General features: G+C 39.8%; 1 protein-coding gene across 1 annotated transcript; it reads left to right on the top strand.

Annotated features, from left to right (window-relative positions):
• Positions 1–27286: 27286 nt before the first annotated feature.
• Positions 27287–121707, top strand: LOC120239371 (mitogen-activated protein kinase kinase kinase 5-like; the record flags this gene model as incomplete). Its single annotated transcript, XM_039243579.1, has 9 exons — positions 27287–27615; positions 27722–27951; positions 27993–28919; positions 96344–96483; positions 110467–110490; positions 116451–116644; positions 117372–117540; positions 118710–118816; positions 121537–121707. Coding segments are annotated over exons 1-9 (2291 nt in total), but the record flags the coding sequence as incomplete, so codon positions are not given.
• Positions 121708–124090: the final 2383 nt, after the last annotated feature.

Genomic DNA, 124090 nt, shown 5'->3' with positions numbered 1-124090 from the left:
CAGAAAGCAAGCAGGGGAGGGGCAGAGAGCGAAGGAGACACAGAATCTGAAGCAGGCTCCAGGCTCTGAGCTAGCTGTCAGCACAGAGCCCGCTGCGGGCTCGAACCCACGGACTGTGAGATCATGACCTGAGCCGAAGTCGGACGCTTAACCGACTGAGCCACCCAGGCGCCCCAAGTGTCTCAGATTTGATGACTATGTTGTGGTTATTTAAGACAATGCCCTTGGGGCATCTGGGTGGCTCAGTCAGTTAAGCCTCTGACTTTGGCTCAGGTCGTGATCTCGAGGTTTGTTGAGTTATATATAGCCCTGCATCGGGCTCTGCACTATGAGTGATGGAGCCTGTTTCCGATTCTGTGTCTCCCTCTCTCTCTCTGCCCTCCCTCCCTTGCTCATGCTCTGTCTCTCTCTCTCTCACTCCCTCAAAAATAAAGAAACATTAACATTTTTTTAAAAAAATAGAAAATGCCCTTATTCTTAATACATAGGAAGTAATATAAGGTAAAGGGAATTATAAGAGGATGGCCCTTCAAATGGTTCAGAAAAAAAGTAAGGAATATGGACAAATAAATTGATAAAACAAATATGATAAAATGTAAAGGATTTGGGAATCTGGGTTAAAGATATATGTGAATTTTGTGTATTATTCTTGTAATATCTGTATAAGTTTAAAATTATTATAATGAAAGGTTTTCTTAAGTATATGATTAAAGATTTTACTAATTCAGATTGTTCTTGTCCAATTAGTTTGAATTAGCAGGAAATGGCTCTAATTTGTTAAGTGGTACCTGGGGGCCTGTGAAAAATTCCTATCCTGGTGCCCACAGAGTCCTTATCAGTGAATCATATTCCAGAAACCTCTGTTGTGTGATTCTACTGGGACTTCTGACTTGTATATGTTTGAGGGAGTATGTTTGGGAAGAAAAGCAGAAGTTTCCTACTACTTAAGTCTAGAATGAAACAGAACTCACACTTTATATTTCAGAGGTCATCAAGCAGAAAAGTCAACGGGGAAATCCAGGCCAGCTATAATTCCCATCATGACTAAGCAGCGTAAAGACTCTGATTACAATGACCTAGAAATGACCCGAGAGAGAAATCAGTCAAAGCAGGATCACTCATTTCTAGGATTCTTCGTAAGGTTTACACAGCGATTCATAAACCTTACCATTTACAATAAGCACAAACCTCTCGTCACTACATATATTTCACTTTTGAATAAATACACAATAGAGCACCAAGCTATGTCTGTGAACTATATTTGTTGTTTATATATTCATTTTTTAATGTTTATTTATTTTAAGAGAGAGAGCCAGTATGCACAAGCCGGGGGTGGGGGGCAGAGAGACAGGGAGAGAGAGAATCCCCAGTAGGCTCCGTATTGGTAGCACAGATCCCTATGCAGGGCTCAAACTCTCAACTGTGAGATCATGACCTGAGCCGAAATCAAGAATCCAATGCTTAACCGACTGAATCACCCAAGCACCCCATGTTGTTTATATATTCTTAAGAAAGAAAAGTTTAGCTAGAGAAACAAGTTGCCAAGTATATAGGGAATGTGTATGTTCATCTTAAATCTGAGCTTCAGACATTAAAAATCTAGTATGCTAATTGTATGCCTTGGATTTCTTAGCTCTGAAAGACAGCATATTCTTCAAAAGCTATCATTTCATTTTCATTGACTACAAAATAAAAACAATACTGGTTTCCTTCAAACCTGTTCAATCCTCTTAGAAAGGCAAGAACGCCTTCATCTGAAAAATGAAATCTTAGAAGTTGTCTGGCTTTTTTCTCAGAGTCCCTGAGATCCTTGATGTTGTCTAGTCCAGTATTTTTTAATTTTCTTTTGTTTGTTTCTTTGCTCTGTTATTCCTCAAACACCAGTCTCCAGCGTCAGGGACTTTGCACTTACTATTGTGTTGTTTGAATTTTCTTTTCTTTTCTTTTCTTTTCTTTTCTTTTCTTTTCTTTTCTTTTCTTTTCTTTTCTTTTCTTTCCTTTCCTTTCCTTTCCTTTCCTTTCCTTTCCTTTCCTTTCCTTTCCTTTCCTTTATTATAGTTTGTAATACAGTATTATTCACAGTAAAAAAAAGAAGTCACTATGAGTCAATTAATTGTAAATAATGATGAATAGAAATTTCAGCTCTAATGTTGTTGACTATATGACTTTCAGCAAATAATTTATCTCTTTGAGCCTCAGTTTCCTCACAAATAGAGGTTTCTACGAAGGACAAGCAGAACAGTTGAGGGATCTAGAAACCACAGGACCGAGAAAATTGTTCAGGAGAATTGCTGTATCATCACACACCTATTAAAATGGCCAAAATCTGGAACACCTACCCCACCAAATGCTGGTGAGAATATGGAACAACAGGAAATCTTACTTTATCACGGATGGGATAGCAACTGGTGGAGACACTTTGGAAGACAGTTGGTGATTCCTTATAAAACCAAACATACACTCACCATATGATCCAACCATCTTGCTTCCTGGTATTTACCCATGGAGTTGAAAACTTATGTCCACACAAAAACCTGCATATGGATGTTTATAGCAGCTTTATTCATAACTGCCGGAACTTGGAAGCAAGTTGTCTTTCAGAAGGTGAATGGATAAACTGTGGTATATCCACACAATGGAATATAATTCAGCACTAAAAAGAAATGAGCTATCAAGCCACGAAAACACAAGGAAGAAACCTAAATGTGTATTACCAAGTGACAGAAGCAATCTGAAAAGGCTACATACCGTATGATTTCAACTATATGACATTCTGGAAAAGGCAAAATTATGGAGACTGTAAAAAGACTGGTGGTTGCCTGGTGATTGGTGGTGGGGATGGTGGGGGTTGGGAGAGATGAATACATAGAGCACAAAGGATTTTTAGGGCAGTGAAAATATTCTGTATGATACCATAAAAATGGTTACATGTCATTTAAAAAAATTTTTTTTAATGTTTTATTTATTTCTGAGAGAGAGACAGCATGAGCAGGGGAGGGTCAGAGAGAGAGGGAGACACAGACTCTGAAACAGGCTCCAGGCTCTGAGCTGTCAGCAAAGAGCCTGACGCGGGGCTGGAACCCACGAAACGTGAGATCATGACCTGAGCCGAAGTCGGACGCTTAACCTACTGAGCCACCCAGGCGCCCTTGTTACATGTCATTTATACGTTTGTCTAAACCCGTAGAAGGTACAACACCAAGAATGAATCCTAATGTAAGCTATGAACTTTGGATGATTATGATGTGCCAATGTGGGTCTATCAGTTGTAACAAATGTACCGCTCTTGTGGGGGCAGATGATAATGGGGGGGGTCTGTGCATGTGTGGGGACAGGGTAGGTGTGGGATCTCTTTATACCTTCCTCTCAATTTTTCTGCAAACCTAAAACTACTCTTAAAAAATGGTCTTAATTTTTAAAAAGTCTGCTGCATTAAAAACAAACCTTAAGAGCAATTAATGTTCTTAAGTAAATTGAAAAGTTTTAGAATTTAGTTTTATTCTCTACTATCCTTCAGAGAGAAAACTTTCAAGAAGATAAAAAAAAATGAAATCTCCCCTTTCCCAACTCACTAACATGCATTGCCTACAGATTTCTTCTGAAAGATTCTTTTGTTCCCTACACCCACTGACATTTCTGGGTGTTCTTTAATGCTGCCCCCTACGCAGGAAAAATCTTTACCTTCTTATCCCACAAGCCAACTCTGTGTCCTCTCTCAAATTCTCCATTAAGTTTGATTTCTTCCAGAAATCCTTACTCAACTCTAAAGCTTGACTTCTTCCAGAAATTCTAACTCATCTCTAAAATTTAACTTCTGGGGTGCCTGGGTGGCTCAGTTGGTTAATCGTCCAGCTTTGGCTCAGGTCATGATCTCACGATTTGTGGGCTCGAGTCCCACATCAGGCTCTGTGCTGACAGCCAGCTTAGAGCCTGGAGCCTATCTTCAGATTCTGTGTTTCCCTTTCTCTCCGACCCTCCCCTGCTCAAGCTGTGTCTCTCTCTCTCTTTCTCTCTCTCAGAAATAAATAAAAACAGTTAAAAAATTAAAAAAAAAAATTTAATTCCAAATTTGAAAGGAGTTTGCATTTAATATAGTTTGCAAGAATTATAATTGATTTTCTTATTCCCCCCTTTTTTGGGGGGTTATATAAGTCTTATCCTTTTTGGGACAAATTTAGTGAATAAAATATTTATAAGGAAATTAAGATGCTTGTAAAAATCTTTTTAATGTTTTTTTATTTATTTTTGAAGGAGAGAGAGAGAGAAAGAGAGAGAGAGAGAGAGAATCAGTGGTGGAGGGGTAGAGACAGAGGGAGACACAGAATCCAAAGCAGGCTCCAGGCTCTGAGCTGTCAGCACAGAGCCCAACACAGAGTTTGAACTCACAGACTGCAAGATTGTGAACTGAGCCCAAGTTGGACTCTTAACTGACTGAGCCACCCAGGTGCCCCAGTTTTAAGGTATTTTTTTAATGGAGAGAGCAGTGGACTGGATGTCAGGACTCTCTGCTTTATGTCTTGAGGCATATTGCTTTACCATTTTGGTAGTCTATTTTCTCATCTGTAAAGTAAGTATGACACATTCGGATCCTTTTTAATCTCTTAATATTATGACTTCAAGACTTGCTATTAAAGACAAGTTATTTTGGTTGAAAGCTATTTTTATTCAAACTAAGACCACCAGAGGGTGGCCAGGCTTTATCCCAAAACTTGGACTCTGTATTTCACACATAACAATAACATTTCCTTTTAGTAGTGAGTTTCAGTAGCATCACAGACCAAAGCTTAATTCAGAAAGTAAATGTTGCTGAAAATCACGCTCCTCAAGAAGAAAGTTAACAGTACCACAAAATTAAAATGAATAAAAGGACAACAACTTGGTGTTTTTCAAATTTCACCACGTGTTTTAAAGATCTTCTTCCAAAGATTAAGAATATGCAGAAGTTTTCTTACTGTGTACTTTATAATTGAAAAAAATTAACACATGCACATGGTTAAAAAAATAATTCAGAGAGTGTATAGCGAGAAGTGAGTATCCTTCTCACTCTAGACCCTTTAATTTCTCAGTTTCCTTCCTCAGAGAGACTATATTGTTTACTGGGGAAAAAAGTACAGAACGCTGCTTATAAAATGCCACCAGTTGTGTTTTCAAAATATGTGTATGTGTGTCTGTCTCCTGCTTGTAAATTCATTGAATGTTTCTAGAAGGAAATACAAGGAGATGGGTAACAGCAGTTGCCACTGGGAAGGAAAATGGAGACCTAAAGCGACAAGATGGAATCAAGACTTACTAGTCAGTATTATACTTCTATTACCTTTTAATTTTATACCATATGCAACTATCAATTCAAAATCCCCACAATATATCCTGAAGATCATTCCATATCCGTGCATAGTTCTGTCTCATGCTTTTTAACAATAGAGAGGATTCTTAATCTACTTGAGATCATATATATTCAGCCTTACCCAAGATAATATTGTTGAGAATGGGCTTTGGAACTAAGCAGATCAGGATTGAAGTTCAGGCTTCATTACTAACTATGAATATAACAGCGGGCAGGTTACTTTTCATTTCCTTCTCTGTAAGTGGATATAATAATAGTCCTTAGGGCTGTTGTAAGGATTTAACGAGCAAATTATGCAACGAGCAGTATTATACCGAACACAGAGTAAGCAACTCAGTGAAGTTTAGATTTCTTTCTCTCTGGGCTCGTTGAAAAAAAAAATTGATTAAATGCCTGTAGTAGAAAGACAAAGGTATGTTTTTATTGTTGTTACAAACTACAATGGTGTTTGTAGTAGACTTCTACTCGGAAGAAATAGATACTGAATAGTTAAGTGTGAAACTAAATGTGTACCCTTTGAAAGGCAGCTGGTCTTCTTTCTCAGGCAGTTCAATGAGGAAAATGAAAGAGTATGGAGCAATTATCCAGTCTTATTGTCAGCTAAGCTATACAATTTGAATAACTTAGGTCAAAAATGAGGAAGTTGTTTGAGTCTTTAACATACGGCATATGGAGCTTATGGATTATGTCACCACAATTACACAGAAATGATAGTAGAACATTGCTCTTCGTGTTATTACTTGTGAAAGATTGTCTGGATTGTATTCTTCCCTCCCTGAACTTATACGTTGAAGCCTCAACCCCCAATGTGACTATATTTGGAAATAGAGCCTCAATTACCTAGGGAGGTAGTTGAGGTTAAATGAATTCATGAAGGTGGGGCCTTAAGCCAGTGAGATTGGAGTCCTTATAAGAAGAGGAAGAGACATTGGATCTCTCTCTCTTTCCTGTGCATATACGGAGCAAAGGCCATGTGAAGGTGACTGTCTACAAGCCTAAAAGAGACCTCTCCTAGAAACTGAAGTTGCTGGCAACTTCATCTTGGACATCCAGCCTCCAGAACTGTGGGAAAACCAGTCTGTTGTTTAAGCCACCTACCTGTAGGTACTTTGTTATGGCCGCCTGAGTAGACTCATTCACTACTGAAGGAATTTCCTTCTTGTCAGGACAACTGGACAATGTGCTCCCGCTTCTATTGATATATCTTCAGTCAAAATTATTTCTATCTTCAGTCAAAATTATTTCTAAGACAAAAAAAAAAAAGACATGGACAGTACAAATTCAGAAACTTTTCAAGAATTTCATGATTACTCTAGCAGTGAAATAAACTGCTCTGACAGTAACTGAATTTAATCACCTTCATTTTACAAATTAGGAAACTGAGGCCAAAAGAAAGGAAGTCAGCTCCTTCACAACTCGGCCAGAACTGAGTGTAATCAGGTGCCCAGAGCTCTTCCCATTACACCTGCTGCTTTAGAGCCGCAAGTCTTGTTCATTCCGGGGATTCAGGGCGCGGTAAAGAGGTGGGGAGGGAACAACTAGCTGCAGTTTCGGGCCCGGCCATCCCACTTAAAAGGCCAAGGATTTGGGGATACATATTATCTTCCCTGAAACCAAAATAGGACTCCTCAGAGAAGGTTTTTGTTTTTTGTTTTTCCTTATTTAGGAGATCAGTGGAGATCTTTTTTATTCTAATTACAAATACATTAAGGAATTGCAGATTATTCTGAGAACCAAGAATGGTGCATTATCCTTAATGAGATGGGTGACAGCCCATACACCATACTCCTCTAACAACCAATAACTGTCTAGGTGGGACAATCAGCACTCTAAAAATTTATAGATGGGTAAATATAATATATGATTTTTTCAAAAGCACAATAACCCCAAAAGTACTACATATACATATATATGATAATTGTCCCATGTGATAATCTAAAATTTCTCCTTATAAATCTATCTATCTATCTATCTATCTATCTATCTATCTATCTATCTACCTATCTACCTATCTATCTGTTTATAGATAGATACATGCATACATAATTCATATTGAATATTAAGATATCTGTAACAAAGACTGTCACCTATCCAGTATCCATTTTCTCCCTCTTCTCTGGTAATAAAACTACTAAAATGATGGTTGCATGTATGTGCCCAGGTTAAAAGTTACAGTTTCCATCCTCCCTGATAGATGTTCTTTCTCTAAGTGGACATAAGCAGGTAAGGATTCGAGGAAAACTATTTTAAAAACAGTTGATTAGTAATCAGGCATTCCCCTCCTTCCTGCTGCCTGGAATATGGATGTGATGGCTGGATTACAACAGCCATTTTCTAATCATGAGGAGAGCACGAGGATGGAAGCTATGAGATGGGGATGAAAAAGGGGAAACAGTGAAGGAGTTTAGATCCTTGGTGACAATGGAGCCACCAATGAAGTCCTGGACGAACTAAATCTGGACTTATTTTACAGGAGAGAAAAATGTATTATCTTTTTTGAACCTCAATAATTTTAGATTTTTATTATATGTACTAACTGGAGTATATGTTCCTTAAGGGCAGGAATCGTTTCCTGCTATGTTCACTGGTATATTCCAGGGGCCTGAAATAGGCATTCAGAAAAATATTACTGTTGAGTGAATGCAATGTAATACAAACCTAAACTCTCACTGTATTTTTTTGTAATACTGTAAAGGGTAAACTGAGAAAATTCTGGAATTTGTGCAATGCTAAATGGAGATTAGCAAACACAAAGCAGCTGGAACCTTGGCAAAGAATGGCGCAAGGAGATTTTTCCAATCTAAGCTAAAAATAGTGTGGGCTCTCTGGGAAGGACAGAGGCTGGTTCCAGCTGAGGTAATCTGTTTACAGTGATCTTGACCATGGAAAAAAATCTGAGGGGCTCTGAGGTATTAGCCTCTCCTTACCATGCATTAGAAGACTATAACATTGTAAAATATTTCATCCCACCAGCAAGGTTTTCAAGAATGATGCAGGGGCACATGGGTGGCTCAGTCCGTTAAGCATCTGGCTTGGGCTCGGGTCATGATCTCATGCTTCATGAGTTTGATCCCCGCGTCAGGCTCCATGCTGACAGCTCAGCCTGGAGCCTGCTTTGGATTCTGTGTCTCCCTCTCTCTCTGTCCCTGCCTCTCTCTCTCTCTAAAATAAAATAAAACATTTAAAAAAATTTTTAATAAATGATGAAATATATAAATAAATAATACTACACTCCAATACTGGATTTTGGGCATTTTGAAATAATATCCAGGTCTAATTTGCTTGGTCTCCAGTGTCTTAAAGAATGCCTGATACATAATAAACCTTCTGTAAATGTTGACAACTCAAGTTGAATTGGAGAAGTGAAATAGGAAACGTAAAATATTTCTTATATTCTCCTACCCCTCGCCTTCTCTTCCTCCATACCACTCCCCAGACTTTCACTTCTCAAGTGGAATCCAGGTTTGCTAGAAGTATCGATGGAAGTTAAGGACTGACTGAAATTCCAGTACTAGAAATGTATTCCCTGTGAATTTTTTACATGATTTGTTGGAAATTCTTCTCTCAAACACAAATAGGCTATATGACAAAGAATATTGAATTTTAATCTCAGTTTGCCTTTTACTTCTGAGTTCTGTACTTTCCCTAGAATTTTGTTTCTTTCTATGTAAACTAGAAGTTTCCACTGCATCAATCATTTCTAGCTAGGGGGTGGGGACTTGAAGACTATAACAAGATTAGATAAACTATTCTAAATATTTCAAAAGCCAAACAGGAACTGCACATTTATAATTCCGCAGCAGAGGCCAGTGTAAAATTCTAATTCTCTTTGTTTTTAGGCTAACATCATAGGGATGCAAGGTTATCACAAATTATATGATTATGAACAAGTTCTCTGCTGTTGATATTAATTTCAGACTGATCACTTAGGAAATCATGACATTTCTGAGTTTATGAGAGAAAAATCTTTGAAAAAGTTTATAGGTTTTAAACAGGTTCATCTTTAAGGTTCTGGACAGTCAAGAGGACTAAGGCACAGAGTTGCTGTCTGTTATTCATACCTTATCATGCATGAGTCTTCAGCTTCAATGGGCCATAATTGATAAAAAGATGTATCCATTTATACATGTTTTAATATATGTATCATATTGTGAAATGATAAATACAATCAAACTTAACACACCCATCACCTTATATAGTCACCTTGTGTGTGCAGGGAGAGTGGCTGGGTGGGTGAGAACACTTAACATCTACCTTCTTTTTTTTTTTTTTTTAACATTTTGTTTTTTATTTTTTTACAAATAGTTTATTGTCAAGTTGGTTTCCATTAACATCTACCTTCTTAGCCAATTTCAAGTATACAACACAATAGTGTTAACTACCAGTCATCATGCTGTACATTAGATTTCCAGAACTTATTTGCCTTGCATAATTGAAACTTTGTATCCTTTGACCAACATTTCTTCATTTTACCAACCTCAACCTCCTGGAAATCACCATTCTATTCTGCTTCTATGAGTTCAACTATTTTAGATTCTACATATAAGCAAGATCATATGTGTTTATCTTTCTGTGTCTAGTTTATTTCAGTGAGTATAGTGTAACAAATCACAAGATTTGCTTTGTTCTTAAGGCTGAATAATATTCCCTTATTGTGACTTTTAGTATTAGTCTGGAAGAAGAGGGAGGACACTAGGTCATTCAAAGCCTGTAGAGAGACTGTTTAGAGTGCAGCACATACAGCAGCAGCAGCTCTTAGAAAGGGGGTCCTTAGAAAAGACCCCCTTTCTTGTTATAGTATGCTTGTCCTGTCCTCATCATCATGTGGGGATACTTGTTTTTTTCTCAACTGAGAAACTATTTTCATCTAAGCATTGATTAAATCGCAGAGCTGTACAGAGGCACCTGGGTGGCTTAGTCGGTTAAGCGTCCGACTTTCGCTTAGGTCATGATCTCGCGGGTCGTGGGTTCGAGCCCCGCGTCGGGCTCTGTGCTGACTGCCAGCTCAGAGCCTGGAGCCTGTTTCAGTCTCTGACTCCCTCTCTCTCTGACCCTCCCCTGCTCACACTGTCTCTCTCTCTCTCTCTCTCCTAGAAATAAATAAAAACATTAAAAAATTTAAAAAAAAATCGCAGAGCTGTACATATCCAAACTTGGCCAACGCTGTAGAAGACCATTTAACTAAAATAATGTAGGCGTGCATGGCTAAGGATCCATAATTATATATTTAAAATTTAAAAATATAATTTTTGGGGCACCTGGGTGGCTCAGTCAGTTAAGGTTAAGTGTCCAACTTTGGCTAAGGTCATGATCTCATGGTTCCTGTGTTCGAGCCCTGCATCAGACAGCTCAGAGCCTGGAACCTACTTCGGATTCTGTGTCTCCCTCTCTTTCTGCCCCTCTGTTGCCCATGCTCTGTCTCGGTCTCTGTCTCTGTCTCTGTCTCTCTGTCTCAAAAATAAATAAATATTTAAAAAATTAAAAAAATAAAAATATAATTTTTGTTTTTATAACTGCCATGGTGACCTCATAAAGACTCAAATTACAAATTCTTACCAACTCACATAATTTTGAAACTAGTTTATTTTTCCCATGGAAATAGATAAGATGTAAAATACTTGAAATACATGGCCTTTCTACCCAGGTGAATCATTATCCTAGGTAAATGGATAAGTTACTATATTTAAGACTGTGTACAGGAAAGAATTCCAGAAAAGGATGAGTGATTTCTTTTTTCTTTTTTTCTTAGTTTTGTACAGCATTATGCTGGGCACATGGTAAAGCTTTAATCAATATTTGCTAGAGGGCAATATAATCATCATTCAAGTACTTCAAGCATTATCTTCAAATGTATGATGGATATCTAGAATGATGTACTTTAAGAGTACTTCCAGCTCTAAGAGTCAATAATTGTGGGCTAATTGTTTACGTCGCTCATTTTATATCATTCATCACCTATTATTTTAGTTATACTTTCCTGTTAGAAGTTTTAGAATCTTGTGGGAATATAAAATGGTGCAGTCAATGTGGAAACAGTATGACACTTCCTCAAAAAATCAAACACAGAATTAGATATGATCCAGCAATTCCAATTCTGGATGTGTACCCAAAAGAATTTAAAGCAGGGACTCAAACATGTATTTGTACACCCATGTACATACCAGCAATGTTCACAATAGCCAAAAGGTGGGGGAAACCCTGTGTTTATCCACAGATAATGGATCAGCAAAATGTGGTATATACATATAATGGAATACTGTTCAGTCTTAAATAGGAAGGAAATTCTGATACATGCTACAACATGAAGGATAAACTTTTGAAGACATTATGCTAAGTGAAAGAAGCCAGCCAAAATGGGACAAATAATATATTATTCCACTCATATGAGGTACCTAGAGTAGTCAAATCCATAGAGACAGAAAGTAGAAATGGTAGTTGCCAGGGGGAAAAGGCGTGGAGACAATGGAGAGTTAGCATGTTAATGACTATAAAGTTTCAATTCGGGAAGATAAAAAGCTCTGGAGCAGATGGATGGTGGTGATGTTTGCCAAACAGTGTGGATATACTTAATGCCCCTGAACTTTACATTTAAAAATGGTTAAAATGAGGGGTGCATGGGTGGCTCAGTTGGTTAAGAGTCCAACTTTGGCTCAGGTCATGATTTCACGGTTTGTGAGCTGTCAGCTCAGAGCCTGGAGCCTGCTTTAAATTCTGTGTCTCCCTCTCTTTCTGCCCCTCCCCTACTCATGCTCTGTCTCTCTCTCTCAAAAATAAACATTAAAAATTTTAATTAAAAAATGGTTAAAATGATAAGTTTTACGATATGTAGATTTTGGCACAACAAAAATGTTTTTGAAGCCTAACTAGAGTGTTTGGTCTGGGATACATATTTACTATGCTTCTATGTAAAAAGAAAAACAAAAATCTGTGAGTGAATGATTTAATCTGACGCTGTAAAATGCATTTAATCATTTTCCTTGTGTTCTGAAAAGACAGAGTTGTTAACAGCACAGGTTTTGGGAATCAGAGTCTTAGGGGTAGACCTAGGCCTCGTGGGTTTTACTTTTGTGATGAGAAGAATCTGACATCTATGTGTCCTTTTAGCTCTTGGGTAGGATTAATATTTATGTGATGGTGTAAAGGTACTCACAGCTCCTCGATTGTGTATTGGATAAATTGGACAAATGGGTGGATGTATTCATTAAATGGATATTGGCTACAATGGATAAATGTCTAGATAAATAAATGGGTGCCTTGTCTGTAAGCTCAACTCAACAAAATAAGATAGGGTATGATAATAACATGGTGTATGGCCCCCTCAAGCCTCCATAATGATAAAATCTCCCTCAAAATTTTGAAGTGAGGATTAAATGAGATAGCATGGGTAACTATAAGCTCTCCATTGCTGGAGGCTCTTATTTTTGTTGTACTTTCTTACTCTGTTCAAATACTAAACTTACTTCTTCAAAGCATAAAATTTAATCCTCTCGTTCCTATTTCACTCTTAATTCTCTGCTTTAATCTCTTCCACTATCACTAAGAAATGAAAGTTTCCCAGTGTTAGGACTTTGCTCATGCTTTTCTCATGTACTCTCCAAAATGATTTAGAAAAAATTATGAACCCCCCATAGCTGTAAGCTCTCTAAAATGTTTTCTCATTAATTTTAAATAGCTGCAAATGATGTAATGTCATGATTATTGAAAAATAGTGTCATTTTTAAATTCAAAATATTTTGTCACTCTTAAATGTCTCCAATTGATTCTAGAAACAATAGCCATTTGACACAACTATTGTATTAGTTATCTAGTGCCCTGTATCAAATTGTCCCTGTACTTAGCCGTTGAGAACAACCATTAATTTCCTCACAGTTTCTCCAGGTCAGGTCACTCTAAATCTCTTACAAGTCTGCCATCAAGGGCCAGGGCTTCATTCTCATCTGAAGCCTTGACTAAATAGAGTTTGCTTCCAAGTTCACTCACATAATTGTTGGCAAGATTCAGTGCTGTGTGGACTGTTGGACTGAGGGTCTGGTTCTTTGCTGGCCAATGGCAAATCCTCCCTCAGTTCCTTGTCACATGAGGATCTCCATATGGCAGTTCATTATCTGACGTGTGCATGCATGCGTGTGTGTGCGTGTGCGCGTGCGTGCGTGTGAAAGACAGAGAAAGAGAACAAAAAAGGATGAGCAAGATGGAAATCACACTTTCTGTAATGTAATCTTAGAAGCTGCATTCTGTCACTTCTGCTGTATTCTCTGTTAAAAGCAAGTCAGTCGGTCAAAACTCTCCTCAAGGGGACGGGATTACACAGGCTATGAATGGCAGAGGAAGGAAGCACTATAGGCCATCTCATAGAGGCTGCCTACCTTTTCACTACCTTTATCGCTTTTTAAAAAATGTTTGAACAAGGTCATCTTTAACTGTTAGAGAATTTATCAATTTTTTGTCCTTGAACTCATAATTCTATTATTTTCCCCTGAATTTTGTTTTAATGTAATATACATTTATGCTTGGATTATTTTATTGGTTTCCTTATCACTATATACATCACTATGAGAAAATTATGTATATAAATTGAAATTTTAAAAAGTTTCCTATCATCATATGACTTTAGGGATTATTTTTTCCCTAGGATGTATTATCATTTATTTATTAGTAGTTCTCGTAGCACTAGTATTATGATTAATATTATCAAATTGACCAAAATTATTAAACATCTGATAAAATTTGATAATTATTAAATACAAGTAAAATGTCATTGGAAATACATTACTTAATTCAATAAGGTTGTTAATTTTTTTCAGTTAGTTCACTTATCCTTTCTTGAGTGAGTATGAGTTACTGTTAGAATGAGTCAAGGTCACTAGGAAATGAGGAGCTAATAATGTTCATTAATGATAGTTGTTAAATGCCTTATTTTTAGAGAAACGAATTCCCATTAAGCCACTCTAAACCTAATAGGTGCAAGGGAGAAATAATAAATGAGCAGAGACATGCTTGATCAATGATAGTCAACTGAAGTAAAAGCTAATATGAATTTAAAGTATGTAACAAGCTTTTGAGAAAAGTTAACAAAAATGTTTCCTCAGCAAGTATGACTATATATTCATGTAAATGGAAAACATCCACTTACTTCCTAAAATGATAAACAAGTCTGAAAACGTTCCCTCCATCCTGGCAGCACAACAAAGATGCATTTGTGAAGGACACAGAAAAGAAAATGTGTGATAGAAGAAACCTGCATTTCAGAGCCAATCTCTTTTCCCTGAGAAATCTGTAATAGCCAGGAGGAATAGCAGGTACATTATTTTCAGGGCTCTTCTCTTCTGCATGCTTTGCCTCAGTGTAAAAGGTAAGACGGACTTATCTGGCAGAACCACACAGACACTCAGAAATTGCAATCAGCATCGTGTTCACACAAGTGTGACAGAACTATAATTTCTGCCTTTGGTTACAACGGCCACGATTGGTATGATAAAGACATCTCGTTTGAGAATAAACATGGAATGTTTTTTATTTTCCAATTATTGCCAACAACTATTTCTTATCTAACCCCCTTCATGCTGGGTAGCAGGACTCTTGGTGAAGACACAGGCTTTTTTTGTGACTACGATGCTTAAATACTTACGAAGTATTATTTGTGTCACAAAGCTAAGAACGCAGTAAGAGCTGATGGGAACAATGCTATGGGATTCATGCAAAAGCAGGTTAGATTAGGTAATTCCTTTCAGTATACGAATGATAATTTTAAAGCTCTGCAGTTATTGATTCCGTCTATCCAGCACTCCTTAACCCCTTCTTGTCTCTCTGCCTCTCACTTGACAGGTGTGGCTTTAAGAGCAAGACTGAGCCTCTCATAGTACCCCAATCTAGATGCAGTGTGGTTCCGGAAATACACATATGGAGGCTAAACCAACAACCTCCCCCCTTTTGGAAGCAGAAGAATGATTTGTAAATTTCAGGACTCTTAAAAACATTCCAAATTTGGGCATTTTATATTAAATATATTTTAAATATCTAAAAGGATAAGATATTCTACAATGAATCTGGGAGATTTAAGTTTTTACCTTAAGTTTTAAAGAATATAGTTTTACTAGTTTTCTTAGCAGTGATAAGTACAGTTGCTAAAGAATACCAAATTGGGAATTGGGATATGACGTTTGATTGCATACACAAATTTAGAATTGTGTTCTAAAATTAGTTATATTTATGTAAATGTAATAAAAGTATGGGGTTTCAGATGAAATATATTGTGCTTGAAGTGTGTAGTGACTGGTTCTACCATGAGTTAGGAAAATGAAAAATTTCAGAACCTATAAAGAAGTTTCTGTTTTAAAAGGCTGGGTAAAGTTTTTAGTCAGGTTGTGTCAGGTTGTGTGTGTGATGTGTGTGTATGTGTGAGAGAGAGAGAGAGACAGAGACAGAGAACAAGAGACAGGGAGAGATTTTAAGAACCGGCTCATGGGATTGTAGGGGTTGGCAAACCCAAAATACATATAGCAGGCTAGAAACTCAAGGAAGATTTCTTTGTTACAATCTTGAGGCAGAATTCCTTTTCCAGGAAACCTCAATCTTTCTTCTTAAAGCTGATTGGAACTGATTGGATGAGACTCACATACACTATAAAGGGTAATCCACTTTATTTAAAGTTAAGTGTTGTAAATTTTAATCATTCTGCGAAATACCTTCATAGCAATATCTAGACTAGGGTTTGCACAAACTTGGCAATATAGTCTAGCCTAGCTGACAGATAAAATTAACCACATGGGCAACAGTCACATGAAAAGGTGCTCAACATCACTAATCATCAGGGAAATGCAAATTAGAACCACAATGAGATATCACCTCACACCTGTCAGAATGGCTAAACTCCAAAACATAAGAAACAACAAGTGTTGGCAAGGATATGGAGAAAAAAGAACCCTCATGCATTATTGGTCAGAATGCAAACTGGTGCGGCCACTGTGGAAAACAGTATGGAGGTCCCTCAAAAAATTAAAAATAGAATCACCATATGGTCCAGTAATTCCACTACTGGGTATTCACCCAAAGAAAATGAAAACACTAATTTGAAAGGATATATGCATCCCTATGTTTACCTCAGCATTACTTACAATAATAAAATTATGGGAACAGCCTAAGTGTCCATCAATAGATGAATGGATAAAGAAGTGGTATACAGACAGAATTGAATATTACTCAGCCACAAAAAGAATAAAATCTAGCCATTTGCAACAACATGGATGGATCTAGAGAGTACAACACTAAGGGAAATAAGTCAGTTGGAGAAAGACAAATATCATATGATTTCATTCCTATGTGGAATTTAAGAAATAAAACAAATGAATAAAGAAAAAAGAGACAACCCAAAAAACAGACTCTTAACTATAGAGAACAAACTGATGGTTACCAGAGGGGTGGTGGGTGGGAGAATGGGTGAAATAGGTGAAGATTAAGGGTACACTTATCATCATGAGCCCTGAGTAATGTATAGAATTGTTGAATCACTATATTGTATACTGAAACTAATATAACACAGTATGTTGACTATACTGGAATTAAAATTTTAAAAAGTAACCAGTGATTCAAATTAATTAATTGATACTGTCCAAAGAAATTGTGATTTAAAAAATTTTTCTTCGTTGGCTTTTGGAGATTTTAGTTCACAAACTATTAAGACAATACATACTTATATTTATTCAAAGGTCTCTTATTCATTGGAATCCTGTAGTAGAGATTAGAGATAACTGCGATTAAAATAAAGGAGAAATACATATGACACTTTGACCAACACATCAAAAGAGAGTTTCAGACAATCTCAAAGGCAGCCTATATTTACATGTATAAATCTTTGCTATTCATATGGAATTCCAAAATATCAAGATAATCTTTGATCATCTCGTTGGAAAATGAAAGACTATCACTGATATTGGGTCAAGATATTTACAAACTGGGAGAATCATTTGGATTTATACAAGCATTCCCTTTTCATATAATAATGTTACATAACATGATATAAAGCTGATAGGGAAATGTTTGTCTTTTTAAAGAAGAAAAATGTGAAGCTCAGGAAAGGGAGCAAAGTAAATTTAAAAGCTGAAGAATCTCCTTTAACATTCATGAAACTCAAATTACATGTATTTTTGATCATTTGATATTATCCCACAGATCATTAGGCTCTCATTTTTTTTCTGTGTTTTTTTTTTTCCTGTGTGTTTCTATTCAGTTTCAATGATCATTCCTTCTGTAGTGTCTAATTTGCTATTAATCCCATCCAAGTAAACTTTATAATTTAAACCAGCATAGTTTTCATATCTAGAAATGCCATTTCATTTTTTGTTACATCTTCCATTTCTTTTCTCATTTTGTTCATGTGTCCTTTTGCATCCTTGAGCATTTATGCATATTTATCATAGCTGTTATAATGTTTTTGTCTACTGATTGCATCATCTCTGTCATTTCTGGGCCTATTTCTACAACTGATCTTTGTTCCATTTTTTTCCCCTCCTTTGTCTACTAAGTGTTGACAGGATGGTAGGTGTTTTGTGTTTTACTTTACTGGATGCTATATTTTTGTTATATTCCTTTAAAGGGTATCTGATTTTTTTCTGGCAAGCAGTTATTTATTTATATGTGAACTTTCTTATTTCTAAGCGCATTCGAGGCAGGCCTAAATGGCCTTTACTGTAGAGACAATCTAGCTCACTTCTCAGTTGTGGATCTTCTGGAATCACTTATATACTCCATTACTCAATGAATTCTCTCTGCTCTGGCTGGAGAACACCCGAATTCTCCTCAGCTCTGTGTGAGCTCAAAAAATTGTTTATGCTAGAGATCTCTGATACGTTTTCCTCAGAGGGTGCTCTTGCCTGGCCTTATGAGGTTTCATTCTATGCACATGCAGTGTGGTATCAAAGGTCTTATGTGCAAATTTCTGGAATTCTTTCTCTGCAAAGATTCCTTCTCTTGTATACTGTGTCCTTCACGTTTTAATGGCCTTAGTCTCCCCAAATTTCAACCTTTTATCAACCAATGATATCTGCCTTCTGTTGGAATTTTCCTTCCCTGCATCACTATCCAGAAATTGCCTTGTGACAGAAGAATCACCCTGTTCCTTTATGTACTTTCGAAGTTCCCAGTCATGCACTGCCTGTTGTCCAGGATCCAAAAATACAAGGAGTAGAAAGCTGTACGTAGTGTGTTACCATTTTATTAAGAAAGTGAGCATACACTTATGTGTGTGTGTGAATTTATATTACAAAATTCAGTGAAAATATATTACTTTAAAAAAAGTTACCTGGACTTTGATTCTGGCCATAAAAGAGAAATAGGAACTAGAATTATCTTCTTAGTACAAATCACTAGAAAACTGGAAAAACTAGTTTTTCACTATTATGTGTAGAATAGTCAACATTCCTTTTTATGGCTGCATAGTAAGTACTCCATTTAGTGTATGTATCAGAGTTTATTAAACCAATTCCTGATGGACGAACACCAGGGTGATTTTCAATTTTTTGCTATTGTAAATAGAACTGAAATGAACAGCTTTTTAAAAATGTCTTTCACTATTTTACCAATTATCTTTGAAATATATTTTTATTATTTTTTTCAAGTTTATTTATTTTGAGAGAGAGAGAAAGACAGCATGTAAGCAAGGGAGAGGCAGAGAGAGAGAGAGAGAAAGAGAGAGAGGGAGAGGGAGAGAGAGAATCCCAAGCAGGCTCCATGCTGTCAGCACAGAGCCTAACAGGGGGTCCTGATCTCATGAACCATGAGGTCATGACCCGAGCAGAAATCAACAGTTGGATGCTTAAGGAGTCACCCAGACGCCCCTGAAATATTTTTAGAAATGGAATTGCTGGATCAAAGGGTAAGTGTATATATAATTTTGCTAGATATTGACAAATTTCTCTTTGCAGGTATTTTATAATTGTTTTTAATCCACCTGAAATGAATGAATGCCCATTTTCTTATAGAGTGTGTTATCAACCTTGTGGATTTTTGCCAACATATTAGGTGAAAGGTGATATGCTAGTGTAATTTTAATTTGCATTTCTCATTATAAATTATTTCTCACTGCACATCTTTTTACATGGGTAAAAGACATCTGTGCTTTCATCTTTATGAATTGCCTATGGCCTCCTTTAGCTTATTTTTCTCTTCTTTGGTTTTGGTCTCTTACTTCTCTATTTTTAGAAACTCATTTTATGAGCTGTGAATCAGTTGTAGATATTTTTCCCAGTTCACTATTTGTCTGTCCAGTTCGCTTATATCTTTTGCCATGTAAAGATTTTTATTTCTATATTATCAAGTTTATCTATTTTTTCCTTTCCTGCTTTTGGATTTTGAGTCACGGTCCTGAAAGTGTTCCTTGCTCCTAGGTTGAAAAGAATGTACCCATATATTTGCTGAGTACTCATATAGTCTCTTTTTTGTTTTTTAATTTAATTTTAGACAGAGAGAGCTCTCGATGGGGGGAGAGGATCAGAGCGAGAGAGAGAGGTAATCTTAAGCAGGCTCCCGATGCAGGGCTCAATCCCGCAGCCCTGGGATCATGACCTGAGCAGAAATCAAGAGTCAGATGCTCACCAGGCTCTGTCACCCAGGAGCCTCAATATAGTTTCACTTTTTATAATTAAATCTCATGTAATTAAATCTTTGGAATTTTTCTTGGTGTGTGGTGTGGGGAATGAATCCAATTTTATCTTTTCCATATGGCTTTGCAGTTATTCCAACATGAGTCTTTAAAGTCCTTCTTTTGCAATCATCTAAAAGGCTGTTTTTATCTTATACTAAATTTTCACATGTAATTGGATCCATTTCAGATTTTCTATTCTGTCTCATTGATATTTATCCATGAACCAGCACTGTTAATTTCAGAGGACCTACATCTTTAACAATTGTAGTGTCATTAAAAAAAAAAAATAGCTGTGACAAAGTCACAGATACTGGTTCTGTGGAGTGACCTCAGCTATAGCTTCTGGCCTTTGAAGGTTTTTGGTTTCCGTGTTTTCAAAACTGGGCCCCAGGCTTCCTTTGATGCCTTGAGCCCTAACATGTTTGCAAAAAAAAAAAAAAAAAACCCTTAGTTTTGGTGGTCAGAGTTGGTTTCTGTTGCTTGCTCTTACTGTGGCTGTGGCCTTCTGTATATATATTTCATGACATGTTTATCTAAGTTAAAGGGATGCCTTTAATAGTAAGAATTTTAGTCAAAGTGGACAGGGGAAGAAGAAGGCAAGACTTTGACAATCTGGAGAGAAGTATGTGGATGGAATAGAGGCAGCATGGGACAATTTTTAAATAGAGGAAGCTTTGGTTTTCCTTTAACAAAACATGAGGAGAACAATTTCTCTGGATTAAAATTGCTTTAGCTTACTAGGACATAAAGAGAAATTAAAATGTTAGCAAGTATACTTTTACAAAAAACATATAAAAGATTCCACCAAATATCATTCCCACTTAAGGAGACTTGAGATGCAACAAGATCACTGCTCCTTCCCTAGTCCAGGCTTGGAATATTATTGAAGCGTTTTGCATTTAGCTGTAGGCCCAGACTTCTACATCGGCAAGAGTTTTCTTTCTGAAATATAGATTGGACCATATTACTCCTCTGCTCAAAATCCTTGAATGTCTCTTTTTCCTGGAGGATGAAGCTAAATTTATCCTTCATCAAGATGCTTCAAAGTCTGGCCTCAGCCTTAGTTTCCAAACTTGTTTTTTAGCAATTACCACACCAAACATGGAGTATCGTAGTAGTAATAAGAGTAGCTTTAAGGTAATAATAAGGGTAGCAGTGAAGAGGTGGTAGTGGTGGTGATAGTATAACTGTAAACACAAACAGGACCCACCCCCTGTTAACTCCAGTCTCAGATTATTCCCTAGGACTTCACTTTCCTTGGCTTCTGATCAAAGAGCTTGAAACACAACTACTATACACAACTTCCAGAATAATAAGAATGCACTTTTGACATGATATCTTTTTTAAAAATAGTTTATTGTCAAGTTGGTTTCCATATAACACCAAGTGCTCATCCCCACAAGTGCCCTCCCCCATGCCCATCACCCCCTTCCCCTCTCCCCCAACCCTATCCGCCCTCACTTTGTTCTCGGCATTCAAGAGTCTCTCATGATTTGCCTCCCTCACTCTCCCCAACTATTTTTCCCCTTCTTCTCCCCCACGGTCCTCCGTTAAGTTCCTCCTAATCCACCTATATGTGCAAACATATGATATCTGTCCTTCTTTGCCTGACTTATTTCACTAAGCATGACACCCTCAAGTTCCATCCACGTTGCTACAAGTAGCCAGATTTCATTCTTTCTCATTGCCATGTAGTATTCCATAGTATAAATATACCACATCTTCTTGATTCATTCATCAGTTGATGGTCACTTAGGCTCTTTCCATATTTTGGCTATTGTTGAGAGTGCTGCTGTGAACACTGGGGTACATGTGCTCCTATGCCTCAGCACTCCTGTGTCCCTTGGGTAAATTCCTAGCAGTGCTATTGCTGGGTCATAGGGAGGGGAGTTCTATTGTTAATTTTTTGAGGAACCTCCACACTGTTTTCCAGAGGGGCTGCACCAGTTTACATTCCCACCAACAGTGTCGGAGGGTGCTGGTTTCTCCACATCCTCGCCAGCATCTAGAGTCTCCTGATTTGTTCATTTTAGCCACTCTGACTGGCGTGAGGTGGTATCTCAGTATGGTTTTGATTTGTGTTTCCCTGATGATGAGGGATGCTAGGCATCGTTTCATGTGTCTGTTGGCCATCTGGATGTCCTCTTGGGGGAAGTGTCTGTTCATGACATGATATCTTAATTCCAAATTTGGTAAATAGACGTTTTCAACTTTTCATCGCCCTTCTTTGAAACTTTATCATGCTGTGAAATGAAATGGTTGCATGTCTTCACACCAGAACAAAAAAAGCAGGCTGTTTGATATTTTCTGAAGCAATGATCTTATCCTTTCATTATGATAAGGAGCAGTAGATAATAGCATAAGTTCTGGAATGAAACCCTGGTTTTGCTACTAACTCCTTGTCTGATATTAGGTAACCTTTTACTTCTGGACTCATCTAATGGGAGACTTGAGATATGCATATAAAGCTACTAGTGTGGTGATGGAAACTTAATTTTTCAACTGGAAATGGCCCTAATGTACATTTGACCATGTTATTATGAGTAAAGGAACTTAAGCATCGGTTACAGTGGTGGTAAATTATTAGTGTAAGAATATGAACCATTTGTCTTACAGAGTTTCCTACAGTTTAGATTCTACAAGTTGTGTCTCCAGAATATTTTGTCCCCTTTTGGTCCTCTATATTTCTGGGAATTAGTTGTGGAATCTCAGCCTCGGATGTTAGAGCTTTGATGAGATGAGATTCATGCCACTATTTTTGGTCTGACTACCTCATAATTGGTGGTGTGTTTTCCCATCAGGAAGCACATATCTGGTTCTCTCTCTCTCTTTTAGTGATGTTAGTGACTATTGATGATCCATACTGGATCCAAATTCATCATAAGTTTCAAACTGGTGATGTTCTAACATACGTCAGACTTGTTATGTGTATTAGCTAAAGTATTTCTATAAAGAGAAAGTTCCCCATCTACTGTTTTCTTACTCAGTGGTATTTTCATTCTTTATACATTTCAGTTCAGTGTAAGAACTGGTATTTCAATGAAGACACAGTACATTAGAGCTTCAAAATATTTTTTCTTTTTTTAAACAATTTTTTTAATGTTTATTTTTGAGACAGAGAGACAAAGCGCGAGCAGGGAAGGGTTGGAGAGAGAGGGAGATACAGAATCTGAAACAGGCTCCAGGCTCTGAGCTAGCTGTCAGCACAGAGCCTGACGCGGGGCTTGAACCCACAAACCGCGAGATCATGACCTGAGCTGAAGTCGGACGCTTAACTGACTGAGCCACACAGGTGCCCCCAAAAGATTTTCAATTTGATCTAATTCGACACTTTATTTTATGGGTGAGAAAAGAGTCCTAAAGAGGTTAAATTAGCCTTTTAATTTCTAAAAGTTCCTTAGTAGTTATCAGAGTCAACAGGAAAGAAGATAATTTGATGTGGGTTTATTTGCAGAGAGACGAATTACAAAGGTATGGAAGAGAAGGGAAACTTTGAATGACTGTGCAGGAAAGTGGGGCTAGTGGTTTCACCATTTCTAGGTACCAGAGAACAAGGTGAGGGACAGTTAAGAGACCCTGTAGGTAAGTGGATCCTATAGTATCCACCCCAGGAATAATGACTTCCTGTCGAGGAACATAGCCAGCCTGAGATGACTCATAAAATCCCAATCCCCTTCTTCCCTCAGATCTCCTGCTTGGACTCACCATTGACCAGTCCAATTGGTAAAAACAAAGCAAGGAAGCCCATTGATTTAATTCATACAAATTAGCCTCCTGAAGCAGAGCCTATGGGGATATGAACGCAGAGTAGATCTCGGGGGGGGGGGGGAGAACTCAGGAACAGCAAAGTCAGGATTTGGTTCATAATCTTCCTTACCATTTTACCATGCATTCAAATCTTTGCTTACATATACAGATCTTCTACCTGTAGAAATAATTCATGGTCCAGGATGACGTTACTTCCTCTGGAATGAATTTTGTTTGCCGAATGCCTAGAACTACCTTAATCCAATTTTAGGGTTTGAGACTTTTCTGTGGGTTTCTCTAGTATCTGGAGACAGGGTGTTGTCCATGTAAAGGTCACTTTACTTTTAACTCATCCCTACTTCTTGACTATATCGTCCTTGCTTTTGTCCTTTGAGGTGTGGCCATAACTGTAGCTCAGCCTTTCAGCTGCCTAATTCACACTCACAAACATGGCCAGGCCAAAAGCAGCCCTAACTGTGAAGACACCATCCGGATCTCTGGCCTCTCTTCCAAAATCTGGTCAGAGAGTTCCTCATTACCTCATTAGAGCTTTAATGGCTTTATTTTAAATTTCAAGTTTTGTTCAGTATTCTAAGACTTATTCAGTGAGAAGGAACTGTCTAATCTGTCATCATCAGAAGCAGAAATCTCTCTCTTGTATTTCTCTAGCTCTTTATTTAGAAAATTCTTTGCTCTACCTGTTGTGTTCTCAAATATATCCTAAGACCCATTTTTAAGTAGAAGTAGAATAGACTCTGAGAACATGATTCTCAGTTTTGATGCCATGCCTTTCAAAGGTATAAACATGTTAATGAATCTTTTTAAAAAATATTTATTGATCTTTGGGAGACCGCAAGTGGGGAAGGGACAGAGAGATGGGGACAGGGGATCCAAAGCAGAGTCTGCTAACAGGCTGACAGCAGCTAGCCTGATGTGGGGCTTGAACTCACAAACTATGAGATCATGACCTGAGCCAAAGTCAGACGCTCAATCGACTGAGCCACTCAGTGCCCCTGTCATAGAATCTTTATGATACTATAATTCTAGTATTCACTAACCGTGAGTCAATCCCTGTCAAAAGCCTGTTATTTGTGGTAGGACCTAAGTAATGTTACCTTTCTTTTTTGTTGGGTTCCTTTTTCTTCTTCTTCTTTTTAAAATGTTTATTTATTTATTTTGAGAGAGGGAGGGGAAAAAATGCACGTGCTTGATCCAGCATGAGTGGGAGAGGGGCAGAGAGAGAGAATCTCAAGCAGAATCTACCCTCAGTGCAGAGCTCAACGGGGCTTGATCTCAGGACAGTGACATCATGACCTGAGCTGAAATAGAGTTGAGTGCTTAAATGAGTCACAGAGTCGCCTCACCTTGGGTTTCTTCTTTCATTGATTTAGAATGCTAAGAGCTATGAGCTTTAGTGAGTTAGTTAATATCCTCAATTCTTCAAATTTATTAAGGTAATATAACCAGAAAGTATTGCATCTGATTTATATTATTTTAGAGTCCTCTGAAATACTTTCATCGCACTAATATTTAATATTATGTTCGTGGCTTCTAACAATATTAAATATAGATTTGAAGAACGCATATAATTTTTTACAAATCCATATTCAATTGTATATGCTCTATATCAGTTCTATGTAATAAAGTCTATAGAGTTCAATAGCAGCACAAGACTTGTCTTTTCATATGAATATATGTACTCTTTATGTGTTTCCTTTTTATTTTGGCATCCAAATACACAGGGTTAAATTTAGCAATCAATTAAATTATTTATTCATCCCAGGTGCTTGATACTTCTCATTGGCTTCCTTACTGATTTCTGATACTTTTCTGATTTTTGATTTTCTGATACTTAAATTACTGATTCTCTGATATTTAAATACTTTTTAGAATTAAGAGTATATTGTATTCGCATTTATCTTACCTGAGGATATAGAGAAAGGTAAACTTGTCATCTAAAACAAAAGCTATCTAGCTAGGAGACCCTTGTCCATTTTAGGCTTAAATTCACTATTTTGCCTCTTCAGGAGCAAACCTGAAAACACAAGACAGACAGTTTTTTCCCCTGTTCACCATCACCATATTAGTTGTCCTTAAAAGTGCTCCTTCTTTAGAGACCAATTGCAAAAGCGCAAATTGCAACTCCTCGGTAATCCAATTAGAAAAAGGCTTTCATTCTTCCAGGACACTCTGAGCCAGGCTTGGCAAGCTGGAATAGACTGAGACTCAGTGCTTCACCTCTCTTCTCTGCCTCCACACAGGCCCCAGATCTCAGGTGTAAGTTGAACCATCTGAATTTAGGCATATTTGATTGTTTATCAGCTATAAAAATGTAAATTCGTATGGTTCAGTCTAATACACGGTATGTAAGTTAAATTAGTTAAATTATGTCATTTAGGGGGTGAGACAGCCTCAGTACAAACTAGAAGCAGTCTTTTATCATTGCACTGAGGTTTGGGTGCCAGTAATCCCTAACATCTTTAAAGTTATTAAATTAATTCAAAGCAAAACAAAACAAAGCAAAACAAAAATAAAAATTGTGTGTATGAAAAATGGCTCTGAAAAGATCTCGAAGGGAGGCAAAGACTAAGCGATCTTAAAAGGTATGGGCTTTAGAAAATAGTTTTATATATAATCTTAGACCTTGTTTGTGTAACAGAATGCAATTTGAAAATCTAGGTATTTTAGTTTTCCAGACATGCTCCTAATGAATTTGTAGTATGTATTGTTTCAGGCTAGGATGGGGTGGAGGATTATCTACTCCTACAGAAGTTTGTTGGCTTGACAAGTTTTTGGAAATAAAGAAGGTATGTGCCTTTTAGTAGCCTGCCAATATTTCGCTTCGATAAATCCATACTTTTCTAATGAGATCAAGTCCTAAGGCAGACGTGGATCATATAGATCCCAGCTGACATAATTTCCTTACTACACATTTACTTCTATCATTTCACAAACCTTTAGAAAAAGCTAACGTCATTTGCTTGGTTAAGAATACATTTGTGTAGCTGCGAGGTGTTTTTCCTCATTACTATTTCCTTCCCTCTTTGAACTCTACTACTCAACTGTTTCATCCTTCCTTTTCTTCTACGCGTGAATTTGCAGTAATAATTTGCATTATTCTACCTTATTCAGAAAACCCACTAATCTCGGTTCCCATCTCCGACATGGGAAGTCCAAAGTTGTTACTTGACTGCAACTTCACCAGTTTTCCAAACAAATAGAGCATTTTGGAGAAGTTCTCTGAAAACTTATTTGCTCTCCAAATAAGTAGATCTCTTCCTTTTCATCGCTCTTAAGCAATCCAGGTATCCTTCCCCCTCCCCTGCCGTGGTGCAATTAAAAAAAAAAAAAGAATGTCACTTAATTTCCTCCTTTCATTGGATGGCGCTCCGCGGAGTGGGGTACAAACCCCTTATTCCATCTCCGGAAAGTCTATGGCGCGAGCGGGTGAGGGGGGGGCGGAACTTTAAAACCCTAAATGAGAATGAGAAGTCGTTCAGCAGTTGGAACTAATCAATTTCTCCTTACTGCTAACGTAGCTACTGGGATTTTTTTAAATGAAAAGTAGAGGGAGATCTGATAAACTACGCCGGCCACTTCCGGAGCGCCACAGGCAGGAATCCTCGCCCACTTTAGGCCCCGGCTGCGGGGCGCTAGTCGAAATCCTCCGGCCTTGCGCAACCCTGCAGCCCCAGCGCTGCGGCGCCGCCCGCGGTACCAGACCGCGCGCAGAGCGAGCCCGGCAGGCGCCGGAGGGGGGCGCCGTGGCCGCGGGGACCGCCGCAAGTGCGTCGCCGACTAGCTCCGGGGCCCCGAGTGTTCGCAGGACAGGCTTTCTTTGCGCCACGCTGCCGTCGCGCGCGCTCCGGGCTTGGGCTCACTCCGGGTCTCCTTAGGCGGGAGTCCGGTGGGTAACGGCGGAGAAGCCCGGCCCGGCGCAGCGCCCCGGGGCCCAGCCGAAGTCCGCGAGCGGTCGGTTTCGTCCCGGCTAGAGCTTCCCAGCAGCGCCCTCCCCCGGGGCGGGCCCTGATCTCCGGTGCCGCGACGAGTGGGCGGCAGAAGCCGGTGGCCCACACGGCGAGCGGCTGCGAGGAGCGGCGAGACTCCCGCGGGGAGGCTGGCGCTCGGACGCAGCGGCCCCGGCGCGCTCGGACGAGAAACGAGGCCAAGGGAGGAGGAGGAAATAGAGCAGATGAAGGAGAGCTGCCGCCGAGGGAGGCGGGTCCTTTCGGCTGCGGCTGCTGCTGCTGTTCCGGGACGCAGCCCGGGGAGCCCGCCCGCCCGTGAGGTGCTGGCCAGGTAGCTCCCCACCCAGCGGGCACCCTCCTCGTTCCCTCCCAGCGCCCGGCACGGAAGAGGCCGGGGCCGCGCGCCCGGTGGCCAGGGCGCACCGCACCCCGAGCGCGGCGCCCTTGAGCTGCACCGCGGCGCAGGTTTGCGAGCCGACTTGTCTGCCCGCCAAGAGAAGGAAGCGCTGTCCCTTCCCGCTCAACCTGGCGTCCCCACCCCTTGTACTCTACACCCTGCCTCGGACGAGCGGCGCGGCCACGGAGGCGCCGAGGAGGGGCGAGCCGCCGCCGGGCAGCGGCGTCCCTTCGGGGGAAAGGGCGCCGGAGAGGAGGCGGCGGCGCGGCGCGGAGGGCGCGACTCGCGATGGCAGCTGCTTAGCCCGGCGCGCACGGAGCAGCCCCGAGCTGTGGCTGGCCAGACGGGGCGGCTGGGCTGGGGACGCGGCCGCCGCCGCAGCCCGGCCGGGAGAGATGAGCGCGGAGGCGGGCGAGGGCATCACTTTCTCCGTGCCACCCTTCGCGGAGGGCGGCAGCTGCCGGAGGGGAGCAGCGGCGGCGGCGGCGGCGGCGGAGGGGGAGGAGAGCCAGCTACCACCGCCGCCGCCGGGCAGCTTCTGGAACGTGGAGAGTGCTGCCGCCCAGGGCACCGGCTGTACCGCTGTCACCTCCGGGAGCAGCGCCACCCGGTGCCGGGGCAACTCTGGTGGCGGAGGCGGCCGACGGACCACGGTGGCATATGTGATCAACGAAGCTAGCCAGGGGCAGCTGGTGATGGCCGAGAGCGAAGCCCTGCAGAGCCTGCGGGAGGCGTGCGAGACGGTGGGCGCCACGCTGGAGACCGTGCAATTTGGTAAACTGGATTTTGGGGAAACCGCGGTGCTGGACCGTTTCTACAATGCAGGTGCGTGTGCAACTCCTTCCTCATTCTCCACGGTCAGGGGCCACGTTTTCCCTGGCCTCAGCAGGGGTTGGTCGGGGGTGGGGGTGGGGGGGGGGCGGCGGGAATGTTTTACTAGGTTCCAAGGGTGCTTCCTACTTACTTCTTGCCCCACCTTAAGAGCAGCGAGCGGCGCTGCATGACTGCTCCTGGCGCTCGCCGCTCCTGGGAGAGAGCGGGTGTTGGTGCAAGATCCTGTGTGTATTTGTGCCAGGCTCACCCACTGGCCCGCGCTGGAGCTCTGGGTCCGTGCGGTCCTAATAAAGAACTTTTCAGTTCTTCAACAGGCCGAGATATTGCCCCAATCAGGCCTTCTGCATTTGGTGTTCTGGGTTCTCTTCTGTTAAGTTTTGGCCCATATTTTACTTCTATATATACCTGTGACTGTTTTCGATGACGCTTTCATTTTTTCTATGTAGTTTGGGAAGTACAGAAACCACGCAGCCCGCTGCTCAGAGTAGATCCATACGAATTTGCATGTCGCGATCTTCCCGAGTGATTTTACTTTAACAAGCTTGAGTGTCCCAGTCTTATATCAATTTGAACTTCCAAGTCATTACTTCCAAAAGCCGTAACCTTGCAGCTTGCATTTAAACTTATGTGGTATCTTTGTTAGGATTTGGGGTCTGTTTTTTTGTTTTTGTTTTTGTTTTTTTTTTTTTTTACTACCCCATATATACCATGATGGTCTGGAAAGTATAATTTAACATTGTTTAAAATGCTATATGCTATTTTCACAACTAAGATTAGCTTGGCTGTTAAAGTGATTGCTAGCATAAGCTATAAAAAAAATCCATAAAAATCTCTTCAACCTAACACAGATTTCAGAAAGTGTCATTGCACTTCTAGTGACTGATGCAATTAGCTATCTGTTGGCTAATGTTAGGAATAATAACATGCTATTGAAATTAACCTTCAGTACCCTGTACAGCCAAATATGAGAATATATACATATTTATTTTTGTAAGTGTGGGCGGAAAATTTGATTTAATGGTGGTTTCAAACAATAAAGTTCGTGCATTTGTGATCACATAAAAGGTTTTATATTCCAATTTTGCTTTCAATTCTGATTCTCTTTAGTCTCTTCAAAACACCTGAAGTAGGCTTATGTCAGCTTTGGAATTCAGCCAAAGCTGAATATTTTAAGAACAAGAAGAACTTCATGTTAAGGAAGCCAGACTAAATAAACTAGGGCTTTCTGGTGGTGGTATTTTTTTTTACAGTCTTGGTCTTCATAACTGAACATAGTATAATATATTATAGCCTAGTTCTTCGTGTGACTTGCTATAAAAATTGCATAGACGTAACTTTTTCTAAAAATTACAGCACTCTTATTTTTGGCTTAAAATTTGGAAGAAGCTTCAAAGAACTGAAAGATACATGAGGAAAACACCCGAGCAAAAACTGAGCCTATTTTTATTGCACTGATAGATTCAGTATTTTTTTATAGGATTCTGTAAAAAAAAAAATCCTAAACTCCAAGCTAATTTGAAAGAAAGTTTCCTAACAAGGCTCAGTTACTGTTTATTCTCCAAATACTGTCTGCCTGTGGGAAAAGGAGAGGAAGATTACAAGGGAACAGACATTTGAACTGTATCTTGTTGAATTCTCCAAATAAGCCTAAGAAGGAAGTACTTATTTTTCTTCTTAGAGGAGAAAACCGAGGGCTCCATAACTGGCCGGGACTCATAGATGGTAACTGGTCAATGCAGGATTCCACTTCATGTGGCTGACCCTAAAAAAGGTCATCTTTGCCTTTGACTGCCTCTATTTAGCTGGGCTGATTTATTCCCAGAGTCAAAGGCAGCCCCGTATCTTGGAATCATGTTAAGGGTGAGCTGACAGGGACCTCACAAGCCGTACAGGGGCAGTGTGGAATAGTGAGGAGGGCACCCTGCGGGAAGACTTGTGTTTCCAAGCCAGCTCTATCCCATCTACTGCTTCACTGGGACCTGGGCAGGCCCCAATTTCACCCCTTCCTGTGTGCGTGACACCAACTCTGAGCCCTCTCATTTAGCACTGAAGATGTGACAGAATGATGATGCTATCAATTTCGTCCAAACTCTGTTTTTCTCAGCTGAGGGCTGCCGAGAGTTTGATGGTGGTCGAACCTGTCTTCCGACTTCTGAGAGAGCACTCACTCCTCCTCCACCAGGGACTCGTTTTTCTGTAAAGGGCCAGATGGCAAATATTTTAGACTTTGCAGGAGGTCTTCTCTCATAGCTACTCAACTCTGCGGTTGTTACGACAGCAGCTAGCTTAGTACCTAAACAAGTGATTGTGGCTGTGTTCCAGTAAAACTTTATTAGTGGGCCTTGAGATTTCAATTGCATATACTTCATAAAATAGTATTCTTTCAATTATTTTGTAAAAAAAAAAAAAAAAAGCCATTCTCAGATTGCAAGCTGTATCTAAACAGGCCTGGCAAGATTTTTGGCCCCGTGCCATGCTGTCTTTTGTTCTACCTACATTTACTACCTTCACTTAGAAGCTGAATCACCAAGATTTACTCAGCAGAACAGTGTCCCTCAAGTTTGATCTGAGTTTTCATCCTGGCTCGGCTCTGAAGTGTGTAATTCTGAACAGAACGCTTAGTCTCCTCCAAAAAGATCTGATGAGGGGGGGAATCGAACTAAATTTCTTTTTTTTTTCTTACTTATTTTTAAAAATGTTTACTTATTTTTGAGGAAGACAGCAGGGGGAGGAGAGGGCTGGAGAGAGAGGGTCAGAGGATCCTAAGCAGGCTCTGTGCAAACAGCAGAGAGCCCAGTGCTGGGCTCAAGTTCATGAACAATTAAATCATGACCTGAGTCGCAGTTGGTCACTGACTGAGCTACCCAGGAGCCCTGAACTACATTTCTAAGATTCCCTCATTTAATCCTGTGAGTTTGCAAAGGTAAGATAGCATGGAAGGCTGGGATAGAGCATCAGAACAAGACTGACCAGATCTGGATTCTGGCCTTTGGTTCTTCTCTGATTTGGAGTAAGTCATGTAAAATCTCAGAAAAGTGGGGCACCTGGGTGGCTCAGTTGGTTAAGCATCCAACTTTGGCTCAAGTCATGATCTCGTGGTTCACGGCTTTAGCCTCTGCATTTAGCCCTTTGCTGACAGCTCAGAGCCCAGAGCCCGCTTTAGTTTCCCTCTCTCTCTCTCTATCTCCCTCCCCTGCTCACACATTCTCTCTCTCTCAAAATTAAATGAATAGGGGCACCTGGGTGGCTCAGTCTGTTAAACATCTGACTTTGGCTCAGGTCATGATCTTATGATCTGTGTTGGACTCTGTGCTGACAGCTCAGAGCTTGGGACCTACTTCAGGATCTGGGTCTCCGTCTCTCTCTGCCCCTTCCCCGCTAGCGCTTGCTCTCTCTTGGTCAGTCTCTCTCTCTCAAGAAGTAAATAAACATGAACAATAAATAAATGTTACAAATGTTTTTTTTAATTTCAGAAAAGAATGGAAGCTTAGAATAATTGGTCTGTCAAATTCTGTACTTTAAAATTACATTAATATAAAATGAATTACATTATAAGTTATACACAAATACATAAATTTATATACATAAATTACATTAATACAAAATGAATTATTTCATTTCAGTCTCTAGAGGTGACAGCTGAACTTGTATATATCATGTTCTCAGCCCCTCAGGGAATTCAGGGTGAGTGGAAAGGACACATATCAAGTCTAGCTGTGGCAGGGCCTCTGTCAAGATCCTTACAGAATGCCTTGGGTCGGGGCGCCTGGGTGGCTTAGTCGGTTGGGCGTCCGACTTTCCCTTAGGTCATGATCTCGCGGTTCGTGGGTTCGAGCCCCGCGTCGGGCTCTGTGCTGACTGCCAGCTCGGAGCCTGGAGCCTCTTTCGGTCTGTGACTCCCTCTCTCTCTGACCCTCCCCTGCTCACGCTGTCTCTCTCTCCTAGAAATAAATAAAACATAAAAAAAATTTAAAAAAAAAAAAAAGCCTAGGAAGAATAACAGAACAATTTAAAAAAAAAAAAAAAAAAAAAAAAGAATGCCTTGGGTCCCAGGAAACATTCTAGAATCAGACTGGGGGTAGGGCAGGTTCAGAGGTGACAGCTGAACTGAGATGGAAGGGTGAGCAAGAACTACTCGGAATAGCTCAGTTTACTGGAATGGACAAGAACTTAAAGCTGGGTTACGTTTTTACCAGCTTCTCCCTATCTATGTGTCCTGGGGTCTTTTGAAAGAATAGACAGCTGTTGAAGCTTTTCTCTATTTGATTATTGTTTAACCGTAATCTAGTTTGTTCTTTGACTACACTTGTCATTTTCTCTTTCATTCTCGTTCTGAGAGGAAACTAATGTTCTATCGAAGCTTTTGTGAAAATTCATCATGTTTACGTGTATGAGACTGTCCCTTGGAGATGGCAACTGGCAAGCTAAGAACACCCCTTCCCAGCCCCCTGCATTGTAGTCAATTTCTATACAATTTCTATACAAATGAAGACGTGTCAGTGATACATTAGTGATACAGAGCTACTCCATTCAGGTAGATGGGTCCAACTGGCAGCATCTCAAAAAAAATTATTTTTAATGAACATCAGTTCTGTGAAGTATAGCTAGAATAGGCTTCATTCACCCCCCTCCCCCCGCCTTTTTGCTTAGAAGGAAACTGAACCATAAAGAGATCATATTCATTTATTCAGGTGAAATGGCATAAAGTTGCTGCTTGGAACCAGGAGCATACTTTTGTTTAGAAATAGTCTTATAGGTGTTGGTTAGGTTTTGGGACTAGCCTGTGAGAAGCCTTGTGAACTCAGTGCACTTGAAATATGAAACCCACTCATTATTTATTTATTTTTTATTAAAAAGTTTTTAAAATATTTATTTTTGAGACACAGAGAGACAGAGCTTGAGCAGGGGAGGGGCAGAGAGAGAGAGGGAGACACAGAATCCAAAGCAGTCTCCAGGCTCTGAGCTGTCAAGCCTGACATGGGGCTCGAACCCATGAACTGTGAGATCATGACCTGAGCTGAAGTTGGATGCTTAACTAACTGAGCCACTCAGGAGTCCCAAAACCCACTCACCACTTTAAACATTCTGGAAAATTATGTTCCTAAGGTTGAAAATTGGGACTTTGAACACATCTTTGCTTATGTTAGACTAAGTCACTTCTTAAACATTTTTAATGTTTGTTTTTGAGGGAAAGAGACAGAGAGAGTACTAGCTGTGGGGGAGCTGCAGAGGCAGGAGCGGGGCGGGGGGGAGAGGAAAGGGGAGAGAGGGTAAGGAGGGAGACACAGAACCTGAAGCAGGCTCCGGGCTCTGAGCTGTCAGCACAGAGACGGACATGGGGCTTGAACCCACGAACCATGAGATCATGACCTGAGGGAAAGTCTGATGCTTAACCTACTGAGCCACCCAGGCACCCCAAGACACAGTCACTTCTGCTTTCATCTAGTCTCTGGTAGCATCTGGCCAGATGTAGGAACATTTCTTTGGATTGGTGAGGATGAGAGGAGGCAATATGGTGATGTAGAAGACAAAGGAATGCTTAGAAGACTGCACGGAGAGGAGGGAGGCTGGGCAGGGGACTTGACCCTTGATGACTTGACCAGGAAGAAGTGATGCCAGCAGGGATCCATCAACACTTTCACCTCTTTCAACCTTCTCGCCTCATGACCTTGTAATTATGACCCTCGACTTCCTGTTGATGTAAGATCCAGGGGCATTACTCTACTCAAGGCCACTTCACTCCCTCTCAGTGGGCTTGGGAGGAGATGGGGTGCTGGCTTCCCTTTTCGCGTCAGCCATTCCATCCCCTGGGGTCCTCTCCAGGCTTACTGCAGATGGCAGTCTCTTCCTCAGCCCTTCACCCTGTAGTAACCATGGGTAACAGGAAGGAAACACATGCTGGTTGAAATGCTAAGATTTAGTTTTTATATTTTCATCTGTATTATGTTCCTGATTTGCTCAAGTCAGGATGAAAGTCACCCTTTTAGGTTATGTCATTGGAGAGGCATCTGAACTTTCTGGGCTTTGGTTCCACTTGGTCCCAGCAAGACGTCCAGTCTTATTTGATAAAAAGCAAAACAAACACAACCTTTGTCTCCTTTCTATCCCAGACTGAGAAGTTCTTGAAAGTTGTCCAGCCCACTTGTGCGTTTTCTACTTTTAAATCCAGTGAGGCTTTAGTATATGTAGTCTCATATACTTTGAGAGAGAGGGTGAAATCTGTATTTCCTTCTTACATATAATTCTTATGTTTTATTATTTATTTTTGAGAGACACATGGGGGGGCAGAGACAGGGAGACAGAGGATCTGAAGCTAGCTCTGTGGTCTCCATGCATTTCTTAAATAGTGGTTCCCATGAACCAGTTAAAAAAAATTGAAAAACTGACATGTCTGTCAACCTTCAATTTATCCAAGTAAGGATACTCAACAGTAAAAGAGAGAACTCAGCAGCCAGTCACCTACTGCCATGGTTTTTTAAAAAGAAAAGACATTTTTATATTCAATTAGGGAAGGCATAACCTTAGAATGAAGAATAGTTCTTTGAAGATGATAAATGTATGAGAAAACTCAATAGTATTCCCCCCCACCATTTGTCCAAGGATGAGTATAAACTTTATCTTACCAATCAACAGAGCAATGTTTTGGGAACCTCTGATCTAAGCCACCTTTCAGTCCCTTTAGTCACTGCTTCTTTGTGCCAGAAACAAGCCTTAGTGAAATTATCAGTAGAGCAAACAGAGACGAGCTCACAAGGAAAAACTCCGATTAGGGAGGTGTTTTTAAAAAATCCCTTTGGTGTTCCATACATGGTTCTCTGGGCTTTTACCTTTTTTTTTTTTTTTAATGTTTTATTTATTTATAGTAGAGAGAGAGAGACAGCGTGAGCAGGGGAGGGTCAGAAAGAGAGGGAGTCACAGACTGAAACAGGCTCCAGGCTCTGAGCTGGCAGTCAGCACAGAGCCCGACGCGGGGCCTGAACCCACGAACCGTGAGATCATGACCTAAGTGAAAGTCGGACGCTTAACCGGCTAAGCCACCCAGGCGCCCCTCTGGGCTTTTACCTTTTTGCTGGCATATTACTGGGACAGTCACTGCCTTCCCACTGCGAACGCAGAGCCCTGGGCTTCCTCTTGTTTTGTTTGGCTTTGTTTTATTTTGGGATGACTGGTCTGTCGAAGCAAAATTATAATTTTCCAAAAAGAGCTTTACTAGAAAACTGGAAAAAAATAAAACTAAAAAGAAAATTCCGAAGCACAAAATTAATGTTTTCAGAGCACCCACTTCTTACCCCAAGGTGTCAACTGTGGATTGTCACGATTGCCCCCACTTTTCAGGTTCTTGGGATCCTGATTTCTTTCCTCAACATGGTCACCTGTCTGCTTGAGGCATTCATCAGTTGGTAGTTTGAGTGCGTTCTCTAGGTGAAGCCTGATTGTAAGTGTACAGCGTAGCCTTGTCTCACCAGTGGCGCCCACTCCCGCCAGCCTTCTGGGAGTTTTCTGCTGCAGGTCAGTTCCCCTCTGGCGGCTACAGGGACCGTCCCCTACTTCCTGTTTCAGAGGCCTGGTTAGAGGCCCATTCAGTTCCCATTTCTGGCTTGCAGGATAAAATTGGTGTGCGGCTTCTTTGTGGAACAACGGGGGATTGACAAGCACAAAGCCCAATGAGTGTGCAAATCTCCACCAACAGGTACCACCTGTTTCTGCTTTCCAACTTGTTGCCCGGAGTGGTCTCTTCAGACACCTCTCCACCCTGCGTGGGGCGAGATGAAAGTTGAGAGTGTGGTGTATGCAGGGGCGGAGGAGTGATGTTGCAGGAACCCAGAGCTCTGTGGATGGCAGGGGGAAACCCGGAACCCACAGCCTTGGGAAGGGTGCGTCTGGAAAACAGCCTTGTCGTCCCATAATTTAGATATAGGTAAGTGGGGAGACGGGCTACATTTAAGAAAGATACCATTATTATCAGGGAGCAAAATTAGCACATTTTATTAGTGGTATATAAGAGCAAAAAAGGAAAGCAAAGCAAAATTATAAAACTTTAAAAAAAATCCACTGGCAATGCTAATACATTGGTCTCCCAGTTGTTTTCTCTCTGGCTGGCGATATTGGTTAAAGAAACTGATCAAAATATGTGCCAGATTATTGGAGGAGGAGAAAGGGTATGAGATGAGGCTGATTCTTAAGGCCTTAGCGAATGAGTCCAAAAAATTTTTAAAGCAAGTATCTGCATCTTATGTAAGTTTTATTTTATAGTGCTTTTTTTTCCTTAAAAGAAAATATAAAAATGAAGAGATACATAATGCAGGCTACATCATGGCAATTTTCTCAGGGGAGACAGAAGGGAGGAGAGAAAATTTAAATGTTAACAGCGTCTCCTACTAAAAATCATAGAAGAGCCGATCTGTGTCACTTAAATGCCACAGGTTGTACGAGGTGACAGAAAACATTCCATTACAAGCAAACATTTTCTGTTATAGTAGGTCATTAGCAATGAGGAAAGCAGTTGCCTTTAGTACATGATTCATACAGGAAGGAAGTTATATTCCTTTGTACAGCAAGTCTCTTAAAATGGTTGTGGCCAATTATATCAGTATTCTCCAACACTTTTAGTGGCTTCTAAGAACTCCTAGGAGAGCTACTTGAGTGAACATCCATGAACTGCAGGCCAGGTGTTCATTGACTCCAGACCATGTCAAGCCAAGTCTTTGCCTAAGCCAAAGAATTCTTTCTCCTTTAAAAATCTTGGTTAACCCTATTTCTGCATTTGTTTTTTAACATTTATTCATCTTTGAGAGAGAAAGAAACAGAGCATGAGCAGGGTAGGTGCAGAGAAAGAGAGAGAGTGGGAGACACAGACTCTGAAATAGGCTCCAGGCTCCGAGCTGTCAGCACAGAGCCCGATGCAGGGCTCGAACTCACAAACCATGAGATCATGACCTGAGCCAAAGTCAGATGCTTAACCGACTGAGCCACCCAGGCACCCCTGTTTCTTATTAAAAAAGTCATCCAAAGAGAGTCACTAAACCTAGACTATTACATGTCAAACACATCTTCGTGTAACAATTTTTCTAATACAGCAAGGCTTTGGTTTGAGAGCATAATTCATCCCGGAAGCATGCTTGTAATCCAGAGCACTTGTATAACAAAGTGAATTTCAAGAACCGTGGGCTCAGTTGTGATCATGTGACATTTAGCATCATGTACTACTTGTATTGTGAGACATCCCTTGTTTATCAAGTTAAAATTTATTAGAAAGGTCTGCTCGTCTTGTGAAACACTCACAGAACAAATTACTCAGAATCCAAGGTTTTATGTATGTCTGTTGTGATAAATATCAGCTCACAGCCAAGGCAGCCAGGATGAGGAGTGTGGTTCCTGCTGCATAGGGGGCCATGCTTTCACCTTCAGCTAGGTATTTTTCAATCTATAGTTGGGTTATGTTGGGTGCAGGTGATTTTATTTAGCTAGATCAGAATGATAATATAAATATATGTTGTCCTGTGCAATGTCATCCTCTTTTATCTTATTAGCTCTATAAAATAAATAGATGTGGCCAAGTAATTATATTTTATAGTTGAGGAAGCGCTTCCTTGGAGGGGGTATGTGATTTGGATATAGCTGAGTAGGAGTTGAAGTCAGGTCTTTCGACTTCCAGATTGAGGTGGGTTTCCCACTATGTCACGCTTTCCCCTGCAGTGATAAGCATTTCCAAACACATTTGCTATTTAAGAGGATCAGTGCTAACCTCTTGGTCCATGGTGGTAGGATTATTATGAGGAAGAGTGATGGTCATGAGACTTGACTCCTGGTCTCCTCTTGCTAACAAATTTCAGTGACTTCTAGTTAATTATCTTATAAAATACGCCATCAGAAATCTGCCTTTGACATTTCTCTCTGAGTATCAAAGAGGGAGATTATAGCCTGGGCTGAGTCCTGGTTGCCAGTTGATTGGACTGGGGTATAAATTGGGCTGTCTCCAGGCAAATTGTAGGCTATTTTGTGGACATGGTTCATCAGAAGGACTGCCAAGGGGTAGACCAAAATAGGCCTTTCTCTCGAGGGCACTGGAAAGCTGCATTCACAACATAGCCTGGGGGTAGTTTCTTTCCTTGGTTCCGTAAGAAATTCTGCCTTCTGAGTTTGAGTCACTTTTCTCTAATGTTAGAGCATGTATTCTCAGTAATTCAATTCCATAAACATTCACCAGTTGCCTTTGATATCCCTCTTACTGTGATGCACTGAAGGAGGGTCGCGAAAGAGAAGCAGGCGTAACTATGCAGAAAAATGGAAGCTTATCACCTGTATCTGTTTCTGTGGGAAAAACTGATGCTAAAGAAGTCAGGAGGAGTTATGTGTACTCCCATTCTTTCCACCAAACTAGTTCTTTTTTTTCCTTTTAATGCTTATTTGTTGAGAGAGGGGAGGGGGGAGAGAGAGAGAGAGAGAGAGAATGAGTGGGGTGGGGCAAAGAGAGAGAGAGAATCCCAAGCAGGCTCCTCCCTCTCAGTGAGGGGCCTGACATGGGGCTGGATCCCTTCAACCATGAGATCATGACCTGAGAAAAAAATCACGAGTTGGATATTTAAGAGACTGAGCCACCCACGCACCTTCAACTAATTAAAAAAATATATTTTTAAAAATTAAGTTACAAAACTTTTCAGTCATAGAGAAAGTACATAAAACAGTTTACACTCATTCATTCACTACCTAAATACAATAGCTGTTAAACATTTTGACATTTGTTTCACTTCTCTTTCACTCCTTTTTAAAGAAACATGTCATTTTGGACAAAACTAAAAGCCTTTTTCTGCCACATAGATTTCCCTTCCTGGGAAAAATGCTTCCTTCATCAGAAGTATTAAATTACGATTTTCAAAAATCTGAAATCATGGCTTTCTGCAAACATAAATCTGTGTTAAATATTTGATTAACTTAGTATTTAATGAGAAAACCAGTAAGATATTAAAGCCAGTTAAAGGAGACTTTGAAGAATGGATATTATATGCACGCGCATGCCGAGTCAGGAATGCTGAAATAATTTGCTCATAGATGCAAAATTGACTAATGCCCTGTAAGGCAAATCTGTAAGTATAAATGTTGGGAGTTATTTTTCTACAGAATGGAAATCAATTGTATCTCTACCAAACAGTAATCACTTACATTGCTGTTGGACAAGAATTATTTGCATTGCTATCAGTTTTGCACAATTGAATGTTTATCCCCAAAGCATTATAAAATGGACTCATGCCTAGCAGGACAATCAAAGGTGCACATCTTTTAAAAATCAAATAGTTCCGGGGCACCTGGGTGGCTTAGTCAGTTAAGTGTCCGACTTCGACTCAGGTCATGATCTCACGTCTAGTGAGTTCGAGCCCCCACGTTGGGCTTAGTGCTCGACAGCTCAGAGCCTGGAGCCTGCTTCTGCTTCGGATTATGTGTCCACGCCCGCACCTCACCACCCCCGCCCCCCGTTCATGCTCTCTCTGTCTCTCAAAAATAAATAAACATTAAAAACTAGAATAAAGTTAGATAGTTCCCAGAGGGTGTGCTGTACAAAGTCAGCCCTCCACTGACAGCATACCCAGTATTCTCTTTTACCCATTTCCAAGTTGTTGACAACTTTTTTCACAGAAGGTTGGTCATTCTCAGCAGGCTTAATGCTTGTGGTTTTCTCAAGGGCCTGTTCTTTTCTTTGCTCAGCTGCTCTGCTATCTGATGCTCTGATTGCCTGGAGAAGGTTCCAGCACCCCCTTTTCAGCTAGGGCTCCTAATCATAGTTGTTTCAGGTCTGGAAACATATAAAAATTGGATATTAGGGTGTCAGTCACCTAGATTTTGGATATAATAAGAGGTACATACCATGTGGTCAGAACCAATTCAGAAATACACTGGTGTGATGCCTGCAGTGACTGCAAACCCAGCTTCCTGCTTCTTTTAGGAAATCATCATCCTTCCTAATGGGGACTTCAGTAATGTAGACTGCTCCAAATAGGTTTAGTTTTTGGAGGAAAAAAAAAAATCCTTGTAATAGTTTAGAGGGCTGGAAAATTGCTATAAAATTCCACAGGCCAAATAGTTTACTTTGGTCTTGTAATTTAAGGCAAGTCATACCCAAATGAACATCATCCATTATCATGTATTGGGTGCTGTCAATCACTACATGCTTAATCATTTTCATTCTTTATAAAGTTATATGAGGCAAAAAGTATCAGGGGATCAATTTTATATATGGGAAAACTGAGACCCAGTGAGGATTATCACCTTGCCCAGTGTCACATGACTACTCAGGGGCAGAACCCAGTTTTGAACCTAAGACTGATTCTGGAGTCTATTCATTTATAATTCTGCTCTATGCTCTCTCAGAAATGAACTATTTGAAAACATTTAAATTACTGTTAATCCCATGATTCTAGTCTCATCAGCAGTCATTTGTTGACTACATAAAATCTGCAAGATTTCATTCTAAGTCTATACAAAATTAGGCTAATAGTGCAAATTCTGCCTTTTAAGATCTTACACTAAATTCAACAATTTAATAAGTAATATTTGGGAACCTATCAGATGCAGTGGTGCTCTACCTAGTAAGTAAGTAAAAACCCAAGGGACTGTTTTTGAGGACTTCATAATGTGGGTGACATCATTGAAGAGTGAACATGAGAATGATGTTTATTACTGCTATGACAGGTGTGAGAATGCATTGGAAATGAAAATCTTACACACCTGTTAACTGTGAATTAGTCTCCCTACTTTATTTTTATATGAAATCGGCATCATACTGAAAGTTACTTAGGTTAATTCCCAGATTTTATTAAACACCTTTAAGATCTTTTGCAAATATCAATAAAATCTCATTAAATTGAATTCCAAGGGAGTACTTAGAATTCTTTAGTGAAGAAAAAAATGTTTTATACTGACTTTTATGGAAGTAGACTTTTGCCTGAGACTTGGAGCCTTTTTTCTTATATGTTGTTTTTCTAGTAGTGGAATTTGATCTATATGTAAATTCTCTTATATTAGCTTTTTCATTTTGTGAAAAAGATATAGGCTATTTTAGATCATTGAAATATACCAAAACCATAATTTCAACTTAATATTCTTTAGCCCTATAGTTTATAATAAAATTGTGTTACTTATTGTTGATGCCTAGAGTATATGGTCCTTGGTTGACAGAAAATAGTCAACCTTAATGCCACCTTACTGAATGGATGGGCCAGAATGAGAATAATAAACAAAATTTCATTTAGGTAATAAAGGTAGACATGTAATGGGTACACTGTTGGTGAAGAACTGTATCTATATTGTATACATAAAAAATGGCTAAAGTTGAAATCTAGGCTACCTTTGAAGGTTCTAAACAATATTTGTGAATTATACTTTACATAATGCTTGTAATTATTTTTGAGTTGCATTTATGCAGTTGATATATGTTAGTCCCACAAAGACAACAGTCCCTAGATTTTTAGGGATTGGTTTTGGGAACCTAGCTTTGATTGACTGAATGAAAATTCAGATACTTGTAGGTCTGGGCAGTAGGATTTTAGTTTTCAAAACTAAGCCCTGGATGGTTTCCCAGTTATACTGGCCCAGTGTTTACTGTTTATATGCCATCAGAGGAAGAAGTAGTTTGCAGACAATCTAAAGGGGTAGGGAGTCTAGCTTTAAAACTTAATGTATGTATGTGTATGTGTGTATTATTAGTTGCAAAGCATGGTTGGGATACAAGTTGCTTGGCTTGATCTAGTGAAATTAGAGAACAATGTTGTAGCTTGCACGTGAGTTATGACAAGAATAGTTGGCTTGACGTTTCTTGCCAAGCAACTTAGTGCTGCCAATATTTTATGTGCTTGAAGTACACTTGGCAGTTGGTAAATCTGAAGTAAAATTGGAAAGGAAATGCTAGTTTAGACTTTTAATAAAAACTTAGACTCTTCCTTTATGAAATCAGTAGTATAGAAAATTCATTTAATCACTAACTATGACACAAGAGTGGGTTACCCGAGCACTGATACTGCTGAGGTTGTTGGAATGTCGATGAGCAAATCTGCATTGTTCCCAAAGTCTGAAATTAAGGGTTGTCAGCATTGTGAAATCTTTGCAATTGTTTATGCCTTTGACTTAATATTTAACTTCCGGGAATATTTTGTTAGTGTTTACTAGTCCGTGCAACATCTATTCAAATGAGTGGCAGAGTTGTAAGTATTACTTTTGATTCATTTGTGTCCCACTAAGGTATAAGTGACAAAAACTCATACTATCATAAATAGAGTATGTTTACAAAGTTCGCTTTTTAAGATTCTTTTGAAGAAATGAGTTGTATGCAAAGATACCATAATTAAGGAGATAAATTGCAGGAGGATTTAGAAGCTGCTATCATTCGGGGTGCCTGAGTGGCTCCGTTGGGTAAGCGTCTGACTTCAGCTCAGGTCATGATCTCACAGTTTGTGGGTTTGAGCCGCATATCGGGATCTGTGCTGACAGCTCAGAGCCTGGAGCCTGCCTCAGATTCTGTATCTCCCTCTTTCTCTGCCTCTCCCCCACTTGCACTCTGTCTGTCTCCCTCAAAAATAAACAAACATTAAAAAAAAAAAAAGCTGCTGACATTTCATTGGGGTTCATTAATGACAGTGTTAGGGAATGTCTTGCCTAGATTTATGGGAAGTTTAAAAATTCAGGGGCGCCTGAGTGGCTCAGTCGGTTAAGCATCCGACTTCGGCTCAGGTCATGATCTCAGGTTGTGGGTTCGAGCCCTACGTCAGGCTCTGCTGACAGCTAGCTCAGAGCATGCAGCCTGCTTCGGATTCTGTGTCTGCCTCTCTCTCTGCCCCTCCTCTGCTCACGCTGTCTCTCTCTCTCTCAGAAATAAATAAAAACATTAAAAAAATTTTTTTTAAAGTTCAGACAGGATCCTTCTGTTCTTGATTCCTTGTTGAAGACAGCATTAAGGGAGGGAAAAGGCAGACAACTCCCAAAAAGAATTTGTAGGTGACTGAGCTTAAGTAACCTTTGTGGAGTTTTATGGCTATGTTTATAACTGTCATTACCTGTGGCTCATTTGTGCCCATTTATGAAATCGTTGAGAAGGTAAAACCTTGATATCATAAGGGTGACACTTCAGCTTCCCGCAAATCTCTTATGCACTTAGAACTAAAATTAGGATACTGCTCTATCTTCCTGGTTTACCTTCAACATTGACACATACTTTCACTGTTTGCTGAAATGTAGGTAAATGAACAGGTAAGCATTGCTTCACACTTTCCAAGCTGCACGGAGCTCGGGACTCTGCGTTTAGTCAGGTTTTAGTAAAGAAGCAGGTTTCATCTTGTTAAGTATATAGTGAACATTCTTCTTGATGGATAATCTTTTGATTATCCAGCCTAGTAGCTCATTCTTATTATGTATTTCCATTCATTTTTAATCTGGAGTAGGCCAAGAAGGACCAGATGCCATTCTCAGGTGGTCCCAGAGCAAGAGAGCTATTCACACAAAAGCCTGTTAGCTCTGTGTTGTGAAGCTGTTTGGAAGTCTTGGAAGTTTTGAAGCAAAATTGTACTGTGGTATTTATTTTTTAAAATATATTTTTTAATGTTTGTTTGTTGAAAGAGAGAAAGAGGCAGAGCGTGAGCAGGGGAGGGGCAGAGAGAGAGGGAGATGCAGAATCCAAAGCAGGCTCCAGACTCTGAGCTGTCAGCACAGAGCCCAACGTGGGGCTCGAACTCACAAACCATGAGATCATGACCTGAGCCGAAGTCAGACGCTTAACCAACTGAGCCACCCAGGCACCCCTGTACTGTGGTATTTATATGTTGTCATGCCTTGATTTTCCCAGACCACTGCCATGTCATAGATTTGGGCTTTCCTCTGAAAATATCATAAGATACATTGGAATAAATTTGGAGAAGCAGATATATGAAGCAACCATGATTTTTCTGTTTTCAAATTCCAGTTTTTTGGGTTTGTTCTCTTGGTTTGTTTGTTAAGAGAGTAAAAGTATGTTACCTAAACAGACTGCTGTGTCAGAGGATGAACCACATTTAATTTGAGAAGATTTTCTGAGAGCTTTAAGGAGAAAGAGGCTATGATTGGAGAGTCCAAGGCCTTAATCTGCTTTCAGTTTTCAATTAACCTGATCTAAATGCTAGAAGCTCAATTTAAGATCTGGACTGGCTTATAAGCTTCTGATGACCTTCTGGTTAGTCTATGAGAATTACCTTTTCAAGACTTGTAATTGTCCCCTTTAGCCATAGAAGGAAGTGTCCCTCAACTTTTGAGCCAAAATATATACTTAATATGTGCTCACCAGAGAAACTCCTTCCTGAATCCAGAATATTGCTTGGTTGTTTATGACTTTAAGCTTCACATTCTTATTCATTTAGGCTAAGAATAGTCATGGAACTATAATCTTTTTTTTTTTATTCTTTCTTGAAGATCTATGTAATATTACGGGGCTCCTGGGTGGCTCAGTCAGTTAAGTGTCTGACTTCAGCTCAGGTCATGATCTCACAGCTCTTGAGTTTAAGCCCTGCTTCGGGCTCTGTGCTGACAGCTCAGAGTCTGCAGCCTGCTTCAGATTCCAAGTCTTCCTCTTTCTCTGACCCACATCCACTTACACTCTGTCACTCAAAAATGAATATGTGTTAAAAAAATTTTTCAAATCTGTGTAATAATTTTTATTGCATGTTTATGTCAGTAGCCCGTATCTTTTATCTCTTAAAATAATCTCTCAAAAGCTACTAAATGAACTTTTATTTGCCTTGAGATTCAGTATTCAATGCATGCTTGATTCTTTGAGGGATAAAAATAAAAGGCTATTGCTCCATAAATTTTGCATCATATGTGACATGGCTAAGAAGGAACAACTGAAAAAGTCAAATTCAATGTTGTAGGATAATGAGAAATCCTTTGTTAGGAAGGTCTGACATAGAAAGAACAGTTTTAGGGTATTTAAGGGATCATTAAAATATAATTCCACATCCCTTTTCCTTGTCTGTCTTGTTTATCCTGTATTTGGAGTACCTAATATAGTACTTGGTACATCATAGGCATTGATACACTTGATACATATTGATGGGTTGGATGAATGAATATTACACTTTTCCCTCCTGGTGTTTACATATTGGTTTTGATGTCTACCTTTCCTTGTTAAGTGTGAGTTAAGCTCCTAAATGGTAAAGATCACCTTTTATGGATCCTGACATCCCCCAGGTTTTCTGTGTCTGTGCTTGACCTGTAGATATGTGCTTGATCACACTTAATGCCTCCATAGAATAGAATTCAATGAAATCACCCCTTCCCTGGGGAACTCACAGTCTAGTGCAGGAGACCAGCCTATAAACAGGTAGTAGGTTGTGCGAATCGCTATACTGGAGGTTTATATATAAGAGTGCTTTGAGAGCACAAATAACAGGATTCTTCTGGGGAAGAAAAGAGAATGGAGGAGGTCGGCTTGGCTTTGGACAGGAGATGATATTTGAATTGAGTTTGAAGGGTAACACTGAAACCACTGTATCAGGCATGTTAAATTACAGGAACACGGGAGTCTTCCCATATAAAAGAGGTAGAATAAAAAAGAGGGGCTATTATGGAACCAAAAAACCCACCAGCATTAAAAATGGACAGAAGAAGGCATCAGCTAGTGAGAAAGAGTAGTCAGGAGGTAGGACAATGGATTGGGGAGAGTTCAGAGAGAGGGGGAGAGAGAGAGAAAAGGCGAGTGAGCTACCTGAAAGTGCCCTAAAGACGGCCTTCAGAAGGTCAGTAAAGTGGACTGTTTCAGAGACATAACTGGACACGTCTAGAAAACCCCTGATAACTTTTGTGAGAGCAGTTTCAGGAAATGGGTGCTGGTAGCTATCAGGATAGTATCCGGAGTGGACGACCGGAGCCATACAACGGAGGCACATATTTAAAGAAATGTGTCGGTAAGAGAAGCAGAAAGAGAAGGCGGTAGCTCGAAGACGTGTAACTCTGCTCCCGAGGAGGGAGGGGGCGCCTGGCCTGGTGCTGCTGTAGGGGTTTGTGCCTCAGGGACAGGACATGCTCAGTAGCCTCTGTGTGCTCAGGCATCATTTACCATCGTCTCTGTGGAATGTGGAATAAAATCCCCAGCCCTTTTCTTTGAGAAAGAACTTTCAGAGCATGGCCTTTTGTAAATGTGGTGCTTTCTTGCAAACTGGAATTAGCTGAAAATAGAATTGCCTTTCCTTATTCTGTAACTTAGATAAATTTGAATTCACAGTGATAGAGGTTTTATTAGAGGCTCTTCACCGGTTGAACTCAGTTTACAGAAGTGGAGGATTGGTCGGGGAAGTGAAGGTGCTCATGAAGAAAATGGATGTGCTCCGGCCAGGGAAGTGTTTCATTCATCTGTTTCCAGTGGCCAGATTTCATGGGCTTTTTTTTTTTTTTTTTTTTTTAAATCTTTAGAGAGAGAGAGTACAAGCAGGGGAGAGGGGCAGAGAGAGAGAGAGAAAGGAAGGAAGGAAGGGAGAGAGGGAGGGAAGGAGGGAGGGAGGGAATCTCAAGCAGGCTCACACGCCCAGTGCCAGTGCGGAGCCTGACATGAGTGAGTCTCGATCATGTGATCCTGGGATTACGACCTGAGCCGAAATCAAGAGCAACTGAGCCACCCAGGTGCCCCTTCATAGGCTTTTGAAACTAAAGAATAAGAATTGGGACCAACTGTTCTTTCAGCCACTTGAAACACTTCATTGCTTATAACTGGCTGCTTACAAGAAAAATGATTCCTTTTTAAAAGGAGATCTTTTTGCTGAGTGCCATCTCACTTTGTAAACTTCCAGTAGAAACACTTTTTTTTTTTTTAAAAAAAACTCTGATTACTTGAAGAAGTTTTTTTTAATGTTCATTTTATTTTTGAGAGAGCAAAAAAACAGGTAGGGAGACAGAATCTGAAGCAGGCTCCAGGCTGTCAGCACAGAGCCTGATGTGGGGCTCGAACCCATGAACCATGAGATCATGGCCTGAGCTGAAGTTGGATGGTTAATCAACTGAACCACCCAGGCGCCCCACAGAACTCTGATTACTTTTTAGGCTTTCTTGCTGTTAGATTCCAAACCACTCCTGGGAGGAGGGTGCTCTTACTAGACCACTACAGCAAACCCTGGGTTAGCCTGAATTACTCTCACTGCTATACGTGTGGATTCATTTGTACTCATCGCCCAAAGAAGCTCCCTCCTCCTCAACAAAAATGTTATCTGAATAGTTACTGCTGTTTTTTTAGTGGCTTAACTTAACTTGGAATCACCTCCCTTGAGCCTTATCTTTTTTTATTTTTTTATTTATTTATTTATTTTTTTAATGTTTTTATTTATTTCTAGGAGAGAGAGAGAGAGACAGCGTGAGCAAGGGAGGGTCAGAGAGAGAGGGAGTTACAGACTGAAACAGGCTCCAGGCTCTGAGCTGGCAGTCAGCACAGAGCCTGACGCGGGGCTCGAACCCACGAACCGTGAGATCATGACCTAAGCGAAAGTCGGACGCTCAACCGACTAAGCCACCCAGGCGCCCCAAGCCTTATCTTTTTTTAAAAAAAATTATTTGTGGGGCACCTGGGTGGCTCAGTCAGTTCAGCGTCCGACTTTGGCTCAGGTCATGATCTCATGGTTTATGGGTTCAAGCCACGCATCGGGCTCTGTGCTGGCAGCCAGCTCAGAGCCTGGAGCTTGCGTCTGATTCTGTGTCTCCCTCTCTCTCTGACCCTTCCCTGTTCACGCTGTCTCTTTCTCTCAGAAATAAATAAAAACCATTAAACATTTTAAAAAATCATGTATTTGTTTTGAGAGCGAGCGAGAGAGAGAATGTATGCTTACAAGCAGGGGAGGGGCAGAAAGAGAGGGAGAAAGAGAGAATCTCAAGTAGGTTCTGTGCTGTCAACATGGAGCCTGACATGGGGTCCAGTCCCACAAACTGTGAGATCATGACCTGAGCTGAAATCAAGAGTAGATGCTCAACTGACTGAGCCATGCAGGTGCCCAAGCCTTAACTTTTATACTTCCTGCATACAGAGAAGAACACAGTATTGGCTGATGTTTCTGATGAAACCCCCTTTCGGAGGGAGTCTTATGTGCCGCACTTACCAAAATGGGAGGGGGAAGTGACACATTTGCTTAGAAAACGTTTGTATATTTAAGAATAACTCTAAGAAGTGGCACCTGGGTGGCTCAGTCAGTTAAGCATCTGACTTTGGCTTAGGTCACAATCTCATGGTTTGTGGGTTCAAGCCCCGCATTGGGCTCTGTGCTGATAGCTCAGAACCTGGAGTTTGCTTTGGATTCTGTGTCTCCCTCTCTCTCTGCCCCTCCCCTGCTCGTGCTCTGTCTCTGTCTCTTCTCAGTCTCTCTCTCTCTAAAACAATGATAAACATTGAGTGTCTGTTGATGGTGTTAATTCCCTGGGTACAATGTAAGTTTACCAAGGTGATTTCAAGATATCACCAAGATTTGGCAGTTCAGGGTGTTCTACTCGCATTCAGTGCTCATGTGATTATATTTTTAAAGTCTTATGCACGGGAGCCTGAGTCGCTCAGTTGGTTGAGCATCCGACTTTGGCTCAGGTCATGATCTTAAGCCTGCATGGGGCTCTGTGCTGACAACTTAGAGACTGGAGCCTGCTTTGGATTCTGTGCCTCCCTCTCTCTCTGCCCATCCCTTGCTTGCACTCTCTCTCTCTCTTTCTCAAAATAAATAAACATTAAAAAAAAGAAGAAGAACTTTAAGGACTGAGGTTTTCCCCCTATTTTTATAATAGGAGACTGTTACAGAGGCAAACCTTGGATAACCTATCTTGAAAATTAGTTTTCAGGGGCGCCTGGGTGGCTTAGTCGGTTAAGCGTCCGACTTTCGCTTAGGTCATGATCTCGCGGTTCGTGGGTTCGAGCCCCGCGTCAGGCTCTGTGCTGACTGCCAGCTCGGAGCCTGGAGCCTGTTTCAGTCTGTGACTCCCTCTTTCTCTGACCCTCCCCTGCTCATGCTGTCTCTCTCTCTCTCCTAGAAATAAATAAAACATTAAAAAAAAATTAAAAAAAAAAAAAAAGAAAAAAAAGAAAATTAGTTTTCAGGGTGAAACTTGAATTTTCTAAAAGAGCATTTCCAGAGAGAACATGTTTTTAAATATTGAATTGTTGAGATAGTACAGAATCTTCTTTGATAATAGTAGTAATAATGGTAATTATAACAATAAAAAGATTAGGGTAGAAAGATTAATTATATAGTTTTCTAGCAACAAACCAGCTAGGTTTCGTTCCTTTGTTCATGTGGAATGAACAAAAATGCCATTTTTTGGTGTCAGATGTCTCCTGAGTATATCTTTTTTAGTCCACGTCCTACCCCTTGACCTGCAAAGCTGTAGGTTTAACCATCTGCTGTATGTGCCACACCTATTGTTACGCAGGTACCTCTAACTTGTTTCCCTAAAAAACTGGTCTCCTCTTCTCCTTCCTAACATTTTACTGCATTGCACTCAGTTTTCAAAACTAGAATCTGGCTCTAGTATTTACGTTTATTTGTTTATTTTGAGACCGAGGTAGGGGGAAAGAGCAGAGAGGGGGAGAGAGAGAGTTGCAAGTAGGCTCCGCTCCATTAGCACAGAGCCCGATATGGGGCTCGAACCCATGAACCATGAGATCATGACCTGAACCGAAGCTGGATGCTTAGCCAACTGAGCCACCCAGGTGCCCCTAGATTTCTTTAAAATAATCATGGGGACACTTCTGTGGCTCAGGTGGTTGAGCATCTGACACTTGATTTTGGTTCAGGTCATGATCTCATGATTTGTGAGATCGAGCCCTGCATTAAGCTCTGCACTGACAGTGCAGAACCTGTTTGGGATTCTCTCTCCCCTTCTCTCTGTGTCTCTTCCAACCCCAAATAAAATAAATAACCTTAAAAAATAATTTAAAATAATCATGAATTGTATACATATTAGGAATATCAATCTCTGTTGTATGGTGACAGATGGTGGCAACATTTGTGGTGAGCAAAGCATAATATATAGAGAAGTTGAATCACCATGTGGTACACCTGAAACTAATATAACATTGTATGTCAACTATACTCAAATAAAACAAATTAAAGAATATTCTTGGGGTGCCTGGGTGGCTCAGCTCATTAAGTATTGACTCTTGATTTCAGGTTAGGTCATAATTTCACGGTTCATGAGTTCAAGCCTTGCAACGGGCTCAGTGCTCTCACTCTTTGGGATTCTCTCTCCCTCTCTGTGCCCCTCCCCTGCTAATGCTCTCTCTCTCTTTCTCTCAAAAATAATAAGTAAACTTTAAAAAATTAAGAAAAGAATATAAATTCTTTATTTTTCAAATTTATTACATTGTTTCTTTAGTTTGAGTTTTATTATAACATTATAATTCTTTACACATATCTTTTTATTAGTTAAAACTTATAATTTGTGAACTCTGCTATTTTCAAAAAAAATTTTCTTAATGTTTATTTTTGAGAGAGAGAGAGCGAGAGAGAGAGAGAGAGCATGAGCATGGGAAGGGCACAGACAGAGGGAGACACAGAATCTGAAAGAGGCTTCAGGCTCTGAGCTGTCAGCACAGAGCCTGATAGGGCTCAAACTCAGGAATAGTGAGATCATGACCTGAGCTGAAGTTGGATGCTTAGCTGACTGAGCCACCCAGGAGCACCTTCTATTGCTTTTAAGTGCAAATTCTTGCTTCATACTTAGATCTGAGGATTATTCATTTGTATGTTCTTTTACAAAGTTTAACAGATTTTCTTTTTACTCTTGACTCCTTCCTCCATCTTAAATTTATTTTGTTGTATGAAGTAGGAAAAGCAATGTATCTGAATTCCAATATACTATGATTGAGAGAAGGAAACATGTGAGCTAAGTGAAATTTACAACCATAATATTTCTTTAAATATCACTTAATATTTGTTCATGGCGTAGTCAGAACTGCATCAGTTATTTCTTTTCTTTATGTTTTTTATTTATTTTTGACATAGAGACAGAGCATGAGTGGGGGAGGGGCAGAGAGAGAGGGAGAGAGAGAACCCCGTGTAGGTTCTGCACTGACAGTGCAGATGCCGAGCTTGAACTCACCAGCCACAAGATCATGACCTGAGCCAAAATCAAGAGTTGGACACTTAAATGACTGATACACCCAGGTACCCCTAATTCAGTGCTTTTAGTAGATTTATGAAGTGTTCGACTATCACCAGTACTTAATTCCAGAACATTTTCATTGCCTTAAATATAAACTCTGTGCCCATTAGCAGTCACTCCCACATTCCCCACCCAGCCCCTAGCAACTGTTATTCTCCTTTCTCTCTTTATGAATCTTCCTATTCTAGATATTTCATAGAAGAAGAATCATACAATATGTGGCATTTTGTAACTGGCTTCTTTTACTTAGCATAATGTTTTCAAGGGTCATTCATGTCATATCAAGTGTCAGTCCTTCACGCTTTTCTCTGGCTAAATTCTATTTTCATTACATGGGTATGTAACACATTTAGTTTATCCATTGATCAGGTGATGGACATTTAGCTTGTTTCTACTTTTGAGCTATAATGAATAAAACTACAATATACATGTTTTGGGGTAAACACCTGTTTTTTTGTTCCTTTAATTATATATGTAGGAGTGGAATTGCTGATTCACTTGATGACTCTATGCTTACATTTTGAGGAATCACTAAGCCATTTTCTAAAGTGTCTACCATTTTATGATACCACCAATAATGGATTAGGGCTCCATTTATCCATATCCTTACTAATGTTTGTTCTTGTCTTTAGTTTTGATTCTAGATATCCAAGGGGGTGTGAAGTGGTACCTCATTGTGGTTTTCATTTATATTCCCCCAATGACTAATGATGTTGAGGATCTTTTCATGGGCTTATTGGCCATTTGTACATCTTTGGAGAACTGTATATTGAGATCTTTTGACCATTTTAAAATTTGTCTTTTTTTTTAGGTTTATTTATTTATTTTGAGAGAGAGAGTGAGCAGGGGAGGAGCAGAGAGAGAGGGAGAGAAAGAGAATCCCAGGCAGGCTCTGTGCTGTCAGTGCAGAGGCTAATGTGGGGCTCGAACTCATGAACCCATGAGATCATGACCCGAGCCTAAGTCAGAAACTTAACCAACTGAGCCACCCAGGTGCCCCTAAAATTTGTCTTTTTATTGTTGAGTTGTAATAGTTCTGTACATATTCTCCATATAAGTCCCTTATCAGGTACTTGATTTGTAAAATAGTTCCTTCTATTTTTAGTTTAGGTTTTTTTTTTTTTAAATTTTCTGTGCTAGTATCCTTTGAAGCATGAACAGTTTTCATTCTGATGAAATCTACCTTATCTATATTTTCTTTGGTTGCTTATACTTTTAATGCCTTATATAAGAAACTACTGCCCAGTCTGAAGTCATGAAGATTTCCACCTCTGCTTTCTTCTAAGAGTTTTATAGATTTCACTCTTGAATATAGGGCATTTATCCATTTTGAGTTGATTTTTATATATCCTGTGTGGTAGGGGTCCAACTGCAATTCTTTTGCATGTGAATGTCCAGTTGCATCTGCACCACTTGTGGGAAAGACCATTCCTTTTTTCATTACTGAATTTCTTTGGCACCCTTGCCAAAAATCAGTTGACTATAACTGTATGAGTTTATTTCATTAAAACATTTTTTTAAATTGTTTTATTTATTTCTGAGAGAGAGAGAGACAGCGTGAGCAGGGGAGGGTCAGAGAGAGAGGGAGACACAGAATCTGAAACAGGCTCCAGGCTCTGAGCTGGCTGTCAGCACAGAGCCCGATGCGGGGCTCGACCCCATGAACCATGAGATTATGACCTGAGCCAAAGTCGGATGCTTAACTGAATGAGCCACACAGGCGCCCCTCTATGAGTTTATTTCTCAGTTCTGATCCATTTTGCTGTATGTTTATCCTTATGCCAGTACCACATAGTTTTGATTACATCAGCTCTGTATTAAGTTTTGAAAAGGAAGTAACTATTTGAAAAGGAAATATGAGATCTCCAGCTTTGTTCATTTTAAAGATTGTCTTGGTTATTTTGCTTCCCTTGTATTTTCATATGATTTTGGGCTTGTAATTTCTGCAAAAAAGACAGTTGGGTCTTCTTCCTATTTTTAACTGTCCCCAGTATTCTTTTCTTTCTATTTCTTCTGCATTTCTTGGCGTTCCTAACAACTGGCCTTGACTTCTGATTTTTATTTATTTATTTATTTTTGGCTATTGAACAGTGAACCATGACTGCAGGGTTTTCAGGTTTTGGGCATTTATTGTCATTTATCACACTTGGAAGCAGATGGATATTCTTCCTCTATCTCACCTACCCTACTTCTTTCCTCCCTCCCTCCCTTCCTTCCTTTCTCTCCTTTTCTTTTCCTTGCTCCCTTCCTTCCTTTCTTCTTTCTTCTAGTGGGTTTGATCCTTATCAGAATTATCAATGTTCAGAGAATCTGACCAGAACAAACAAGAACCCCTACTTAATCTTTGACTGCTTATTATCTGATACTTAAATATTTAAATATGAAAAGTCAGAATATTTCTTAGAAGGGTTATTATGGTGATAAACTTGACCCTTGTGATTTGGTGTCTTTTTAAAAAATTTTTTTTTAATGTTTTTTTTTTTTTTAATTTATTTCTGACACAGAGAGAGATAGCATGAACAGGGGAGGGTCAGAGAGAGAGGGAGATACAGAATCTGAAACAGGCTCCAGGCTCTGAGCTACCTGTCAGCACAGAGCTCGACGTGGGGCTCGAACCCACGAACCGTGAGATCATGACCTGAGCTGAAGTCGGACGCTTAACTGACTGAGCCACCCAGGCGCCCTGTGATTTGGTTTCTTATACAAAATATGAAAACCAGATTTTTACAAGAGGGAAAAACTTACCAGAAAGTTAATTTGTCTCTAATCTACTTAACAGTTCATGTTCTTTCTGATAGTAGTCTCGTGTGTGTAAATATTTCCCCCCAGGGCAAGAGTGGCTCAGCGCTCTGATTTGCAGGTTCAGCACCTCAGTATTAAGGTATTAAATGAAGAAATGGAGTTTATCACAGATTTAAATTTTCTGATATGGTCATGTTTTGATTTGAAGCCTCAGAAATGTTACTTTTACTTGAGTCATCACATTGACATCCGCTTTCCTCTACAGAAATTTTAATGACCTCTGTTCCCAACAGCAAATTCTGACCTGTTCAGTTTTATTGAGTCAGATAGCCTACAACCCAGTACCCTAAAACCTAGTTGTTGGCTGTCATGTCTGGTAATGAAGCAAATGAATCAGAACCTCAGAAAATCTACCAGTCTGTCCATTACCACAGGTGAATTGAAGGAAAGCAAGTGTGGAGGTTTGGAACAGCAGGAGCACAGCACTGACCCACTCGGCTATGAGATCGGTGGTGCCCGGTTATTTTTGTCTTTAAATTATGAAGTGATCCCCGAGGTCATCCAGTGGGCAGTTCTTTGCCGAGTTATTGCTTGGTGTTGTTTTGAAAGAGAAGCTAGAGCTTCAACTCAGAAACATACCTGCAGAACGGTCCGATTTGCACTTGAGGTGTTCATGGGGCCAGTCTCTGACTGCTCCCACTCTCCAGTGTGGGGAGCTGGGGTTGAGGGTGGGGCTGGCTTGGGTCCTGGCTTCACCTGCAGCTTGCATTGGTTTTATGCTGGACCAGAGAGATTCTTGCCCCGTCTCATGACTGGTTGACTGGTGGTGCAGCTGGGATGGCTCTCTGGGAGAGGGACCGTTTTTTGAAATGTGGATAATCTGAGCATGTTCACACTGGGGATTTCTGTCTCCACTGCTCAGAGAACCAAAACCAACCAACCAACCAACCAACCAACCAACCAACCACAGTCATGTCTTCCTAGGGAAGGAGGGGAAGCCATATGTTGGGATGATCAAAATATGGACTGTGGATCCGACAGACCTCTCTGTATTTGATTCTTGGCCCTGCCACTTAACTGAATCTGTGTTCTTCTCTCAATCTTCGTTTTCTCATGAATAAGGTAGAGAGCAAAGTAGTCATTGCCTTATGGGCCTGTTGAGAGGGTTAAATGGGGTCGTGCGTGTAAGGAGCTTTGCACGGTGCCTGGCAGGTCATCAACTGTTGGAATAAAAAGGACTTCAGAGGCTGTTTGATCCAGCACTTTATCTGATGCAGGAATCTACCAAGAGGCTTTTAGATGTGCTTTTATTATGTTGCCAAACTGCCTCATAAATTTGATTTTTAAAGGGAGGAATCAAATGATGAATTCTGAAAAAAAAAAAGACAAATTCTGACTTTTGGTTAAGATACTATTTAAAAAGCTCTCCACTGCCTGGGTAATTAGTGGCAGGAAAGATAGAAGCACATGATCCTGGAAGCAGAGATGTGGCAATAGTGGTGCCCAGAGAGACAGATTTGCAGAGAGCTGTGGGGTGACCCCACAGAGCTCACGTGTTTCAGCTTCTGGGGTGCAGAGGGAAGGACACATGCTTTCGAGTCAGGAGGCTTACTTTGTGTTTCATTTCTGCCTCATGTGTCCTCCCTGGATTGGGAAAGCCTATATTTTACCACTCTTTTGAGGATTAACTGAGAAAATACATATGAAAGGAGCAGGCACATAATAGGTGCTTAGGCAACATTTATATATTCACAGCGTTGCCTGCCTTTTTTAAGAGGTCTGCATGTCATTTCTGCATTGCTGCTAACTAACTGTGCAAAACCCAGGGGCTTGAAACAGCCTCGTACAATCTTTCACAGTTCAGTGAGTCAACTATATTCAGCTGGGTGGTTCTTCCATTTCATGTGAAATTGGTTGGGTCTGTAGTCATCTAGGCTCTGGACTGGGTTGGAGTATCCAGGAAGGCTCATTCCCGTCACTGGAGGTTGATGTAGGCTCTCTGTGGGAGCCTCATTTCTTCTCCTGTGGCCTCTCCACATGGCCAGGTTGGACTTCTCACATGGAGTTTACATTCTGAGAGAGAAGGTCTATGGGTAAGACCAGCAGCTTTCAGTTCTCATGTGTTTTGCTTTCAAAGTTCTGAGAACATTACTTTTGCAGTACTTTATTGGTCAGAGCCAACCTATACTCAAGTGGAGGTAGATAACTCAATGGGGGAAGCAGGCAGGTGCATACAGAAGAGTAAGGAATGGATGAAGGACGTCTCTGGAAACATCTGCCACAGTCTGGATGTTCTAGCCTGCTTCTTGACATCATATAAGTGTGCACATGTTCTGGGGAGCTGCCAGCCAGTCAGTAGCTCTCTGCCTCCTTCGCTCCCATCTGGTAGCTAAGTTATGGAGAGAAACTGAGGCCTGGGCCCTGAGGAGTCATTAGATTTTGAGAAAGATGCAATTAAAACTCAAAATGGAAAGTACCGGAGTAGGGTCGGCAAGGGTACCCTTTACATGGAAGAAGGTCTTTCTCTATACATTTTGAGTTTCCACAAATAGGACTGGCAGAAATCTACTCTCTAAATACTGCCCTGAGATTTTTTGCTCTCTACCAGAACATCTGCCTGAGAGCTGACCTGTTTTCCCACACATTTAGTCCTATTGGGATTAGATGGTTAAAAAGAGTCAGGATAGCTAAAGATTTGTCCTGGCTGGTACTTGAAGTGAAGAAAGCAATGAACACTTTTGTGGAAATCCTGTTTATGGACCAAAGACTTCATCTTAACTGACTGGATATGCAAAGAAGTGGAGATTGTTGCTTTTTTTTTTTTTTTTTAAAGATACACAAATTAACAGGCATCCAAGACTCACTACCCCATCTCAGCCTTGGGAATGGACAGACTTGTGACAGTTTTTTCCCCTCTAGCTGTGTAGAGGGCAAGGCAGCAAAGGAGTAGGTCTACAGAAAGGACCATGTGGTGGCAATGGCAGTTAACCAAAAGACCGCAGCAGGCTGGGAGGGGGAGGGGGCAGTAGCCTCCCCCAGGGCCAAGTAAAAATAGGAACATGTGGCTTATGGACTGGTTTAATCTGTAGGCAACCTGCCTATCCCTAGAGGGGTTTGCAGCCAGCATTCAAGTTTCCAGAGAGATAAAGACAGAGTACAGGAGGTACTTTCTCTCATAATTCCCCTTAGTGCCTCCCCACTGTTTAATTCTACTTGGCTTTAGAAACTTGACTAGAAGTTTACTTTTCTTTTTGTACTTTTCCTAATCGAAGCCTTGCTGCCACCTTACCTGCACACTCTCTCGGTCTTATTTCTGGTGCTGTTCGTGGATGGCTGAATCCATGAGGAACCTGAACCAACCTCTCCCCCTAAACTTTACCCAGAGAGCACTGGAGAGTCATGTGCAAACATCAGCAGACAGTTCTTGGCCTGGTGTCCCATCAAATGTTTATATTTGGAAAAAGCATTAGTTCTTCTACTTGGCAAACCAAAAGTTTCCAGCTTTAAATGCACGGAATCAGGAGCTCTGTTGTTCTGTTTGCCCACTCCTTTCCTCACTCATGGCTCTGTTTCTTCTAACTTCTCTCCAGCTGGGCCATCAGTATAGATTTTTCTTTCTTATTTTTGTTTCTTGCTGCAGACGAACAGTGTTGTCTGCTAAAACTGGAAGCAAAAAGTATTTGTGTGTCTATTTTTAAGGTCATGTATTTTAAATTTAAAGAGGTGAAGGAGTTGTTAAATTCTTTTGTTTCCTTTTCTAAGGTTGTGTTGGGGAATGAAGACACTCTGTTTATCTTTAAGTTTTAGTTGAATTGCTGCTGACTGAGCCAATCTTTCCCCCAAAGCATTCATTATATCTGCCTTTACTTCTGAAGAGAGCCGTTTGGTGGCTCACCTTTCTTACCTCCTTTTCCATCACTTCTCTTTTGTGCTGAGTAGTTGCTGTAGTTGCTTAGAAATGGCTTTCTAGTGAGCACAGTTTTGGGGAGGGACTCTGACCAGACTGTAAGAGGAAACTCATTAGCACAGGACCAGAGTCAGCCTCCTGGCACCTCTCTCTTGCTCACAGACCCTGTGATTAGACCCATACTCAGGGTTGTTTCCCTAATAAGTCAAACTCAGGGGTCTTTCTGTCCTTGGGTGTAAATACCATCCTGGGTTTTCACATTTTCACATATAGAACCCTTTTAGATTCTGTAGTTTTACTGTTATGATAGTTGCAGGAGGCAGTGATTTGGGAAAATGGACTGATTCTTCTAAGCTCCTTCCCCTTCCTGCCTGGAATTCCTCTCACGCTTCCTGGGGAATTCCCTTGAATCTTTGAGGTCAACTCTGTGAACCTTGTCTCCTCAGAGTATCCCTCCGCCCCAGGCATTTACTAATTTCCTCTTCTGTGTCCCCAATAGTGCCAGCCACTTGCTTCTGCATTTCAACGATTGGTTTCTCTGTTGGAGTGTTAGTTTTCTTAGTTAGGTTAAGACCTATTGTTTTCGTTTTTAAGTCCCTAGTGCTCACATGTAATACATCCTCAATAAGTGTTTCTTGAGTAAGTAAATTAGTAAATAATGCCATTACATAAATTCATTGAACATACATGTGTTAATGATTTGATCGTTTTCATAAGTAAAACCTCATGTAAGAGTGTCATTCAGAAAATTTTTTGCCTTTTATTCTGGTTGTTTCTTGTGGCTAAAATGAAAGCTAATCTATATAAAATGATACGTGCCTTGGCATTTAGTATAGGATTTACCAGCCTTAACTGACTTTGTCTCATTGTTTTGGGGGGAAAATTAGTCTGATGACAGCCATATATATATATATATATATATATATAAATGTTTATTTTTGAGAGAGAGAGAATGAGTGAGCACAAGCGGGGAGGGGCAGAGAGTGAGAGGGAGACAGAGAATCACAAGTAGGCTCCATGCTGTCAGCACAGAGCCTGATGTGGGGATCAAACTTAAGGACTATGAACTCATGACCTGAGCTGAAGTCAAGAGTCAGACGCTTAACCAACTGATTCCACCCAGGTACCCCAAATCACATATATTATTGACTGCTGACTGTGTTTTGCTATTTAGGCATGTTCATGCTATCATATGGCAATTGAAAATCCCAACTGGCTCTAGGTTTTTTAAAGTACTGTCTTGCTTTTCTACAGGATGACAGATGATCAGTGGAATAGTCCCAGGTGCATTCTATCCTACTGGCCTTGGTGTCTGTCAGAACAGGTTCAACAGTTAGGCAATGACTGTAGTCCCCTCTCCTTGCTTATTGCATCTGTTTAGCACTTTCATGTATATAAAACATTAGCTGAAGACTTAAAAAACCCAGCCTCTGTCTGTAACTTAAACCATGGTGTAAAAATGTTATTTTAGGTTATTTTTACTTTTCCTCCCAAGTTCTGTGGCCTTTTCCCATGATAATAGTGGGTAGAATCTGTTCTTTGAAAATGGGGGATAGTTATGGGGCACCTGGGTGGCTCAGTTGGTTAAGCTTCCGACTTCGGCTCAGGTCATGATCTCGTGGTTTGTGGGTTCAAGCCCTGCATCAGGCTCTGTGCTGACAGCTCAGAGCCTGGAGCCTGCTTCAGATTCTGTGTCTCCCTCTCTCTCTGCCCCTCCCCAACACATGCTCTGTCTCTGTCTCAAAAATAAATAAACATTAAAAATTTTTATTAAAAAAAAGAAAATGGGGGATAGTTTGTGTATGGATAGTTTTTTACATTTCAAACTTTTAAGTATAGTTTTAGTATAAAGGCTACTTTACGAAACTCTTCTTTTTTTTTGTGGGGTTTTATTTATTTGTTTATTATTTTATTAATATAATTAAGAAACTTTTCCTTAAAGATCTATTCAGGGCTGTGTTTTTCTTAGGTTACAATATGGATTTTTGTTACTGATTCCTGCCTACCATCAGCAGTGGGAGATATAGCACATTTAGCAACCAACTTCTTACTCATCTTTGACCCTATTGTTCAGCCTACTATAACCTATACTATACAACCTGCTGTATAATACTCAATTCAATAACTGTTTATTGAATGAACAAGTAAATAAGGCTGTAGAGAACAATTTACTTTCAAAAGGCTGTACTTAATCAAGATTTGGCTCATAGAAACACTGACAAAAACAGGATTCCTACTGTGAATGTAAGATGTGCAAACACTCAAAACACACTTTTTTCTCAGAAGGATGAACAATGTTGATAAAGGCAGAATACACTTAAACCTAACAATTGATCATTTACACATTATTAAAGTATTCACAGATTCTTATCTTACGAATTTGTCGATTGCTTCCGGCTTGTCTATCTTTATTTTATTGACTTTTATAAAGTTCAGATAAAGGAGGGGTACAGATGTGTTGCTTCTAAAATCTAAGGATGTGGACTGGCTGCCCAAACTACAAAAATTATTTGCTATGTTAATTGAAAATGATTAGGAGGATGGACAGAGCCTGTTTTTTTGAGAATCAGAAAGCTATCATTGTTATTAGGAGCTTAGATTCCTGGGAGAATGTCTCAGAGGGCTATAAATACAGAATAAATTCAGAGAATTTTCATTTTAGTTCAGTTTTCATCAAATGTAAAGTTATTAATCTCTTAGAAAACATAATGGGAACATCGTTAATGATAAAAATTAAAATAATAAAAATGACAAATTGCAAGGCCTCATTATGTAATGATTTCTTTTTTTAGGTCTTCCAAATGTTACACAAGAGTAAACTTTTCAAGGGCAAAGAAACTTTTAAAATGCAGGAAGATTATTTAATTTTAAATTTTAGTATGATATAATGACGCTAATTTACGGTATAAATAAGTGAAAGTAAAATCAAAATAATACTTGCCCTTAAGTTACTAAAGAACCTAATGTACTAAAATAGAATACTTAAATAAAAGTCTTACATTGAAACCTGCATTAAAATAGGCTTCAGTTATTGATATAAAGACTGTTACTTTAGTTGTAATTCTTTTCTTTAGTGTTCATTATTACTACTTTACCACCTCATATAGTTGCATTTTTATCTTCTCCATTTCATATCTCAAATGCATTCAGATATTTCAAGGTTTGCAAAGATGATCTATAAAATAAGTTCTCTGGTCAATATGTCTTAGGAAGTTTTAATTTTTCTGATAGTAAAGATAGTAGCAAAAGTGAATCTTGTTGTTAACTAATATATGAGCACTGAACAAATCTGGCATGCTGACTAGATAGAAAACTCTTGTATAAATTCTTGCTTTTCAGTATTGAAACAGCTCCCTTGAATTCCCTTCTCCACACACCCAGCCCTGACTCTCTTTCTTCCTGTCAGTTGTGCTGAGACTGAAATTCTGTGTGATAGTTGTACTCGACTGTGTTTTTAAGGAGTACCACAGTCCTGCCCTGGAACTTACTCTCTTGAGAGGTCCCAGAGGTAGGTATGTAGTCAGAAAAGGAAACAAGACAAGGCATCTCTTGATTATTAGATGGGACTCTGATCCAGGGCCCCAATAGTAAACTCTGGTGCGCTGGAGCCCTAGAAGATCTCCTTCTGTGGGTCAGGTACCTTGAATGGTCTAGAACCAGAGCGGGTCACAGAGCCTTACTTCCAATTTCTACTGAGACCCGAGTTTCCTCCAGTCCTAACACTGACTCAGTGGAAGACCATGAAGGTGCTAGAGAATCTGAAAGGAGCTTTGCTTCAAGGCCTAGAGTAGATCCAAAGAGAAAGCCTATGTATACACGGGAGAAAAAGTCTTTTGAAGGAGTCTTGGGGTAACTCTTCCTGACTTGATAGAAGAGGAAAGGGAAATCTTATTCATGTACTGGACCATCAGCTCCCTTGAGTTGACATGTCTCTGATAAAATTCTTGAAAAAGTAGTTTTTGTTCTCTGACTCATGTTCTTTAGCTCTCTTACAGTTGTCTTTTCCCCTGTCACTTGACAGAAACTGTCTTCTCATGAATCAGCAGGAACTTCAGGCAGCATCAAATAATATGGCTTTCAGTTGTCATTCTCTCTCTCTTTTTTAAATTTATTCATTTGAATTCAAGCTAGTTAACATATAGTGTAGTATTGGTTTCAGGAGAAGGACCCAGTGATTCATCACTTACATATAATATCCAGTGCTCATCCCAACAAGTGCCCTTCTTAATGCCCATCACCTATTTAGCCCATCTCCTCACTCATCTCCCCTATAGCAACCTTACTTTCTTCTCTGTATTTGAGAGTCTCTTATGATTTGCCTCTCTGTTTTTAATCTTACCTTTCCTTCCCTTCTGCTATGTTCATCTGTTTTGTTTCTTAAAAAAAATTTTTTTTAATGTTTTTTATTTTTGAGAGAGAGATAGAGACAGCATGAGCAGAGGAGGATCAGAGAGAGAGGGAGACACAAAATCTGAAGCAGGCTCCAGACTCTGAGCTAGCTGTCAGCACAGAGCCCAATGCAGGGTTCAAACCCACGAGCTGTGAGATCATGACATGAGCCGAAGTTGGACGCCTAACTGACTGAGCCACTCAGGTGCCCCTGTTTTGTTTCTTAAATTCCACATATGACTGAAATCATATATTTGTCATTGACTGACTTATTTCACTTATCATAATACACTCTGGTTCCATCTATGTTGTTGCAAATGGCAATATTTCATTCTTTTTGGGTGATATTCCATTGTATGTGTGTGTATACACACATATGCACATACATATATATATACACACACACATATAGAGAAAGTGTGGTATATATACCATTCATCAGTCAATGGATATTTGGGCTCTTTCTATACTTTGGCTATTATTGATAGCACTGCTAAAAACATTGCGGTGCATGTACCCCTTAAAATCAGCATTTTTGTATCCTTTGGATAAATGCCTAGTAGTGCAATTGCTGGTTTGTAGGGTAGTCCTTATTTTAATTTTTTGAGGAACCTCCATACTGTTTTCCAGAGTGGCTGCACCAGTTTGCATTCCCACCAACAGTGCAAAAGGGTTCCCCTTTCTCTGCATCCTTGCCAACAACTGTTGTTTCCTGAGCTGTTAATTTTAGCCATTCTGACAGGTGTGAGGTGGTATCTCATTGCGGTTTTGATTTGTATTTCCCTGATGATGAGTGATATTGAGCATCTTTTCATGTGTCTGTTAGCCATCTGGATGTCTTTGGAAAAGTGTCTGCCCATATCTTATGCCCATTTCTTTCCACTGGATTATTTGTTTTTTGGGTGCTGAGTTTGGTAAGTTCTTTATAGATTTTGGATACTAACCCTTTATCTGATAATGTCATGTGCAAATATATTCTCCCATTCTGTCAGTTGCTTTTAAGTTTTGTTGATTGTTTCCTTTGCTGTGTAGAAGCTTTTTTATCTTGGTGAGGTCCCAGTAGTTCATTTTTTCTTTCATTTCCCTTGCCTCTGGAGATATGTCTAGTAAGAAGTTGCTGTGGCCCAGGTCATAGAGGTTGCTGCATGTTTTCTCCTGTAGGATTTTGATGGTTTCCTAAATGTGAGCATTTAGGTCTTTCATTCATTTTGAATTAATTTTTGTGTATGTTGTAAGAAAGTGATCCAGTTTCATTCTTGTTGCTGTCCAGTTTTCCCCGCATCATTTACTAAAGAGACTGTCTCTTTTCCATTGAATCGTCTTTCCTGCCTTGTCGAAGATTCTTAGTAAGCCATACATTTGTGGGTCCTTTTCTGGGTTCTCTATTCCATTCCGTTGATCTATGTGTTTTCATTCTCCTTAACAGAAAAGTGGATAGGGCTGATAACTCCCTTTTCCTTGAAGTTCTATATTCTCTTATTGTGTAGGTTACTTGGGATAAAAAGTTGGTGCCTTGGTCAGCTCTGCCTGCCATAACAGAATACCAGAGATTGAGTAGCTTAAGCACACACAAACATTTGTTACAGTTCTGGCGGCTGGATAGTCTGAGATCAAGGTGTTGGAAGATTTGGAGTGTGGTAAGAGCCTGCTTCCTGGTTCATAGATGGCTGCTTTCTTGCCATGCCTTCACAGTGGTGGAAGGGGTGAGGGAGCTTTTTTGAGATATCTTTTGTAAAATTCTAATTCCATTCATCTGGGCTCCATCCTTAATCACCTCCCAAGGTCCCATCTCCAAATATTATCTCATTGGGGATTGGGTTTCAGCATATGAATTTATGGGGGACACAACCATTCAGACTATAGCAGATGGCTACTTAAGGAGTTTATGGCCTAAGTCCTATTTATTTCCAGCCATTCTTCCTTCCTTAGCTTCATTTCTATGCGTCCAACAATTAACTGAATGAATATCTCTTTCAGTCCCAAATTTAGTGTCATCATCTTCCCTCTGAAACCTGTGTTCCTTTGCTTATCAGTGGTAGTATTTTCTCTCCAGTCACCAGATGGGAAACCTCAGTGTCATCTTTGATTCCTTGCTCCTTATCCATCTGTTCATCTAATGAGCACTTAATTGTAGCCTCTGTGGATACAGAAAGCCATGCAGTCCCAGCTTTAGGGTAGGAGTGGGAGATAGGAGGGTTTATCCAAGAAGGCAGTCATTAAGAAATATCTTTTTCAATTATTACAAGTTAAGTGCCCCAAAGAAAGTATACAGGGCTATGAGAGGGGGCTGCCCGAGTATGAAATCCAGCATTTCTCACATGGAGGCTTAGAGACCGGAAAGAGCAGAGCTGTACATGGGGACCTAGGAAGTCCTTTGCTGGGGCAGAGAGGAGCTGGATGAGGCTGGTGAAGGAGGCAGGAGCAAAGTTAAGCAGGGCATGAGAGACTAAAGTGAGGGGTTTCAAGCTTTTCCTAAGCCGTGAAAGTTTTTTCCATGCCAGAGAATGCATCATCAGCATTTTTAAAAAAAAGATCAACATGAATATTGTGTGGCAAATGGAGTGGATAAGAATGCATTAGGAAGCCAGATGGGCAATATACATGGAAAGAAGTAAGTGCACTCAAAACAGGAAGTAGAATAGGCAGGACCTCATGATTGAATCGACTGAGGAGGAAAGGGAGATTCTAAGGATAAACCTCAGATTTCTTTCATGAGGAACTGAATGCATGGAATAATGTTCTCCCAACAGCCTCAGAATTCCAGATCCTATAAATGGACCTCAGGAATATGTCTCAACCCCGTTCCCTCCTTCACATTTGTACTGCATTATCAACCTTCCTTACCTATGTTGTTGAAGACCCTCCTGGAGGTCTCTCCACTTGTCAGCTTGCTCCCTCTGGGCTGATGCCTGGATGGTGTCCCTGAAACGCTCTCCTGAACATAGTCCTCTGCTGATGGAGCAACTCTAGTGGCTCCCTATTTCCTGCAGATTAAGCATGGGGTGGTGGGTGCTAAGATCACACCCAATCTTCTAGTACCTTTTCTCATCCACCAAGTTAGTCTCCTTGCTGCTTCTGATAAGCACCATCCCCTTCCCTGTATCTCTGTCTCTGTGCCCTTGTTTTCACCTGCCCAAAACTCCTCTGCTACTTCTGCTGGGCCATGTTCTCCCTTTCCATCAGAGCCCACTCCGACATCCCTGCTCTACAAGGAAGGGCCATCTACCTGCAAACACCTTTTCTTTGCCTCTTCTGTGGCATTTCAGACATTCAGACAGGCCTCAGCATTATTTATGATTATAAGCTACCTTTATATTCTACTCAGACCTAGCACAGATGCCTGAACAAAACCTAATAGAATATTCGTAGAAGACGGAAGAAGCATTCTGTAGGTACTTTTGCACTTGACCCAAGAATAATTCATATTCAGGTAGTTGACTGTATGTCATCATTTAACACAGTGCCTTGCTGGAGCGCCTGGGTGGCTCAGTCGGTTAAGTGTCCTACTCTTGATTTCAGCTCAGGTCATGATCTCATGGTTCGTGAGTTCAAGCCCTGCATCGGGCTCCATGCTGACAATCTGTTTGGGATCCTCTCTCTCCCTTTCTCTCTGCCCCTCCCTCTGTCTTTCTCTCTCTCTCAAATAATAATAATAATAATAATAAATAATAAGATAATAAGTTTTTAAAAATCTGCTTTACAAAATACAGTGCCTTGCTTTTTATAGCATTTTACCAAGATTATCAAAATGATTTATACTTTTTTTCAAAGTGATTTTAAATACTTCTAGATTCAGTGGGAAAATATATCTGCAGAGATGTTCCTTCTTGCCACAGAATTTCCCTTTCTATAATGTATAACCTCTTAAAGCCAAGAAAGATTCTGCTCTGCCCTTACCATCCTGCATGCTGTACCTAAGATGTTGTCATGGACCGGATGGTGACCCACCTGGGGAGAGTAAACTCTGTTGATGCTTAACACGGGGGTTCATATAGGTTCGTGGGAAGAAAAGATGGGGAATTCAGTGTTTGCAGGGAAAAAAGCAACAAAGACCTCTATTATTGTTTTAATGGGTGATGACTTAGATTTATTTAAATACAGTCCTCCCACCGTCAGAAGAAATACTTAAAATGTAGACATTCTTTTGTATAGCATCTGTCAGGCTTGTAGGCTGTCTTAGAAGAACATCACTCAATAAACAGGCAGACAAAAAAACAAATCTTGACTCTCTGTTAGGACAAGTACTGTGAGGAAAAAATAAGATGTCACAGAGCAGAGTTCAGCTGGAGCCAGGAACCGTACGTGGAGTGGCAAGAATTATGAGGAGGTGGCGTCGCAGAGCCTGAGTGATACGAAGGAAGCACTCAAGTGCTGGGAGGGGCATGTGCCAGGCAGAGGAAGCAGGGCCAACCTTTTCAAACCCTGTACTGGGACTTGACCCCAGCTCCTTGAACCCTTGAACCCAGCTTGACCTCTGTCCCCCTTGCCTCCAGCCACTGCTACCCTGACCTTCCCTCTCACAGCTCTATGCCTGCGCCTTCCCTTCTCTGTCTAGAATGCCCTTCCTCTTCTTCTTTGGGTGACATCACACTTCCGAGCACAGCTGAAATGTCCTTTGCCACCCACATACTCACGAGGCTCCCAGCCTCACACCCCTCTCTCCTTCCTCCTCCTCTGGAAGAGCTGGTCTCTCTTACCTTATTGCTTCCTTTGCTCTTCCTCCCTGTCTAGACTGTAAGCCTTTGAAAACACAGACCATGGCTGAATCACCACTGCCTAGAACCATGCCTGGAACATGGCAGGTGCTAAATAATTGCAGAGTACTTGAGTGAACGAGGAAGAGAGGGAAGGGGAGAAGAAGGGATGGAAGGAGGGAGGGAGAAGGAAGGAAAAAGGAATGCAGGAAATGAGTATAAAAATCTTTGAAAGTATAAGGCGCACTGAAACTGACTAATATTAAATGAACGTGGCTTTAAAATAACACAAGAGATGTTTTCATAATTTTAGCTAGAGTCCAAGTGTTTGCTGTGGTCTTTGGGATTACAGCCGAGGCATAATCAAACTAGAGGTTCACCAATATTTCTAGGGTGGTAACCTTTTGAAAGTAGGAGTAGGTTAGTTTTCTTCCTTTTAAGTTGGCGTGTTTTTGATATCTTACATGTTTGGTGGGTGGGATTACAAGAATGCAAGCCAAAATCTACTTTCTGTATAACCACATCCCTTCTTCAGCAGCCTGGCCTGGGAAATAATACTCCATGCCAGAAAACAAGAAATAGCAACCCGCTGTCTTCTTCCCGAGCAGTGCTCACGACTTTTCTAGGCTGAGGTCACGTTTTTAAACTTCATAAAACATAGCTGACTGTTGAGTAGGGTGGAGAAGGTGGGTTTAATTCAGCACCTGTGGTCTATAATTGCCAGCAAGTTTCTACATTAGAGGCATTTTGGTATTTTTATGTTCATTGGCTAGAAGGATGAAATAAGCAAATCTTTATCTACCAGTATATTCCTTTATGAAAATCATTACTATATTTGGCCAAAGTCCTCATAACTATATTTAACATTCTATTAATGTTTGCTTTCGTGTTTCTTTAATTCTGGTAAACTCCACCTCTCACAAATTCCCATGGGCTATAGTAATGCAGTCTGGGATTTAGTTCCTCTTACTAATCTGTGATTTAAATTTTGGAAAGATATTGCTGTAATCCCCAAATAAACACTTAACATGTGGGAAGATTCAGGATGATGGGCATTTTGGTGACCTAATCCAAGATGAAGGTGGTAGAAGCCAAAAGAGCAGACAGGGCCCAAGGGAAAGCAAAGATGATGGGCAGAGTTTTGCACAGCTCTTGACTTAGAGCAAAGTGATGCTACTCTGGAAGGACTAAGCAGTGAAAAAGGTGGGGGGGAGGTGGGGGGGGGAAGAAAATGAAATGCACTCATTGGGGCAAGAAGTCATGACAAGATTTAACCTAACAAGTGTCCCCAGAGAGAAGAGCAAATTCTCTGTTTAGTTATTCTGAGAAGCAAAGTTGAAAAGTGACATCAGAAAATCCTAATCTTTTAACATCCCTGAAATACTAAGTAAGAGAATTAGTGGAAAGTTTTGCATTTGGTGATTGCTTCTCAGAAGCAGGAGACAATTGTGTAAACACATTACAGCAGTGGGACTTTGAACTGCTTCTTTAGAAAGGGGAAGAAAATGAAATGTGTGAGAATGACAGATTTTGACAAGTTCAAGACTTTCTTTTTTAACCCATCAATTGAAACTAAAGATAAATTGGGGAAGCCTTTTTTTAAAAAATCTAAATTCTTAAATACCTTTAAGAGCAATCTATTCTAAATCTATCTAAAGATGACACATGATCTTGTTGAAGAAGTAATTTGATAATTGTATTTAACAACAAAAATACTCAAACGTATCATGAACTCTTAACAATTCAGCCCCTTCTTACTGAGTACTATTTTCTTCTGAAGTTCTTTGCAACACCTAATGGGCACATATTTGCTGTATTTCAGAGGTCCCTAGGAAACGTTTTGGAACCATTCTGTATTGGCTAATGAAAAACTGGAAAGGCAGCAGGCTGCAACTTTCCTGAGTCAATGGGGTATGGAGAGAAGGGAACCATACTGTGTCTCTACTTTCTGCTTTGATGAGTATATTGGGGCAGGGATGTTGGAATAATGACTGGTTGTTGGCGTGTTTATAAGTTGGAAGAGGATGAATTTGAAAAGAGCACCGGTAGGTGGTTTACCAACATAGTTGCTCATCAAGAGCAGTGTTGGGTAGGTCCATAAACACCAGATGGAGGAATGCTACAGAGGGTGGCCTGTCCCGGGGCCTCCATGAGCCTCCTTCTTCCCTGGGTCTCTGAATTTCAGTATTCTTTATCCCATTACTTGGATAAGACTGATAAATAAGTGACTGATTCTAAATTCATGGTATTTGTAAACTACACTTCGTGCGGTGGGCAGGTTTTATAGGAGGTCATGTTTGAGCTCAGCCTGTTGGAAGATGAGGGAGTGTTCTGTAGGTGCTAAAAAGGGTCGCCTAGCTGCATGACAGTCAGTGATCCTGAAACATCAAGATTGAGATTCACCTGAGAGAGGAGCACCTGCCAACCAGCTATCATGGCGTGATATTTTCACTGGTGACCTTAACATGGACCTAATGAGGCCCCCATAATTAAGTCAACATTAATATTTTAAAACTTTTCAACCATATCATATAATCTTCTTTACTGTTCTACTTTTATTTCCTAAGATCAATGATTTGCCTCTAACCGTATATGAAAGTTAAACCTCTTCCCCTGGCTGAATCTTTCCTCCTTAATGGTAAATATGTATATATACACGTGTCCAAGAGCCTTAATTGGTGTTGATTTATTTAAAGCTGTTAAAGTATTCTACACCCTTTCCTTGGAAGTAGTTCTCTCATTTTTGACCACAGTTTCTACAGATATCTACTTCAACTTTTAACTTCCTTAAATTTGCCTTCAACTTGTGATTCTTAATCTCAAAGGTATTTTTTTATTGTCGTATGCCAAGTGTTAAATTCTGTAACCTAATTTCACCTTCATTCTTAAAAAAAAAACCCCAAAAACCTCGTTGATATCCTGTAGTATTCTATATTTCATCAGATTTTGTCTACCCTATGCCTTTTCTTTGCATATGTTTTATAAAGAATCCCACCCTATTTTTTTCAAAGCAAATTTTCAGCTTCAACTTTCCAAATAAATATTTATATAAATGTACATAAATTAACATACTTGGGATTCATAATTCACAGGGTCCAGATGTGGATATTTAGCGGTAAATATGGACATTTTTTCCAAGTGCCTCCTTTGTCTGAATACACTTCAGGAAGCTTATCAGCTACTATATTCATGCAGAAAGATGGGCAAAAGGCAGCTGGGTAAGGGTGTGAAATGGATAGTGTTGCATACACTGCACCTATGTTTACACATTCACTTCAAGAAATACGGCTTTATTTGGGATTTCTCACTTTGAGACAGAGAATGGAAATGGGCTTCTTTCAGAAACTTGGCATTTTGAAATCTCTATAATAGCTGTTTTTCCCTGAAAAGAGCCACTGCATATTTGATAGATCTGGAGTTTTTTTATGTAGCAATATTTGCCATGCTGGTGAAAGTTTATTTCATTGTATGCTTAATACATTCCTTTCATCTTGCTTATGGATTTACAGTATGACTGTTCCTTCCGAGTGTGGTCCCTGTACCAGCAGCATGGGCACCACCTGGGTGCTTGTGAGAGAGCCTCATCACTTCCTTCTTCCACAAAAACAACAAAATCTGTTGTTTTACAAGATCTCCTGTGATTCATGTACACATGAAATTGGAGAACACTAGTCTGCCCTCACTGTTTTTACTTTATAACCTCCCACTTGCGCCCTAATTCATTGCTTTTACCCTGCTAGTCTTAACAAAAGACACTAATGACCGTTTAATAGCTGAACACATTCACCACTTCTCAGCATTTGTCATGCATTTTTCACACATACTATCCTGATGGTCAACCAGTTTTGTGAGTCCATTGAGAGTTACACTTTTAAGAAGTAGTTCTTCTTAAATAAATAAAACCCATTTATTGGACATTCACTCCCTATACATTCCTTGACCAGCCTATATCCAGAGAGCAAGTCTGCTTCTAGAACTGGAACTCCTGTTGCCATATGAGGAGACTAGGGATGTGTCACCTGGAGAGGAAATGTCAGGGATTTCAAGAGTGTTGTTCTTAAATATCTGAAGTCTTTTGGAGGAAAAGTAGGTGTTTTTTTTTTTTTTCAGTGTAGCTTTAAGAAAGCAGAAGTAGAAACAATGAATGAGTCGAAGTGGAGGAGAGACGTAGTTTGCACTCAAGTACAGAAGGATTTTACAAACTAATTTGAATATTCCAGCTGCACAGGGCAGGCTGACCATCCTCGGAGCCTGGGAGGTACTCAACCAAGGCTGCCAGTGAGACAGACAGCGGATGGGTTTCTGCTAGTTCTTTTCATCTTCATTTTTTGTTGCTGCAGAAGAGAAAGAATATTATTTATTCTCCAAATATTTCTTCTTTTTTTTCCCCTCTTAGTGATTATACATAGATTTTTGTCTCCCTTTCTTGAGTAGTAGAACCCGATAGGGTTTTCTTTGTATGAATGGGCCGTGCCTTTCTACTGGGATAGTTAATAGGATATATACCTCTTTCAATTTTATATCTAGGATTCTCTCTGTGATGTTTAGTGCTTCGTTGGTCATTTTATTCTGAGGAGACCATTGGGCCAGTATCTTCAGGGAATAATATTTGGAAACTCCTAGAGTTCTTAATTAAGTTGCAATTCATGTTGTAATGAGTCGCTCACAGTTAGATACCTTATTTACAGTTTAGATTATCTTCTCCTATGTGTATCATTTTTCACAGACCTATAAATGAACATATTTGTATTTTTCTGCCCACCCCAAATTTTTTACTTTCACATTTGATTCCTCTATCTCTAGGTGCTTATAATATAGACATTGGTCATAAACGTGCTGTATATGCTGTGGAAGATATTTGTTCTATTGTGGAAGTCACAAATTTAGATACTAAAGCTAAATTTTGAGATATTATTGGGATGCCAGTTGAGATTTGATAGAGGTATAGAAAATGCAAACAGATGAGGCTTTTTGAAACTGATGACATTTCACTATTATTTTCCTCTTTTAAAAATATTTATTTTTATTTTTTGAATAGGTAATGTATAAGATTGAAAGTTTAGGGGCACCTGACTGTCTCAGCTGGTTAAGTGTCTGACTTCAGCCCAGGTCATGATCTCATGGTTTGAGGGTTCGAGTCCCGCGTTGGGCTCTGTGCTGACAGCTCAGAGCCTGGAGCCTGTTTTGGATTCTGTGTCTCCTTTCTTTGCCCCTCCCCTGCTCTCTCTCTCTTTCTCAAAAATAAATAAACATTAAAAAATTAAAAAAAAAAGAAAGTTTAAAAGGTACATAAGTATATACAGTGAAGAGTCACCCTCCTACCTTTGTCTTACTTCTACCTAATCATTTTGTCTAGATTCAGCCAATGATATTAATCTCTTCTGTATCCTTTAGATAATGGATGAGCAAGGAATGCATGTCATTTTACAGCAAATGAGAGCATACTTTTCTGCATATCTTTTTTTTTTGCTTACTATATTTTGCTTATTATATTTTGGAGATAAAAAAGAATATAGACACCAAATCATTTTATTTTTATTTATTTTTTAAAATTTTAAAAAATGTTTTATTTATTTTTGGGAGAGAGAGAGCAGGGTAGGGTCAGAAAGAGAGGGAGACACAGAATCCGAAGACAGGCTCCAGGCTCTGAGCTAGCTGTCAGCACAGGGCCTGATGCAGGACTCGAACCCACAAACCGCAGGATTATGACCTGAGCCGAAGTCGGACGCTTAACCAACTGAGCCACCCAGGCGCCCCTATACCAAATCATTTTAAGTATCTGATGATTCTCCAGAATGTGTCTAGAATCTATTTACATCTTTCCACCATGACTGCTCCCTCCCTGGTTGAACATCCTCATCTCATACCTGGACTTACCTACTCAGTCACTGCCCCACCTGTTTCTCTGCTTCTACCCTACCTTACCCGGAGGCTCTGCTCCCCCCAGCAGCCGGCATGATTCACTGCAAATTCAAGTCCCACAAGCAGGCTACCCAGTATCCATCCAGGTTTAGCAAGAAGAAACCTTAGAGATCAACCTTAAGTTATTAACTTTGAATGTGACTAAGAAATCACGAGAGCATCCTTGAAATTACCTAGATTAAATTACCTGCTGCAAAAAAGGACAGATAATACATGCCTTTATTGACAATGTCATTGCAAAACAGCATACACAGGTTTGACCTCGTTCTCAGGTGTGTGGGCCTCTTTCTCTCTGCATGTAGCTGGAAAGCATTGAGCAAAGAAGCCGTGGAAACAGGCAGAACACCTGCAGGAACACTGAGACCACGGCAAGAGCCAAGTTCATGAATAAAGGGATTTTATCTTCAAAGTCCACCTTGTGAATAGGGTGTTGTGATTTTCGTGGTCAGGACTGTAGGTATTCCGGGAATCAGGGCATCTCTGTACTCCCAGATTGGAGAGAAGGGGGAAGGGAAGGAGGAAAGAGCCATGCTGGGAGAGTTCCAGCACCCTCCCTTTCTCCTTACACAACCCAGAGCCAGAGAGCTGGCTGGCCTTTCATTTAACTCTTTAATTTTTTTTTTTTTTAACTATTACTCAGTTTTGAGAGACAGAGAGACAGAGTGCGAACAGAGGAGGGGCAGAGAGAGAGAGAGAGAGGGAGACACGGAGTCAGAAGCAGGCTCCAGGCTCTGAGCTGTCAGCACAGAGCCCTTTGTGGGGCTCAAACTTACACACTGTGAGGTCATAACCTGAGCCAAAGTTGGGCTTAACTGCTTAACTGCCTAACTGAAGGAGCCACCCAGGCGCCCCTCATTTAACTCTTATGTGCCTGGATAAAACCTCTTTTCTAGGCCACATCGGTGGTATTTCACTTATGAGTTGCATGTGGGGAGTTGAAAATGCAAAGAAACCAGTTTTCTTCCCCCAAGTATGTGTGTATTGGTGAAATACATGATTCTTACTATGTTTAGCCCTTTTTGAATAATTTAATATAGGAAGAAGGAAAAGTAGTAACTGTTCAACCAATTTGAAGGAACTTTTCTAAACAGGATACGTAACAGATGCAAAAGCCCCAATTAAACTGCTCAAAAAATAAAAATATTTAATAACTGCCAAGTGTGTGCCAGCTGCTGCCCTGTCAGCATTGTGAACAGGAAAAATTGGGCTCCATCCAAACACTGCTTACACTGGTCTTCATTATAAGAGCCGTTTATTTCCATTGTTATGCAAATGAGCATTTCTTGCCAGAATTTGTAAGGAGCACCATAATGGGCCAAAATGCTGAAAGAAGCAGTCTGTGCTTTGCCTCTAGACAAGTTGCAGGGTCGATGGATGAGTGAGCGTCTTTGTATCAGCTGCCAAATTAGCGATTCTGAGCCCTATTGAAAATTAGAATCACCTGATTCTAAAAATCCCAGTGCCAACACCCCCCCCCCCTCCGGTCAAGTGCATCAGGGTCTCTGGAATGAGTTTGCAGGCTCAGTGTGTTTCAAAGCTTCTTGGTGATTACAGCCTGCAGCCAAGATTGTTAATCATCCTTTAAATGCCGAGGCCTGGTGGCAGTACTTCAGCCAGCCAGGCTCCAGGTCTGGGCTTGGTGAAGGCTGGGCAGGGTGTAGACGTTGTGCACTTTGGGGCAGACGGGATTGAAGGGGTCGGATTTCTGCTACCAGAGTGGAGCTGCTGAGTCCCACACTTAGCTCTCCTTCCAGCACCATCTCAGGATGTCCGTGGGAGTGCCATGGCTCGCACCAAAGGACCCTCTTTATAAACTCTGACGTTAAGAACACCGCCTTTTTGGGAGGAGGGACATACAGGATTCTTTTTTGTTTGAATAGACTTTATTTTTTTCAGAGCAGTTTTAGGTTCACAGCAAAATAGAGAAGATACAGAGATGTCCCATATACCCCCTGCCACCACGCAAGGCAGCCTTACCTGTAATCAGAGTCTCCTACCAAAGTGGTATGTTCAGTTGATGAAGCTACCTCAACACTCAAAGTCCATAGTTAACATTAGGGCTCATTCTTATTATTGTACATTCTGTGAGTTGTGAGAAAGGCATGGTGACATGTATCCACAATTACAGTATCATGCAACATCATTTCGGTGCTCCAGAAAGTCCTCTGTGCTCTGCCTGTTCATCCTGTCCCCCCTGACTGCTGCAAACCACTGTCCTGTTGAGTGTTTCCATAATTTTGCCTTTTCCAGAGTGTCATACAGTTGGTATGTAGCTTTTTCAGATTCACTTCTTTCACCAGTAAAATGCATTTAATGTACCTCTGTGTCTTTTTATGGCTTGATAGCTCATTTTTTTTGTAGCGCTGAATAGTACTCCATTGTTTGGATGTGCCACAGTTTATTTATCCGCTCACCTGCTGAAAAACATCTTGGGTGCTTTCAAGTTTTGGCAGTTATAAATAAAGCTGCTATAGACATCTGTGCACAAGTTTTTATGTGGACATAAGGTCCTTTCGGGAAATACCAGGCAGCATGATTGCTGGATCATAGGGTAAGAGTACCATTAGTTTTCTGTGAACTGCAAGCTTCTTCCAAGTAGCTGTACCAGTTTCTATTCCCACCAGCAATAAATGAGTTATTGTTCTGCATCCTCGCCAGCATTTGGTTTTGTCAGTGTTTTGAGTTTTAGCCATTCTAATGGATATGTAGTGGTATCTTATTGTTGTTATAATTTGCAGTTCCCCAGTGACATAACTGACGTTGAGCACCTTTTCATATGCTTACTTGCCATCTATTTATCTTCTTTGGTGAGGTGTCTGTTCAGATTTTTTTGCTCATTTCTTAATCTAACCACATATTTTCTTATTTTTGAGTTTGCATTCTTTGTATATTTTGGGTAACAGTCCTTTATCAGGTATGTGTTTTACAAATATTTTCTCCCAGTCTGTGGCTTGTCTTCTCATTCTCTTAACAGTGACTTTTGCAGAGCACAACTTTTTAATTTTAATAAGTACAGTTTATCAATTCTTTCTTTTATGGATCATGCCTTTATATCATGGTGTTATATCTAAGAAGTCCTTGTCATATCCGGATCATCTAGATTTTCTCCTATGTTATCTTCTAGTAGTTTTATAGTTTTGCATTTTACATTTAGGTCTGTGATCCATTTTGAGTTATTTTTTGTGAAGGGTATGAAGTCTATATGTAGATTCATTTTGTGTGTGTGTGTGTGTGTGTGTGTGTGTGTGTGGACTTGTTCCAGCAACCGTTTGTTGAAAAGGCTCTCTTTGCTCCATTGTTTTTTTTTTTTTTAAATGTTTTATTTATTTCTAGGAGAGAGAGAGAGACAGAGTGAGCAGGGGAGGGTCAGAGAGAGAGGGAGTCACAGATTGAAACAGGCTCCATGCTCTGAGCTGGCAGTCAGCACAGAGCCCGACGCGGGGCTCGAACCCACGAACCGCGAGATCATGACCTAAGCGAAAGTCGGACGCTTAACCGACTAAGCCACCCAGGCGCCCCTCTTTGCTCCATTGTATTGCCTTTGTGCCTTTCTTAAAAATCAGTTGACTGTATTTATGTGGGTCTGTTTCTGGGTCCTCCATTCTGTTCCATCAATCTGTTTGTCTGTTTTTTCACCAATATCACTTTGTCTTGGTTGCTGTAGCTTTATAGTAGGTCTTAAAGTCGGGCCTTGTCAGATCTCCAACTTTGTTCTTTGATACTGTGTTGGCTATTCTTGGTCTTTTGCCTTTCCCTTTACACTTTGGAATCAGTTTTTCTCCACAGGAGAAGTTTAGAGGATTTTAACTGGGATTCCACTGAATCTATAGGTCAAGTTGGAAAGAACTGACACCTTGACAATAGTGAGTCTTTCCATTCATGAACATGGAATATCTCTCTGTTTAGTTCTTTGATTTTTATCAGCTTTTAATTGTCCTCATGTAGATCTAGTGTGTATTTTGTTATATTTATACCTAAGTGTTTCATTTTGGGGATCCTAATATAAATGGTAATGTGTTTTTATTTTTAAATTCCACTTGTTGTTCCACCGTTGGCATATAGGGAAGCAGTTGGCATTTGTATGTTAAAATGAATCCTGTAACCTTGCTATAATCACTTGTAAGTTCTAAGAATTTTTTTGTCCCTTCTTTTAGGTTTTCTTTTTTTTTTAAATTTTTTAAAATTTATTATTTCTAGGAGAGAGAGAGAGGGACAACGTGAGCAGGGGAGGGTCAGAGAGAGAGGGAGTCACAGACTGAAACAGGCTCCAGGCTCTGAGCTGGCAGTCAGCACAGAGCCCGACGCGGGGCTCGAATCCACGAACCGCGAGATCATGACCTAAGCGAAAGTCGGACACTTAACCGACTAAGCCACCCAGGCGCTCCCTCTTTTAGGTTTTCTATGTAGATCATTATGTCGTCTGTGAAGAAGGACAGTTTTATTTCTTCCTTCCCAATCAGTATATCTTTTATTTCCTTTTCTAGTGTTAGTTAGGACTTCTCTTATGATGTTGAAAAGGAGTGATGGGAGGGAGTCTTTTTGCCCTGTTTCTGATCTTAGCAGGAAACCTTTGTGTTTCTTACCCCTAAGTATGATGTTAGCTGTAACTGTAGGGGTTTTGTAAATGTTTGAGTACAGACTTTTAGCGTCTTGATTCAAAAGCACTAAAACACTATCTTCAAACTTCCCCAAATGCGAAGTTAGCAATGAGAAGTGGTTATGATTAGAACATTATATATTGAATTGTAGTTTTGCCCACATGCCAAATAGGTGTGTGCATGCATGTATGTGTGCATATATATGATAATTGTATAGGAAAGGAAGGAAATAAACCAAAATGCTGAGTATGTCCAGGTGATACATTTTAATAATAGATCATTTAAATATGTATAATAATTAACTTCTTTGTTACCGAGGAATAGATACACTATTTATTTTTGAGAATTGTTAACATTTCAATTTATATCAGTCACCTGGATGTAGTTTTATGGTTCCATAAATTTAGTAAAGAGGGTGATGTTGCTGGGGTCATGAGGATAGTCCATTTAGCTTTCACTAAGACAGCCTTATTTATAGAAAAGCAAGTGTACATGTTGGTGACAGTTCATGAGATGGGGATTCAACATGAAGAAGTAAAAAGTGGTTCCAGGAGTGGAAAACAATCACCATTTTAATTTAACTCTCATTTCTAAGAAAAGCAAAAAATGTGGCTCTGTGTCAGAGTGATAGGATCTAAAAAAATGGCAGCAAGTGGCTCCGCTGTTCAGCAGCACGCAAGCTCCTTTTCACAAGTGTGGGCAGTTTAAGAAAATAATTTGTGTAACACTTTCTCTAAAAGCAAGCTAACATAAAAACGAATCAGGAATTGGAGTAACAATCGCATCTGGGTTCATAGTGGTGAGATTATGGATGATGGAATTTCAGGCAATTTTTTTGGGGGGTCTCCATCTTGCTCTTAAAGAAATCACAGGGAGTAGAGATGACTGGGGAAGAATATAATCTTTAGATTTGGCTGCTTTGTTTAAACCAGTTCCCAAAGAGCATTTGGGACTTTTAGTCTAAGACTCAGGAGACACATGGTCTGCTGCAAAACGGCTCTGGCTTTTTGATGTCTGAAAGAGACTTGACCGTGGCATGGGCATTTTCAGTAAGAAATAGTAAACAGCAGAAACTCAAGAGGACAAAGGTAGGCCCATAGAGGAAGATGTAGATTCCAAAAAAAGGAAACCAAGATTAAAGGTAAAGGAGGCCAGGGGAAAAAGAGGGAAAGGCTCACATGCACATACATGCACACACACATACACACACAGAAAATGACCAAAGAAAAGGTGAAAAGTCAGAGCACCTGGGTGGCTCAGTCAGTTAAGTGTTGGACTTTGGCTCAGGTCATGATCTCACGGTTTTGTGAGTTGGAACCTTCATCGGGCTCTGCGCACTGACCACTCAGAGTGTGCTTGGGATTCTCTCTCTCTCTCTCTCTCTCTCTCTCTCCCCCCCTCTCCCACTCTTTGTCTCTCTCTCAAAATAAATAAATAATGTTTAAAATAGCTTTAAAGAAAAGAAAAGTTGAAAAAAACCCCATCAAAATGGATTGCATTTTACTGGGGGGAGCAAGGGGCTAGAGTTCAGATGCTGTTTGATTCTGCTTCATGCCGTTTGTAAAATTTCCCTCATTACTTCGGCCTGGGAAATTTGGAAAAAGCAGCTCCTCTTTTGAAAGTGGTTTGAAGTCTTCATCTGGTGAAAGCCCCAGGGCCCAGCTTCCCGAGGTGGTAACAGCATAGGGGCAGTTCTCACTGAGCGCTTTGGCAGCCACAGCCCCCCCCCCCCCCCCCCCCCCCCCCCCCCCCCCCCCGGCTGCCACTGCCCCATGGGAGGTGACAACACAGCCAACAGGGACCGGTCTGTTGCTCAGGGTGACGGAGTGAAGCGGTCTCTGCTAGACATGACAGTGGGGCAATGGACATAACCTGAAACTGTTTGAAGCAAACCGAGGTACCTACTGAGCTGGCTGTTCAAGCACCTTCTCAGGGGCGTGCAGTTATTTACCCTGATCTGTCCCCTTCATACCTCAAAAGAGTAACTCTAGATACTGGTTGTTTCCATACGGTCTCAGGCTTTTCTGGAAGATGTTCTACAATCACTTCAATTAGCGATTTTGTCAAGACTGCAAAAGAGTCTCTTGAGAAGAGTGAACCCCGCTGTGTAGATTTCATATCTCCAGGTTACCAAACCAGAAAAGTATAGAAACCTATCTCTAAATTACTGACTGTTCTCTGTGGTAGGAATAAGGTGTGAAGGTCCCTTCCAATCCGTGGCCCATTCTCTTAATGATGGCTAATATTTCTTAAGGGCTCACTGTTGTTCAGTCCTTTCTGTGACAGGGACTATTATTATTTGTAAATAGTAATTGCAAATAATTACTATTATTTGACAGTAATAGCCTGGGGGAACAGGGGTCTTAGGCCTAGGGTCTCCAGTAATGCTTGCTGCACAGCCGAAGTGTGACCGGGACAGCCCGAGTCCTGCCGGCCACACCGTACGCGAGGGCAGGACCCGCCGGCTGTCTGTAATGCCTGGTCAGTACTGACTACAGATGGGCCACATTTAATTCGACATCCCTTTGTTTCCGTACCTCTCTCAGATCCTGTCACTTTGTCAGGGGTCCCTACCGAGTAATCAGTTCTCAGTGTTGTATCTGTCCAGATGCCCTGTATTTCATCATCTTCCCTGGAGGTGAGTTTTTCCTTTTGCCCCTTCTGCTTCAGCAATGGGAATTAAAAGCTGTCTCCTTACCGTCAAATGCCTCTTCTCCAGAGTTTTCCCGTTCAGCTAGTAGGTACCTCCTGGCTTCTAGTGCACAGACCAACGCGTCCTCAGCTGGAGGCTTGCAAGAGGAGCCAAGGAAAGGGAAGGGAGCCAAAACTCCTGGGACCAGAGAGTAGAGAGGATAGATAACAGGGCAGCCCAGCGCTACCTAAGAGAAGGGGAGTGTATTTAGTCATGCAATTTAGAATGTGTGAAAGCAGAAGCCAAATGAAGTATCCTTCTTCCGAGTAAGAAAAACGTTTTTACTGAAAAGCGTTCCTAAGAAGTGATTGTGCAATTTAGTTCACTACTTGTAAACTTCCTGCAGGAAGCCTGAAGAGACAGAATGATAAGCCTTTCCTCCCTCATAGGGAGATTGTGCACACGTCCATTCATTGGTGATGGGGCAGTGTTTTGGCAGAGAGAAACTCCTATATTATGCAATCATGAGCAGCTAGAAATGCCCCTCCTTCCCAGTCAGTGTACTGAAAGATGACCATTTCTCAAGGCTTCTTTTGGAGGTGTTGCCCCTGCAGTGCCTTCTCTGAGACCCCCTCCATCAGAATTAATCACTCCTTGTTCTGTGCCCCCATTGAACATTTACATACACTTCCCATTTGACCTTGGACTTCTGTAGCTCACAAACACCTGAAGGTTATAAGCTCCTCAATGGGTGCTGATTTCCTTGACCCCTTCATAGTACCTTGTACAGAACAGATAGTAGATGCTTGTTAAACAAGTGTGAGAGCCAAGGAAGCATTTCCTAAGTGCCTGATGGGATTGAAACAAGGTTAAGACACCAGAGCCTCCCATGTGGTGTGATAAGAGGCTATTGAAAGCCTCGGAGGAGGGCATCACTGAGTGGATAATACACTGAAGGGGGCTGTGGCCAGGTCAGTTCCTCCTGGTCTATTGCTGTGTCTGTGGAACAGACTTATCACCATTCTCCATTGGAGGGCTTAAAAAAATTTTTTGGGGGGCATCTGGGTGGCTCAGTCGGTTGAGCGTCCGACTTCGGCTTAGGTCATGATCTCACAGTTCATGGGTTCAAGCCCCGCATCAGGCTCTGTGCTGACAGCTAGCTCAGAGCCTGGAGCCTGTTTCAGATTCTGTATCTCCCTCTCTCTCCGACCCTCCCCTGCTCGTGCTGTCTGTCTGTCTGTCTGTCTCTCTCTCTCTCAGAAATAAATAAAATAAAAAAACTTTTTTAATGCTTATTTATTTTTGAGAGAGAAAGGGAGAGAGACAGAGTGTGAGTGGGGGAGGGGCAGAGAGAGGCAGACACAGAATCCAAAGGAGGCTCCACCTAGAGCCTGATACGGGGCTCAAAGTCATGAACTGTGAGGTCATGACCGATGATCTCTTCATGACTGAAGCGAGCCAAAGTCAGATGCTTAACTGACTGAGCCCCACCCCTGCCCGATTGGAGGGCTTCTAAGGGGTATGTTTTTCTCAGTCTTCACTTTAGTGTGTCTGGCCTTTGAGGTGTACTGATAGCTCTTGTTTTAAGTGACATTTTTGTGATCACATTAATCCACACATTTAAACAAACCTTTACTTTCCTAGAGAGTTAAGAGAATTGTTGATATTTAATTTTAATTGGAGGAAAAAAAAGAAAGAACCCAGACTCTTAGATCAGCCACCTAAGTCTGTCAGCAATAAAAACATTCTTTAACAACACATAGTTTTAATTCTAACGCACTCTCTCCAGTAGGTCTTCCTTAAGAAGGAAGCTTTAAAACCCCCAAAGAGGATTGTTGAATTCAAATGCATTGTCAACATATAGGCCATGGAGTGACATCATTACTGGCAGAATCATATTTACACATCTGCTGTGTTAACAGAATTACAGATACTCTCTGAAGAAGATGTAGAAGTTGGAACAAAAACAGTTCACATTTTGACTAGACGTGGATTATTTATTAAGTGTTGCAAATGACTTTGACAGACTACAGAGAACAGAAAAGCATAGTTCTGCATCAGAGGTTTCCACTTGTTGACACTTTAAGAATCCTGGAGCACAGCGGAGCTCCTGGGCACGCACTCACACTTCTGGGATCCAGTTGAGTTTATGAATACAAGAGATGACAGCTGTAAATGCAAGAAGGAAAAAAAACAAAAACAAAAAAACCTTTCAAACTGGCCTGTTCATCAGGGTGAGTAACTTTCTGGCAAACAAGTAGGGTGTGAGCTGGGTTTCTTTCATTTTACTACCCGTATTCTTCCTGCAGTAGGAACAAGTTTAGTGATTATTGCTTGCAATTCAATCACTTACTGCATGAGGAATAAAACTGTTTGATAAAGAATACATGTATTGCGTGGCATTGTACACTAATATTTCACTTTTTAAAACCTCTAAACCATAAGGGCTCCTACCACAGTCTCTTATCACATTTAAAGTAATTTCTTAATATCATCAAAAACCTTGTTAGTTATTGGGGTGCACGGGTGACTCAGCTGGTTAGGCATCCGACTTTGATTTCGGCTCAGGTCATGATCCCAGCCCTGCACCAGGCCCTGTATCTCTGGGCTGAGTGTAGAGCCTGTTTGGGATTCTCTCCCTTTCTCTCTCTGCCTCTGCCCTGTTTGCACATGTGCCCCCACCTCTTAAAATAAAAAAAAGAAACATTTAAAAAATATATAAATTAAAAAATCTTGTCAGTTGTCAAATTTTCTCATGCATGTCATATTTTTTAAAGTTTGTTTAGTCAGAGTCCAAAAGAGGTATATACCTGGTAATGACGGTGTCCCTAAAGTCTTTACTGCCTAATTTCTCTCTCCATTTTGTTCTCCTCCTCCCTCTAATGTTTCTCTGAGGAAACCTGGTCATTTTTCCTGTAGAATTTTCCATTAGCTGAATTTTATTGATTGTATCCCCGTGCTACACTGTTTTAGTAACTTTTATTGTTTTTGTAGCTATAATACGTATACGTTGCAGCTATTTCCCTAGACACAGTGTGAAAATCTCAATCAGAACAACCTCAAACGTGAATGAAATTGCCATGGCCATTTTTGCTAGGGAGCATCATCGGACAATGTTCCAGGACTGGCTGGCCACTTCCTGCTGTCTCTGTGTAGATGAGTCGTAAATGTATAAAACAGGATGCCCATCTGTGAGGAACAATCAGATTTTCTCCCAAAATGATCTTACATCAATTCTTATAACTTTATACAACTTAATCCAGTGCCAGTTGAATGAGGCTGGTTATTGGTTCCAACTGGTGGGGAGGACTCTTGTGGAAGATTCTTCTACAAAGAGCTTTGCTGTGTGTCAGGAGCTTCACTAAGGCATGAATGCAGACAGCTTTGCTGATTCAATTAAAATTGAATGTGAGAGACACCCCCCCCCCCAAATGGCATGCACTTTGACCACAATAAAAGCTATAGTAAACTCTAAAATAGGCTGTTCAAAATTTTATGAATAGCTTTTTCAGCATCTGATAAAAATAGATTGATTACTTAAGTACTGAAATTTATTACATGAAATGAGTTTATAGAGATCAAAATTTATGATTATGGACTCTTAAAACAAGAATAATACCTTTAGAAAATATAATAATTTAAGAGAGAAACAGTTTTCAATGGCAATTCAGAAATTTGTAACATCAGGGGTGGCTCAGTCAGTTAAACATCTGATTCTTGAGTTCAGCTCACGTCATGATCACACAGTTTGTGAGTTTGAGCCCCACGCTGGGCTCCATGCTGACAGTGCAAAGCCTGCTTGGAATTCTCTCTTTCCCTCTCTCTGTGTTTCTCTCTCTCTCTCTCTCTCTCTCTTTCTCTAAATAAATAAATAAATAAAAGAAATTTTTAACATCACAGCAACTTGATACCCTATTTCTGCATATAATGTCAACATGGCCCTGTCACATAATAAACTTTAGAGTTAATTTTGACTTCTGCTTTTCTTATATTACCTACTCTTTATAGATTATTGACTAGGTCTACTGTTACTGCCATAACATTAAAAAATAAATTCTTAAAGTATACACCGGACCCTATTTTAACTTATAAAGAGAATAACACTTTATTTATGATGTAGGGCCTACTTATATTTGTTTAATAAGAAAGATATATTGGGGTGCCTTGGTGGCTCAGTTGGTCGACTGTTCGACTCTTGATTTCTGTTCATGTCATGTTCCTAGGGCCATGGGATTGGGCCCTGCATCAGGCTCCACCCTGAACATGGAGCCTTCTTGAGGTTCTCTCTCTCTCTGTCTCTCTTTCTCTTTCTCTCCCTCTCCTCTCTCCCCTGCTTGCGTGAAGTCTCTTTCTCTAAAATAAATTTAAAAAAATATGTGAGGACTGCTTTTTCAAGGCTGACTTTTCTCCTCTACCTTAAATTCAAACCTGTCTTTCTCATCTGAAAATCTAGAAATTGTCCCCATTTATTAGCTACCCCTCCCTTTAAAATCTTCATCTTTCTATTAATGTTCAAGTACTCCACCTTAAAACTAAAAACCTTTAGATCTTTCTATCCCTTTAAAGTATTGTCTGACCTCTGGGTTTCCTTACTGAATGTAAATATCTCTACCGTGGGTCTTAGTAAATGTTCATCGTCTTCCTCTTCTCTTCTGGGGAGTTTTCAGTGTTCATTATCTCCATTCCTTCACCTCTTAGTCAGCGCTTTGAGTTCTGCTGTACTCACCTTCTAAATCCTTGTTGTAGGCTGAAAACTGATCCTTACCCCTGTGCTCCAATGTCTATGCCAAAACCCTGGGACCCGTGAATGCTGCCTTGTTTGGAAAAAGGGTCTTTACAGATGTGATTGAGTTAAGGGTCTTGATAAGGAGATGATCTCAAACTCCTGGGATGGGCCCTAACTGCCATCACAAGTGTCTCTCTATGAGAGAGACAGAGGGCAGTTTGACACCACCGGCACACACGCGACAGGCCAAGGGATGCCAAAAATGGCTTGATTATAGAAGAGGCAAAGAATAGATTCTCCTTTAGAGCTTCTGGAGATAGCATGGTCGTGGCCCTGGTCACACTTTGATTTTGGACATCCAGCCTCTAAAACTATGAAAGAGGGGTATCTGGCGGGCTCAGTCAGTTAAGCTTCAGACTCGTGATTTTGGCTCAGGTCATGGTCTTGCAGTCCTTGAGTTCGAGCCCTGCATCCAGCTTCAGACTGACAGCACAGAGCCCGCTAAGGGTTCTCTTTCTCTCTTTCCCTCTCTCTCTCTACCCCTCTCCTACTCTCTCTTTGTCTCTTTTAAGGTAAATAAATAAACTTAAAAAAAACTGTGAGGGATGCCTGGTTGGCTCAGTCTGTTAAGTATCTGACTTTAGTTCAGGTCATCATCTCATGTGACCTGAGTTCAAGCCCCACATTGGGTTCTTCTTGAGCTCAAGCCCCACCCACATCAAGCTCTTTGTTGTCAGCACAGAGCCCGCTTTGGATCCTCTGCCCCCTCTCTCTCTGCCCCTCCCCTCCATGAATAAACATTAAAAAAAAATAACAGGGTTGTTTTAAGGGAATTTTGTTATAATGACTACAGGAAACTAAATACTGTCCTCTTTTACTAGTCTTGGCAAAAATTATTGACTGGAGAAGAATTGACTTTCACAAAGTGAACATGCCTGAATACCCGGATCAAGCGGCAGAACCTTACCAGCCATCCAGAAGACCTCCCTGAGTCCCCTTTCAGCTATCGCCCTCCACCAAAGTATCCACTAGTTATTTTACTTTCAATATCAAATTTTTGAGCATCATAGAAACAAAATCGTAAAATACCTACTCTTTTATATCCATATTCTTTTAACAGTCTGTGAGATTCATTCATGTTGTCCCATGTAGTTGTATATCTTTAAAAATTTGTGTGATGTTGTGTGACCTTGTGTGATGATGTTGTGTGATAGCCACTGTCTCTGTATAGCACACTTTATTTCTTCTACTGTTGATAATTTACAAATAGTGCTGTTATGAACATTTATTACACCTGCATTTTGATGAACTATGTTTCTCTTGAGTATTTGATGAAGAAGGGATTTCCTGAATCATAGATGCATTTTCATTTTTTGCTATGTTGTCTAAGTTGTTCAATCTCATCTATACCTGCCACTTCAACTGTTACATCACTGTGACTCTTAAATCTGTCTGATTCTTTGGCTTTTTGGGTATTGAATTGTGTAAGTTCTTTATAGATTTTGGATACTAGCGCTTTATCAGACATGTCATTTGCAAATATCTTCTCCCATTCCTTAGGCTGCCTTTTAGTTTTATTGATTGTTTTTTTTTTTTTTTTTGCAGTGCAGAAGCTTTTTATCTTGATGAAGTCCCCATAATTCATTTTTGTTCTTGTTTCCCTTGTCTCAGTGATGTGCTTCTTTTTTTTTTTTTTTTTTTTAATATTTTTATTTATTTCTAGGAGAGAGAGAGAAAGACAGTGTGAGCAGGGGAGGGTCAGAGAGAGGGAGTCACAGACTGAAACAGGCTCCAGGCTCTGAGCTGGCAGTCAGCACAGAGCCCGACGCGGGGCTCGAACCCACGAACCGCGAGATCATGACCTAAGTGAAAGTCGGACGCTTAACTGACTAAGCCACCCAGGCGCCCCCCAGTGATGTGCTTCTTAAGGAGTTGCTACGGCTGAGGAGGTCAAAGAGGTTTCTGCCTGTATTCTCTAGGATTTTTATAGTTTCCTATATCAGATTCAGGTCTCTTATCCGTTTTGAATTTATTTCTGTGTCTGGTATAAGAAAGTTGTCCAGTTTCATTCTTCTGCATGTTGCTGTCCAGTTTTCCCATCATTATTTGTTGAAGAGGCTGGCTTTCTTCCATTGGGTATTCTTTCCTGCTCTGTCAAAGATTAGTTGACCATAGTCGTGGCTCCATTACGGGTTTTCTATCCTGTTCCATTGATCTATATGTATGTTTTTGTGCCAGTGCCATACTGTCTTGAATATAGCTTGAAGTCTGGATATCTGATTCTGATTGCTGCTGCGATTCGGAATGACAGCTGTTAGTTAAATACACACACACGCACACGTGCACATACACACACACACACACACCATTTAAAGTGTCTCAGTCCAAACTCAAGTTCTTACCAAAAAAACAGTATTTTTTCTTATGTCACTTATGTTAATGCCAAGCCATAAATGTTAACCATTCAGGTTTGAAATAATAACATCTTTAATTCATTCTTTATCCTGCATCCACCAAATCCCTAAAGCCTCTTGAACTCCCTCCCATGTTGCCTCTGTATTAATTTAGGAGCACACTCTCTTTTGACCCCTGCCCCATCTCCCAGCTTCCAGTCTGTTTTGTCTATCATCCATCCACAAAATCTGGGTTTATCTTCCCCCAAACTTTGATTTGATATTGCCCTTCTCAGAACTCATAGATACGGATGGATCATCATTGATTATGGAATTAAGTCAAAATTCTTTGTGTTGGCTTTCTGTGTTTTCATAATTTGATTTCAACTTCATTTCTATGAATAATTATTCATATGAAGTTTTATCAGGGGTATTGACTTATATTTTAGCATTGTCTTTGGTAACATTTTTATGATAAATTGTTCAAAGGGCTTCCTATTAACATTTCTTATGATGGCTCCTTATAATAATCATGGATTGAGAGTTTTCTGTGCCTCATGTGCACGTAATCCTAATAGCTTTGTGCCGTAAATACCTGTTATTATTCTTGATTTATGGTTAAGGAAACCAAAGCTCAGTGAACTTAAGGTAGTGTCCAAGGTCATCCATCCAGAAACTTAATTAGGGCTCAAACACTGGAAGTCATGAAACGGCTTGTCTGTCATCTGTGTGCTCATCCCTCCTCTCAAGGGCCCTGGAGATGGGGAGAAGGCTCTTCTGCCAGCTTTTCACCGTGCGGTGTGCTTTTCTGAGGCTGCGTCTCCTCCTGGCAGAAAGCTGTGGTTCTGGGTTGGTCCTTTTGCTCTGGGATGGTCACCTTTTATGGGTATGTGCTAATTTCCCCCTCATGTTCTCTAAAGCTGGAGCATTAGGAACCGGACTCTTGTGGCTACTGTCTGGGCAAAGGGACATTAATTTTTATACCAGTCTTATTTGATTCTGCTTCTTCCTTCTCTCCCTTCTTATTTCCTCCCTCCTTTCCCCACTTTTTCTTTCCCTTTTGTCCCTTTCCCTCCCTAGGCATCTCCCTTTTCCTCCCTACTTCCTTCTGTAGATGCCATGGCTCTCAACATTTTTAACATCCAACTTCTGGAGGTTGATTGCCTCTGATCACATGCTCCTGGTTCTCACTTTCCAGGTTAAAAAAAAAAATCAACTCCCCAGTGTAATAATCAAACAAGCATTAAACAAGCAAATTAAGGCTGGGGTGGGGACATTATATATACTTTTGCTTTAGCAATATAAGAATGACTCATGTTTGAATCACTGTGCATACATTTATTGGAGTTTAGTGCTGAGGAAATTATGGGCCAAAATGTTTATTGTTGACACAAATATGTATCATTGTACATGATAGGGTTAACTAAATAACATACAGGAAAATAAAATGATGCCGATGAAGCTACATGAATAGTAATTCATACCAGGAATTGCCAAACCATGACCAGTTCAAGACAACAATGGTGGTAGATTATTCTTCTGTCCTTCATGAACATCTCAACAATTTACCTCTCTGATGGGAGATTTGCAATGTCCCAACATTGCATATCTGCCAAACTTTAGTAAACTGATTCAGAGTCTCTAGGAGACTCTACCAGGACACTACTAGGTCAGGAGTAACGTTTTAAAAATTTACATACAGTAGATTTATTGTAAATAACCCTTATTTATTCATAATATAGGAAAAAATCAAAGGAATGCAAGAATTCTCTTAAGAATCTAAGATGGTATGGGCATTTGGAGGTTAGTGTCCGCACTTTAGGGGATCTCTTATTGGTTCTCCCATTGAGAATTCCTTTGGGAATTGACTTTGTTTCCCACTGAAATTTTTGCTTCATTGCTCTGACCAAGCCCCAGGCACCTTGTGCCTTTCCTTTTTCTATGGTGCTTTTGATGTGTAGGACTTGTTTTTTAGTGTGTTCTTTGAGGTGCTCCACCCCAACGCCACTGCCTGCTGATGCCTCATTCACATATGCTTCCATCATCTCTTCCACCAGGGCTGGCCTCCCTGGCCTCTGAACATTGCCATTTCTACTTTGCCAGCGCTGGCCACATTCTGCCCTGGGTTGGTATCTGCCAACTCATGTTTCTGCCCTACAAGAGATGGCAAAAATCATATCTAGTTAATTTTTTCCCTTAACTTTCACAACAGCAAATAAAACCTTTTCTATAATAAGTGCTCAGAACGTTTGTAGAATTAAAATGACACCAGTGGGTCATCTTGGGGAGTTAACAAAACCATCATGACTGAATGGGTAGTTCTGTGTGATAACTTGGGAAGTTTCCATTGATAATGGAGTTTTGGAGTCTTGTAGACTAGACTACAAGCCAAATCACTACTGGGCTCTTACCTTGTTATCAGTGATCTAATGCTGAAGGAAAACATTGAATAGATAAAAAGTAACTGGACATTAATGTTTTGCATCAGCTCTGCTGTTTACAAGCGACAGAAGCTCATGTGAGATATTTAGCTAACAGACAGGGTATTATGAAGGAAAAATTAAATAAAAAAGTAAATAAATAAAAGAAACACAGACCATGAACCGCTGCCATTTAATGACCAAAATGCAATTAGACACAACAGTTTTATGTGATTGCCCTAAAAATTTATTATGCTTTAATAAACCCCTGGTAAATCTAATTTTGTGCTCCATTTAACATTAACACAATTGGAAGAAAGGAAAGAAATGACACTTTAGGTAAAAATGTAAGAAATTTTTGTACCTTTGTCTCTATTTTTAAACAGACTTAATTTTTAAGTATTTAAACTTCAGTTTTTAAGTATAGCAGTTTTACTCACAATATTACCACAAAAACTCAATCAGAAAATTATTAAGTGCATTTGATAAAGAAACATATGATAGGAATATACGCTTTGGTCCTTAAATCTTTTTTTGCATCTTTAAATTTATGTTCTGATCTTAAGAACCTCTATAACCTATAAATGTAGGTAGGGTGTTGCTCAATGAAGAATTAAGAGGATGGGCTCTCCAGCTAGATTGCTTGTTTTTTGGTCTTAATTTTATTTTAGAGAGAGTGTGAGTAGGGATGGGCAGAGAGAGAGAGAGAGAGAGAATATCTCAAGCAGGCTCCGCACTCAACACAGCGTCCAAAGTGGGACTGTATCTCCTGACTGAGATCATGACCCAAACTGAAATCAAGAGTTGGTTACTCAACCAACTGAGCCACCCAGACATCCCCTAGTATGCTTGAGTTTGAAATTTTCCAAGGATAGAAGGGGTGCCATCACTTCCTAGCTGATTATGGGCAGATTACTTACACATTCTCTGACTCAGTGTCCTAAAATAATAATAATATTACCTACCAAAAAGGGGTATTATGAAGATTGAGTTGCAAATGACATGATTATTCATTTAGAAAATCCCAGAACATGTGCAAAAAAAAAAAAAAAAAACTCCGGAAACTAATAAGTGAGTTTAGCAAAGTCTCAAGATAGAAGGTCAATATACAAAAATCAATTGTATTTTTAGATACTTAGCAATGAACAGCTGGGATTCGAAATTTGTAAGAATACCATCTATAACAGCACCAAAAAAAATGAAACACTTAAGTATAAATCTAACAAAATACATGTAGGAACTGTCTGTTGATGGACGTTGAGGAGGGCACTTGTTGGGATGAGCATGGGGCGTTGTATGTAAGTGATGAATCATGGGAATCTACCCCCGAAACCAAGAGCACACTGTATACACTGTATGTTAGCCAACTTGACAATAAATTATATTTAAAAAATTAAAAGAAAGAAAGTTATAAAATACTTAGGAAAGAAATCAAAGAAGACCTAAATAAATGGAGAGATATACTATATTCATGCATGGAAAGACCTGATGTATGATTCCCCCCAAAATGATCTATAGATTCAATACAATATCATTCAAAATCCCAGGAGGATTTTTTTTGTAGTTTTTAACTGATAGCTCTCAGCTACCAATTACACAGGAAACTTAACACATGAAAGCAAATAGAACAACTAAATTAGCTAAAACAGTTTTGAAAACAGAAGAATAGAGTTGGAAGACTCACAGTGTTTGATTTCAATACCTACCAGAAAGCCACAGTTATCAAAACTGTGTAGTGTTGGCAAAAGATAGATCAGAAAACCGAACAACAGACCCACACAAATGTAGCCAATTAGTGTTTGACAGAGAAGCAGAGACCATTCAACAGAGAAAGGAGAGTCTTTATAACAAATAGGAACCTTGACCCATATCCTGCGTCATTTACAAAAATTAACCTAACATGGATCATAGACCAAAATGTAAAGTGTGAAGCTATAAAATTTCTAGAAGAAAACATGAGAGAAAACTTTTGGGATCTTGGGTTAGGCAAGATACCACACCTAAAGCACAATCCATAAAAGAAAAAATTGATAAATTGGACTTAAAGGCAGAAATTTCTGCTCTTCTAAAAATACTGTCAACAGACTGGAAGGACAAGTCACAAACTGGGAGAAAATATTTGCAAGTCACATTGTCTGACAAAGGAAAAATATCCAGATAATATAAAGAACCCACAAACCTCAACAATAAGAAAACAAATTCAACAATTTAAGAAAATGGGGCACAGGCTCTGATCACCTCACCAGAGAAGAAGGAAGAGTACATTTTACTCCATGGAGATTAAAACATAAATTTAGAAAAGAATATAAATATATCAGTCATCTGGACCTGAGGTAGAAAAAAATATGTCTTTTTCTGGGTTGTACCGTATTCAGTATATTAAAATTATACACACAAGCATCTTTAATGTTCTAAACAGCATCCAAAAAAATGTATCTGTTCCTACTTAGACATTCAGACCTGATGAGTTCTCCCCATTTTGCTTGTACCATATATTTTGAATATCTAGTTTCACTCTTAATCCGAAAGCCTGCTGCAGTGGTTTTATTTTATTTTAGCATCAAATCCCAGGAGTCAGTTCTCTGGAAATAACCCATCTCCCTTCTTCTTGTGACTGCTTTAACTTAGCTAGTATTTTTCTTTGCATGTCTCTCATTTATTTTTCATCAGCCACTGTTTTGCTCAGTTTCTTTCAGCCCCATGTTACGCTGCCTCTTGATTTTGAAGCCCTGTGACTGACTGCGAGTGGCTGCTGTCTGTGGGAGGAGGAAACGGTGTGGGTGCAGGAGGCAGATGGGGCGTGTAGGTGGGACGCAATGACTCATTTTCTCATGTGTTGATTTTTGATGTAGAAATGTGAAGGACCCCAAAAGAAAACTCTTTATTTGTATTAAAGAGCCCTTAAGTCATTTTAGCCTTGGAAAAAAAAATCTTTTGAAGCTCCTTTGACCTGGCTGCCTCTTTGATAACCTCACTAAATCCTCTGTGCCTTCAGCCTCCGTTTGATCTGATTTATTTCTCCTTCACGGAATGAGAATTCTAACCTCACGTTCATTAGACAAGGCCAATTGCATCAAACAGCTTAAGAGTCTGCATTATTTTTTTGTGCTGCGGTTCAGTTTTACGTTCAGTCACACAGGTTGTGTTGTTTTTCTTTCTTTCTTTCTTTTTTTTTTTAAATTTATTTCTGAGAGAGAGACAGAAACAGCATGAGCAGGGGAGGGTCAGAGAGAGAGGGAGACACAGAATCCAGAGCAGGCTCCAGGCTCTGAGCTAGCTGTCAGCACAGAGGCCGACGCGCGGCTCCAACCCATGAACTGTGACATCATGACCTGAGCCAAAGTAGGACGTGTAGCCGACTGAGCCACCCAGGCATCCCTCAGTATTGTTTTTCTTATATTTTGGTGGGTTTTAAAAGTCATCAATGTTCATAAGAAAAACTGTAAAAAATATATAGAAGGAATAAAGAAGAAAAAATAAAGCACAATTGCAATGCACAACTATTATGGTTTATATTTTGGGGTACAACTTTCCAGACATTTTTTTCACACGCATATATTCACATATAATATATATATTACAATGTATTTAATACTTTTTTTTACTTACTATAGCTTGAGCTTACCTCTGTTGCTAAATATTCTTCTATAGTATCGTTTTTTTAATTAAGTTTTTATTTTAATTCCAATGGAGTTAACATACAAGTGTTATATTAGTTATACAATATAAGTGTTATATTAGTTTCAGGTGTACAATATAGTGATTCAAAAGTATAGCTTTCAATTTTTGCATAATAAGCCACTATTTGAATACATGTATCTACTTACCTACCTACCTACCTACCTATTTTCCTATTAATGGCATTTTCCATTTTTATTGCAAAAAATATAATTCAGTGGACATCCTTACAAGCAAACCTGCCACACTTATAGGAATTTTCTTGGGGTAAATTCTTAGGACTGGAGGTATTAGATAAAAAAAAATGTAAATAATTTTAAGTATTTAAGTTTCCTGGGAAGTTTAAACTTCTCCTTGGCATATGAGTATCATTTCTCTGCATCTTTGTTGGCACTCTTTAGTATTTTTGACAAAAAAAGGGGCATTTAATAGTTTGCTTAATGCACTTACTTATAGTAATGTATAGAATCTTTTTGCGTATTTATTTGCCATTTTAGTTCTTGTTTTGTGAATTTGCCTGCCTATGTTCATAGCCTAATTTTCTATTGTAATGTTTTTATGGTTGCTTATTTGTTCTAAGGAACAATAAGAGATGATTTATAGTGATATTAACCATTTATCTCTCACATATTGCAAATATTTTTAACAAATTAGCATCATCTGTTAAATTCGTTACAAGGTATGTTAACATGTTCATTTTAATTGTGATTAAAATTTGTTTCACCATAATATTTTCCAAATACTACTAGTTATGATTACAAAGGGAGCTCTTGGTTTGCATAATAATTTTGCATCTCAACGCCTTATTAAAATATTTTATAGCTTATAATAGTTACTTAGTTGATTCTATTGGGATTTTTTTTGGTTGATAGCCAAAAATCTTCAAGTAATGATAATTGTGTATTCCATTTTGTACTATTATATCTCTTTACTTTGCGAAATCTTATGGCATTATTGGGAATTTTCAGAAAGACAACTAGGAGTGGAAATAATTGACTGCTTTGTCTTTTTTCCTGATTTTCATGGGAATACCTATAAATACCAAGTTTGCACTTGTGAATGTATATCATTTTCATGTTAAAGTAATGCTTTTCTATTTTTGGCCTGCAATTATTTTTAATGAGAAATGGGTTTTGGATTTTAATTATGCACTTGGAGCATCTGTGGAGATGTTGATGAATTTTTTTTCCATTGAGCCATCCTTGCATTCCCAAAATAAATTTTAAACCCATGATCTAGTTTTTTTAAAGTGTAATGCTTGGTGCATTTTCTTCATGTTTTTCCATATTTTTGTTCATATACAAAATGAGTTTGAGACTAACCGATATTTCATTTTTTGGAGATTATTGTCAAATTTTGGTGTCAGGTTTACACTTACCTTGGTGTTAGTCTTCTCTGAGCTTTGGTAGAATTTGATCTGTGGGGTTATATTATCCTTCTTAGTCATAATTTTCTATACCTTTGCTTTCTTTTTTTTCTTGAGTATAATTGCTGGGGACTTGCTGGATATTGATAACAATAAATAATTAATTACTTACAAAATACAGCTCTGGATTAATTCACAATCTTACCTGTTTGATTTTTTTAATGTTTATTTATTTATTTTGAGAGAGAGAGAAAGAGAGAGAGAGAAAGCATGTGCAAGCCAGGCAGAGGGAGAGAGAGAATCTTAAGCAGGCTCCACACTGTCAGCACAAAGCTGGATGTGGGGTTCGATCTCATGAACAGTGAGATCATGATCTAAGCTGAAATCAGGAGTCTGAGGCTTAACCTACTGAGCCACCCAGACATCCCTTACCTATTTGCTTTTTTAAATCTCATTTTACATTCATCACTTATGGCAGTTTCCCGTGGATCTGCTTCTGGAACCTGAGTTCACTTGTTTTAATGTTGAAATTTCACAGAGCTTTAGCCCCAGCAGCCCACCATTGCAGATCTATGCTTAGTTTCCAGTAATTATGTAATCCCCTTCATGTTTAAAAAAAAAAATGCAGATTTGCTGCATTTTCTAAAACCACTTCCACGTAGAACTACAAATTCAAAATTCAGTGGTAAGTGAGGAGGGAAAATCCCTATCATCACCTCATTTCCTCTTTGAATACTAAGTTGTTGAAAAGTTGTGCTTACTGAGCATTATTTAGGTGTCATCTTTGGGGGGACTTTGTTTTGTGTTTGCAGATATCGCCGTGGTGGAGATGAGTGACGCCTTCCGACAGCCATCATTGTTTTACCACCTTGGGGTCAGAGAAAGTTTCAGCATGGCCAACAACATCATCCTCTACTGTGATAATAATTCAGACTCTCTGCAGTCACTGAAGGTACCTGACTTGTTTACTCCATGTTGACTGTAGGCACTAGAGTTTTAGGGATACCTCTTCAGTCTCTCTGACATCAAAAACTCTTTAAGTAGCTTATGTTTGTGAAAGGCTGTTTTTGTCCGTCCAATAATCTCACAGCAGTTACTAGCAAAGTTGTGAGGTTTATCTAGAATTCAGTGCAGAAGTTCAATGACATACAGGTAGAAAAATTGCCATGTTGAGTTCTGAACTGCAGTTAGAATTGCATCTGGAGAGAAGTGCATTCCCAGGAAGTTGTCCGTGTCACCGGAGAAGGAAATGGAGATCACATGAAGTATGGTCAAGCCGCGTGCTGTGTCACCGTTGGGAGTTTCACTGGGCATACCTGTCTTCACCTAGAAATACACTTCCTACTGAAAGTACTCTGAAGAGAAATTCTCTCTCGGAATAGCACCGGAAAACTGCCATCCTTTTCACTGTCAGATGATTTCAGAAACTTAAGAATTCAGGGAAAGGAGAAATAAAAACCTACTACACTTGTCTACGAAACTCAGCATGTCCCATGTCATACTCTCCAATATAAGGTCATAATGGTATTTCTTCCATCCAAAAAGATTGTCTAAAATGCTTTTGCAGGGCAAGTGATTTTGCACTGTGTGATTCTTTGAAAAGCACGCAACGATTCAGTGAAATGCATGCTGAGTCTGATATCATCCATTTCCTTTGTGAAACTTCCAGCTAGCTTTATGCAACTTTTTCTCATCTATCTCTTCCAGTTTTCAAATCAAAGTCAAACTTGGGACATAGAGCCCTAAAACCAGAACCATATTTCCAATGGCTTAGTAATTATTATATGACGATCTCTAACCCCAAACCCATGAAAAAAAAAAGTAGTATTTTGTTTTTATCTGAATATCTAAAGCTTGTATGACTTTTTTGAAAAATCTGTAGTTTCATTTAGCAAATATACATTTACTGAATGGCAGCATTGTTAGGCTATTGATAGGCTATCCCTTTACAGAATATTCTGAAATAGTCCTAAGAGATTTGCCCCTACTCTGTCTGAATCTGTTTTTCTACCTGGAGCAATTCTTTAACCTACCCCTACTTTATTTCACCTTAGATTTACCCCTCTAATTACTGCATCATAAAGTTTTGTGATGGTGTATTTTAATTAACATTTTGATTTACCAGCATTTATAACATATTAGAAGTCAATAAAGGAATGAAATTATTTTATTCTTTTTGCATTATTTTATTTTATTTACATTAAGTATTCTAAGCAGGCCGTGTTGTGTTAGACATTTTTCACTTTACCCTACTTTTATACTTGCCCTAGGTTATTCTATGATTCAATTTTGACTATTCTTTGCTGGAGACATTTTTTTTTTTTAATTTTTTATTTATTTCTAGGAGAGAGACACACACAGCGTGAGCAGGGGAGGGTCAGAGAGAGAGGGAGACACAGACTCCGAAATAGGCTCCAGGCTCTGAGCTGGCAGTCAGCACAGAGCCCGACGCGGGGCTGGAACCCACGAACCGCGAGATCATGGCCTAAGTGAAAGTCGGATGCTTAACCGACTAAGCCACTCAGGCGCCCCTGCTGGAGACATTTTTAAAAAATGAATTAAAATTACATTTGAGAGAAAGAGTTGAAGTTCATCTTATCAGAAATGTTTATGGGACAAATAAATTGATTTATAATTGCTTTTTACCAGCCTTTGCTCGGAAGTGTTACTGGTACGTGAATACAGTAGGTCTTTAAAAACGCTGGTCTATCTGAAATATACTCATTTATCTTGTACCTAATAGCTGCTTGTAACTGAGCGCTTACTTTGTGTTTCACCCACACACGTTTTCACATTTAATTCTAAAAACATCCCTGTGGGGTATATTATATGCTGTTATATCATTATTTCATAGAATCGCAGACTGAAGCTCAAATAATTTCAATCATCTGCCTGATTCCAAGGCCCACCCTCTTAACCACTAAACTTTATTGCAATTTCTTCTAGTTAGAAGGATATCCAGCTTTCCTGTTAAGTGTGTTCATTGAGAAAACCCATCACCTATGTCTGCCCCCTGAATTGTTCCGTGCAGCAGTCATCTTTTCTTTTCTCTTACTCCTTCTGCTAGCTTAAGCTTTTGCCCTTTGCTATTGTTGTTGTTGTTTGTTTAGCTTGATCCTAGTCCAAATAAATCTCTGGTTGCAAAGGACAAAGTTCCCTGGGACAGAAAGTATTTTTTTCAATCTAACAATTCCCTCTGAGCCCTAGAAATTTCTTTGGTCTTCTGCTACTGAGAAAGTGTGTGTGTGTGTGTGTGTGTGTGTGTGTGTGTGTGTGTGTAATTTTATTAATTTCCATTGCAGTTCATTACAGATGTTATCTCTGCCTTCTGCCAACAGAAAACTTCTGTGAAATAAGGCAGAACAGGAGTTATTATAAAAATAGGTATAGATTAGCCAAATAAAATAAAAGTGAAGCAGTTCCCTGTTTTCACAGGGCACAGACAGAACGAGAATGCTATTCTTGTCACATATCTAGCTTCACTTAGGGTGATTCTTTGACCATCTAGAAAGTACAGCGGCACCAGTTTTATTTTCATCTACTGCTCTTTGTTGAAGAGAGCAGTTCCTCTTTGGCAACAAATCCTCAGGACAAAATCATAGGAAAAAAAAATTTAACTTTAGGCTCCTAAAAAATAATTGATAGGAACCATAAAAATATTGAAATCTGTGTCTGGGTTTTCATATGTAAGCATATTTAGAGTCTAATCAAACCATGTACTTGCAGTAAGATTTGTATCCATTTGAAATCACAAGTACTATCTTATTGCAGTAAGAATGAAATATTTAATTTTTTTTCAGAAAGAGATCATTACACTTTGAGAAAGAAGTTGATAGTTGTTTCCCTTAGCATTTTAACATCACAATTTTCACTGTTTTCTTTAAATAAATACCACGATAACTTCTTATGTGCATGTTAATGAGACTCTGCTAAGACTTAACATTTGCTTGAAAATAAGAAATGGCTCTAACAGTTTTTTTCAGGTTCATTTCATACGTTACAGAAATGATCAGACTTCCATCCAGGCGGGGCCTCTCACCAAATGGGAGAGTAAGCCTGAACTTGACAAACCAATGAGTCGACCCATGAAAGGCATCTGAAAGGCATCTGACATCAGAAAGGACTTGGGGGAAATGAATGGCTGTTGTATAGAGTGTGGAAATAGTTCTAATGAGCCATTTCTTCTATCAGCAGAAATTCCTTTTCTAACAGCTCTCAGCTCTACTTATTGAGATTCGTTTCCCTTTTCCTTTCTTCAGCTCCCATTCTTCTCTTCAGGCCACTACCCACTCACTTTAAACAATGCTGCTTATAAAAACAAAGCAACACAAAACAAGGAAACACCACTGCATACCATCAGGTAGTCAACAATTAAAAGCCCTTATAATGCCCAGGACAAGGACAAGGCTGGGCGCAGCAGGAGACAGGTGCTGCTGGTGACAGCGTAGGATTGGCACTACTTCCAAAGAGCAATTTGGCAACACCTGATATTATCAGATGAGTGTAGCACCGAGGCTCAGGCAACGTCTCTGGATGTGTACAGAAGGAGATCTAATCAAGAATGTTATATTAACATTGTTTGTAATACCCCCCCCCTCCGCCAAAGAATTGGTAAATACCTATCAACAAGAGAACGAATAAATACCTCCTGGTAGAGTCATTTAGTGGGATATTCTAGAGTACTTAAAATGAGTTAACTAGAGTCTAATGTGTCACTGTCAGTATATCTCAGAAACAGTGTCGACAGAAAAAAACAAATTACAGAAGCATGTATGTGGTATGATACCATCCATACAAAATCTAAAAACATGCAAGGCTGCACTTTTATACCTCTTTGTGTTTTAAAGGATAGATGTGTGCATGGGGATTACAAACAACAAATTCTGAATAGTTATCTCTTTGGGAGATAGGAATAGAATAGAACTGGGGGAGAAGACAAGAGTCTTCAAGTTTATCTGCAATTTTAGATTTCTAAGTCCAAGCGGTATATCCATGAGTATGATGATTTCTATGCTTTTTTAATAGTTGAAATATCTCACAATCCTTTTTTAAAGGAAGAAGTTTGTAGTACTTTGTTCTTTCCTATATCTTTCCAGATAATTTACATATATTGTGGGCATTTAAATCCCCAAATAGTTTTTAATTTATTTTCCTTGCATTCTAAGTGTGATTAAAAAGGCTCAGATGCATTTGGATCTTTCTTTCTGCACTAAGATAGGCTTTATTCCCATTTTACCTATTACAGAATAAATGTTTCTCTAGAGATTGAAATGCATATCAGTTAGTGGTGCCACAGCTTGTGTTGAAAAGTAATGATTCTGTGAGATTATTCCCTTTTCAAGAAATTTAGTTGTATTTTTCTTTTTAATCATTGCTTGAAAAGTTATTTTACAGATGGGATTTTCCTTAATAGACCATTCTCTACAGCAGTGCATCTGCGTGCTTACTCCTTCACCATCTCACTGAATATAGCACATGATGCCAGGAGCTCTGCCTCTGCCTCAGTGTATCTAGAATTTTCTAGCTTGGGATGTGACTAGAATGAAATCTTGGGCATACAAACCAGAATTTGTAAAACCATCAGTAAAGTAGCACTTTAAGTACCATTGATTTTTTAAAAAAAGTTTTTTAATGTTTATTTATTTTTGAGACAGAGAGAGACAGAGCATGAGTGGGGAGGGGCAGAGAGAGAGGGAGACACAGAATCCGAAGCAGGCTCCAGGCTCTGAGCTGTCAGCACAGAGCCCAATGTGGGGCTCGAACTCATGAACCATGAGATCATGACCTGAGCCCAAGTCAGACGCTCAACCTACTGAGTCGATTTTTAACAGGACACCGTTCTTGAAAAAATTAAAAATAGAATTACCAGGGTCACCTGGGTGGCTCAGTCGGTTGAGCATCTGACTTCGGCTCAGGTCATGATCTCACAGGGTTGGTGACGTCAAGCCCCATCTCAGGGTCTTTGCTGTTGGCGCAGTGCTCGCTTAGGAGCCTCATTCTCCCTCTTTCTCTGCCCCTCCCACACTTGTGCTGTCTCCCTCTCCTTCTCTCGCTCTCTCTTTCTCTCTCTCTCAAAAATAAATAAACCTTTAAAAAATAAATAAAAAATAAAAATCGAATTACCATATGATCCGACAATTTTACTCCTGGGCAGAATATCCAAAAGACCTGAAAGCAGGATCTCATAGAGATGTCTGTTTGCCCATGCCTCTGGCAGCGTTGTTCCTAATAGGCAAAAGGTAGAAGTAACTTAAATGTCTGTTAACAGATGAATGGATAAAATAAAATGTGGTATATACACAAAATGGAATGTTATTCAGTCTTGAAAAGGAAGGGAATTCTGACACATGCTACAACATGATGAACATTGAGAACTATCATAATTTCTCATTCAGACAGCTCCATAGTACTTAAGATCTTTTATCTTGCAGGTGTAGAGGGACCCAGTCTCCTTTAGAGCTTATTGTGAGAAACTGGATATTAAGTCTTTTTCTGGTACTTATTCATTTCCACTCAAAGCAAATAGTTATAGTTTAAAAAAATTTTTTTTACATTTTACATTTATTTATTTATTTAAAATTTTTTTAATGTTTTTATTTCTAGGAGAGAGAGAGAGAGAGAGAGACAGCGTGAGCAGGGGAGGGTCAGAGAGAGAGGGAGTCACAGACTCTGAAACAGGCTCCAGGCTCCGAGCTGGCAGCCAGCATAGAGCCTGATGCGGGGCTCGAACCCACGAACCGCGAGATGACCTAAGCGAAAGTCGGATGCTTAACCGACTAAGCCACCCAGGCGCCCCTACATTTATTTATTTTTGAGAGACCGAGTGAGACAGAGCATGAATGGGGGAGGGGCAGAGAGAGAGAGAGAGAGAGAGGAAGACACAGAATCTGAAGTAGGCTCCAGGCTCTGAGCAAGAGTTCAGCACAGAGCCTGACATGGGGCTCGAACCCATGAACCGTGAGATCATGAGTCAACCGACTAAGCCACCCAGGTGCCCCAAATTGTTATAGTTTTGAAAAGAGCAGCAATGTTCTTGCTGTCAATTTCAGTGATTCTGCCAATTTCTAGTCAATTGGTGAAGAAACGAGGATAATTTTTGGTACAAATACCTCGAACTTAAATTGAATTTTTACTTGTATTTGTTGAATCTACTCAGATTCCACAGTGTTCTTAAACCTATAAATTTTTTCCCCTTTTACACTGCCAGTTCTTCTCCTTAAAGTTTTACCTCCCTAACCGAAGTTAATTACTAAGAGGAACTTAGTTTTAGATTGAATTGCGTATGAAATTAAAATTTGTATTTTTCCAATGGCTTTTTTTTTTTTTTTTTAGTTTAACAGTGAGTTTTTATTGGATTCTTTTCAGCACTTTTAAATAGCACCTAACAGCCAGTAGTATAAATTACACACTCAGTAAATGTTAGGGAAAAAGTTGTTTGAAAATATGATCCTATAAAGTAGTTTAACAATTTAGTAGTGAACTAGAAACCTTGATCCTGAGCCCTTTTACTATTAAGTGCTACCCCTGGACATCCCCACAAATATCTTGCTTTCTTGATAACTGGCCATTGATTTGTAAACCCTGGCAGTCTGTACTCTCCCTGGTTCAACATAACATCACAAACCTTCGTATTGTTTCATGGAGAGACTTTTCTTTCTCTTGAGAGAGGAAGCCATCATGTTCCTTACTTATAGGAATGGTCTACCTTTTATCTGAGCTATAATCATTCCACATCAAATTAGGAGGGAAAAAAGATAACTTGGGGGGAGGAGCAGATGAGTAATACATGTGAGGATTGCTTTATCAAGATTTTCTCTGAAGGTCTTGAATTGACAAACTAGCATGAGTTGATTTCCCAGGTATAGAATCCATCCCTGAGGTTTTGGAAAGGGCCTGAGCTTGGAGAATCCACTTTTCTTCCATGTCAGTTAGCAATCTTACACCTACTAAGGAATTATCTGTATACTGGATAGACTGTGCCTTTGCTTTCCTTTCTAATTCCTCCATTACCCTCCTCACCCCCACCCACCATTTCTAGTATCTAATTGCTGTTTTTGTCAAAGAGAGAAAGAAGTCTATCCTACACTGTGAATGGAAGATATCATCATATCACTGAGTTGGCACCAGATATTTTCTTCATTTGGAGAGGCTTTCATCATAGGCCCATGAGTCTGAATACGTTAAATAGCAAGAAGGAATATTTCTGCCCACTGATGATATGAGTCTGAAGGCCTTCTGACTCCCCCCCAAATGGGGCAAGACTTGCCTGAATTCTGTTCCCTTTTGTTCATTATAAATAAATGATTCTTGCTGTGCAAGTTGATCTATGTGGCACGCCAACCCATTTTCCTATTTAGGTCCTTGTAGAATGCATCTTTGAAATTTTTACTGAAAATTATGCAAAAAATGTAATTTACTGTACAGAAATTCATCATGCCTGTTGTTACATAACAATACAGTTTTTTTTAAATAAGAAATACCTGCATTTGAATAATTTGTTCCAGTTAGGTGTTGCTGAGAGAAACATCTGGTGTCAAAAAAGGGGAAGTTAATTGTAATAGGAACACATTATAAAGAGAAGTTTGGGTTAAAAAGCTGTTTCAAATCCTGTATGGGTAGAATGTCACTCCTCAACATCCCAGCCACATTTAAAGACATCTCTACTTACAGCAGAGTTCTCCCACAACGAAATATCCATTTAAACATAAAATAAAATTTAGAGGGAAGGAGAAGAGAATCAGATTTTCTTTTAGGATTACTTTCCAGCTTTGTTATAATTTAACCTGACTTTTGATACAGGTTGTTTTAATTGACAGCTGCTCATATCAAGAGAAGGATATGTTCTTACCCCTGATCACAAAACAATAAGGTATAAGATATCTCTAGATCTGGTAAAATAGGAACTGAGTTGGAGTTGTTTTGCTTTGATAGTATTAACACTCAAGCTGTATATGTCTTTAAAATGCTTCAAGTACTTCTATGAGCTTATTTCAATTGTTCTTGAAACACAATCCGAGATAGACAAGTTAGGTACTTTCTACATTGATTAGGCAGATTAAAAATACTTTCTTAACAGATGAGAAATAAACCCAGAGAGATACAATGACTTAGAGGCATACACAGTAAGTGTGAGAGCTGGGCAAATCCCATCTTGTCTGACTTATCATTATGTATACTTCTAAGTCTGCATACAGATTTCATATGTCCTATGAATATGATTTTCTGGATTCAAGTTAGATTATTGAGCTTTTTTTTTTAACATGAAGGTTTTATGCAAGCATAACATGAAAGCACAAATGTAATTAGTTTCCTAACTTTAAAGATGGGCCAGTTCTGTGATACCTGTGTTAGAGTGTTCTTCCTGAGCTGGTTCAGCTTTGTTGTAGCAGCATGCTGAAGGGTAAAGATGAATCCTACCTTTTCGGTGAGGCCCAGGGTGTTCACAATGGCCCATTTGGTATTTCCTAGACTCGTCTTATTTTGAAGTATTGAACTTAGGTAAGAGGATGGAGCTAGCGGGTATAAGAAATAACCCTCTTTTACCCAGCTTGGGTGGAACCCTTGCCTAGTTCCCCTTGGACAGGAAGAGGGATCAGAAGGGAAGACCCAGAGGTCACCAGCTGGGGGCCAGGTTCTTTCCCAGCCAGGAACTCCCAGCTTGTTCCTTCTCTTTCAGGAAGCTGAGAAACTGCTTTGCCAGTTCTGCTTCTCTCAGCCTGAATCAATTGAACTTGGCAACCCCACACCAGCTGTTCCCACTTCCTTCCCCTAGCTGTGATTACCTAAATTCTAGGCACAAACACTTTCCAGTTTTGGAGATGCTCCATGTATTTATCCTTAAAATGACCTCTTCAAAGTTGTATGGTCCCAAGTAACCATCAAAAGTTGCCTTTGTCTTCCCTTGCAAAGAGACCCAGGCTAGATTGTCTCTTTTGTCTTCTTTCCCTATCTAGTCATCAAAGGGTACTGGAAAATGAAAAAAAAAAATTGGGGGGAGTATCTGGTACAGCCAGGGGGTGTGCAAATCAGAAGACCTCCAAGGACTTCAGACAAGTATGAAGTTGTAGGGCAGTAATGCATCCTCAAAACGTTTCACTGGGAAGGACCTGGAGTTTTTTTTGTCATCTTATTTCTAAGGACTTTGGATGAGGAGTTTCCATGCAGTGATGTGAAACATAGCAGTTGTGTCTTTTTCTTTTAATTTTTTAATGTTTTATTTATTTCTGAGAGAGAGAGAGAGAGAGAGAGAGAGAGAGAACGAGAGAGAGAGTAGGGGAGGGTCAGAGAGAGAGGGAGACACAGAATCTGAAACCGGCTCCAAGCTCTGAGCTAGCTGTCAGCACAGAGCCCGACGTGGGGCTTGAACCCACAAACCATGTGATCATGACCTGAGCCTAAGTCGGATGCTTAACCATCTGAGCCACCCAGGCGCCCCAGCAGTTGTGTCTTAAATTTATTCCCTGTCCTCCTTTTTTCTCCGTCAATGGGTTCAATATGGATTAAACATTCACTGGTCTGCCTGAGTAGGTAGGTCTTGTTTGTGAGGTCTTGTTTGCTATTTATTTGTATCGAGTTAAAATGCACAAGTAGTACTTTTTTTCTTCAGGGTTCATGCCTCATTTAATGTTACATCATAAACTGTGAGTAAACTCTGTCTCCTTCAAGAGAACAATTTATATTCATTTAGCCTTTACAAAATGTAAGCAATGGTTAAAAGAATTCAATAGATCGTTTGATGTTTTTAAACAGTGAATTTTTACTGGATTCTTTTTAGCACATTTATTTATTTATCTTTTAAATGTTTATTTGTTTTGAGAGCAAAAGTGTGTGTGCATGCATGCACGAATGAGGGAGGAGCAGACAGAGAGAGGGAGAGAGAGAATCCCAAGCAGGCTCCATGCTGTCAGCGCAGAGTTCAACTTGGGGCATGAGATCATGATCTGAGGAGAAATCAAGAGCCAACATTTAACTGACTGAGCCACCCAGGCGCCCCATGGCAATTTTAAATAGCACCTAACAGCCAGTAGTATAAATTACACACTCAGTAAATGTTAGGGCAAGAGTCATCTGAAAATATAACCCTATAAAGTAGTTTAACAATTTAGTAGTGAACCAGAAACATTGACCCTGCGCTCTTTTAATAGTAAGTGCTACTCCTGGACATCCCCACGAGCACCTTGCTTACTTGATAACCGACCACTGATTTGTAAATCACGGCACTCTGTACTCTCCTTGGTTCAAAATAGGCATCACACACACTTCTTACTATTTCACGGGGAGACTTTTCATGGGGATGATTTTAATACAGTTTCATAATTTGTTATAATGCAAAATGAAATGAAAGCGAAGAAGACATTTAAGAGGATTGTTATTCCAATGAGAAATTCTTCAGGAAGGTGTATCTTGCTGGCTCTAAGCCAAGAGCGGCCCATTTTCTGCAGTGCCTAGCAGAGGGGGCCTTCAGCCCGCCCAGCGTTCCCCCCTGCTCCCTTTACTGCTTCCATTCCTGTTCCTAGTGCACCAGAAGAGAGGGGCAGTAGCGTAGCTCCTGGGCATGAAGGTGTCTCTCCTTCCGTGGTACAAGGACAGTGCTCACTTTGATAGTCCTTTAGCCAAAAGCAGATGATAGAACACAGAGTTGGAAGCAGATGATAGAACACAGAGTTGGAAGCAGATGATAGAACACAGAGTTGGAAGAGACAGGCAATCACTCAACCCAACTCTTAGGGTGTTACATTAGAGAGAGGAAAAATGACATATGGTTAGTCAGGAGTGGAGCCAGGACTTACACATTTCTACTGTGATTCATAGCTCAGTATTTTATACATTCATTAACTTATTCATGCTTTTATTGAGTACCTACTATATGCCATTCAATTTGCTAGGCAATTAGTGGGGTACAAAGATGAACAAAACACTCAGGTTGTTCATGATGTAAGATGGAGGAATCGTATGATGACGCACTTACAATGAGCAAGTAAGTGCTGTCATAGAGAGTCTGTACAAGGAGTGATGGTAGCAGAAATAAGGACATTTATCTACTATTGGGAAGATTGGTGTCATTGAAGCCAGTAAAGGGCAGCTTCAAAGAGAACAAGTTTCTTATGCAATGCACAGAGGATGCTGTGTGATAGAGGGTGAAGAGAAGGGCATTCCCTTGATACTTAAAGTGGGGTGAAAGGGATGTTACTATCACAAGAGAGCTGTGTTCAAAAGAGTGTGGTTTGCTACTTTGAAGAGATGCTCCATAAATCAAGTTTGGAAAATTCTGCATACTGTGTTTCTGGCTTTGTGATTATCCAGCATTTAAAAACATTTTTTTTCTATTTATTCTTTCATGAACCATGTTCGTGTGTGTGTGTGTGTGTGAGAGAGAGAGAGAGAGAGGAAAGGGTGAAAGGATGCACTGACTACCTGTGAAACACCTGTGGGAAGAGCTACTTTCCACCTTCTTCCACAGCGTCACTCATCTGTCTCTTGATTTCCATCCTCCAGGCACCGCTGTCGTCCAAGCCCATATTTTGACATCCCTGTACATTTGCAATGTCACCTAAATACTTTTTCCCCTCAAATACTAAATACCACCATCTAATTAGTATTTTTTTTCAAACTTTAACAAGGTTTATCTTTTATGTATTTGCCCTTATTGGGTAATATGTTCACATGATACAAAAATTTAAAGGTGCAACAGGATTTGGGGCACCTGGGTGGCTCAGTTCGTTAAGCATCTGATTTCAGCTCAGGTCATGATCCCATGGTTTGTGGGTTCGAGCCCTGTGTCAGGCTCTGTGCTGACAGCTCAGAGCTTGGAGCCTACTTTGGATTCTGTGTCTCCTCTCTCTGTCCCTCCCCTGCTTGTGCTTCTCTTTCTCTATTTCTCCCTCTCAAAAATAAACAAAGCTTAAAAAATTAAAAAAAAAAAGTGCACCAGTATATATAGTGAAAAGGCATTCTCTCATCTTTTCCCCCCACCCAGCCAGCTCCCCTCTTTATTGTCAACCACTGTTATTGGTTTCTTGTATATTCGTCTAGAGAGATTTTATAAATGTACAAATTAGAATTTTCTTTTTCTCCCTTTTATACATAAATAGGAGCATAGGTTAAACACCATTCTGTTCTTTGCTTTTTTTTTTTTCTTCACTTAACAGTATATCTTGGAGATCTTTCCCTATCACTGCACGAAGAACTTCTGCATTCTTTGTTCAGTGGTATTATATTCCACTATATGGTGTTACCATCATCTATTTAACCAGATTCTACTAGGTAGACATGGTGTTGTTCCCAGCCTTTGCTATTACAGGTTCCTAATGTATACTGATAATTCTTTATGTATATCGCTCACCTTAAAAAACATGCTGACTGCTAACTGTTCACAAAGTACTTTGTTTGGCATTCAAGGCCTTCTTTAGTAAGGCCCCAAATAACTTTCTAATATTGGTCCATGCCAAAATGAACTTTCTTTTAGGTCCAGTGATCAAATTCAAAGTCTTTTCCAAATACCTCTTTAACTCTCTTCTTTATACTTCCCCAAATGAACTATCTTCTCTAGCCCCCAATCATAATTTCTATCATTCCCTAAAAGGGCCTTTGCTGTTCCTGGTCCTCTGGCTTGGATCCCTAAATTTTGCTTCTGAAAGTTGTCTGTCCTCTTTGACTTATCTTGAATTTCACCTTCTCTGCTGGTCTTCCCAGACTTCCTCACTTCTTAGTAACGTCTTCTTTCTCTTGGAAATACAAGCCCTTGCTGTAGTATTGCCCTTCAGACTTACTATGTGTGTATGTACACACATGTGCACCCAGGCATGTGGTGTTTCTTTTTAAAAGTGTACAAGTCCTTTATGTCCTTTTCCCCCCCTTTTTTTAATCCACAAGATTGTGAAGTATTGAAGGGCCTCATTTAGTATTTTATATACACATCTTTATGGCTCTCAAAATTACCCAGTACAATTCCTTCCTCTATAGGTTTTTATTTACTCATCTGTTATCCTTAAACGTTCAAAAATCTTACCTGCTGCTTTAAGTCAAAACCCTTGTCAGCTCTCCTTTTCCCCCACGTTGATCCTGGGATGAAGAAGGATAGCTGGTCAGCTGGGACTTGAACTCTTCCTCTGCTCCTCCCTTACCTCACCAGATCTAGCTCTTCTCCTTAGCCAGATGGACCCACCCTTGAGGCTCCGCAAAAGCCTCACATTTCCTGTTTCCATGACAACATACATGCCATCGTTTCCAAAATTCTGTCCCATTTTTCTTTCTAAATCATGATTCCCCAACCTCAGTGAAGCCTTTATGCCATAGACTTTTCCAGATTATCTCTTCCATGTGTCTAATCATTTAAACAACTAGAAATAATGATAATGAGAGCTTGCATTGTCAAGAGCTTTCTATGCCCCTGACACAGTCTAGCTACATTATTTGCATGATCTCACTCCTCACAACCTAGAAGACAGACACTACCTGCAGTGTATTTCTCACAACCCACTTTTTATTGAACAGTGTGTAAGTTGTATCTGTGACTTTTTATTGTCCAGTGTCCTTATGTATGTGTGGGTTTATCCACTCTGATGAGTGGCCAATACCCTTGATTTCCCAGGAGCCAGCATCTGCATGGTCCCCTCCTGGGGTGTAAATGAGGTTGTATGTAGGGAAAGTGAATTCCTTCTAACCTTTTCCCAGAAAGATTGTGGCTGATAATTCATACATACTTTGCAAGAATGATTTTTATTCAGTTTTTGGATTTTACAATGTTTGTACTGTTTCCTCATTTCCATCAGATTATACATTTTTCAGACACAGGAACGAATGTATGCTATACTTCCTGGAATTTGTAATTGCTAATAAAATTATTAATGCAGATTTTCCCACATCAAATAGTTAATTGAATTATCAAATTAACTTTGTATTAACTTCTTTTTTTTTGTCTTTTCTTATTTTTTAGGAAATCATTTGCCAGAAGAATACTGTGAGTATTTTCCCTAACTCTTCCAGAAATTTTTTATCATTTCTGTTCCATCAACAGAATGGATTGGTTTTTTTTAATCTCCACAAATTATTAATTTCTATCTCTGTTTTTCTTCTTTGGAGTTGCTGATGTATCAATATAAATATGGTTATTTTATCTAAATATCTCCTTACAGTGAAAATTTATAAATAGTGGGAGATGACACTGATGCCTGTTTGTTTTTGTTTTGTTTATGTTTATTTATTTGAGAGAGAGAGCACATACACACAAGAGCAGGGAACGGGCAGAGAGAGAGGAAAAGAGAGAATCCCAAGCAAGCTCTACTTTGTCAGCACAGAGCCTGACGCAGGGCTCAATCCCACGAACTGTGAAAATCATGGCCTGAGCTGAGATCAAGAGCCAGAGGCCTAACCAACTGAACCACCCAGGCGCCCCAATGCCTGTTTTCTTTTAGCATATATAGTTATATTTTGGAATAAAAAATGTTTCCATAGTATATCCAGTTTTGTAGCATATGCACACATGTGCATATATGTGTATGTATATGTACGTATGTTTGTATGTACACACATATAGATATCTATATCTATGTATAAATTATATGGCACAAATTATAAGTACAGATAATACACATATATACACATACATGCATAGATACATGTCTATGTATTATCTGTTTATCTATACAGATTGGCTTCAGTTCCTGAGTCTAGTCTGTCTTTGAGGCTACACTACAGAATTCGTACTTTCCATGCAGTAGTAAACAAGAGTTAAAAACTGATAAAAGTAAATTTCAAATTTTAAAAATGCATGAAGAAAAGTGATATAATATCATATATAAAGGAATCAGCCTTGTTATGCTAGTGGTTGTATTTTTCATTTGGAAAATTAGCCAGCATTTAAAAACCTTAAAGAACGTATCTCTACAACTTAGATTGGAAATAGCACCCTACATAAAGATCTGCACATGGTTTGATTTAAGATAGTAAGATTAAGAGTACAGTTGGTAGTTTGTCCTTCGATCAGAAAGTTTAAAACTTAGTGTTAAGATTGCACCAAGTCAGAGACTCAGTGCCACAAAATGTTTTCATTATGCACTTTTAGTCTTCACATCTTGATGGGAAATGAGCAATTATTGCTTCAGGCATCTATTTAGCATTGCAGTTTTGTTAAACAAATATTGATCATGTATTGTGTGCCAGGCTTTGGGCTGGATGCCACAGGGATTCACTGTGGAGACTGAAAGTGGAAGCAAGCAGATTCATAACTGCTCCATGACACAGCAAATGACAGGTGCCAGAGTCTAGCTGGAAACAAATAAGCAGAGACACAAATTAGAAGATTTACGCAAGGAGGTGCGCCTGGGTGGCTCAGCCGGCTAAGCGTCCAACTTTTGGTTTTGTCTCAGGTCATAATCTTATGGCTTCATGGGTTCAAGCCCCGCATTGGGCTTTGCTGGCAGTGTGGAGCCTGCTTGGGATTCTCTCTCTTCCTCTCTCTCTGTCCCTCCCCAACTCATGCTATCTCTGTCTCTCTCAAAATAAAATAAATCAGCTTAAAAATTCTTTAAAAAAGGAAAGAAAATTAAATGCAAGACAATGTGCTGAAGAGTGCGTGGCCATGCATCAAGTGGTCCCAGAAGGTCTTTCTGGGGAGGTAGCATTTACCTGAGACCTAAATGGTAGGAAATTGCTAACCATGCCCACTGATGAGTCACACATGTGGAGAAGCCAGGTTACAAGGTGACTGGAATATTGTACATTATGAACTGGTCACCTGTTCCCCTGAGTTAGCTGCTGGATTTCAGCTGCTGGGCATCCTTATCAAAGTTGAGTGTTTTGAGCATATATTTCAATATGTTTGAATGCTTATGTTCACCTTTATGTAGATTTTAAAATTGAGAAACAGAGTCAGTGTGTTTTTTTTTAAGTGATGATAATAGAATAAGACTAGATTTTGAACTGCAGATTTTTATAGCCCCAAACACAGGCACGAGCCAGAGAGATAGATAGCTGTGGTCATTTTAGGAACACGCCTCAGTGCTTTGAAATGCAAGGAAATGTGGTCTTTCTTTTTCAAGAAGCAGCTTTAAGTATTTTAGAATTGGTACCTTATTAATAAGAGGCAGTTGTTATGCCTGAGGTGTGTTTGTTCTTGATCACATAGTGTTTTCTTTTTTAATTTGCTTTGGATTTATCAGTTATTTCAAACTCTGGGTACAATAGCAATCCCATAAACAGAAATTGCAACAATAATATTTCTAAGTTATAAGTGAGCCAACCCAGGAAATAAATATTCCCATATTATTAGTTTTCATTATTTTGAAAAAAAAAGTGCTTTTCTCAGCAGGTGGTATCTTTTTTTTTTTTAAATTTTTTAATGTTTTATTTATTTCTAGGAGAGAGAGAGAGAGAGAGAGAGAGAGAGAGAGACAGCGTGAGCAGGGGAGGGTCAGAGAGAGTGGGAGTCACAGACTGAATCAGGCTCCAGGCTCTGAGCTGGCATTCAGCACAGAGCCCGACGCGGGGCTCGAACCCACGAACTGCGAGATCATGACCTAAGCGAAAGTCGGATGCTTAACCAACTAAGCCACCCAGGCGCCCCATGGTGGTATCTTTTAAAGAAACACAGTGTCACCACCAAACTTCATACTGGCTCCCCCCGCACCCCTGCCACCCCTGCAGGCTCACTGGTGCTGTCTCTTAGTTCAGGGCTGGTAGTATCCATGTGCCTCCTGCAGCTTATCAACCTCCACTTTGTTTGGACACCAACAATGGGGAATTGAAAAAAATATGTACTTATTGCCTTAGAAACAGGGAAGAGACTCCAAAACGTGCAGTGAGGCCAGGAACTTAGAAAAACCTTGGCATGCTGGTTATTTTCAACAAGGATTCTGAAGCCTTATTCCACAGGATTTGAAGAAGACAGTCGCAGGAATACACTTTTCTCTGCTGTGTGCAAGACTCTCATTTTACTTTCTTTACCCCTCCAGTGCTGATACATACTCAGACGTCTGAGAGTCATCTTTTCCCGGGATTAGTTTTACACAGACGCATTATTCCCCAGTGTCCAGTATTTCAATTGTTCTGTATCCTATTTCACGTCTTATACACAAATACACGTGGTATTAAGGCTTCTGAGGATACAGAACTTGGTCCAGCAGCAGCAGAAAAATATTTTGAAACACTAATAATGTTTTTCTGGCTTATTGGCTTTTCATTGATTCTAATTTTTGACTTGGAAGATTCAGAGCATTTTCTTTTTAAATTTTGAGTTATAGTACTTATCTAAAACAGGTACATTTGATTCTATTGCTCCTTTATAACCCACTCACAGTTAAAACTCTAGAAACCTTAGGAAACAACCTCTTGGTATACTTGCCTTTCTTTTCTGCTTAGGCAGTGAATCCGGTGAAAAGGATTACATTGGGGGATATACTATAAGCATTTGGAAACAGAAAATATTTCCAATGTTTTAGTTTTTTTGAGACAGAGAGAGACAGAGCATGAGCAGGGAGAGGAGCAGAGAGAGAAAGGGAGACACCGACTCCAGAACAGCCTCCAGGATCTGAGCTGTCAGCATAGAGGCCGACACAGGGCTTGAACCCATGAACTGTGAGATCATGATCTGAGCCGAAGTTGGACACTTAACCAACTGAGCCACCCAGGTGCCCCTTGGAAACATTTTAGAAACAGGATATGTTTAATTTTCCTCTTCCTGACTAGTCTTCCAAATTATTGTTCCATGAAGGAGAACTTAAGAAAGGAATAATTTAATGTACTTGACGTAAAAATCAAATCCCAACCTCTGGAAGTTCTTTTCATACTTTAAGTGAAAGTCAGGTCCTGTTTCAGCTCCACTCCCAGATATACAAGTGCCTCATAGAATATGTTCATAAATAATTCAGTCTGGCCATAAGAGCAGTTGTCACTTCTCGTCTGTTTGCTGTGAGGCTATAGCTTGGCTCATGCAGGGGTCCATGAAAGTGACCTGAGGCAAAGTGTTGGTGTGTCAGCAGGTAGAGGCCATTCAGGAGGATGCCGAGCCCTCTAACGATTATGGCGTAGGCTGGAGTCCCAAACACATCACAGACCAGCTGCATGACCTCCATTAGCCTAATCTGAATCCTCCTGTAAAACAGAAATGATAGCACCTTCTTCTGTGGGTTGTGGGGAGCGTGTGACCATTTATCCCTTGGCACGTGCAAGTGGTGAGTCAATGTTTGCTCTTGTATGTTTAGTTGTAAGGGTAAGAGATGTGTTGTTGCCTGTAATGCTGAAATGGCTAGGATCTTGCAGTCTGGGATCTCTGTGCTCCCCAGAACAGTGATGGGGTTTCCCACATAACTCATTCTACTTCTCAGCCCTCTGCCTTTATTTCTCTCTCTCTCTCTTTCTCTCTCTGTGGCTTTTCTCTTAGAGGTCTCTTGCGTTTCCTTAGATTCAACCACACCAAATACTTCCCAGGTCTGTACTTTTGTTGGAAACGCTTTTGACATTCTAATCATGTATTTCCTACTATCTTCTGGACATTCTCACTTTAGGGGCTCAGCTCCCCTTAAGTCACAGCCTTCCTAATAGTGAACATTTCACCCTTCCCACCCCAAATCAGATATCAACCTCTTGAAATTCCTCTCTATATTACCTGGAAGTCAGGTTCTCTTTGTGATTTATTACCTGATCTATAACAAGTGCCCCTGACTGTAATATATTCATAAATAATTCAGTCTGGTTCTGCTTTTTTACTGTTTTTGTTAATGGTACCACTCTTTTTAGGTAGCCCCATTTAAGACTGTGATTATGTTTTCTTTCCTGCTCTGAATCTGTCCGTGATTCCCACTGCCCAGCACATACAGTTTAAAACCCTTAGCTTTGCATCCACTCCCTTCCCTGAGCTCTAAGATCTGGTCAGACTTCCTTACTGAGGGATGTCCAGTCCTATTTCCTCTTCCTTCTTCCCAGCTCTACTTTTGTTTGCAGCAGTGTTCCCTCACTTGGCATCACTGGGAATCAATAGAAAGTGGGGATGAGTAAGTGGAGAGAGGCAGGGGCTGAGGCCAGAGAGAGAAGCAGGATTTGGATGGCCAGGCCGTTGTAGGCCACGGGGACATGTCTTATCCTCATCCCAGCAGCGAGAGAGGGGTCCTTACGCAGTGAGGGAAGTGATCTGATATAGGTTATTGAAAGATCACTTTGATGGCTGGGTAGACAATAGATTGGAGGGCGAGAGTAGAAGCAGGGAGACCAATTAAAGGCCAGGGATGTGGCTCAGGCCACGTATGTTGGTGGCATGGTCTGCCATGCGGGCAGAGAAGATGGAGGGAAATGGACAAATATGAGATCTATACTGGAGGGAAAGTAGACTGGACTTTGTTAGGATCTGGGTGGGGAGGGAAATGGAAGTAACAAGGAAAACTTCTGGGTCTCTAGTTTTAGTAACAGAGGTGGCTAATGGAGCCGTGACCATGACAGAGTAGACTGGTTGTTCTGACATCACTCACAGCCTCGCCTGTCAGATGGACAGCCCTTAACATTAGCTCTTATTCTTGTCATGTATTTAGACTACGTCTCTGTGATCAAATTTTAAGTTCCACAGAGGCTGAAGGCTGTGTTTTAAACGACTCTGTTTTTCCTGCAGAATATATCACAGTGGCTTAGCTGTGAGAAATGGTGAATAAATATTTAATTAATTGATGGAAGCTGTGCCCCACTGTGTTTTTTATGAGTTGTTTTTTTTTTTTTTTTGCATCATCTGTAAGCCCTAATTATTTAAAGTAAGCAATTAAAGAAATTGGAGGGAATTTCCCTTTTCATAGGTCATAAATAAGAAATGAGGTTTTTCTATTTACTTCACTTTCAGGATTACTGTTGAAAATGAGTCACTGCAGTAGGACTTGGGGTTTCATGAGTGTGGGGTCTCCAGGTTGGCTCACCACCTCCGGGCCCTTCCTCTTTCCACAGATGTGCACTGGGAACTACACATTCGTTCCGTACATGATAACTCCACATAACAAAGTCTACTGCTGTGACAGCAGCTTCATGAAGGGGTTGACAGAGCTCATGCAACCGAACTTCGAGCTGCTTCTTGGACCCATTTGCTTACCTCTTGTGGACCGTTTCATTCAACTTCTGAAGGTGGCACAAGCCAGTTCCAGGTAAAGTGGAATAATGCCTCTCGGTGATGATCACAGAGTGCTATGCACCTTATCAGAGGTTTCGTAGAGGTGGCACAAGCCAAGAACCAGGAATATAAAAGTATGATATCCTCTAAGTAGATAAAAATAGATGCCACATAGTTCACTTTATTCACAGAACAACCTGAGACCAGAAAGGAGAACAAAAAAAAGACTGCTAACTATTTAATAATGGTAGAGATAAAAAATATATTCAAAGTAAGTACAGAAACAGTATCAGAATAAATGTCCCGGGCCCTTTTAGTATAGGAGTAAGAACTCTGCCAAAGTTGCTGGCAGCAGTTTTATATTTTAGTTAAGCACGATCACTTATGTAAATAAATGATGATGCTGAGTCAGAAAGTAAAAGATGTATTCAAATCTTAGGCGCACCTGATTTATTTGGAACAATTCGTATTCACAACAGTACAATGAAAAGGTTTTGGCATCTCACGTGGTACGTGGCGGTTTGTTGGAAAATTCAGTAAGATGCAGTATCTTTGCCTAGTTCTTTCTGAAGCAAAGCAGCGTGCTAAAAAAAGGACTCCCAAATTTCTTAATAATGCGCGATCTCTGAGGTGTTCATTCTCTGTACCTTGTGAACTGAAAGCTACTAATGCTGCAAATTTCATTTCCTTATACAATCATTGCTTTTAATTGGAATCCTTTCTAGTATATTAACTCTTTGAAATGTGTGTTTTCCCACCAGCCAGTATTTCCGGGAATCTATACTCAGTGACATCAGGAAAGCTCGTAATTTATACACTGGTAAAGAATTGGCAGCTGAATTGGCAAGAATTCGGCAGCGAGTAGATAATATTGAAGTCTTAACGGCAGATATTGTCATAAACCTGTTACTTTCCTACAGAGATATCCAGGTGAGGAGATGCTTAATGTAAAATCTTCATCATGTAGCATGTTGGAGGAAAAAGGGAGAGTTAACATCAAATTTCAGTGAGCTAAGAGGTTATTCATGTCACTACATGTGATCGTTTATTGACTTTGCTAAGCTTTCCATCCTAAAAATCTATAATAAATGAAAAAAGACTCCTATGAGTTAACTATCCTTGAATGTGTAATGAGGTGTTTGTATGGTAAAGGTCTTTTTCTGCCAGAAGAACAAAAAAAAATTTGCATGCATACTTAATCTGTGGATAGTCGATTCTATTTTGTGAGCCTCAGACACACTCATCAGTCAGTATATGAAAAGTTTGTTTTGGCGAATAGCAGAAATGTGGGGGGCTTACTTGACATATCTCTTACTCCTTAAAATTGTGTGGTTTAAAACTAATAGTGCTAGATCTGACTAGCTAGAAGCAAGACATATACAACTGATTGATTATGAAAATAATTTTTTAAATATATCATGGAAAACACACCAACATACCATATGGTTTTATTGATCTGTCTTACATTTTTTTAAATATGGTAAATAGAATCCTCTCTGAGTTGGGGATTTGCTGTTAGATTTTTAGTGTAAAATGTAAGTGACTTCTGGTTTCTTATTCCCAGCCTTTCAGGCCCAAGTAAAGCTTTATGAAGACAACAGAAATTTACATACATGTAGAGGTGTAGTACTTAGGGTCCCAAGACTAGGGTAGCTTAACACGTTATCATCTTGTTACATATGACAGAAGCTCAGTCAGTTGCTCCATGTCCTGGATGTTTCGAAAATATTTCTTAAAAAAAATTATTTCTTTGAAAGTAACTGATGAGACACTGTATACCTGGAATCTGGCTCCACGGAGAAGTAAGTTATCCATAGTTAGAATAGTATTATCATGCTAGATGGCTTATTATTTGGGGGAGAGGGGTCAGATGTGGTAACTCTGTATTTTAATGTTTTTATCTATATAATCAAATTTATTATTTAAGCAGAAAAAAAAAGGTTTCTTTTTGGTTCTAGATTCCTCAAAGTCTTCCAGGGATTTGAGTTCTCTTTTTAAAACCCTTCTCAGATTCACGTATCTGATTATCAGAAAGCATTTCGTTGTCAGAACTTTTTCCTAATGGTTTAATTCTGTGTTACTCTCCTCTTGTTTGAAAGGACTATGATTCTATTGTGCAGCTGGTAGAGACGTTAGAAAAGCTGCCAACCTTTGATTTGGCTTCCCATCATCATGTGAAGTTTCATTATGCATTTGCACTGAATAGGTAAGAAAAAAACCTTGCTGTCCACAGTGTGCTAACACATTGTTTTATAACCCGCATATTCTTTCTAGGGTATGTTTTCACCATAGCATTGCAGCCACTCCCTATTAGAATGTAATATTAATATTTCTACTTCAACCATATGAAATATTAGAGGCATATACACTTAATGTTTTCAGTAAAAAGAAAAGGCCCTCACAATTTGTCAACTTAAATTCTTAAAATTCTTTCTCTTCTCTGTCAGAGTTTGTATTTGCTATTTGTACTTGTTTAGAATTTTTTTCAATTGCATGAACATGATGTTATTCTTGGGCAGATATCCTCACCACCAAGTAGTTTTCAGTTAAAAATTTACTAAATAAGGTAAGAGTAGTTATGTCTAGGTGAACATATTCCTAACCAAAGAATATTTTCATTTCCACTGCTCTGAACACAGTTTTTATCAAAACTCCATTGGCCACATTTTAGGGCACGTATCCGTGAGTCTGCTAAGACCAGCGTGAACACCCCTACATCTAGTCCTGCCTCTGTGCCTTCTGTCCGGATCATGGCACACACCTCAGTGCCACTTTCTACAGTCACCAGGGAGGCCATCCATGCTCTGGCTGCAGAGAAGCCCAAAGCACTGAACTGTCCAACCTCGTTAGTTGTGCTGTACTCTTCCATGATGGCAAGTTGAATATATATGTGGTTTCCACAGCTGAAGAGAATGAAAAAAAGAAAAAGGAGGGATGTTGTATCTCCAGGGCACTTCCCATGTGTCACTTAAGGCTTGATTATTTTATTTTTATTATTTTATTTTTAATTTATTTTTTAGAGAGAGAGAGACAGAGCACAAGAGAGGAGGGTCAGAGAGAAAGAGGGAGACACAGAATCTGAAACAGACTCCAGGCTCTGAGCTGTCAGCATAGAGACCGATGTGGGGCTTGAACCCACGGACCGTGAGATCATGACCTGAGCCAAAATCAGACGCTTAACTGACTGAGCCACCCAGGCACCTCAAGTCTTGATTATTTTATAGATGAGGAAACTGAAGTTGGGAAAAGTTGGATAACTTTTCTTCAAGGCCCATAGTTAACAAGTCATAAACCTGAGGCTCAAACCTAGATCTGCTGATGGTGATGTCTGTGTTCCTCATCCCAGGGTTCTCCTGCCTCTGTCTACAAAGAACAGTGTCAGCATGCTATTCAACCAGAGATTGTTCCTTTCTTTCTTTATCCACCCAAACTGTAGAACTTGCTGACTTTATCAATAAATGTGGAATCAAAGTAGATTTCATTTCCCCATTTATAAACATCAGTTTCTTTGGATTTGACCAAGTGAGTAAGGCCTCCAGAGATTACCAGCTCCAGCTGGCTCTCAGATAAACCTTTTCTGAAAGATGGAATGGAATATGTTCTATTTTGAAATAAAAAATGAATGTCCATAAGAACCTCTTATATTTTTCTTCATCTGTGTTTTATCTTTGCCTTTTCTATAATACAATATAATGAATTGATAAGCATATTTTTATGAAGTGTTATTATAAGCTCAAGGTATTTAGGACAAAGTAAAAAAAGTAATTTCATAGACAGGTCTATTTAAAGTCATAGTGGAGAATAGCAATAACTTTTTATAGCAGCTTTATTGAAATATAATTCATATATCATATAGTTGACCTATTTAAGGTGTACAATTCAGTCATTTTTAATATAGTAACAGAATTGTATGACCATCAGCACAATAAGTTTTGTGGCTTTTTCATCACCCCAAAAAGAACACCCCCTGCCTGTTAGCAATCACTCTCCCTTTCCCCCCCAAAATCTTCTGGACCTAGGCAATCACTAATGTACTTTTAGTCTCCAGATTTGCCTATTCTGGACATTTTATATAAATCAAATTATATTATATGTAAGATTTTATATAACTGGCTCCTTTTACTTAGCATGTTTTCAAGGTCCAAGAATAATTTTTAAGAAGATTTTTATCTGGTTTTGAGAATAGTCTATACATACTTGCTATTTTATTTTTTTAATGTTTATTTATTTATTTTGAGAGAGAGAGAGAGGGAGAGAGTACGCACATGCACAAGTAGGGGAGGGGTAGAGAGAGAGAGGAGAGAGGAATCCCAAGCAGGCGTCTCACTGTCAGCACAGAGCCCAACGCAGGACTTGATCTCATGAACTGTGATATCATGACCTAAGCCAAAATCTCCATATACTTGCTATTTTGAAATAAGCTACATAAACTTCTTTCTTAGATGATCAACTAGTGGCACAAAGACATTGGGCAACTCTTGGGTTAAAGTCAGTTTGTTGGTGTTGTCTGTGAATTGAGTTTGCATAGTGTTTTGGAGCAAAAGCCATTGAAACCTAGAGTCAGGGTTTGGGCTGTGTTTGGATTACTTGACTGCCCCATTTAAGGCCACAGACCATTCCTCATCACTCCATGCCCTTGAACCTGTGGATCATGAACCTATGGACCATGAAATTAGAAGGACTCTAGATAAGTAAGTGCAAATCCATCACCACAATCAGGAAAGCAGCACAGAAGTGATCCTTGTTAGACCCAGTAGACATGCAATAGGATGAAAAAGACAAAAGAGACTTAGGACAGAGGTTTACAAGTGACTCTCAAAATCTCATTGTGAACCAACATATCAAATAGAATTTTAAAAAGATAATTACCCTGCATTGCTCCTATAATCTGTATTGAAACAGTGATGTTTTATTTCCCTACCTTAGGAGAAATCTCCCTGGAGATAGAGTAAGAGCTCTTGACATTATGATTCCCCTGGTGCAAAGTGAAGGGCAGGTTGCTTCAGATATGTATTGCCTAGTTGGTCGCATCTACAAGGATATGTTTTTGGACTCGAATTTCCTGGACACTGAAAGTAGAGACCATGGAGCTTCTTGGTAAGTAGATACGATAAGATAATTACTTGATAAATCCATGACATGAAAAAAGTGGTTTACAAATGAGGGCATTGAATTATTATTGTCCTTTAGATTGTATATTATAAAGTAAATCTTAGAATTTATAGCTTCAGTGAAGACTTCTGATGAAATTCATTTAATCTGGAAGAATAAATTGGGGTAAACTGGATGGGAGGATAATTTGAGAAAATAAAGTTTTATGAAGATATCTTAATATGCAGTATAATAATAAGCATATATTTTGTGGAAAGTTTATAAAAGTTTCTAGAAAGACATGAAAGAACACTAGAATGGATGAAAAATTTACAAAATTTGTGGGTGAGAAGAGTTGATATTTTAAAGACGTCAATTCTCCCAAGCAGGGCTCTCATGGAACTTGGCAAATTGATTCTAAAATTTATTTGAAAAAACAAAGGGCCAAGACTAGGGAAAGCAATATTGGAGAACAAAGTGGAAAGACTTGCTCTACCAGATAACAAGACCTACTATAAAGACGTAATAATTAAGATATTGCAGTATGAGTATAGGCATAGACAAACACTGAAACCGAAGAGAGATCCTGGAACAGGCTGAGATATGTATGAGTCTAGATTTATGACAGCAATCTTCATGAACCAGAGTAGAAGGGGTGGACTCTTTGAGAATGGTACTGGGAAAATTTGTTCATCGGCTTGTAAAAGTAAAAGAAAATTAGATTTATACTTTAAGTCATGCACAAGAAATGAAATCCAAGTAAATTAAAGGCCAAACTGTTTTTAAATACTTTTAGAATAAAATATACAAGCTGTATTTATGACATTGGGATAGGAAAGAATTTCTTAAATGAGGCTTGAAAACACCATTAATCATAAAAAGAAAAGATTGGGAAATGAGAGTGCATCAGAATTTTCTTCTGCTTGTCAAGGCTCTGGCTTCTGGAAATGACAGAGTGGGTTCTATTGCACTGCTCCTCCTGCCAATAACAATTATAAACATTGGAAAATACTTAAGAAGGAAAAAAGTTTGAAAGTATTGGAGAGTGACTAAAAGTAATCAGAAACTGGAAAGGTTTTGATTCTTGGATAAGGGGTATACCACATTGGGTAAGATCCACATTTAAATGATTTTTCCCTTAGGAACAGTCGCTGATCTGCAAGGTAGAGGACAGATAGAACTCAAGAAGAAAACCACAGTCTTAGTGGCCAGAGGAGTTAGTTTGAGGCTGCTTGGAAATTGAGTGAGATATACCCACTAATGGCACAGAGACAAAGGCCCCCAAACCTTTATATAAACTTCAGTTCAATTCTGAGCTGATCCCTGACATGTGCAAGTGTTGAGTAAAACTCAAAGAAATCCAGGTGGAAAATATCAGCTAGAAGTCTTAAAAGAGCTTAACAGAAATTTCAGCAGCTGCCCAATCCAGTAGAGATAGATTTCAGATTTTGAACCTGAAGTTAGAGGGGCATCATAAACAGTCCAAGCTTTCTACTGAAGCTCCAAAAGGGCCAAGCCTTAGGAATAAAAATGTACATCTCAGGACTAAGGAAGTACACTAAAAATTAAGAGCAAATCCAAGACAAAGCCACCCCAGTAAGAGCTAAAACCAGGCCTCCACATGATCAAGGTAAACTACCAAGAATGTATTTGCCTGTTATAACAAGACTGCATACTCTTAAGAGGAATATAACAGAATCCAAACTCTACAATATCATCCAAAGTGTTTAGTACACCATTAGAAATTTCTAGATTTATAAAGAAATAGTTAAGTGGACAATGTCAGGTGTTGTGCAAGGATGTTAGAAGAATGGGAGTGTCTCCTGGTTGTGGTAGAAATTTTTATGACCACTTAGAGATTTTGGTATTATCAAGGAAAGTTGACAGCTAGCTTACCCTAGAGCCAGCAGATCTACCCCTAGTTATGTATGCTAGAGAAATTCCTGAAGTTCCTCTGTATACACTTAGGACATGCAAAAAAAAAAAAAAAAAATTGAGCAAAAAAAAAAAGTTGAGCAAAATGAACAAATGGCAGAATGAAATGTGGACTACAATATCATTTATGGAAACTTTAAAAACAATTCTACACATCTAGTAATGGTCATAGATACATGAATGCACATCATAACTTCCCAGCTTAGTATAATGGACACCAGTGGGGAAGAAGAAGCAGAAGGGAGTAAGTCACAGGTAGCTGCAAGAAGATTTAAAACATTTCATTTCTTAAGCTGAGTGGTGGGGATGTGGGGGTCCTGCTTATAATATTTTTTCTATATTTCTCAGTATTTCTAAAACATTCTTTTTTTTTTTTTTTTTTTTTTTACAAATAGTTTATTGTCAAATTAGTTTCTACATAACACTCAGTGCTCATCCCCAAAGTGCCCTCCTT

Source organism: Hyaena hyaena, unplaced genomic scaffold, assembly GCF_003009895.1.
Source record: "Hyaena hyaena isolate Hyena2069 unplaced genomic scaffold, ASM300989v1 scaffold_229, whole genome shotgun sequence".
Lineage (NCBI taxonomy): Eukaryota > Metazoa > Chordata > Mammalia > Carnivora > Hyaenidae > Hyaena > Hyaena hyaena.
Note: the sequence above shows the minus strand (reverse complement) of the source record. Positions and strands in the feature narration are given on the sequence as shown.